Genomic DNA, 144179 nt, shown 5'->3' on the forward strand with positions numbered 1-144179 from the left:
TTATTGTCCTCAAAATAGAAAAGGACCCATCTTCTCATGAATTTTAAAAGTGGCTGGAATGTTTTTACGGGAAAGCAGGTTTAAGGTGGAAAGCACTGACACAGTTGTAGTGAATATCCCTGTCTCCAACTTCAACCCTTTCCCACCGGAATGGGAAAAGTGAATAAAGACAGCAACGTTTTTCAAAAAGTTAACTTATATTAAAAATATTTTTTATAAACAATTTTAATACTACAAAGTAGTATTGCAATACAAAGCCGTTCAAATATTAACTGTTCTTTAAACTGTTAAACTTTATTATAAATTAAAATTTCTTTACAAAAAAATTGCACATAATATTTGACCACTCTTAGGTTCTGATGCACTGGCATTTGCAATAGTTTCTTTAATCTTCAGGTTAAACAGTCTCGGCAAGGAGTCCAGAACGTAGGAAGGGCAATAAACAACCCTGTTAGAGCATTCAAGTGCAACTAGCAGACTTGTGGCCATGGCAGTTACACTTTCCTTAAGATGGACTGCTTAAGTTTTAAATCCTGAAATGAAGAATCTCAAAAGGTTTAAAGAGGGGAAAACTAAAAGGGACTGCCGGCTTTTTACTGTAAACACAGCCCTGGAAATTAAATCCAAACAAGAACCTCTCAGGCATCAGAGAGTGTCAAGTGAGGCAGGTATAGCACAACGTAAAGGAAGGGGGGGAAGTAAAAAATGAAAACAAAAACAAAGCAGAATGAAAATAAATGTCAGTCACTTTGAGGAACTATACTTACGTACATGATGTTATGAGAATCTGGCAGGGCCCAGAAGCAGGCCAGACAGGAAGTTCATTTATCCAACCGAAGAGGGTCATGTTCATTGCTTCCGGTTTTGAGGACAGGATATCGTGGGGGCCTTGATATGATCAGTAATGCTTGTCTGCCTTACACAGACCTTAGCCAGGGACCAGCCTAATCTCGAAGAATCATTCAAATAATTTTGGCAATTATTATAAGGACTTAGAACTGACTGCACCCAGTGTTCAGTGATTCTTGCTTTCTGTTTTGTAACTGTTTAAATTTAAGAGCTCATTTAGGCTGACTCCAATCTCTTGGCACTTGGAAACTAGTTTTCTCAGGTTATCAGTTTTACCTCCTTCTGATGCTTCAAACAAGAGTTGCTGTAAAAGACAGGGAAGCATAGAAGTAAGACTAAGCTAGATTTTGAGCATTACCACATCAATGGATATGGCACATGCAGAAAATTTATAGGAAAACTTCAAGATGAAATAAAAGATAAAACGCATTACATCTTTCCACAGTGATGCACAAAGAGGTAACTTCTGTAAGGCTCTCTGATATAAACGGTGGACCTATAAGATAGATACACACACAATTCCATCAGGAAACATGATGAAAAACACCTTCATAATCCTAACCATTTGAATTGTACTTCATAATACAGTAACATTTAAAACAAAATGGTTATGTTAGGTTTGAGAGTTCCCTAACATTTAGAGTCCTTAAAATGTTAACGTCTATGCTTTAACCCTTTTAAACTGAGAAGTCCAAAAAAAGGGCAGAATAACTATTTTTAAAAAGGGGGGGGCCCATCTGATAAGTCAATCATGGCTTACCTCTCTTTGTCCCTTTAGAACAATCTCAGCAGCAATGGCTCTAAGAAAAAAAAGGAATATAGAAAAGGGAAAGAAAAATTTATATATCTTCTAACAAAATGAGATACTACCACTGGCAGAATACTGACTGTGGGAATTTGAGTACAAAACTTCCTGAAAGTAACAGGCTAAACTTCCAAGGAGGGTAACCTATAGTGAAAAGAAAAATTCAACAATTTTTATCAATTTTACAATAATAAAGAGGACCATGTTTTGAACATAAATAACGTTCATGAAAAATATACATAATTACTAGTAAAAAATATTTGGCACTAACACCTTTAAAAGAAAGAAGACATGAGATTATAACAGGGCGAAACCCTGCATTTCAAAAGAGATGGTCTTAAAATGTGTGCAACAGATTTGTTTGTTTGATAACATCATGTTATCTCAATGTTCTCCTTCAAGGAAAACTGAAATTCTGTTCATTCTGCTTCTAGAAGCAATCATTAGCGATCACTCCCTCACATTCGGTATAAAACCTCAGCAGGTGCCCAAAAAGAAAAAAAAAATCTAAACGAGAGTAGAGATCTGTCCAGGTTGGGGGAAAAAAAAAAAAAGATGTCATTTCAGATTTACCTGTCTGGAGCAAACCTTATAAATAAAGCAATAGCTATAAAAACATGTACAGGATTGTTGCATTACATTTTCCAGGTGGCCAGGCATGTTGGGATATTATATGTAAACATCTTGGCTTGAAGTTTCAGAATCTGAACATTGCTTTCTTCCCATTCGTGTTGAAGCAGCCTGTAAAGTACATTCAGGGAAATGAGCAAAAGCACTGCAAGTGTAGGGAACCCCAAGTCTGCTCTAAGAGCTAGTGTCAGACGAGGCACAGTTTCTGGTCAGTTAAATTACATCAAGGCCATTCAGCAAGTATTTGACAATGCCTCTTACAAAAATCACCCTGGGAAAGAAATACGCAGACTAGCAAAAGGCCTAGTCAAGACCCATGCCATCTTCAACAAATTAAAATAAGGCCCACATATTCCTACAGGATACTAAAGCATCCTCTCCAAATTATATTCTACATGTTTCATCTTCCCAAATTTTCTAAAACAATGAATTGATGTATTAATGCAAATTCCTGGTGTTTTTCTTTTTCTTTTTTTTTTTTTTTTTAGAGTATACTTATTTGTGAATGTTTCCTGAGCTAACATGTTGTAAGTACAGTAACTAATTAAGTTCTCTATTCTGAAGAAAAGGAGAAGGATGACCACAATGAAATCCGAAGTATCAAAACACAAAAGGGGAGCTTTACCAACAAAACCAACAATTAAACTACTTATATTCCAAAACGCCCATCATTATAGAAACTAGTCAAAACATCACCACATTTTTCTATTCCACATGTTTACCAAAGGTGATGCTTTATAACACAAATTTCTGTAATTGACTTTGGCAGACTAGCATGCTTACTAAGAAGTTTTATTATGAAAAGCTATGGCTATTTCTGTCACAGCCTTAGGCTTTTAATTGTTTTTTTCAGTTTCTTATCTATTTTCCCATAATGCATGCTAAGTATAATGTAAATATTTTAAAAATACAAGTGAATATTTGATAAATATTTTAGGTACCTTATAACCCATAAAACAAACTTAGAAACTTAAGACAACTGATGCAGTGGAAATGGCTGCACAAGAAGAAGCCAAAGCATTAATTAGCATGCAGGGTAACTTTCTGAATCAAAAAGCAAAATTCTTGAGGGTTAAAATGGGTTTTATTCTATCAGAGCTGAGAAACTACAAAGAAATGCTCAGAAATCTCCTTCTAACTGAATGTATGAAATCCATGGACAAGTGTTTCTCAAATGTGGTTTGAGAGTTCTAGCTCAGGAACGTGCATGTGAAATGAGCATCCCAGGAGAATCTGATGCATGCGAATATTTGAGAATGACTGACCTACATGAAAATAAGTCACAGTAACCAAAAAAAATACACATATATATAGGTGGCTGCTTCTCTCTGTAACACTAATAAAGACCTCTTAGGTAATATTCGTCTGTAAAATACACTTACTGCTTATAATACAAGCACCAAGGACAGACAGTGTATGCTTAGGGGACACAGGCGAACTTTACTTGAATTATAAGCCCCCTTACAATCTGCAGTTTTCCAACGTGACCAGATTTTTACATGAATAACTGCATATGACTTAACAACTCTGAAATTAAACTAGTACCATATCAATGAGGAAACAGTGGAAGAACAGAATGTTCTTAGCAAGTTTTCAAGAATAATTTTATATGAAGAGCCTATTCTACTGAGCTGAGAACCAAAAGAATTTTATTATTTCTTACCTCAGTGCAAGTCCAGAATTAGTTGGCATAATTGAGCAAAACCGTTCCAAGGTTTTGGAATGCTGGGTCTTTGGAACACAGCTCAAATAAAAGAAAATAACCTGTAAAGGTTGAGGGGGGAAAAAAGAATGCAACAAAATGTGAAATCCAATTATCTACGTGTTTTAATGAGAAAAACAAAATGGTCTTTAAGACATGAATGTCAAATTATAATAATGCATGATGCTGTGAGTTACAATTCCTACCATTAATTTTATTAGTGACTTTCCAAATATGAATTAGGAAATATGGTCTAGTGATGAGAGCCATGGACTGAGAACACTGACAAGAAGCCAGGAGTCCGGGTTGTCATTCCTGAGGCTACCTTTACTCGCTGTATAGCTGGGCAAGCCATAGGGCTAAGAATACCTGCCACATCTTGCTCATGGAATGCCCGTGTGTAAATGGCTTAATGTCCACAAAGTGGTTTGAGATCCTGGGATAAAGAATGGCATAGAAGTACAAAGCATAATAATTGGTTATCCCGATTAGCAACAAAACCGCCCCGCCAAAAAATAAATAAATAAAACAGAGACGTTTTAGTCTACACCAGCTTTTGCAGGAACTTTCAGCCTCCACTGTACTGAATGAAAAGGGGTCTCTGAAAATAAAGCAATTTAAAAAAAACCCTTTGCTTCATTGCCTGTAAGAAGATGACCTTATAAATAAATCAACATTCAGATTCTACTCTTAAAAATTCTAAACAGCATCTGATTTCAGCTTTCTTATGTCCTATGTATAGTTATATTTGCTCGACAAAATACTGATAAAGAACAGTTATAACACGTAAGCCCATTCTTACTTATCTTGAAGGAATTTTTCATTTAGTAAAATTTCCAATTACTCAAGCAAAACATTATCATTACAACTACTTCTTTTGATCTTTCTTTTTTAATATGCATTAAACCATAACATCTCTTCACTTGTGCTCCAATGTTAAATATTCTTAAACAGAACATAATCAATAGTCACATTTTATCTTAACTGAAACCTAAAGGGCTCTGTTCCTAGATGTTGAAGAGACAGAAAACAAGGTCAAGAATAATAGCAAATGCTAGTAAAGTGGTCCTAGGAAAAGCTCTCTTGGTATTAAACAGGAGTTTTGCTATCATATAAGTCCCCTCATTTTGTACAAATACATAAAGAAAAAGTTTTAAGTTCTTACCCTATTATGAAATTCATAGTTGGACCAGTAATCAGCACTGCTAAAAGGAATGGGGTATCGGGCAGGGACTGTAACCAAACATCTATTCACTAAATCAGTAAAAAATTTGAATTCTTGGACTTTGTTTCTGGATCCAGCGGCTCTATTATTGGCAAAGACGAGGTAACTGTCAAAAGAAAAATATTATCATTTAGAATAATTAAGCCAGTAATTCTCTAACAAGAAAGCCGACCACCCCTTTCCCCACCATATCCCCTTATTCCAAATCCCGTTCTTTTTTTCTTCTTTTTTTTTTTATTATGGTAAAACATACCTATCATAAAATTTACCATTTTACCAATTTTTTTAAATGTAAACAACACACTTTATAATTCATGAGAAGAAAAATTTTGAAGTAAATTACAAATAATTGGAATTAGATGAAAATGACAGTTCAACAAATACAATTTGCAGTGATGAGATTCAGAAATATCCTACTAAAGCACTGCTCAGTAGGACCACATCCCATTCCTACTGGGAGGGACTGAACTTACTCCATCCAAATCTTCTGCACTATGTCAGATCTCATGGCCACTCCTAACGCTGCCTCGTATGCCTCCACTGTCTCTTTAATACTTGACTGAAGAGGATGACAAAGGCTGTTTAAAAAAACGAAGGAAAACATATTTTATGTCCACAGCTCAATTCAATTAGGTAAAGGAATGAAAGAGTTTACTTTAAACATCACAGATATTATTACAATGGAATCCTTCTTTTGATCTTTTTTCTTCAATAATACAAACCTTAGCATCCCTTCAATTTTGCTTCAATGATTTTAACATCAGGTTAATTTTCACACAGTGTAATTCAGTAACAACAAAGGCAAGCCTAGTAGGCAACATTTCTCTCCCCAGTAGATAATGTCTCACCAGTAAATCAGCCACAAATAAGGAACCTGGTGGTTAAACGTTTCATCATCAAAATTCCCTTTACATAAACGGGCTGGAATGTCAAGTGGTCCTGGGATATTTAAGAGATACCTGGAAAAGAAAAAAATCACACTGTTTGAAACTGTATCTATGCACATATGAATTACTAATGCTGAAACCCTCAGTTTCAACTTAAATTTCCGTGAAATATTTTACTGGGTAATGAGACTTTATTTTTACATGTGTACCATACCACTTTGGTCACATCTCTAGCATTACATATTTACTATTCTATATCTACATGAATAAAACCTCTCCTAAAATGAATTTTAAAAAATTTATTCCCCAAATTAAACAAACCACCACAATCATCTAATTTAACCCAATTTTAAAAAAGAGCAAATGAGACTACCAAGTATCTAAAATTTTCCCACAAAATCTGTATTTTCTTGTTAAAAAAAAAAATTCTGAGTTACAGAACTTGGTACCTGAAAACAAGTCCCCCTCACATACATACGCACGCATACCACCATATGTTTAATTTTAGACATGATATTAAAGTGCATTCTGTAACATACTGACCCAAAAGGCACTTGTCAAAAAGAGGTCTATAATCAAATAAGATGAGAAATCTGCAAATTACAGCCCCCTCTTAAAAAGCCACAAAAAAGATTAGGATATTAAAGACTCTAAGAAGTCAATCAGTAAAAATATTTATTTGACTTTGACTAACTCAGGATTCCCCCCCGATATATCTGAATCTGTGTATAACATTACCTGCATCTTAAGGAACGATGTTTTTAAAGAAATACATTGATCTCAGCAATGACAATCTAGTTTAACTGTTTGCACTGGATTTAAGAATTATTTCAAGGGACCAAGTTTTAATGGATTGGAGAGGCTGTAAAGGGGCAGGGGAGGCTGGACAGTGACTATAAGAAAGGGGAGAAATGGAACTGCTAGAAGTCAGGTTATCACCCCGACTTGGCCACACCTAGCTCCGTTACCATGAGCTAATCACTTCACTTCTAAGAATACTGGCTCTCTCTCCACTGAAAATTGAGGTAAGGAAGAAGAGGTAACTTTAATCTATCTAAGACTATGGCTAGGCTAACTTCAGTAAGGTGAATGAGATCCCCAAGTTAACTTTTATGGCTATCCACTAATCTTCAAATTGATTTGAAACACATTAAAATTATCCCATCTAGCTCTTTCTGTCTGTATACTAAATTCTACATATAAATATGTATACATATATATATAATTTATATATATAATTATATATATACTATATATAATTATACATATATATAGAACTTATACTAAACCATACATAGGAAATGATGGAATCCAACTCTAAATATTACAGTTCTAAGTACTTTGCTTTACAATTTCTTCTCATGAAATTAAAAAAAATTTTTTGAACCTATTAAGAGCATTGACTTTCTCCTATTAATAAGCTTAGGCTCTTCCATAAATTTTAAAAATTTGTATCAATACCAGTAAGTATGGCAATGATGAAAACGCTCACTTACTACCATTCTCTTCATACGTAATTCAAAAAGGATTTCCTAAGTTAACAGGAATGCACACTCTGTAAATAAGAACTTCAAATTTTCTAAATAAACTAAGAACAGGATATCTATTTCTCATAATTCTTGGTTATGAATTAAGACTATTTCCACGAAAAAAATAATAAAAGGAGATGACTTAGTCAATGATGAGATTATCAGGAGGCAGGCCACTTTCAAGTTTTTATTGACACATACTTATTCCGCTGCATTAAGCTGACATCAAGAAGGTCTGCAGGTCACTGACCACAGCTCAAACCTAAGCATCCTAAGTTAAAACAATTACCTCCCTGCCCAAAGGAAGACCAGAACCAGCAAGTCGTAAAAAAGTTTGGTTCAGCCTTGAATTTCTCCTTTGCTTGAGTTTGAGACATTAAAGCAATCTAATTTAAACCGGAAAAAAATCAGCATGGAGAAGCTGAACAACTTCTAAATTTCTTATAGACTAGTTTAATTCTTTCTGGTAATTTGCATTTCAAATTATTCTTTTGTAATTAATTGTAAGATATTAATCTAGACTTAGCAGAGCAGAAAGAATTTCAGAAAGAGTATTAAAATCACTATGTCAGTAAACTGGCTACCATAAGAGAACAGCTGTAAAGACTCAAGACTAGGAAAGAATAGTGACCCCAAACTTTTTTGCCAAATCGCAAATAAAACTGCCATGTTCACAAAATATTCCTGAGTGGATAGACCACAGACTTAACAAAATGTGGGTTATTTTTTAAAATAGGTTTTTATACAACACTGCTATATGGGGTGGGGGTGTGGGGTGGGATACACAGAGAGAGCTCCAAGGAAAAATATACACAAGCATTAGATTTGCTGTATAAATCCAAGATTTTATCTTCACTTATCAGTATTTTCCACAAGAATATTTTTAGGAGATATTCAGCTTACCCCTTCCTCCTCTCAGTTGTTCCTAACATAAAATAATACAACTATGCCATGATAAATATTTTCCTTTTGATGCTGTTTTACTTATGATCAGCAAACTACACTTATTTTCATAAATAAACTTTTATTGGAACACAGCCGAGCCCACTCATTTACATACTGTCTATGGCTGCCTTCCTGCTACAGGAACACAGTTAACCAGTAGTGACAGGCCATATGGCTTGCAAGCCCAAAATATTTACTACCTGGCCCTCAAGGAAAAAAGTTTGCTGATTCCTATAGAGAGATGAGGAGGAAGAAGGAAGAGAACTTTAAAAAGCCTCCCAAAAAACTATTCTTTATGACCTGCTGTGGCCTCTTATTGTTGTTAGAACAAGAACTCACAAGGAAGCAAATAAAGGCAATAAACACAAGGCTCTGTGTTACTGAGAAAGCAATGGTCGAGAAAAGAATCTTCTAAAGCAGCTACTCAACAACATTTCAGAAGTTAAAGCAATTCTCTTTAGAATTTTTTTTTAAAGGGCAAATTATTTACATCTACTTTAGATCACCAATCCAATAAATTAAAACTCATTGTATCAAAAATCACTGAGACTGTCATGATAATTTGTTGCTACAGTATTAAGTGTTACAATCGACAATGACAATACATTAAAAGCAGAATGAACTACTATGGCGTTAATATGTAACTTCCTTCATTAGTGGCCTTAATCCAAAGACTATAAAGCATCTTACATTTTGTGTCCATTTTTAATAAATTCTACTGCCCTTGTAACAGTTTTGCAAGAGCATGTTCAAGTTAACTTAAAAAAAAAAAAAATCAGCCTAAAATGTCATACACCAAAAAACTGGTGATCTTTCCACTGAGCTATGCTGTTTCTCATTCTTCTACAAATCAAGAGTTCTACAAACTTACCGAAACAGATCCAAGTTACTGTACTTCTCAAACCCAGGTTTAAAGAAGGATGCAATAAATTTCCGCAAAAATGGAAGAAGATTATCTCCTTGATCCTATTTTAAAAAGAGAAGGAAGAATATACATTAGGCTTTCAAGGGCAGAAACCTTCCTCTCCCCTCCGCCCCAACTCCTCCACCAAAAAAAATCACTGATTATATTAGGTTTTTGAGGAAGTATGGGTAGAGATGACTTCCGTATTCTGATCTCCAAATTAAACTGAACAAACCATCAAACGGTTTAACACTCGGTATACCACGGGCTCAAGTTTCACTCACCATTTTCACCATTTATCTATTAAGCCCTGTTACATGTTTGGCATTATGCTAGGTGTTGGGGGTGGGAGACTCTAAACTGGAATAAGACATGGTCCTTATCCTTGGAGTTCTCAGCAAAGTATAGAAAGCAACTATAAACAAAATTACAAGGTGATGTGATTAAGTACAGTGGTAAAGAACTATCCACGGGGTATTAAGGCAGGGAGAAATACCTAACGGTTAGGATCAGGAAAAGCATCCTGGAGAGGATGACGCCTGAAACATCTTAAAAAATGAGTAAGAAAATGTGAAACATAAAAATACCATATTTAAGAATTCTGAGTCTTTTTTTTTTTTTTACCTGCAAGATGAAGAATTTGCACATATGATAAAAAACCTCTGCGTTCTGAGGATTTCTTTCAAATGCAGTAAGCCACACTGTCCTGGCTTTGTCGTGCTGATGTGTTTTCAAGTATAAAGCAACAAGTGATTCCAACAACTGGCAGTTCATGGGACATGATTCCAATAAACATTTACACAGCTCCACTGCAGCCTCATACCTTCACAAGAAAAACACACATCTAAACACATGAAAGAATCCATTTTTAATACAAGGTTAACTGCTTGTCAGTTAAGTTTTACCTCTTGAGAAGCTGGTGCAAAGCAATCATGTTTGTGTAAAGTGGAACACAGACCTCTACTCTTTCCTCAACAGCAAGGCTCTCATCTGTGCAAGCTTTCACCGCATCTATCCAAAAACATTGCAGTAACATGAATCAAACACTGAATGAATTATTTGACTGTGTAAACTCTCAGACAGCCTATTCTTTTGTTTGACCATCACTTATTCACCTTTACTAAACTCTCGGCTTTCACACATAAGAAGGCATTTCAGATATCTCCAAACTCATAAAAAAATGTAATCTCTTACCCTCATCTTCCTGTTAAGAATAAAATATCCAATATAAGCTCTCACACCTAAACAAGTATCCTGCATTTAATCTATAGCCATTTAAATGTCTCCCCCTAAACTAGGTCTTTTCCTTACTTCTTTAAAACACTTATCCCTTTGTAAAGAGTCCTTTACTTGGTCTTGCTGCTTCTTAGAGAACGGTCCTCCAGTGTTTCCCTCTGTACAACTCTCACCATTTCCTCCTTGCCCAGTCATGGTACGACTTCCCAGATTTGCTGAGTTTAAAAGTGAATGTCATTCTGAAAGAGCACTTCCGAAGTTCACTTATATGGATCCTACCTAAACAAACACTATCTCTACATTCATTTTATCTGATTAGCATTTGATAATGTTCTTCCTCTTCTTTTTAATTTCTTCTTGCCTCTGCTTCCAAGTGACTATTTATATTTTCTCTTGGTCTCATTCACTGTCTCAGTTTTCTCTTTTTCCTCTTTCTGCTATACTTTGAAATCTCTATTTCCTCAAAGGAAATCTCATAGCTTCAACTATTGAATAACTTACTGCAAGAGCACATAAAAAACTCTAAAGCACTATGTAACATAATTTCTGTGTTGATAATTTTCAACTACATTTCTCTATCTATAATTGTCCATTTATACTTCCTTATTTCCTTCTGCCAACAAGCATTTCCACTTGGGTGACCAATTATCATTCACAAATACCACTCCTACTACCAAAATCAGTCTCTTAATTCACCAACTTTCTATTAATACACTTTCCTTTTCCCAATCTCAAAACCCTGAAATCATCTTTGACTATTTCTTCTCTTCTTCCCTGACACCTGATCTGTCCCCTATCTCTATGTGGTAACTAAAATGTCTCCAACGCATACATTCTTTTCTGGGTTTCTTTTTTTGTGTGCCTCAGTTACGGCCATCAGTTTCTGGTTGATTTTCTTACCCTTGGTATCATTTCTCTCCAACACTTTCTTCCTTCCCTCCTTCCTTCCTTCCTCCCTCCCTCCCTTCTCTTCCCTTCTTCCTTTCTTCCTTTCTTCCTTAAAGAAACTCTACTGCCACCAAGTCTACTACATTCCAAAGTTCCTGAAAATCTGTTATCATTCCACTTATCAAGCTTAATTCCTACTATTATCCAGCACAAAAGTCTCACTTTGATAAGGACTCTCCCTTCTTCTAATCTCCATTCAAATCCACTGCACCAACCCCTGTTGTTTCTGTTTACTTAGCTCCTCTAACAGGAATGGCCTTCGTTTCCTTCCTTTCTCCTCTGGTTCATTCAATAAACATTTACTAAGCACTCAGTACAATGCCAGACATTACAGGCCCTTGAGAGAGAAAGAAATAAGACAAGAGTCCCATCTTTGAGGAGCCCCACCTTGTTGGTCACATCATAGTCAAGCTTCAAGGTCCAGCTCCAAGTCCTAATTTTTCTAAGAATACGTCCCTGATCATGCCCCGACCTACAATAATTTCTTCCCTTCAGATTTACGGCCTGTACCATGTAATTCTCTGAACCACAGATCTCTCCTCTAAGTACAGAATTTAGACTATATACTAATACACAGTTATATGGCCTTATACATTTAATAGTTGTATCAGATGTATAGACTTTACCTTCTGAGTGGGTTATATACTTACTAAGTATAATAGAATGGAAAAGGCTTTAGACCTTATTCCATAGCAGATACCTCAGTATGTAGCAGCGATCGAACTCACTGACTGATGGAGAAAATATTAATTACTTGAAACAATAAGATGCAGTCTTTTAACTTTCCCCTTCATAGACTGCTTCACAAAATGTACCTGGTTCTATGATTCAATCAAGTCATTGAATCTATACAAGCCATATTATGTACGTATTCAGCTGATATCCTCTGCCACAAGCAGAAAAACTAATTATGTCATGTAGTGCAGTTCCTGGCTTTCACAGATGCCAATGCCCATCTTACCTGACTCAACCCTCAACCTTTTAAGCACTTATATAATAAAGTGTGAAAACTACAACTCTAATAGATAAATTTGTTTCACTTAATTATAAAGAATCATAATAAGGGACAAGTTGGTGTTCTAAATAATTCAGAAACACTTATCCTTACCTTCAAAAACCGCTAACAACATGTCAGGATTAGTCTTTACATCTTGAACTGCTTGCCATGGCATTACAAATGGTTCTATGTTAACAATTCTTGAAGGATTGGCATTAGATGGATCATAAAATTTTGAAGGGAGAACGTTGAATTCAACAAGATGTATGTAGGCCAGCCATGCCAAACATCGATCACTTGTTTTAAGGTATTCAGCTACTATTCCATCATTAGCCAATTTCAATGCATTCTAGGTAAAATGGAAAAATAATCTGAAGGTGTTTTTAAAAATATTCCTAATAAGATTCAACTGTAAAGGCAAAGAAGATTAAAATTGTTTTATTTCTTTGGCATGGTTCTTAAACACCTAAGTCAAAATTTTGATAGTCACAAATTTTTTAACGAAAAAAACTCTTTAGAGATATCAATACAAGATTAACATAATTTTTACTATGCTAAAGTTTATGACATAATTAACGAAAAAATTATTTACTTGTACATTTTAAGTGTCTTGATATTCAAAATCTAGTATGATAAAAACAGTTAAACACACACACACACCCCTACACACACAAGAAGAACCCACCAAATCCATACAGAAAATTTTTACTATGGACTAATTTTTCCCCTTATGGTTTAAATACTGACATTTATTCTGGTGGGTATTCTACATATACCATTTTCATTTAAGCCTTATCAACACTCTAAAAAAGAATATTCCCACTAAGCAAAGAAGTAAACAGTCATAAACTTCCCCTAATTCACACAATTTACTAGTAAGTAGGAGAAAAAGATTCAAATCTAAAGCCTGTGTACTTATCATTAAACAATGCTACCTCTACTGTTTTAAACCTTTAAAAAATTCTCTACAAAATGTAACTTAAAGCCGTAATAAACGTTTACCTGTAAAATTGCAAGTGCACTTTGGCATCTTCCAGTAAATATGTGTAGCTGAACTCTAAACAGAAGAGCCTCTAAAAGCTGAAAGGACAGAATATCCGATGTTTCCTGCTTGGCTGCTCCCATCAGGAACTCCACCATCCTCTCACATACGTAATCCTTTTCTTCAAAGGTGCTTTCTAGGTGCAGAAACTGACCAAAGGGATTTCCTGTGATCATTTCTGCTTCATAAGAATAAACTACAACTACAGATTTCTCACATTTCATTAAGAAACTGTCTCACAGTAAAAATTCAACTCCTGTAAAAAGGATAATTACAAATACGTATGAACTCATCTTCCAGTGCTATACCTAGATTTCCCCTTCTACAAGTTGGAAAGTGGAATTGGATGAAAACTAAAACAATACAGATACACACTCAGAATTATCACTGAAGCAACTTCACCTCTCCTCTCCTTTAATCAATGGGTAAACGGCAGCAAGACCATGATGGATTGCTAAAAGCTCGCATTTATGATCACACACAATTGGCATTGCTCAGGTGTGTGACTGTATATAAATATTGAGATAGTATGCATGGAAGAAATATGTGGCAAAATAATAAAAAGACTTAATCAAGAAATTAAGAGGTCCTTTGAAGTCCAAACAACTTTAAAGAAAAACATTTCACCCTATAACATGTGGTGATCAATAGCATTAACTTTGGTACAAGGCTCCGGGTTAAAAAAAATCAAGCACCTTCCACTGTCCAAATCTATTCAATAACTGAGTTAGGAGAGTGAGAGTGAGAGTGGTAAGTTCATTTATTAAGGGATATCATGTTATTCAAATCTCTTTGTTCTAAATTTCAGTTAGCAAGTAAATAATAGATCTGACAGTAAGAATGAGGAAAAACCCATTTTTTTCACCAAATCTTTTTAACTTGGCAAGGTTCAATATTAGTATGATTTACAGATTAAGATTATTTCCGTAAATTATGAGGACAGATAATAAAAGATCAAAATGTTTCATGGCTTCCATAAAAATGTCATACAAATATACAAAAAAAATTTTTAATTATTTTCAGGTGCTTTGCAAAAAATTTACTTCACTTTGCCCAAACTAAAACTACTTAATAGGAAAGTGTAAAATGTTTTTAAATGTTTATATTTTTTCATTACCAATAAAGTGAACAACAACAACAACAAATCACCTCTTCACTAAATATTTTCTGATTTAGAGAAGAGGCTACTAGACAGCGAGAGTAAGGCTATTATTATATCTGATGCAGATAAAACATACGATCTATTAAGCTACATAGCAATATTTAAGATGACCTAAAGAATTATGGTATGTCTCACACACACGACTTTATCTTTTCTACTCACTGTCCAAAAACTTTGATAATCAGGAGCATATTCAACAGCTGTTTCACACATTTCCTGCACCTCTTCCTTGGTTCCTCTTTTTGAGAACAATCTGAGGTAATGGCACCAAATTTCTGGATTGTCTTTGTTGTTTTCCAAAGCTCGAGCCAGAACATTTAAAGCAGAATCCAGAGACTCTGAACACAGCCTACATGTTTAAAAGAAAAAGCAGGAGCATCTTTTTTTTTCCTTTAACGCTTGAAAATACTTTTAAATCAGTCTAGTCTAATAAGTCAACTTTTTAATTCCATTTTCTATTAGAACTTACCATAAGGCTAGAATAACCTATGACAAAGGGAGGTAGATCAGGATTTTAAATCACATCTGTCCCAAAAAGGTCCTGCCTTCCCACAGGCCCAACAATTCCTTTTAAAGTGGATGTTCAAGGAGCATTTACCAGACAAAAACACAGTGTTATAAAACCACTAGATTATCAAACTTCAAATGTGCTTTATGTCCATATTCAGCAATACCTTTTATGATGTGCACTGGTCTGGGAATGGGAAAAGTTAAACAATTCCCCCTCAAGGCCAGCTACTGCCAGCACAAAATAATCAAAGCTTTCAATATAATAGTTCTTTTCAGCAGTCAAGGTCTTGCTATCTCTTGGAGAAGATAATTGTCTCTCATGATCCTATTCATAAAATTATGTACAGTTTTGTTGGCCTTCACTCAGTCAATGAGTCAGAAAAGAAAACACTGTAACTTATCCCATTAACATGAAAATGACACACAAGTCAAGTTAAACAAGCCCCATGTTCAGGTATGTGTGATGTATTAGCATTCTGTAGCGCTACCTTAAAAATGTTTTTATTCCAAGTTTTAAGATAGAGTAGGCTGTTTAAAAAAAAAAACCAAAAAGTGAACTATTAAAATTCTAAAACTATAGTAACAAAAGATTACTCCTGGTAATAAAAGATTATTCTCGGCAATCCTATCAACAAGCAGGAGTTAGAAAATGCACTTATGTTATAGGAGCTGTCACTTTTGAGATAAATCACTATTTATCTTATTTGAACATATATAATACCACACAGAAAAAAGTCAATTCACTAGAATTTAGAAGTTCTTAGATAAGCTTTAAATCTCCAAATGAAAATTGACATAAAATTTAATCTGTTCCACTGTGATTTTACCATAATTTTATTAAGAGATTACGATTACTTGACTTACTAAAAAGCCCTATAATTAATTCTTAGACCACTCAGAATTTACCATTTTAACTAATACTACTTTGAAGTAAGAGTCTACTAAAGTTAAAAACTGTAGCTAATTTATTAACTATACACTAATCATGCACATAACTCAAGAGCTAATCTTAAATTTTTCTAATAGCTCTTAACCAATAAAGTGCTTTCGCCTTTGTCAAAACACAGAGATCCACTGATACTAGGAAGGAAACCTGATTATCAGAGATGAAATAAACTTTAAACATAAAAATATAAATGTGCAACAGTTTACACAAAGATCAGAAGGGGACCTACCCCTCATTTTGATTCAAGTACTTGTATGCAAGCTTGAGCCAAAGTTGTACATGAGAAGGATTTTCCAGCACACTTGCTTCTAAATTAGCAATGTCATCAGTCTCATTTGTAAAGTATCTGACATCATCTGGAGTGACAACTGTATCCAAAGCTGGAACATTTATTCGGTTCTCCGGCTGGAAGGCTATAAGGACAAGTATTATTAGCTTCTAATTTCTCTAATCCACAGACTCGAGAAAAAAATCAATTGGCCTCATCTTTAAAATAATCTAAAAATCTAAAGCTCATAGCTTTCAGGTAGAGTGATCATACAGTTTATTGTCCAAACTAGGACACTTCTAAGAGTGAAAAATGACCTCCCTACTCTAAGGGTGACATCATCTGACAATTCACATTCATTAAATTGTAAAAGAAAATTGTAATTGAAGATGATTTATTCCAATATATTGAAATTAGTGAAAAAGTGTTACATTAATGTAAATAAGCACGAGAGCATATCTGCTAATCCACAAATAGTAAACAAAATATGTGAATTTAAGATTACAGTGCAAGATATGCTCGACAGTAAGTCACTCATTCAGATACTACTTTGTTCATTCATTTGTCCCTTCATTCTGTGAGGCTACTGCACGTCAGAAAACACAGACTCCGAGATGAGATAAAACAGAACGCCTGCGCTCATGAAGGACACAGGCCAGGCAGCCACACTGCTCCCCTCTCCTCACTCAAGCAGGCTTAGCAGTATCCAAAGCTGTCACATTTACTAAAGAGTGATCCTTACGTTTACTAGACAAGGGCCATGAATACAAAACGTCCTGCAGTATAACGAGCAGTCTAGCATAAGGAAGACTAATTGCCTCAAAATGCCAAGTGGCATTACTATTTAAAAAAAAAAATGAGATAATTTTTAAGAGCTAGCAGACTACACTAAGAGATTAGTAAAGTGTTAGACAAAGATGGAGCACCACAATGTAATGATGTGGGATCTTAAATTACTTCTCACCATACTTAATTGGTCCTGTAGATTGTTCCTCATCACTACTGAAATTATTCTCTGAAATAGGTTTTCTCCAGAACTTTGGCTTCCACTTTCTTTTATCTTTGTAGGTTGTAAATGGAGGTGCTAAAGTAGATAGGAGAAGACTGTTAGTTAACAGAACTAGTCTTTCATAGTTTTGAAGGCTACCCAAACAATACTGAAAAAAGAGCTAAATTTAGTCTATTGTGTTACTCAGAAATTACTTTTTTTTTAACACACTGAGGACATAATGCCAAAAAATGTGCTCTCCTAAACTATAAGGTCCTTTTGAATGAGAGACAGACATATATATACTCACTGTGGCCTTTACTTTCATTGATATTGCTAACAAGGAGAACAGCCATCTGGTCCATTGACATTCGATCTTTGTTTACTCCAAAAAGTTTCTCAACATATTTCTCTGGAATTAGAAAAATGCTATTGTCATAAAAAACAGGGTTTACAGACATGAGGCTAATTAAAGAGTATGAAGAGAATAGCTTAAGAATTAAAGGTAAGTAAATGATACTAGTCAAAAACATCTATGGTCTTCTAAAGGACAAGGCCTACATTATCTTAACTTCTGCAGTGAATCCTACCATTTCATGTACCCAATTTGGGCTTTAAAAAAAAAAAGTATTTCCTGAAAGATACTAAACAAGTAAGTGAAGATTAAAGTCTCAGATTGGCACTGATTAAATAGATTCAGTGACACTGTAATCATTCTAGGTTGTGATAAAACTGAATTTAATAAACACCAAGTCCCTTACTTCCAAAACACTTATGGTTTAAGGCACTAAATCTGGGGAAAAGCTTAACAGTATTTAATCACAATATCTGACAGTAATCTACGCTTTCTACAGTGTCAAAGTGTAAAAAGTCCTTTTTTATTCCACTGTAGAATTTGAAACTACAGTCATCTCAACTTCTACCACCCTCCTCTATTTTTGAAAACAGTAATAAATAAAAACAGGGCCTATTTTTAAATCACTGGTAAAATTTCTATACAACTATGTTAACATATTCTTCTAAATAAACTGAAACATTTAGAAGAGCTCCGTCAAAAGAACTTTCCACAGTAATGGAAATGTCTTATCTGCACAGTCCTACTGGTAAGCACTTACCACCACCAAGCTCAACAGCGGCTACCGAGCATTTGAAATGTGGCTAGTGCGACAGAGGAAGTAAATTTTCATTTTAACTAACTTAAATTTAAAGACCAACATATGGCTAGTGACTACTGTACTAAACAAAGCAGACCTAGATAAAGTGTCATAGATGAATGCACTGAATTCTTACAGCTATTTGAAGATGTCAACAACAATGGAATATAACAGTTTTAAACTGCCTAAATTCAAACTGTCACTTGGGAAACAAGAGGTCTTTAAAAACCTGCTGCAGCAGCAATTTCTTCATCGGTGCTTGTCTCTGAGCAACCAATCAAAGACAGATTATATGACAGAATGTCCTGGAATAGCTGTTTTCGGCTAAGTGTATAGTCTTGTGTATGCTGCCTAAAATAAAATAACAAGAAAAGATAATCATATATATATATATATCTTGGAGCTAAATAACCAAGACAGTCTTTTAAATTATAAAATGTTCACAAATAAGAACTACTTACCATTGACAGTCATCATCATTACACGTTCCTGTTAAATCAAAACGGCAGAAACACTGATCCGGTTCGATCATATTACTATATGATACTGAGCTTAGGGGAAGTTTTTCCTTGGTTCGATAGTATGGACTAAATCTAAGGAGAAGAAAGGCAGACAGGCACATTATGATGCTCAATAAACATTCCTTAGAAAAATTCTTTTTAATTTTTCTCTTCCTCAATCCAAGTTTCTACACTTTGAGCTTACTATTTATCTACTTCCTTAATATGAAAATTAACTCTAGAAAACAACTAGAATATTGAGTGATGGGGACAAGTTACTTTTACACCCAGGACATAAAATACCTGAAATAGAAAATGAAAAACAAAAATACCCTGTATTTTAAAAGTAGTGTTTTCTCACCACATGATAAAATGCTATACAATACTGGTATTTCTTGCACACATCACCAGCCAATCAAAACACTACAGAAAAAGTCTATACTACCCGATAGGTGCTTTGCAATTTTATGACTAAATCATATCAATTCAACAGCTTCTGGAAGTCTTTTAAAAAGACAAACCTCCCACGAAGTTAATCATCTGAAAATGTCAAATCAATTTATGAAAGCTGGCCAATGCATTCCTTAGAGTAACAGTAAAACTAAAAAAATAAAAATTAAAAATTCTCTAAGATGCCAGTTATTTTCATAAAATCTTCCAGAATTTTTCACAGTTCCACAAGTAGCCAGAAATTAGGATCTGGTAAGAATTAATAAGCCCAGGAGTGAGTTAGACCAATCACTTCCTATTTGGTTCAAGTCTGACAACAAGACACGTAATTTCTATATTCCCTGAAAGAATAAGTCCACTCTTTAGTGGCCATGATTCAGTTTTTTTCATCGTCATCAAACATTCAAGGATGAGATATCATTAAGAACAAGAAGCAATCCTGAAACTCAAGCTTATTGAATCTTTCTTCTATACCTGTAAGACTTAAAAACTAGAAGGGGACTATGGTAGGGTCTAAATGGACATGGCTTCACTTCTGCTGCTTTACTCTGTGCTGTCACAAAATCCACATCCACCGAAATCTCCTGGAAGAGAAAATAATACCTTCATAAGGCAAACAGGGCTACGGTGAATTCTATAGATTTTATGAAGAATATGAAATGTTCGGTTACCTGACCACACAAAACCTTGTCTGTAATGCCTGTGGTGGTTTTTAAAATCAGTTGTTTTAAGCTGTCAGCTTTTAAATATAATTTTTGCAATTCACCAATTTTTAACCCTAGAAAAAGTTCTGGTTTTTCAACTGTACTTTTAGGTTTGGTTATACATTCTTTGTTAGGTGTATCAGTGTGCTTAAGGTTAGGCTTAGTAAAAGAATTGGATTCTAAGAAGGATCTTCTCCGTTCTCTGTTTGAACCAGACAAAATCTCATCATCAATATCATTTTCCTCCGTGTCCAGACTTAATTTATCTTGAGTCAGATCATGAAGTGAAGGTTGAGGTAAAGAAAATTCAGGTTCCTCTTCCACAAGTGGAGCGATATTTTGTTGTTCCTTTGCTTTAAGAGCCCTGGCTTCTTTTAGTTTCTGAATTTTCAGGGCATATTCATATTCAAGCTTTTGTAATCGTCTTTTTTCCATAGCAATTAGTTCTGCTGAATGCTTTCTTGGACTTGATATTGGAGAATTGTCCAGTCTCATCATTTTGTTTGGCTGGAAGAAAAGATGATACCAGTATTTTATATTCCTATGATTTTATAAACAATTTTTGGTAAGATAATTATGCTATCCCTACAATACAATGCCAACATTATAAAACTAAATCAATAATGAGAATACAAGTTTCACAAATGCGTCCAACAGTTTTGCTAGTTAATCTATGATGTACAAAAAACAAACAAACAAAAACCCAGTGAAAATAAATTTAAAAACAAGCTTCCAAAAATGTGGATGTCATTTAAAAACAAAGCTTTAATCTTATTCTCTTTGAATATGCAGAAAGAAGTTTGAACTTTTAAAACATCTCTTACCCTCAAAAGTATCTCTAAAACCTTCCCATTTCCAAAAATAAAATATTTCTATAAACAACTTACTCCAAGGCGATCCTGTTCCAGTTTACGTTTTCCTATCTCTTTACTAGCCACTGCCTTTGCCCGAGCAAGTTCTTCTCCATACTTCAGAGTCAAAGCTTTCTTAATTGTAACACGTTGTTGAACTTTGTGAATCTAAAATATAAGGTAATTCTGCAAATGTAAATCTCGGGAGAGGAAATATCTTCTTAAACATAGTAGCTTTAGGGTATTCAACTGAAAATTAAAATACGCTAATAGTAGGTCTCAGTGGAGAATAATATATAGGTTACACATTATGATGGCTTTGGTTTATGATTTTATTAAAAATTTGGCCTAAAAAAATGTGTAGCAAACATGAGACTATATTTTCATTTAAAAAAAGAACATTACTTGTTCCTGAAGCTTCTTCAAAAACATTCTGTTGACACTGAGGATTTTCTCTGTTGCCTGAAGCTGTTCTGTAAGTTTTGTAATTTTTGTTTCAGCATTCCGAACAGATTCTTTTTTCTTGGCTTCTTGCTGTACTAGATTCTTTAAAACAGATTCATCTTTCATCAAGAGAATCCTAATTGGGAAATAACAAAATTCACACTGTTTTTCTAAACTAGTGGACTAACATCATAAGAATAAAAAACTTAAATAGTAGTAGCTCATTTTTAAAAATACACTTATGATACACAGGTGAGTATTTTAGTGGATAAGCATTTTCATATTCATCAACTGTGTAAGTTTTCAGATAGATACTGTTACATTTTATGAAAGCAGCTATGAGCCTGATCTTAAAAAAAAAAATCATGTGTCTGGGTAATATGAATTACAGTTGAAAAGCTATTAATAATAAATGTTCAATCTGGCCCTATGTGACTTCTGACGAATGAGGACTTAAGACAGAAAATTGCTGTTTAGCTTCATTTATAATGCTAATATACACACAAATAAACATCTTATAAACATCATCAAGCACATTTAATTAACTTATAATATCTATCTCAATTTTATCTAAAGCAAGGCAAGGAAGGGGAAAAGGAAGTCTAAATTTTTTTAAGGCAGTCTAATTTTTAACTAATCAACAGATGTAAAGTTTGAAACTGAGAAAAAAAAAAAAAACAGGACAAAAAGACAAATTTATGGATGTAGATTTTCATCTTTTCAACTACTAAATACTATGGTTAAAAAAATGAAGCATCTTTTGCAGAAAGTTACCATATTTCAACAGTCACAACTGACATCTAGAATGAGTCATAAAGACAGAGAATATGTGATAGAGAGGATGGGGAGTACAATGACAAAGAATTTTCTAAAAATCTTTTCATCTCTTACAAAAGTTACTAAAGAAATAGAATCTAAATGAATTTAAACTCTTTTAAAACACATACAATACCATTTCTCATTGATAATTTTGGAGATTTACGGTCACCATAATATTTTATCTATAAAGAATATTTTTCAGAGCTCTAATATCAGATACATCTCACCATTACTGCACATCAATTTTTATAATAACACCGTATTTGATCATGTCTTACTGAGGAGACTGAGTAATGACTATTTCCAACTATCAGGTCCATCTTTTACAGTAAAAATGTGCTTCCAATAAAGGTATTTCAAAAAACATGCCAGAGGTTTTAAAGAAAATTTCAAAATGAGGAGTTTCATAAATGCTTTTCGCAATGAATAAGCCACAGATAAATCTGAAGGGGAAAACTCTCCTTTGAATCCCTGATATTCTTATTTAAACAGAAATACTATTACTTTATGTAAATGTACAATTCAACAAAATGACAGCCTTCTATAACTCTAAGTAAAAGAAACTAGCAATTATACAGTGTACTTATTATTACTGACACACACCAGAAAAATACATCCCTCTAATGCAGGAACATTTAGATACATGCAGTATTTAATTGGATGATAAGACTCACCTATGTTTTTTAAGTTTTGCTTCTGCATCTGTGACCTGCTTAGTAACCATTGCTATCCTGCCAATCCCATCAATCTCCGTATCAGAGTTTGCTGGGGATGATGGGCTTGTCTTCAGCTGATCTGATTTAATCAAACGCTGTTTCTCACGACTGAAATAACCAATAAAAGCTGATAAACTATATCAAAGAACAGACTGAAATTGTTTTTCTTTAAAGATGCTTCTATTTCATAAAATAAAAATATTAACTAAGTGACTAACATACTAACAACACCCATGATGACCAATATGCATGACCCAAGTTGACATTCAAAGTTCATAGTGTAGTTCTCCCTAACAGCTTTTACCCTTTTCTAAGCTGTTTTTATCTCAGTGCTTCACTGTATTCAAGTCTACAGATGATCATCTGGCTCCCCCTCCTGTGCAAGTTACAAAAACATTAACTCTGCATCTTGGATAAAATCACCATCTTCATTCCCCAATGCCAATAAACTGTATACAGAGTAAGCACTGAAAAAGTACATATCTTTAAAGCTAATTACATAAAATGCCACTTACTTGGCAATCTCTTCCTTTAACAATCTATATTCAATCTTCTTTTCTTCAGGCAAAGCTTCAGGTGTTCGCATGGGATCATTTTCTTTTTCAGATTTTGGAGGTACTTTCGGCTTTGAAGCTTGCTAGAAAACATTTGAAGTCAACCAATCAACAGCTTTCATAATCCCACACTAAGATCCATGTTTTCTATTACCCTTGCACATTTATATACTTTTAGAAATAAATGAGTTTCTTCATCATTATTTTCTATAACTTTTTAAACAAAAATGATGCTGGTCATTAAACCACCAAATTAATTAATTGTACAAATCCACTAAGTGGTTAAGACCTACAGTTTGAAAATAACTGAACTAAACCATATCTAAACAACAGCTGCAATTAGGAATAGGGATAAAAGTTATACTTAGATCATACACTTAAATAAAAAAACTATTTTCTGACAATGTAATTCCAAAACAATAAATTTCCTTAGTGCAGAGGACAATTATCTACACAGGTTTACTATTTTGAAGAAGGGAGTTAGTCAACTGGAAACAAAAAAAGGGGATTTTTAATAGTTATATCTATCTAAATTTATATACACTTCATTATACAAAGTCCTAATAATACAAACTACTTTAAAAAATCTAAAACTCTGGTGTATAATTTTCAGGGGGAAAAAATGAACTTTAATGACTATCAACAAATCACTTTTCTTTTCATCTTTCATTGCTAAGCTTACCTCAGCAGTTCGTCTTGCTTCTTTAATCATGGACTCCAATCCACCAAAAACACTATTGGTTGACTTTGACGCCTCTCCATCAGATTCACTATCATCTGAATCATTTAGTGTTACAACCACTGATTTATGTTTTGGAAGCTGCAAAGACAGTGTATTTGTTATTCTTGATGATGAAAGTATCTCTATCCTCTTCTTGATACTACCACAATTACCTTGGACAAGTCACTTAACATGGTCTTGGACAAGTCACTTAAACTCTTTGAATTTTAATCCATAAAAACAATGGGTTCCAAGTAGCTAGTCTATGGTTCCTTCTGTTTATATTGCATTAATTGATTTTCCCAACTCCACTAATACTGGTTATATACCAAAAATCTAAAATATTCTATATTCTCAGTCTTTCTGGACACTACTATATCATCTTCTTCATCATTAAGTTTTATTTTCTCTAACTTTCTATGAAGAGCCATAAGGCTATCTAAATTAACTTCTTAAAAATCAAAGAAAAAATTAATAATTCTACATAACTATTAACAAAACTTTTTGGCTTTTGTGGTCATCTATAGAGGATAAGTGCCCAAGGTGGTTTACCTAACAGAGGCAAGATTTCATCTTGGGTTTCCTTCATTTACTTTACTTTGAAGCCATTAGAAAACAAGGTAGAAAGAAATTGTCATTTTAATCTCCTTAATAAATATCAATAAACATCATAAATTTTTCCATTACAGAATAGTCACTAGTTGGAAAAATATGAGCAAAGCATAAACAAAGATGGGAAAAATTAAAAATATATAATTTGCTAAAATTGGCTCTAGAATAGACAGAAAATCTGAATGGATCAACTTATATAGAACAAAAATAGAGGAAATGGCAGAGGGAAGAATACCACTCTGATGAAAATAATGCTTCTCCAAAAACATTATCATAAACTACCCATTTTCAAGTGAGGAAGCTCCCATTTCACTATTAATACATAACAAATAATAAGTATGTTTGTATTAAATAAACTATGAGGTGAGGAATAAGACAGCAAAACTGCATACAAAGCTTCTCACAGGCTGTTTGTATAAGAGTAGGACTAGTTATTTTGTTTGTTTTTACCGAGATCACAGTTCGTGGAAGACGAGGTCCTCTGTGAAACTTTGGGTTCTGTATCCTAGGCTGAGATACTGTGTTAATACTGACTATTGACAGATTGCTTCTTGGCACAGACTGTGAACTGTTCAGAACTGGAGGTGAAGGTGGGTCACTATTACTGGATGTTTCCTAAATAAAGAAGAGACAGATTTAAGCATTTTTAAATGAAAAGAAATTTCTGTCACCTTTTAGTCTTGAGCAAATTAGTATTAGACTTATCCCTACTTAACTGAAAAGACCAATGAATCCCAGATTAGCAGAGAAGAGGGCTACCTAAAACTAAGCTCAAGAGCACCACCTAGAGGTTCAGGTACCTAAATTACCTCTGGCTTGAAAGCTCTTTTATTCGCTAGAGATTTAAGTAGCTCTTCTCGAAGCAGCATTTCTTCCTCCTCTTCCTCATCTGCAAAGGGTGGTTTTGGAGGCTGTTCTGGATCTTCAGGTGGAAGAGGTGGTAAAGGTGGCAGAGGAGGTAGAGGTTCAAGAGAAACACACAAGCCTTCCACATAAGGCTGGCTCAAAGGTGGTATAGACTAGTTATTGTTTAAAAAAGAAAAAACAATAATTACAATGCAAATTTTACCAATTCCAAACGTTTATCTCTAGAGTAACATTAAATTAGAAAAAGGTAAACTTCAAGTTACTACTTTAGCTGTAACCATACGTGAACTAAGTATACTGTAAATCTCAGAACTAACCCAAATTCAGTATTTAGCCATGAAAAAGTGTGATTTTTACAAAAATATAAAAATCAATGATATTTGAAATATTTATCAACTTCAAGGTAAGTATACAAACTTCTCCATTCCCGTTCTAATCTTCATTTAGCATTCTAACGGAGAAATCAAATTTTACAGGGTTTATCCCCCTAGACAACTACCTGAAACAAATAGATACTGCAAAATCAGAAACACATGATATTTAAGTAAAAATTAAAAATTAGGAACCAAAGTGCTTCTGGGAATAGTTCAGAGTATCTTAAGAATTAAGTGTCAAAAAGAGTCACCACTACCCTGGTAAATGGCTTCTTAGAGGCTATCCATAGTTAACTTCACCCAAATCCCTCAATTTGCATATATTTTTGCTCTAAAGGCTTTCCAGTGTTTCTCTTGGCATTTAAAACAGTTCAGGAAAGAAAGAAAAAACATTTCTGTCTCACTCTCTGCTCTAATATTCCCTCATCTTAAATTTCCTAGGAAGACACCAGATGTCTACCCAGGAACTGTGAAATGGCAAGGTTCCCACGAACCTCCTGAGAGAGGTCAGTTTGGTCTCTAGGTTCTTTCAATCTAGAAATAACTTCAGAACTTTTACTTTGTGATTCCTCCATTTCCTTTTATTTTTTTCTTTTTTTTCTTCTTTTTTTAATAGGGACTGGGAGCTCTTCAAAAAAGAAATTTACTTGCATAGACAATGCTTTTATTTTACTGGATTTTCAAATTAAAAATAACTGTATATGTCAAAAGAAGAGAAATGAAAAAATTTCTAGAAGACCCTTAATGCACTTAAATCCTAATTCCCTCCTAAAAAAATTCAGAACAGTAGATAATCTAATCCTGCTTTGGAAATTTTTCTGAGGCACAAAGAGAAGAAAGAAGGAAACATGCTAAGTACTGAAAGTCAACATGAGATTAAAAATTAGCTATGAAAAAAATCTACCAAATGTATATTCTGTTAATAAATAATCAATTGTTTATTCCACAGATTTCACAGCTATTAATTCTGGTAAGCAATTATGATTTTTTTACACTCTCTTCAAATCTAACCATTAATTAATTACATGCCAGCTTCTCAAAACAAATTAGAATAGACACAAATCAACAAAATTTTCTTAGAAATTATATCAATTCTCACTTACAGAAACCTGAGGTGGCGGAGGCAAAGAAATAGATGGTGCTGGAGAAAAATACCCCAGTGAACATTCAGAGAAGAATGGTGGTTGCACCGGTGAAGGAGCTATTAAAAAAAAAAAAAATGTAAGAATTTAATAACAGAAATACTTCAACAGAAATAAATTTATGATGTTTGAAGAAATACAACTGCATCAAGATAGAGTCCAAGTGAGTTTTAGTAATCTGCAGTAAAATCTTTAACCTCCATGAGACCACCTCCACTTACTTAAAACTATATCATCATATAGTCAGCCATCCTCTTAAACTGACACTTAGTCCCTCAAAACTCTCTGCTTTGTTCTACTTTTCACCTGATGGTGGCAACAGGGAATAGAGCAGGAAAGGCAAGAAAGATACATTTTTAAACAAACATACTTTTTAAGAACTAATAAAAGAAAAAATTCCCCTGAATCTGCATACATGTCCCAACCATAAGAAAACAGTGATGTGGTGACCCCATTCTTCCCTTCATACTGAGCAAAGAAAAGTGAACAAATGGACTATTTTAATTGGATAGAAAGCAAACAGGACTAAGAATGAAAAGAATTACCTACTGTATTTAATCATTAAAGTGTACATTTTTCCCATTTTAATAATTCTGAAATAGTTATTGATGAATCTCAGTTAAATTGTTAGCATTTCTTCTTCCTTTGTAGCAGATAAAAATAATCATGCATTTTACCTTCAGTGGTTTCTTAAGTGAAATATAGCAGATTCAAAGACTACCCTTGTAACCTAGTAACCATATAGCCTTAAGGAAAATTAATGTTTCCTCTTTGTCCCAGTTGTCTCTCACGTCAATATGGATATTAACCATATGCCTTATAAGGGGCTGACTTGTGGCCCAAGCGATATTATTTATTACACACTGGCCTTTATTTAAGGATTTTACTTCTTAAAAATGTAAATATCTGTAGTGAATATGGTAAAAAGTTAAAATTTACAAAGCTGACTGAAGAATCCATTCTCTGCATAATAATTTTTTTACAAAATGCTTTTAAAAGGGTAGACCATGAAGTTATTTTCTAGAAAGAGTAATAATAATATCGTCAATACTTGGGAACTACAATGAATCCTCTCCAAGAACCTGAAAATAAGAAAATTAGATTGACCAAAAAGAATTAAATTATGAAATCAAAATATAAGATTATTAAATATGAGCCCAAATATAATAACCTGAAAACGAGCACTTTTGCTAAAATATTACCCAAGTCATACAGATTCTGTCTTCTCTCTAGACACATTAAAGTGGGTTTCTAGTTTGCTCTCACAGCCAATCATCCCTGAATATCAACCAAAGCAAGTCTCTAGCCCTCAAGGAGAGTCAGATCCTGAAGTGCACAATCTAACTGAGGTACAGCCCAAACAGTTCTAACCAGCTGTCCTGAGACGCCACTAGTACCACTTCCCGTCTCCATATTCCTGCAAAGCATCATCACTGGAAGGCAGAAGGAAGCCCAAACACAAGAAAGATCCCTTTTTTTAACTAAAGCAAAGATTGTCTTAGATATAAAGATCCTTAAGAGGTCAAAGGTTTGTTTTTAAAGCAGTGTTCTCATCTTTCCCACAATCTACACTTTTTAGATCCAACAAATAATCATACAACACTGCCTTTTTATTAAAATGCTATCTAGAAAGAAATACCTGTAAATAAAGGTTAACATTGACACATTTGAGGTTTGCTCTTGAAGTATCTGTAACACCAAATGATGCCTGGTTGTACAACCCACCAGCAAATCTCACTTTCACTACACATTTCCTTCAAGGTTCTAGGTAGCCTTGTGACCATTTTCTATTTAGTGATTGTGAATACGCAAATGTTTAAAGTTCTAGCTCATACCTGGAGAATTGTTTTCACTATCTGTATCCATAGCAACTTCTTCATAGTTATCATACTGATAAATGCCTCCTCCACCATCAGTAGGTTGCTTATCTAAGGATCGTCTCAGGTCAGGATCTGAAGACTAAGTACACAAGACGGTTTTTTTTTTAGTTTCACATTTTTCTGTCTTAGTCTATTCTTAGGCTAGAAATTATAAAACAATTAATAGTTAGCTTTTATGGAACAGTATCAAAAATCATGGTGATCCAGTTAGAATGTCTATCACATCTGATTTGGGAAATTCAATATATATAACAGATACACTGTGGTGGACATTTTACAACTATCTGACAAAACGAAGTGAACAAGTACTATATAGAGATGAAATCCCCCATAGCGAGCTGAGCTACTAAATAATCAGCTATTCCTCTAGAAAATGACACCAATGACACCAAGGTCATAAATAGTAATGCTCCTTCCCTGCAAGTTAAGAAATCAGATAAGCAAATTCAAGTTTTACACAATCAAAACCATGTTTAGAACATTGCCCAAATAATCCAGTAACATTTTAATTATCAATAAATTAATGATAGTTGAAAACTGAAAAACGTTTGGTCACTATGCTTGTGTCTTGGCTTTTTTTGGTTTTTTGACTTTTTACAATGTTTCACTCCTAGACAGTTCATAACAAACTGAAAACTAGCAAAACCTATCCAGAGGGATATAAGAGTAATGTGCAAATATAATACTTCTCTAAAAACAAAAAAGATTCTATTGAAGTGCTTCCTGGAAGTTCAAAGTAAGACTACTTACAGAGTTCATAATTCTGAAATTTGTCAGTGGTAATAGCACTAGATCAATATTAAATCTCCAGTTTACTTCCTGACACCATCCATAAAAGAAAATTTCTCACTCAGTCATTATCAATGACTTATAAAGGCTCACAAATGCTTGATAACTACATAAATTAGCCACATGCACTAAGGCCATTACTACATGATGATGTAACTTTCTTTAAAATAGTTTATACCAATTCATCATGGCACATTTCTAATTCTACACCACTCAACAATGAAAAACTAATGAAATTCTGCCCCTATACTTAGGGAATAGCCATTTTTAGAACAAGTCCTCACTACAATTCAATAATATTACTTTCTTCTATAATAGAAAGTGATGAAAAAGCTAAAAGCAGGCTTTGCTAACTATAATTTTAACCTTTCATTTCTATTTCTAATACCTGAAACTATAAAAAGGACACATTCCTAAGTATAACTCACCTTCCCTTCTCCCCCAAAGTTATTTATATAATGAGCTCTCCAAACAAAAGCCCTTAGTATTTTTTCTCAGTTGACTGATTTCATGAAGTAGGACTATAAAGACACTGAGATTTGAGCAATGTTTTGATGTTATATTTTGAACTCCTTACTTTACTTCTCGATCTCCTCTTTCCACCAACCAATTTCATGAATCGATTGTACTGCTCTTCCTGATTTGAGAGATCTCGAATTTTTCTGATTTCTTCTTCTCTTTTCCTTCTCTCTTCTTCTTCAGCTTGTTTCCGCTGATCCTCCTCTTTCTGTCTTTCCTGTTCCTTTTGTTGCTGTAGTTTCTTCCATGCCTTTGTTTGCTGCTTCCTCAATGCTTGTTTAGCTTCAAGTGAAAAATACAGAAACATCAGTATCTATTAGAGCTGGAATTTTCTAGAATATGAAAGAAAACAAGAGCTTTAACAATTATTTTCATTAACTCATATATACAGCTGCTCCTCTAAGGTCTATTTACATAGGATTGTTTATATAGGATTGCCCTGTAATTCCCCAACTCAAAAAACTTTCTGAATTAAAATCTAGAAACTATACTGACATATGAAATCAATTAAAAGAATGTAACAGAAATGATCACCTGTAGTGCTAATTTTTTTGGCCGAATGTGTTTTTGTGCTGGTTTTAACTTTTTGCTGCACGGTTTTCGTCTTCGTCAGCTTTTCTTTGCTCTCTTTCATCACCTGCTGTTCTTTTTGTTGCCATTTTTTACTGGCTGACTGGAGAGCCAAAAGACGAAGCTGCAGTTCAGACAGCTCCTCTTCATCTTCACCAAGTTTCTTTAAAAGAAAGAGATGCCATTTAAAAATTCTACTATTCGACCTTAAACATATTACCAAATCAAATCTTCTATAAGATTAGAATTTAAAGTTAGCTTTAAGGCAAGTATTTAAATGGTAAATATAAATGAGGAAACAATAACTTAGCCCTACACTCTAATGAATCAGTTCCTATCATACAAGCAGAAGACCGATATGTGGAGAGCATGTGTATATATGTAAGTGTGAAGGGTTGGGGGTGGAGTGGGGGGTACAACTGATGGAACAGAATCATGGGGGGAAAAAGTTAAGGGTTAGAGATTGACATTTAACTGGCTTCAGAAACAAGAAAGAGTAAAATTCTGATGGTAGTGACTATAAAAAGAAATCAACCCAAGGGAGGTAAGGAATGAAGAATAAACTGGTTCCAAAATCACATGATTCTAATAGTCTTACAAGTAATACAGAGAAGAGGTACAGTGAATGTCAATTCAAAGTTGTAAACTATTTAAAATATATATTTTATAATTTGTTACATTAGTGTTAACACTGGAAAAAAGAAGTTAGTGTTGAAGGAAAAAATATGTAAACATTTGCTTATATTTGAGCATTAAATGTCCTAAAGCTACAGATATTTTATTTGAATACTGAAAATATCTTGAACAGTCAAGACTTCTTCAGGAAAGTTAAAACAGGCAGATAGGTTATGAGCAAATGTTTGAGAACTTTCTCCCACTTGAAATAGCTTCTTAATTTTTTCACTCTACTTTTTTTTGAGAAAAAAATTTTGTATTAATCCATTCTGTACATTTTAGCTAAAATATAACTGAAAATGTCAGGCAACCTAAGCAGAGGTTCTTAATTGGAGTCCAAGAGACTTGGGTGAGAGGGAGATAAAGGAGTCTTTTGGCCTCCCCATCCCTTGAAATTAAACACAAAGCAGTATATTCCTCCTTTACGTGTATGAATGGAAGAGGAGAGGAGACTCCAAAGAGGCTAAGACTCAAAAAAGTTAAGGACCACTTATCTAGTAATTTTTTCTTATAGGTGAATTATAATTACATTTTTAATCCAATTAAATTATTTAATTCTTAAGCTTAAAGCAAACAGGGGATCCTACCTACTGGTTTCATTTTATATAAACTATTATAAATCTCTAACTGAACTACCATCATGTATTTCAGCACTTCAGTTTACCCAAACCAGGATATTGTTAACCCTTTCACTGTTGGAAAATATATGTAACAAATGAGCTTAAAAATTAACATGAGTCTTTTTTACTTTAAGTGACTTAAACATACCAAATTCTACAGCATAGTACTGACATTCTAGGGCCATGCTGTCCAAATGAGAGCAATGAGCCACATGTAGCTATTTAAATTTAACCAAAATTGGATAAAAACTTTGGTTCCCCAGCCACACTAGTCACATTCTAAGTGCTTAATAGCCACATGTGGCTAATAGCTACCGTACTGGAGAGTGCAGATGTAGACCACTGCTGTTATTGTAGAAAATTCTATTGGACAGCACTGATCTAGAGTTTATCTAAATTAAAGTTATCATTACTGTTCTATTCAGACTTAAAAAGTCTTTGATTACGTTTAGCTACTATTACTATTCCTTTTGGAATGAAAAAAACCACTGATTCTGTCACTCAGCTATATACTTAAAGCAGCAACCTGACGAGCAAGAAGAGCACTGAACTTCAAAGTCCTTGTTCTGACACTTAAATCCTATGTCACTCTAAGCAAATCACAATCTACCCACGTGAATCTTAGCTCATCTGTAAAACTGATGTTAGCCTATCTTACGGAGTTACTGTGAGGACAGTCGAAAACATATAAACATATAGATGCACTTGTGTACGTGTATGTGCATGAATGTCATATTATCATCCTTAAATTCAGGGCCATCTCTTTCGTAAAGCTCCTAGGCTCTTTGCATCATTTCAACTGACTCCAAAAAACTAACTGAAATCTTAATAGAAGAAACTGCAGATATCTCGGCTCTCTAATTCAACAAACAAAAGGCTTGGGCCAGTGAGTGCGAATTACATGTCAAACCCAGTGTACTTCTGTACTTCGACCTCCTGAACCTCACAACAACCCAGAGAACAGATGACATTAAGCTCATTTTACAGAAAAGAAAACAGAGGCAAGAAAAGGCTAAGTAGCTTACACAAGATCACTAGCTAGTAAGAGGAGCTAGAACTGGACACCCAGTCAAGGTCTAACTCCGCTTTCCCACACAGCATAATCCCCCCAAAATAGGAAAAGAGAATCTCTGGATGAAAATTAAAAGTTTCAATAAACAAAGCAAAAAGATCATCTACAGACACATAGATACAATTTCACTGAACCCAGTGGAGATGTTCTGAGATGTCTCTCCGGATTTTCTTGTTTTCAAGGTTACATCCAAATGGAGGTATAGCAATGATGAAAGAAAACAAGTGAAAAGCAAGATAGAATTTCCCTTGCAAAAGAACAGAGTAAAGCAGTGCAAGAATCATCTTACAGAGACACCCAGCCCCATACGGCAGTATCTTACCTTTTCAGATAGAATATCTGAGGCACTAATTCTTCTTGTTAAATTTTGTTCTTTATCTTCTAATCCTTTAAAATAAAACAGCATACTCTGAATACTTTAAAAGATTGCTACAATTAAAATAAAATGCTATACAATATTTATTAGTTTTTTTTTGTAAAGAGTCTCATTAAAGGGTCCCATTTTCTCAATCTCCCAACCAAAAGGGAAGAAATGTTGCTAAAGAAAATGAAAACCTGACCACTTTTCATAGCAGCCTTATTTTGGAAAGTTATAAGGCAAACCAATTCAAAATATTAAATTATAAATTAAAAACACACTATGAGAAAATGACATCTGAACTAAAAACAATTATTTCAAATAAGAACAGAATTTGTAGAGCAGATAGATAAGAAACAAAGCTTCATTACTGAATGAATAGATAACACACGGATAAGAATATATGATGATTATTTCAGATCTCCAAAGTTGAAATGAATTCAACATTTAGAGACTGTATTGGATTAATTCATTAAAGAAATGTCTTCTATTTATCTAGGAAAGCATCAGCAGAAGTAGGTTAAGTACTAAGATTAAGTCCATCCACACATTTCCAGAATTCTAGCCTTGGACCAAGATTTCTGATAGTTATTTACAAAATCTTATTTATACGTTAATCTAATCTATGACAGCTCTACAAATCACACAATAAAGTTACAGTGTATTTACAACAGTACTGAGAGGGACACTTTTGTAGCTAAAACAGGTGAAGTTAAAAACTAAGAGAATCTTTCCTCAAGATGACACAACTGAATTTGTAAAGCCAGATTCAAACTAAGTCTACACTCCAAGTATAGTTTTTTCGTATTTTTTTTCCCCATAATACCAACTGCCAGTGTTCCAAACATCCTAATTTGATTGTTCAACAAGGCCTAATGGTAAAAGAATAGGCTACTTATTCAACAAATAGAAATTATCAATAAAGTGCCCTAGAAAAAGTACACGGAAGGCTCTTCAACCACCAAACTTTGAGTTAAGTCAGTTCCACAATGAGACTTGTTTTAGAAATGTGAATCTGTCATAACATGATTGACAGATTTTCAATAATAGAAGTAGAAAGCACCAAACATTTCTCCTACGTAAGAAACTTATGAGTTTCATTAAGTAATTACAAGTCTATTAATTGACAAGGATCTCTCTCGTCTATAAAAGGTGGCAGTACCTCCCCTGAAGGTAGCATAGAGCCAAGTATCTATTAAGCTGGCAGACACCTAATAAGCACCAAGCACAAATCATAAACTTCAGGCCATAAATTCAGCTTTACACAAAGACTGCAAAAGCAGGCGATGGTTTAAAGGACCGAATGTGTAGTCAGGCATTGTCCTACCACTGTCGTGCCTCTCTACAATATAATTATTATTTCAATTCTTACTCAGTACTCCCAAAATGAAAACTGGTCTTGTGCAGTCATGCAGTATTTTAAAAATTATTACCTGAAATTCGAAACTGAGCTAGAGACAATCATCAGGACATCAGTGGTAGTTAAAATCATAATAATTGAGAATACCTCAGAAGAATGGAACACCAAGGACGTGAACAGTTAAGTTACAAAGGAAAAGTATTTTTTTTTAAAAAGGAAAATCAGAAGGTTGTAAGAAATTCCAGAAAAGTACAGTATCACAGAAATCTCAAAGTTTCAAGATCAGTGAGAAAAACATTACTGAATATAGATAGATGTATCTACTTCCTATAGAATATTCTCAACATTTCAGCCAAAGTGATCCTTTGAGAATATAAAACAAATGATGCCAAGAGCCTGGAAGAGCTCCTATCTCACTTAGAATAAAAACCAAAGTTCTCATAAAGCTCTATATGTCCCAACCTATTACATCTGACCTCTCCCACTATTCATCCCCCAACTCTCTCTTCTTTAGTGGCACAGGTCTCCCCGTTACTCCCCAAATATGCCACAACTCTTCTGCCTGAGGTGCATTATTCTAGTTCAGTGATTCTCAAACTTCAGTAGGCATTAGAATTAACAGGAAGACTTGTTAAATACAGATTGCTGAGCTCCGTTTTCAGAGTTTCCACTTTAGTAGATCTAGGGTTGGGCCTGATAATTTGCATTTCTGTCAAGTTCCCAGGTAAAGAAAGCCCAAAGGACACAGTTGGAAAATCAGTGCTCCAGCTATTTATTCTCTTTGCCTAGAAACTTCTTTTCCCCAGATATCCATTTGGCTATTCCCCCACTATCTTCAAAATCTTTGTTTAAATCTCACCTCCAAATTCATGCTCTCCTGATCACCCATTAATACTGCAGCCTATACCCATTATCTCCATCCTAACTTACCCTCCTAGGCTTTTTCTCTTTCTATAATTATTATTTACTCATCGTATTTACTGTCTCCCCTTCTTAAAATACAACCCCATGAGAGCATAAATGATTGTCTATTTTGTTCACTGATGAATTTATAAGACTCTGGAATAAAGTGTTCAACTAATTTTTGAATAAATGGAAGAATGAAACTAAAAAATGAATGAAAATCAAAAATGAATTTTGCCATCAGGTCAAAGTAACTGTGCCATAGTTTCAGTATTCTGATAGGGGCAGAAAAGCAAAATGCACTGAGTTAAGAACAAGACGTAAAGTGAAAAGAAGCACCATAGACTAGCCTTTCCAAAAGTCTGGTTAAAAAGAAGTTAAGGGACAATGGAAGGAAGGATTGTTTAAATTTTGGGATGGAAAACTCAAATATGTTTATAATAAGAATCCCTTAAGAGAAAGTGGTTAAAGATGAATCAGAATAAACAATACACAGAGCAAAGTCCCAGAGAAGGTGGGAGAAGTTAAGAGCTAGGAATCAGGTTAAAACAAAGTGGCCATAAACAAGAAGGGTACCACTTCCTCAGAACAGAGGAACTGAAATGAAAATCGATATGGATGTAAGTTTACAAGCAGGAAGTGAAAAGCTGAAAGTTGAGTGAGATCACCTGAAATAGGAGGTAAGCTCATTGGCTAACAATAGGGATAAAAGTTGAGTAAAACCCTAAAAGAAATGACAAAGGTTTAGAAGAACTGTTGAGAGGAAATAGGGAAAAAAGCTGACCCATAACAATTTAAAAGTTTAATGGCAGAGCTGAAAGTTTTGAAGATTAGGGTACGGAAATACATATGTTTTAGCACTAATCATATAATCTCTTGATTCAGATAAATTTTAGCTTTTCTTTTCATCCAATCTCTCTTCTACACTGCTGCCAGTTATTTTTCTAAAACTGACATCATTTTCCTGCTTAAAAATATCTGATGGCCCAACTAAGGTTTAAAGAAAATCTAAATTCCATAGCAAGACATTCAAATTCAAGGCCCTTTGCAATCCAATCTCAATCTATCCTTTTATAAATTTATGTCCAACCCCTCTCCAAAGCACACATATATCCCACATCGCACCCATATTAGACCAATCTCAATATCCTTTAAAAGTTCTCTGTGCCTTCATCTGCTCATTTGGTTCCTTCTGATTTCTCAGAAAGATTCATTTTCCAAGACATATATCAAACATTTCAACCACTATAAAACCTTTCTAAATCCAACTGAAGACATTCGATCCTTTCTTTGCATTACTGCAGGCTTTCATTCATTCTTACTATATGCCGTAATTATTGCATATCTCTTCTATCTCACTGGGGTATAATTTTCAAAACTGCCTATCTGGAACCATGGTCCTAAGCTGAAAAACAAAAAACAATTCCCAAAGAACGTGTAACCAAAATCAGTCACCACTTGGGTTTGCAACCAAATTTATACCACATGGGTTGCCTTGAAAACTTCAAATATAGAGCAGTCCCAAATCAAAAGCCTACTTAGCTGCTTAACAGCCACAAAAGTAAATCCTCTGTAGGAAATCCACCTTTGTACAGGCCTCCAAAAATCTTTACCAGAAATGTTCAAAGGAAAATGGACATCTCACTTAAAAAAAAAAAATCACTAAACATTCAAGAAAAGAAGGTACGAAAAATGAGAACCAGAAGAAAGAGCAAAACCATCAGAAATTAGACCCAGATATAGAAAATTAGGAGGCAAAGGAGGAAAACAAAACAAATCCACAGTTAACATGTTTAAAGAAATAAAGATAAATTTGGAAAATAAGGAGAGAGAAAAAATAAAAAACAATGACCAAAGTGATTTAGAAAACAAAATAAAAATGAAATACTAAAATAAAAACTATAACTGAAATTTAAAACTCAATAGGTGGGCTTAAAGCCAATCAGACATAGCTAAAGAGAGAACTAGGTGAGCTGAAAGATACACCAGAGGAAATCTTCCAGAATGCAGCAGTCATAAACAGATAGAAACTTAAACAACATTAGGAGAAATGAGAGCTACAGTGAGATGATTTAATATAACATACATCTATACAGAGTTCCAAAAAGGAAGAGTCTGAGACAATATTTTAGGAGATAATGACAATTTTCAGAATCAGTGAAAACTAGAAGCAAAACAAATCCCAAGCTGGACAAAAAAAAAAAAACAAAAACAAAAAAAAACAAACCTATAATACAGCATAGTTAAACTACAGATTATCAAGACAAAAATCAAAACTAGGATCTTTAAAGTAACTTTAAAAAAAAAAGACAGGTTACCTTTAAATTAGAAACTATTAAGACCAATAGCTGACTTTTCAAAATCAACAATGGAAGCCAGGAAATATCTTGAATATACTGAGGATACAATTAACCACTGTAGAATTCTAAGCCTAGGAAAAACGTCTTTAAAAGAAGATAAACAGAAGAAAGTTTTCTATATAGCAGACAGTAAAGCAAATTCCAAAAAAATGTATTTTTAGTATAAGTGATTCTAGATATAGAAGGAAGACTGAGCCAAGAAAGTGTTAAATGCACAGGAAATGGTAGGCGTTAGTCCTTGTGTATCAGGGAGAGCATAAGAATGTATAAAAAAAAAATCAAAAGAGGCAAAAGAGAAAAAAAGAGCAAAGGCAATAAATACCAATATCAGTAATCATGAAAAAAATGTGAACAAACCAAATGTTCTTGTTAAAAGAAGATTGTTAGATTAAATTACAATTGAAATCTAGCTCTACAGAATGCACAAGTTACATTTGGAACATGAGGATACAGAAAGACTGAAAGGATGGAAAATGATATACAAAACATATATACTTAAGAGAAAGATGGTGCAGCAATTGAGATAAAATAGCCTTCTAGGGAAAAACATTACTAGAGATAAAGAAGGTCACTACATAATAACGAGAATTCTCCAGCCTCAAAGTATTTAAAATTCCCCAGCCTCAAAGTATTTAAAACAAAAACTGAAAACCAGAAATCAACCATCACAAGTGGCAGATTTTAGCAGACCTCTCAGTATGATAGACTAAGCAGATCAAAAAATGTTCACATCTTAGAAGGAATATCTGAACATAAAAGCTTGCAATAACAATTCATACATTCCTTTCAAACAATGAACAGTTACAAAAATCAATCACATACTAGACAATAAAGCAAGTCTCTACAAATATTTCAAAAAATTGGTACCATACAGCTCTCACTCTCCAACAATGGGATTGACTTAAAAGTCAATAGCAAAAAACATAGCTAGAAAACCTACAGGTTTGGAAGTTAAGAAACACTCTTCCAAATAGCCTACAGGCCAAAGAATAACAAAAATTAGAAAACAATTAGAAGTGAACGAAAAAATATTTACATATCACAAACTGAGATACAACTAAAGTAGGAATTTTATAGCCCAAAAAGATGCTAATAGTAGAGAACCAAAAATTTATACTTATTTCTGGGAAAATCTTTTAAAGGTAGGGGAAGACACAACTTACAAATACTACAGATAATAAGAAGTAAGATTCTTAAGAATAATTTTTTATAAACAGTACAACTTTAAGGAGACAAACATATTACTAGAAAAATACAGTTTACCTAAACCAGAAATAGACAATATGAACAGTCAGTAGTTTAAAACCTTCCCAGAAAAAACTCCATCTTGGCCCAGATAATTTTACTAGAAAGATCTACCAAATATCCTAGGAATGATTCCAATCTTAAAACTTATTCCAGAGAATAAAGAAACCACTCCCCAACTCACTGTGAGCATCAAAATCTTGTACAAAAACCTGGCAAGGATAAAGGGAAAAAACTACAGGCTATGAACCCAGATGAAAAATTCCAAATAAAAGATTAGCAAACCTTCATTTATGAAGATTTAACAACTGCCCCAAACTGAAGAACCCAAATGTCCCTGAAGTGGGAAATGGATAAACAAACTGTAGCACAGCCATACGATGGAACATTCAGCAATAAAACAGAATCATCTACTGATATATGCAACCAGATGGATGAATCTCAAAGACAAGATGCTAAGTGAAAGAAGCTGGGGTTAAATGGCAAGGTACTATATGACTTCACTTATATGACATTCTGGAACAGGTAAAAGCAGAGTCAGAAAACAGGTAAGTAGTTACCAGGGAGGGTTGGTGGCATGAGGGAATCAGTGGGAGTAAATGTAACTGTTCTGTATCTTAATAGTGGTGGCTGGCAACTGTTACCCAACTGCCTGCATTTGTCAAAATTCAAAGAACTATACACTGAAAAGGGTAAATTTTTACTGAATATAAATTATACATTCATAAAAAAGAGGTAAAGAAAAAATTAACAAACCAAATCCATGATGTATAAACAAGACATAATATCAACTAGCTGGATTTATCCCAAGTATACGAGGGTGGTTTAACACTACAAAAAAATCAATAATATCCATTACAAAGGGGAAGGTATAGCTCAGAGGTAGAGTGCATGCCTAGCATGCACAAGGTCCTGGGTTCAATCCCCAGTACCTCCACTTAAAACAAACAAACACCACCAAAAAAAAAAAAAAAAAAAACCAAAACCCTAATAATATCCATTACACTAATAAATTAAAGGAGAAAAATTAGATGCTCTTCTCCATAATGAATAAAAAAGATATGATAAACTTCAACATCTATTCATGCTGAAAATTTCAAACAAGAAACTGGCGCGGGGTTGGGGGGGGAGTCAACATTTCCTTTACTCAATAAAAGATAACTACAAAAACTAAGCCAACATTACATTTAAAAGTAAATGGCAAGGCAAAAAAAGTAAATGGCAAGGGGTCCCCTGTAAGTTTAGGAACAAAGGTGCCACTACTATCGCTTATGTTAAAAACTGTATTATCAGTCCTGACAGGCAGGTAAGGCCAAAAGGGAGACTGAATGAAACAAAACTTGCCGTCATTCAGTACTGACTGTCTATGTAGAAAGTGCAAAAAAGAATTCACATGTAAAACATCAGAATCATTTCAATGTAGTATGCTGCCAAATTAACTAGTTACCCGTTTAGAGAAAGAAGAATCTCTAATTGAAATTTTTAATTCCATTACCTTGACTAGGTTCAGTAGTGTCAGATTTCAGGGAAAGCTGCTTTGTTCCATCTTTAACTTTTTTCAACCGGTTCTTGTCTCCTGGTAAAGTCAATTTTTGCCTGAGTGGTTTTAATTCAAATGCCTGAAAAGTTTTGACCTGTGTTTTCTCCTCAGGAGCTACTTCTTTACTTGAGTCCTTTGTAATACTGACATTATCAGTGCTTGTTTGGTCCTCAAAGTTCAATGTTTTGGGATCTTCCTGCACATTCTCCTCTTTGCTACTCAAAGCTAGCTTCTCATCCTTATTGATGCACTCTAGTTCCAACTGTATCTGTTTATACTTCAGAAGTAAATCTTCAAAAGTTTCTTCCCCACAGTTTTCACTTTTTGATGAATAATTCTGTTTTCTTGATGGAGATCTTCCAAAACTTTTGGCTGAACAGCATATTAAGGAAACCAGTTTCCAAAAATTTTCCAGTTAATTTAACAAAAACACATTAATTTATGAATGAACTGTCTCCCTTTCTGTTTTTCAAGATGAATTGATATTTTTAAATGACTAAATTCCACTTAACACGTGTGCTAATGCCCACTTTCATGCCCACATTTCAAATTTAACAAGTATCCCTACAAACAGTCCACTTACAAAACCACTAGTGTCAGTTACTACCAGCAGTATCCACAGGCACTCCACCTACTTAGATCACAGCATCTTTCCTTCTGTAGTTATCAGGAAAGCCCATAATGAGCTGGATGTTAAAGATTCCTCTCTGAAGGAAGAGGGGAGAAACTGAATGGTTTGTTACAGATGTGGATAATTTACACTTCACATAATCAGGAGAAAACGTTTCTTCTTTTTAGTTAGTTTCTTCTCTTGTCTCAAATTTAAAAAAATTGATATAAAAATAAACATTGACAATTAGTAGTTGAGACTAAATTATGAATAGGAAATGTATTAAAAATTTAACACATAATCTTAGAGCTCATAAAGTATACTAATATCCAACATATATACAACTAAGACAATGAAGGCAGTTATATAATAAAAAATAAATAAAACCTTTAAGTTGTATCCAAACTGTATCCTCTAAACTAATTTTCCCCTGAAGATAAGGATATCTAAACCAATTATTTTGGGCCTTTTTTCTTCTCTAACATAGTGATACATAAAATACAACTTCTTGGTTGGAAATGGCTACAAAGTTCCAAACTACAATTTACTCAAAAAATTTCATATGTAGGAGAAGTGTTACACTTCACTTCTCTAACCTAGAAATTAACAAAAGAAAAGACAAGTACTTTACGTGGTTTTAATACAATGTCATTTACAGATCATTTGAATCGGCTAGGATATAAAGTTTCTTCTAACTTACCCAACAAGCAATCTGCAAAGATTTTTAAACTTCTCTAATGGCCAATTTAAGAATGTGAATCACCACAAATAATTTAGAAACTAAATAAGCATTACAACTGAAAATCTTTAACAGTTCTGCAGCAAAGCTGTTCTAGTAAATCTTTGGTTTTCTGATCTCTCCTCCTTAGAGCTAAGTTTCTTGAGAGAATACTAGTTTCTCATTATCTGCCTTACTCTTCAAATGGAATCTGGCTTCTGCTGGCTAAGTTTATCTGTCATGTTTTTTCTTTTTCTTTTTTTTTTTTTCATTATCTGTCACGTTTTCAAACCTTATTTTACCTGACTTCTCTGCAGCATTAGACACTGTAAACCACTTCCTTCTTGGCTTCCATAACTCCACTGTGCCCCTTGTCTCCCTCTTTTTTTTTTTTTCCTTTATATCTTCACAATTCCTTTCTCTCTCAACTCCTCCAACAGTGGTAGTCGCCAGCGAGCTTCACTTACCCTGTATCTTTTCATTTTGAGTGTTCTAATGCATTCCCATAGTTTTGCCTGGTGATAGAGATCTGCGGTTCTATCTCCCACAAGCCATCTCCCATCCAGTTGCTAAACTAATCTTTCCAGAACACAAATCTGATCAGATCTCTTCCCTAGTTTAATTCTCACTAAGAATAGAGTTCAGAATCCTTATAATGGCATATGCCATCATGACTCCTTTCCAATCTCACCTCTTCCATGTTTATTACAATTTATACATAGCTTTGTGTATAGGTTTTTCTGTTCCTCAAACTGACCCCAATTCAATTGTCACCTACTACGTGAAGCCAGAGAATTATGTTCTCCTCCACACCAATATCACACTCTGTACACAAATTCTGTAATTATCTGCATTTACATCTCACTTTTTCAATGGAGCCATCTAAACACACAACCACAGTAACTTAAAAAAATATGACTAGAGACTTTGGAAACATCTGCAAAGAGAAAAGATTCAGTACACTAACAAATAACAAAATAACTAAAGGACAAAAACGAAAAGAAGCAATTAAGTTATAGCCAACTAATTTTCAAGGCTAAACAAAATCTCCTACTTCTATCTACACAGAAGAGCTAAGACGAAACCAAAACTTAAAAGATGTAATTTTAAATTTGTCAAGAGGCAATTTCTAACTGAAACCTGATTTACAAAAAGAACTGCTGTTCAATCTTTACAACTACAGGTGAAAGTGGAATGACTTTCTACTGATAAGGGACCCTGGCCTAATTATGTTAGCTCTGATCAGATCTGAAAGTTCAAACCAGTAGTCATCCAAAGGAGACAAACAGTAACACTGACTGACAAACTGTCTATCACTAAGGAAATTTTTTAATGAATGAGAATGAAAATAAGTACTGCAACAGAATCTGGTATTCTGTTTCTTTAAAGCTGCATCTAATAAACCTTAATTATTACAGAGAAAAAAGTTTAAAAAAAAAAACCACCTGTACTCATGCAACTTCACTTCTAGATTATGGAAATGAGTCACAGAATAGCTCTTATTTCTTCTTACTGCAATATCTGTAAAATTAAAATGTCATTATTACAATCACACAGTGGTAATATGAATAAAACCTAGTACTATCTTGGTATCGAATCTAAATTAGTAAAATTTTATATTACAAATTTTGTTTGCTCACATTATACAAAAGTGGCTGGGAGCTACTTTTTCCTTCACAAATTCGTGTAAAGAATACCACCTCTGGGATGGATTAATGATACTTCATGAGGAAAACAGTGAGCAGAGAACCAAACCAATTATCCTTCAGAGCAACATCTGTAAAAAGAAAAACAGCAGGACAGCTCATTTGTGATAAGTTACTACCAAAGTCAGGCTGGATATGTTCCTGTACTTGTTTCACAACATCATATGCCTGTTTATTAATAAAAACATATAAGCTTAACAATTAATAAAGGTATGTGGTAGAGGCCAAAGTGGTACTGAATGAATGGACAGAGAGAAGGCAAAAGGCAGGAGCCAGGCAAACCCAATCATCACTCCCTTCTCTAACATAAAATAAACTAAGAAAAAATTTTAAACTCCCACAGTACTTTGTAAATACTTCAACTTGAACTTTTTACACCGAACTGTAATTATTTACATTTGTTTCTCCAACACAAATTACAAGTTTCATCGCTGGATTTTTAAAAAATACACATATATGTACTTAAATAAGCCTTTCTGTTTTTAGACTCAGATTTGACAACAAATCCTTGGTTAAAAAAAATATGTTAGAGGTTTTCTAACTTTACAGAAAGAACATTCTCTTTTTAAAAGTTAAATACTTGTGTAATTTTTTTTTTTTTTCTGAAACAATGCTGGAATGCTCTTAACCCAACTTTTGGTAGTACCACTTTTTCTAGACTATGAGCACCATAGCTGCTACTACTTACCTAAATCTACATTTCTTGTCCCCCTTTTATTATAACATCTGGGAAAGACTATTCGATCCTAAGTACTCTGTCAAAATAATGTTGAGTGTCTCCCAAATGTCACTATATGTAAGCGTCATATATAATCACTATATTAAAAAAAAATCATTACACCATGGAAATTACAGCCAGTAATAAAAGTGCTTAGTAAACCAACTATTTTATGCGTTACCATGGAGTAAGTCAAGACATAGTTTTACAAACACATCGTAAAATGTGCAAACCTTAGCAAACCCTCAGATAAGTAAACTCAGGAATGTTAACGATAACTAAGAATGAGATAAGAGGGGACAAAAATCAAATATTTAGATATTTTCCTTCTCAACCTCTCCATAATCTCCACCCTCCCATAAACCCCATGGCTTCTGTAATATTAAAATAAAAATGCTATTAAGTTTCGTTCTCTCTCTAGCCCACATTTGTCAGCACTAGGAATTATAAAATGTCCAAAATATGAACGTAAGAAATAAAGAATTTAAGGAGGTAAAGTTTTCCCAAAAGATATATGAATTTCAAACTTCTGAATTAATAAAGTTGGGTTTTTTCCCCTACTTTAAAAAGCAGCAATGTGCAAGAATAAATCAAGAAAGGTAAAAACCGAACTATCAATAAAAACGGTAGGATTATGCAAAATGAAACTTCACAATTTTCAATGTGACAGTCTGATATGATGTAAGTAACAGTGTTCCCCAAACTTTTTACGGCTAGTATTTTTTTCTCCCTCTAACAATCTAAGTGAACTTCACATAAAAACAAACTTCCTGTACTAGCAAAACCCAAGGCTAATGAAACCTGGGCTTCTGACGTACTATTACAAGTCTGATTTTACAGTCTTAGATTCCACTAGTTTGGCCCCCATCCAAGACACGTTAATGTTAAAAAAGCAATATACCCAATAAAGTATTTTTAAGAAACAACGCTACAGTTTGACACATGGGGATTACCAAAAAACCACTGACGTTAAGTGTACTGACAGTGACAAATAAGCGGTTCTGATGGTTCAGAGAAGTTACTCATCCCATAGACCTAGTAATGAAGCTAAAGGGAACTTCAGTAAGTGACACACCCAGGGCAGACCGCCACGTTAAGGATACAACTCTTCCGAGGTGGAGAGGGCTCTCGCCAGTTCTGACTGCTGCTGAATCCGGATCCCGCTCCTCCTCCCAGAGGAGGTCTGCCCCCGGGCTTGCCTCCTCGCTCGCCCCCTCCTCGCCCCCGACTCCAGCGACTCCCACCCCGGTAAGGCCTGCCTCGAAAACGGAAACGGTCCAATGCGATGTGGCTCCGTTCCCAGAAGGACGGCCGGGGGCTGCTTTCGGACAGTGAGCTCGAAGGCATCCGCACGGAGGGCGGGTGAGACCGGAACGGCTCTTTGGGTCGGTAGCTGCTATGTCCCCTGAGGTGGCCTCGCTCCGACGCGTGCCGCGAGCGTGAGAAATTCCTCAGCTGCTGCTGAGAAGAGGACGACGACGAGGAGGAGCCACCGCCTCCGCCGGATCCACCGCCCCGGGCCGGGTGAGGAGGCCTTCGCCGCGGGTACGGTAACAGCCCGCCGCCGCTGCTGCTGCTGCTGCTGCTCCGGCTCCGTATCTGGCTGTTATTATCGTCGTCGCTGATCTCCCCATCTTCGAGTTCCCCTTCTTCCTTGGGCGAGAGGCCACTGGAGGCCGGGGCCGGAGTATCTGCGGTCGCCATCCCGGGAGCAGCGCCTGCCACACAACCTTAGCTCTCGGTCCGGGGATCCGCCCGACAGTTGCTTTCCTCCTCGGTTTCCTTCTTTCCTAACGGACCCGGTCGGTGCGGCCTTACCCTACTCGGACACCTAGCGGGGTCTGCTCCCCAACTTCCCCGCACCCCAGCTCTTTCTCGCCGGACCGTCGCAACCCAGTTCCCTTGCGCCCCCTTGCTCCTCCGCGATCAGGGCTCTTCCGCCTCGCGAGAAAGGGACTCTGGAAGTGGCTCTGGTCGTGACGTCACTTCCTGGGGCACGCAGGAAACAAGGCTCCCGGGTCACGCGATAATCTTTAGGACAGCGCGATTCTCGCTGGGAGTTGTAGTCCTTTCCGCCTGTGGCCTCGGGTTTGTCCTTCCAGTCCTTGGCTCAAACCCACCCCAAATTCTGGTTTGGGATTTCTGGGTGCGTGGCGGGGTAGGCGGGCCTGTTCTTAATCTCCGCCGTGAGAGAGTTCTGTAGTAATGGGGGAGACACACCTCTTTTTAACTGCTCCGAGGATGGCTGCCAAAGAGACGCAGTAGTCCCTCTCCCTTTTGGGCGCCGGGGAGGGAGCGGGTTGCGTCCGCCATGTTGGTGAGGGCAGACGGAGGCGACTGGAGCTCCAGAACTGTCAGCTCCGCTGGCTCGAGTCCGCCATATTAATAAAGAGAAAGGTTGACACTCTTCCCCACCCCCACCCCCCGGCCTTCCCCAACACACACGCACAGAGACCCCTTCTTCCCCCTCAGCTCCGACGGCTCAGTTCGGTGGGCCCTGTCCCCGCCTCGCTTGGCCAGTCTCTGCCCGGAGGAAGGGTAGCAGCCCGCGCCTCAGATCAGGCTTAAGACAGCGCCGAATGAGGGGGAACGGGAAATGCCGACCAATTGCGCCGCGGCGGGCTGTGCCACTACCTACAACAAGCACATTAACATCAGCTTCCACAGGTAACCTGGGCGGGGAGTGGGGGTGACGGAAACGGGAGCGCCTGGACGGTGTGTCGCTTGTGCGGAAAGAACGGGAGTCTGCTCATTCTAGTAACTTCGCTAGCCGGCGAGTAGCAAGGAAGCATCATTTTTGCCCTTTGTGTATGTTTCTCAAATCTGTCCAATTTGCTTCTCCCTTTGAGGAAGGTTTACTCACTTTGGAAAAGAGATCCAAGTTCTGTACGGTGATCATTGCTTAGAGAAGTGACAGGAGGATACCTTAATTTTCTACTCTTTAACGCCTATGTATTAGACCGGGTCTTAACATAAATGACGCCATTAAGAGGAAGCGAGATCTTCTTGTTCAAGTCAGCAGTCACTTAAACAGCCTGCTGTGTTCCCGTTAAAATTAGTTGTTTCTCAATAGCTGAACTGACACGGGAAGCATTTAGATTTTTAATAGTCACGTACAGTAACTGCGGAGGACTTGAGTCATCATTGATAGCTGTGGAATTAAGCGATGTTAATGAAAGTGGAAAAGATAATCTTTGTATTCTTACTAGAACAGAGTAGTATAAAAAAAAAAAAAGAACCTAGGTTACGTTTTTCCTTCGTTTGCTGGAAGAGCAATCAGAATTTTTTAGTTCTGTCAAATCAGAACTCTTGAAAGCGCTTTGAACACTACATGCGATATACTACTACTCTGTAAATGTTTACCTTCTCTGCAAGTGCCTGCCACATGCCTGAAGAAAAGAAGCATTCAAAAAGTTAAGTGGAAACAATTCTGGTTTTATGTATCTCACAACTTAGTAAGATCTTAGAATGTGGAAAATTACATCCCTGACGTTTCTCCCCACCTTATTATGACTAAACATGTCCCCTTATTAAAAGCTACCACTTAAAAAAAAAAAATCTTTGTCCGTGTTTGTTTTTCATCTACTTCATGCAAATACAGTGCTTCATTCATTCATTTCTCACATATATACCAAGCTCTTATTTGGCTGACATTGTGCTAGGGATCCAGAAAATTCTTACCCTCCTGGGGTTGGAACGAGAAAGACTGATGTAAATAAATACAGTTAAGTGCCACAGACGAGACCTTCAGGAAGACCTACCTTACCCTTGGAAAGTGAAAGAACAACACTTCTCAAAGAATATGAAGTTTCAAATGGGACCAAAAGGTGACAGAGATTTGGTCCTGTATGCTACTTCAAGGATTTTCTGTTTTATCCAATGAGTACTTGAGAAGCCATGGAGGATTTAAAAAGAATGGCATGATTAGATTTGCATATTAAAAGCCCTCAGGCTGCAGTGCCGAGAATTATAGTGTTCCTTAAAGTGCTGGTCAAGCATCAAGAGATGAATTTGATGAGAAAGGAGCTTGTTACAAAATGCTAATGTGTCTACTATTTCAGAGGGAAATCCTGCTACAAAGCTAACTTCTATTAGATACAGTGTACTTCTTTTGTTGGCACAATCAGCATTGGATTAGAACAGGTGAGAGCTGGTGGAGAAAAAAGTTAGGAACCTGTAGTAAAACAAGGGTGAGGCCACCCAGTGGCGTCGACTAGAGTGGTACTAACAGTAGGGATGGAAAGAAGTGGACAGATTTGAGAAATGTTTGAGGAGAAACTACCATATGTGGTAATTTGATTTAGAAGATGAAGGAGAGGGAGGAGTCAAGACACCAATAATATTGAATGTTTAAGAAATGCATGGTGGTACATTAACAGACATACCTCCTTTCTGTTTTCTACCATTTGCCTGCTATGAAATTAACATTTTCACATGTAACCCCAGAACTTTTGGTCCTAATTTATAATAAAAATACATTCCTATTTCATAAATACAAACAACATCTAATTCACTCCTCTCCTAGGACATTGGTAGACTTTGTCGACTGAAATAAATGCATAGCCTAAAAGTTGAGAGTTGCTTTATTTGGCGGGAGGATTCGAGCTGGGATGACAGCTCCTCAGATCACTCTGAGGGACTGCTCTGAAGAGGTAGCAGAGGAGCTAGGTTACAAAGGAGCGTTACAACAAAGACCAGATAGTTGGAATAAAAGATTACTTGTTATCTAAAGAAAACCAGGCATCTCAACTTAAAGAATTGAGTGCTTTTCTATGTATGGGAGGGAGCAAACATTTGGGCTCATTGAATTCATTCCTTTAACAAGCATCTAGCTATCTAGGGCCAGTACCCTGTCCTTTCTTATTCTGAGTCCCCTCAGAGTGCACCACTGAGTGGCTGCAGAGGCCGGGCTGCAGGCTTGTCTTTACTGAGGGGTGGCGGCAGCCGCTGATGACTTGATGGCTTCAGCATTCTTTGTTTACTGGTGTGGTTTGCAGTATTTTTCGTTCACAATTTCTTTATCCCCATGTACAACTTATGTTGCCTAAACTTACTGCCTCCATTTTTCTTATCTCGTACTCAGCCCATTCCAACCTAAGTCTTCCAATAATCTTTTGAAACTGCTCTTGCTGAGATGAATTATCACTCCTGCATCCTTTTTTCATGGCCTATGATCATATACTCTTTAAAATACTCTCTACTTTGAACTTTTGACACTAGCTTTGTGATTTTCATCTTCCTCGTGTAGTCTAATTTCAGTATCCTCTGCCATCCCCTCACTCCACCCCTCGACCAAGTTCTTCCCACTCTTATCAAAATGATTGCAACTGTTCCTGTGGTCTCAGTTAACTGTTACTTGTTGATGCCTCCCAAATCAATACCTCCAGTCCAAATCTCTAATGAGTGAAGTGTCTTAGTGTTTCCCTGGTCTCTTCAGGTTCTCGCATTCAACATACTAAAACTGGTAATGAACTTGCCCTTCTTTCAAACCTACCCTACTTCCCGTATTCCTTTCTCAGTAAACAGACACACCATCCACTCAGAAACTGGGAGGTCATCCTCCCTTGATTTCTCAGCATTCCCTCTTGATTGGATTATTACAACCTCTTAACTGGTTCACTGCTTCCATTCATGCACTTCTAACTACTCTTCTGTAATCAATGGTGTGTTGCTAAATGTTTAACAACAGGATCTCCAGGGAAGGGGAAAAGCCCTGATTTGTACTGTTTGCCCAATTTCCGTGATATAAGTACTCCTACCATGGCTGGCTTTAAGCTACCAACATGACATCACTGATGATGGAGTTGGAAAGAAATGTGCAGTACTACCCTATTCTATAGCATTTATTCCATACAGGTGTAACAGGCACCAATACCTCAAGAATATAGATAATGCTAAAATAATTAGTAAGTGATAGATTTTTAGTATTTATTACCTTTGTTTTTAACTTATTTAAATGCAAATGTACATAATTTAATTTTTAATAATGGCTGTGTTTGACAACTAGTTTAAATATTTTCTGTTAACAATCAGCTTTCTAAATTAGACCTCTTAATGGCTTACCAATGCCATTTTGGATAAAGTTTAAAATTACTTTTTAACTTAGAAGGCCCTCCATCATCAGTTCATGTCATAACACTCTTCCCTGTCCCCAAGATACTGTTAACATTCTTCACTACTCCCACCTGAATTTCCCTAACTTGTACTCTTAGGGCCTCTTGACTAGATTAGCTCTTCCTGTTTAATGGTGCCATGCAATCCTGTACTTACCCTTTCATAACACTCATGATACTTGTCATTACTTTTATAATAATAAAAAACAGCATTTATTTAGTATTTACCATGTACTATGCATTGGGCTAAGCATTTATTCACATTGTCTCATTTAATCCCTGGAATCACACTAGGTACCATTATTCACTTTATAGGTGATAAAACCGAGGCCTAAAAAGGTTAAACAACTTGCTTAAAGTCAGCCAGCTATTATGTGAAGGAGCCAGGATTGATACCTGGTTTGATTCCAGAGACAGTGTTCTCAGCCAGTCTTTTCTACTACATCAAGCTCTTTGATTCTCTCCCTTTCCCATTACAGTATACCCTTCATACAAGGTAGATATCATAAAGGTAGGTCAAGTTTGTTTACCACTATGTCTTCAGTGCTTTGAATGTAAGTGACATTAATCTATTTATTAAAAACCCAAGCAAAATTGCATTCTTTAAAATACTGAGTGATTTTCCAAAACATCTAATGTTTCTGAAAGCTTAGTTCTATTGTGTAGACAAGAATATATCCATCTGTTAACACCACAGTAATTTTTTAATATTTACAGAATTTACTATTACTTAAATAATAAATGGGTTACTTCTCCCACCCTTTGAATATACTGAGAAAAAGCCAAACAATACATGGCAAAAAATGATTAAGGTTAATGCTGTATAAAACATTACCCAAATATCAAATATAAAATTGTTGATTATCATTTTATTTCAACACAGATAATCTAAAGATTATTTAGTAATGCCAAAATAACTCCATTACTTTGTTCAGAGAGAAGTTCATTGAGTGCTTAGTTAACAGGAAAAACAGTGAAAAACAGCTCCTAACCAGGAGAAACCTATGATCTACTGGTGGAGATAGAAAAGTAAACAATTAGAATACAGTTGTATTAGTGCTATATGATATAGTAACATCTAATCAAGTCTTCTGATCATGAAAAGCTTTCTTAGGAAGATGAGATTCCTAAACTGAGTCTTAAAAGAAGGAGGAAGAATTTGACCAAGTTAAGGTTCAATTGGAGGCATTGGTTTCATAATTTAAAACTTTTTTAGTTTAAAAAAGAGCTTAAAAATGGGGGGGGGGTTGAAAAGCATCTAAAAGACAGTCTTCGCATATCTGAAGTCTTATACATATAGGTTCTAATACAATGATAGTACTTATTTGTTGAGCCTTTATTAAGGCACCCAGCAAGAAAAAAAATGTGCTTATAAACTAAAGCCTGATTTTTTAGCTTAGGCTCAGGAAACATTTCCGAATCATTAAATATTAGAACAGAGAGCTTTGAAGTGAGAATACATAATTATTAAAAGGTGAGGGCTAGGGAGAGTAGAGAAATTCTCCATCAGAGGTTTCTAATGAAATAGGAAAAGACGTGCATAATATGAAAGCATGTGAACTGCAGAGCGACGTACAAATTTTAGTATCTTCAGATCGGGGTGTACCTGGGATTGTGAGGGATGGGAGCAGGAGACAGCATGGTTTTTGCCAGTAAATCTGGGCTTTCATCTCTTAGTGCCCCTCCCTGCTGATAATTTGAGCAAGCCTCGGGTATCTGATAGAGCCAAAGCTGTTACCTAGTGAAGCTTCAGCTGGGAGTTTCTGAGCCACGTGATCTTCTAACATAAACTTAATGGTTCTTTTTAAGCCCTAGTGAGTTCATCTTTAATGCTTAAAGGAAAAGGCAGTCAAACTAAAGAATTCAACTCAAACTTACTACCTGTGAATGTTGATACTTTAATTCCCAAGTCCAGCCAACAGTTACCACTAGAATTTTTAGACAGTCCCTTATATTTTTCTTTCCTTAATAGGTGTACACTGGGTACATATCACTACATTTTATATTTGAAATAAATATGAAAGGAAAAACATTACTGCTGGACCTGTCATCAGCATTTTACTTTTTGTAATAATTATACTTTCTACTGTACTGCGTAGCTTAAGAGTTCTTTTTCTTTTTTTTAATATATGTAGTTTAACTTAATAGAAGTAATATAGTGAATTATTAATTTATATATTCTGTATTTATATTAATTAAGCAAATTTTTGTCAAGCCCCTACTGTTTGCAAGGCACTGTGTAAATATTAAAGATAGATAAAAAGATACAATGATCCCTATCCTCAAGAAAGTTTTAATCTACTTTGATTTCACTGGGAATTTATTAAAATGGAAAATTACAGAGCAGTGTGTGTGGTAAGTGTCATAATGAAGGAACACAGAGGAAGGAATATCAGAATCTGTCTTGATAAAATTTAATCTGTAGATATTATCTTGACCACATACATTAGCAGCAGATCAAAGCATTGTAAAATTACTCCTGCTTACAATGATTCTATGTAAGTTTGATATAGATCAATTTAGTCTTGATTATTTTTACTGCCCTTGTTGAAGACTAGTTTGGGATTAAAACTGAAAAATTAAGCCACTTAAGTCAGTTTTTTTATTAATTTGTTTACAACTTATAAAAATTGGCATTACTGATTCCTGTTCCAGTGTCTAAATGTTGGAAAGTTAAAAAACTTTTATGTAAATGAAAGACACCAAATTGTCACCTTTCAAAATTTCTTTTAACCATTTAGATGCAACCAGAAGCATGATAGTTGGAATTTCAGTTGCCTTTTCTTTTCTTTTCTTTTTTTTTTTTTTTTTAAAGGTTTCCTTTGGATCCTAAAAGAAGAAAAGAATGGGTTCGCCTGGTTAGGCGCAAAAATTTTGTGCCAGGAAAACATACTTTTCTTTGTTCAAAGCACTTTGAAGCCTCCTGTTTTGACCTAACAGGACAAACTCGACGACTTAAAATGGATGCTGTTCCAACCATTTTTGATTTTTGTACCCATATAAAGTCTATGGTAGGTAATATTTTTCTTCTACTCCATTTTACCATTTTTAGAATTCACCCTTTTTTGCTTATAAAACAGAACAATTCAGAATATACTGAAATTCATGTATAATTATATGCCTCAAGAAAGTTGCAAAATTGTGCAATAAAGATGTCTGCTAGAATTGGAGCTCAGCTCTCCAGACTCTAATATTCTTTCCCAAATCCAAATTGTGTACTATATTGGAATTTTACACTACTGCCAACTATTATCCATAATTGACCCACTGGTAAAACTGAGAAATCGTGAATAATGAAACCTCCAGCATTGCTCTGCTCTGATTTTAAGACAACATACAAATAATGTGTGCTAAGTGCTCTCAGAGCAGCACACCCAAAGAATACCAGAGTTACACCAAAGAACATACATTCAGAGGGAGGCATAACATGAAACTTCATAGAGCTGAGGCTTTTAGGCTGGGCCTGAGCTTGGAACTTAGAAGAGCGTTCCTGACCTTGCAGAGGACAACTACAGAAGCATGATGAGAACAAAAGCTAATGAGCTAAGGGCTGAGTGGAAAATAAATGTTAGCAAGTAATACTTAAAAGGAAGAAGAGAATTAAGGTATAGTATGAATGTATTAAGACAATGTTTTGTCTAGTTAGGGAAGATCTGATCAGAGAGGAAAGCTAGCTGAGAAAGACAGGGCCCCTAAAAGGTTAAGAAGGAGTAGAATGAACAAAAAGGGAGTTTAGCTTTGAAAAGGACATCTTTTCTCTGAGAGAGGAAAAACCACTGTTTTTCTTGAGTTATTAGTGACAGTTAAATTTGTAAATGTACACAAGCTATTACCTGAACAGGACAGGAGACTGTAGTGAACTAATTATCACAGGTACTAGAAAAGCTCCAGGAAGGCAAGAACTTCACTTCTGAATCCTCAGTACCTCAACCAGTGCTTGGCATGTAGTACACACTCAAACATCTATTGAGTTTGAAGTATACCTTGTTTTTGACATTTTGATCATTTATTCATTCAACAAATATTTACTGAATTTTACATTATGTCAAAATCTAAGTTCGATACTGAGGATATAAAGATCAAAAAAGAGTCCCTGCCAATTCCCCTAGGCAGCGGGAGTGCCATTTGTAGGTTTCATGATGACAGGAACCATATTTATTTTATTTGTTCAATGTTGTGTCCCCAGGAATTCATAAAGGAATTCCTGCATTTAAATAAATGTTTGTTGAATGAATGAAAGACACAAATTTATGAGCTAATCTGGGAAGATAATCTATCAGTGGTTTAATGTTGCTGGCATATAAATCAAGATGGTGAATGGCATAATGGGTGAGACCCTAAATAGTATAGTATATCGTGTAAAGATTTTTTTTTTCTTTAGATAATGGGGAGGCAAACAGCAGTTCAGCCAGTATAAAAACATCAAATCTGTTAGAAAATTATTCTGGTGGCAGAACAGGGACTAGTGAGGATCAAAATGAGTCAAAGATCAGTAAATAAGGTTTTAATATATTCAAGCTAGACATGAATGATATGGGCCTGATGTGGGCATTAAGTAGCATTAAGAATGATTGAGAAGACAGGATTCATGATAGAGATATTTAGGAGGTAGAATTAATAGGACTTGACTGATCGAAAGAAAGAAATAAAGGAAAGGGGGAGGATATAGCTCAACCGCTAGAGCACATGCTTAGCATGCATGAGGTCCTGGGTTCAATCCCCAGCACCTCCTCTAAGAATAAATAAATAAATAAACAAACAAACAAACAAACAAACAAACATAATTACCTCCCTCTTCAAGAAAAAAAAAACCAAAAAAAAAAAAAAAAAAAAAGAGTAACCTCCCAAAAACAGGTCCTCAGGTTTCTGATTTGGGCAGAAATTTCCTAGCCAGATTCTGGAATGTAAGATGTTAACTATGAACAATCAACAAATAAATCCATTCCCAAACTGATGCTTGGGAATATGTTTTTATTAAGTAGGACCAGAGGTCTGAAATATTAATCAGATTGAGAGAATCAAATTAGTATCACAGATAAACAAAATGTCTCAATGCATGCTATATTGGCCTTAGGGGGAATATTGCAAAGGATTTTTTTAAGTCTATAGAATCTTACTCAGTAATTTGGAAGAGACCTTGGAAGTCCATAGTCTTATTTCCAAACCAATGCTTGTATCCCTCTGGAGAGAGAAAGTAAAGAGAAATAGGTGACTGGAGTTAATTCAACCAGCTGAGAAACTTGAATCCATGATTATGAGATGGGCTGCTGATGTTGCCTATCAAACTTTTAAAATCAGTTTTTAAAAGAGCAGTTTAAATACTGTTATCCAAAACTGGACAAGATTTACTTATGTGTGATATTCCATAATTTATGTTCAACCTTCTAATTTTATTTGGCTCAGAAACTCAAGTCAAGGAATCTTCTGAAGAAGAACAAGAGTTGTACTCCAACTGGACCATCTAATTTAAAATCAAACATTAGCAGTCAGCAAGTACTACTAGAACACAGTTATGCCTTTAGGAATCCTATGGAGGCAAAAAAGAGGATAATCAAACTGGAAAAGGAAATAGCAAGCTTAAGAAGGAAAATGAAAACTTGCCTACAAAAAGAACGCCGAGCAACTCGACGTTGGATCAAAGCCACGTGCTTGATAAAGAATCTAGAAGCAAACAGCTTATCACCTAAGAGCACATCAGAACACATTTTACCAACCGCCTTAAGCAGTCTTCCTTTGGAAGATTTCAAGATTCTTGAATGAGATGAACAAGGAAAAATGTTACCAATTCTCTAAATCTAAAACAGACCAAGAGTACCTTCATTTAAGATTACCCTGCATAGAATTTGATGCTCATCCTTCATTCTATTCAAAGGTAAAGATATTTAAGGAAATTTATTCCAAAATTGGATATTTAATAAAGTTTTACTTGAAGTAACATCATTACTGCATAATTTATGAACATCTGATTACAAAACAATTGAAAACTTTTTATGCAACTTATTTGAATGAGAATGGAAGTGCCTTACGTGAGAATTATGTACTTAACATTTTTTTGCTAGGAAATTGTATGTTTGCGAGATGTTTTGTGTTTTTGTCTTTTTAAACTACTTTAAAGAACAGTCTATGACAAGTAATGTGTTTAATTTACATTAGAAAAAAAATTTTTCCTGTACCAAAGTTGGGATATTACATTCTAAATAAGATGCTTAGTAGGAGTTAACCAACATGAAATATGACTTTAAAACTGTATTAATTAAATCATTATTGGCACTGTGATTTGGAAAAATTATAGAAAAAAACCTGAAGTACAGGGCAGGTTCTTTTATTTAAACTGTCCTTTTATCAGTAAAAGTGAACTAATCATGGCCTTGAAAACAAAATTAGCTTTGGCAGTAGCTTGTAAAGTATTTTGAAAATACTATTTTTGAATGTGAAGTACCCTTGAATCATCTACACTAGGTAAGGCCTCAAGTACCTCAGACTAGTAAAAACTGGTAGCTGATATGTATATTCACCTTCTAAGAAAATATGCTATGAAATAATGCAGAGATTGGGATCCAGCTTTTACTTTAATCAAACAAAAAGATAAATGTATCCTACATTTTTCTCATAATAAAAATATTACATCTCCAGTTTCAAAACTGATGCATTAATAGGCAAACAGGCTACAAAGTTCCATGTTAGGAATACTCCCCCTGTGTATTAATACCAAAACTCTTAAGCTTTCTTTTTTTTCCCCATAAACCCACATCAGCATTGAATTATAGAAAAGTACTTACCATATTATACCTTCACAACTTATAACCTAAAATGGAATCAATTTATCTTACATATCAGCTTGCTTTCTATCTCCTTTTTTAGTGAGAGTCAAATAGAGCAGCCATACTGCACAGGGGAAATGAAATGTAGCTCTCTATAAAAATACATGTGTCTGTGATAAAGCTATGCAGATGCTAATTATTATACAGAATAGAACATCAGAACTATTCTTATAGTTTCCACTCAATTAAAGGGTTTGCCTTATTTTACCTGATAAATGTGTAATAAGAACTCTTCCCTTTAAACAGCTTTGGTCAAATCGTGTAAAAACTTATTATTGTACAGTCAGGTTATTCAGGCCTGATTTGAGCTTCTGACACCACCATATGAAAGTAACATAAACATAACCACATATTACTGCATATCTTTCCTACAAGGTAATGGCTACTTTATGATTTAAAAAAAAAACTTATTTTTTGTAACATTTGCTTAGATCCTAGTGACAGTCTTTTTACATTAACATCCTTTCTTTTTTGGGGGGGGGGGTAATAACATTTTTTATTTATTTGAACCCAGGGCATTGGATGCATGCTAGGCAAGCACTCTACGGCTGCGCTATGCCCTCCCCCCAGCACTCTTTCTTTTTATAAGGAATGCCTCCCAAGCAACTAGATTCACAAAGGCAAAGGTAGGAAATGTCTGTTGTAGTTATCGTCAGGCACTTAAAATATTTATGAAAATTCTGTGTATTGTATAAACCTTGTTAGTCTTTTTATCTTTATCTTAAATATTGGATGTAGCTCCTTGGAACTGTCACTACATGTTTTAACTATCTTTATGTGGTTTCATATATAATCAACAGAGAACACATTTCTACCCCAAAGTAAGTTGGGCAAATAATCATTTAAACATAATCTACATTTTTTTAAGTATAAACTCTTATATGGTTCACTGCCTCTCCCCGATACAAAACAAAATACTAATGCAGGGTGAGTCCCTCTATGATAATTTCTTGCTATCTTAATGTAACATTTTTAAAATAAAAAAAGTAAAACATTATAAAATACAACAAGCTTTTGGCAAAGTTACTTAGACTTCATTCATTACTATTCGACACCACCTATTTTTTTGCTGTTTTTTTTTTCATGTCATTTTCATGTTACAGTTCGGATAATATGCTCCAAAGTTGCCCTGCATCAAATGCTTTGTTAACATATATCCATCTACTTTTAAAACTACTTTCATTCATAGAGAAAAACCTAAAAGGAATCTGTTAAAATCCTGTTTTCAGTTTGTTGATAAACTTCTTATCACTTAGACCATATATCATAAAACTAATCAAAATAATAGCTCTTTGTCCTCTGCGGGACACAACATATATCCTCTGCTCTACATCTGTCATTCATTCTGTGTCTACTAGACACTAACCTCTACAAAGAACCAGCCAAAGGCTAGGAACTTGACATAAAAATGAATATGACATAATTTTCTGCCCTTAACTTTGCTCCAAGTCTCTTGAGAGAAGCAAACATTATTTACAATACAATATGATAAATGCTATGAAAGAAGGATGTGTGACATACTTTGGTAAATACTGTTGAATTGGAATTTAAGGAGAACATGTAAACTTTAGACCTTTTTATAAAATACTTTTCTTTTGAAACAAAACAGATTTCTTTTTATAATGATTTACCAGAAGAGACTTTGTAGGACATTGTTGTTGACCTGAATTACATAACAGTGTTTTCTTAATGAATTGTAAAGCATTTTTTCCCTTTAAAATGAACACTGAACAAATTTGTTGTTAGTGTTATCTAGTTAAAAGGAAAACATAACTAAATAAAATACTTTATCAAAGCTAAGTATTCGAGTTTATTTGACATTTGATATTTTTACAAAATAACAATCCCTACTAACACAACTTTTTAAAAATAATTTTAACTCAGAGTCTTAAAGCTAACAAAACATTGTGGCACCCATTAGCTCTCTTACTTGTTCTTTACAAATAGTCTGTGTGGTAGGTGCTACTATCTCCAATGTATAGATAAAGAAATCCTTGTTAATGTAATTTATTTATTCATTCAGACGTTTACAATGTGCACCTGGCATAGGGGGTGGAAATGTAGTAATCTCGAAAGTTCTAGGTGACACTGGTCTTTGGCCTCCAAATCCTTTACTCTGCCCTTCACATTATAACCTTGTGTTAAATATATGAATCATTAAAACAGGGCAAGTCGTGTGTCTCAAAAATTAAAATAAAAAATGTTGTGTATATAGATAGTAAAGATGGTCTATGAAGTCATTGTTATCTTTTCTAGGTTACACTTTATAATGTTGGTTTTTTATCTCATTTCTCAGTGTTAGAATACGGGTAAATTTTAATTTTGGTATAATACAGAAAATGGTTCATCTTTATGCCAGAATATGGGATTCTTTTGGTATTTAGACAGTTGGAAACTTTCTAAACTTAATGATTTTATAATTTGTATTAAACAACTGCATATTCTTTTCACAAAAACATCCTGAGTATGTTGATATTAAAAATTTCTCCAAGGAAATTACTGTAATGCTGATTATTTCCAAAATATGTACAGAAACATTTCTGTGGGAATCTTTCCCCTAAATTGATCTCCTAAAATGCTTCTGTAGAAGTCTCTCTCCCTGAAGTGAAAGAAACTGTAAGCAAAATAAAGATATATAAAGTCTGGAAGAAGAATTATCATTTTCATTTTTATGGCTCAAATTATATCTAAACATACATTATAGTTTATTTGCACTGTTTGTAATACTGGTTATGCAGTCTACACCAGATATATGAAGGACTATGAAAACCGTCTGTCCTGACGATTATTTGAGGCCCACATGAAGATTTATTTGTAGATTTGCTTACCAAAGCATTATTTTAATAACAAGGAAATAAGATATTTTCTTTTACTGATTTTTTTCTGGTTATTAAAATATTATGTAGTGCTTTAATTCAAGAAATACTATTTTAACATTCACTAAGAGATGCTGAACAAACTAGGATGAACCAGATAGACATAGTTCCTGTCCTTGAGTCTACAGGAAAAAATACTCATTTATCCTACCCCCACTGCTCCCCACCCTGTCCCTAATGTCCTTTTAGAATGAGTTGGATCTAATATGACATATCAGCCTTTAACTTACTTCTAGGCTTTTAAAATTTGTGCTCCAAAAGGTAAGAAAAAAAAAATCTTTGGGTTCAATGTCAAGAAAGCAAATATGCCTACTTCTCAGATGAATTTTCAGTTTAATTATTTAGTATTTCAGATCTTGTTATCTCTAAATTCTCTATTCTCATGAACTTCTATTTTCGCTCTCTTAACGACCAATCCTTACATATTGCCCTTTCCTTAGCTTGGTCATTTAGCCAACTCCCTGTCATCTTTTTAAGTCCTAGCTCTGATGCTCCCTCTCTCTGTGACACTTTCCCTTAACATACCAAAGTGACATAAGTGCTTCTCTCCTTGAGTCCTGTTTTATACATAACTTGGATAAAGTCGTCATCTTATTATAATGTTATTGTCTGCATATCTACCTTCATTTTCTGAGTTCTTTCAAGGCAGTGTGTGTGTGTGTGTGTGTGTGTGTGTGTGTGTGTGTGTGTTTTGTTTTTTTTCTTTTTGGGCCTCGGGTGTGATATGAATATATTAGCCATTCAAATACTAGCACACTTTTCCTAGCAGATACTAGAAAATCTAAACCACTCCTTTGGCTTAGATTCAAAGGGATTGTAGATAGAATCCACTGCTATTTTCCTAGTAATGGTAAGTGCTCTTTTACCATTGGGATGAATTTTACAATTGGTATTATGTACCACAGGTCTATGCTAGAGAATGTTTATGTCAATTAACACTTAAATGTGTGTTTATATTGTGAGATTTAAAGACTACTAGTCCAACAATGAACTTTCAGTCTGTTGCTCTGATTACGGTAAAAATTCTTAAACTGTCATGTTTTCTGAAGGAAAGGAATCTATGGTAAAGCAATTAACTCTGTTGGAAAATTTTAAACAGAAGTCAAGTTTAGTGCACCTTAAGTGCATTCTCACAGTCTTATAAAGAAACAAAATTTCTCAACCTTAATGATCTCTCAATGATCAGAGGTATTTTGGAGGTGGTAGCGGATGGTAACATACTTACTAATATCTTGATAAATACATCTCAGGAAATGCTTAACCAGAAATTCTCTGCTGCTAGCAAATGGCTTTTAAAGTAAATAGAAAGACTTTGTTGAAATTTTTTCAGATTGTCAAAATCTCTAAAAATTATCAAATTATAAAATCATTTTTTTTAAAGAACAGGTATATTTTAACTACATTAACTCCCCCAAATTGTTTCAGCCTTAAGGTAAAATAACTTCCTTTATGAAGAACAACAGCAATAAGTGAATACTAGGAAACAATGGAAGAGAAATACTCATTTGAAGAGTCAGTCACCAACACTGTTATCTAGCAGTTTTAGCTAGATATTCATGAGAGAGAAAAATCATCCCTGACATTCAAAAACTAGCTTGACACTGCTAGACTTTTTTGGTGTTTTTCTATTGCACATAAAAATCTCATATTACATGAAAATGAGACAAGGTCACCCTGTGACTGTACTGACTTGATGAGGGGGAAAAAATGCCAGTTCATAATTTTGTCTAAGCAGAGACAAAAGGAACATCACTATGCAAACCACAAAGGTATTAGGTTTTATTATTAATAATAACTCTTACCCAGTTGTCTAGTATCACTGATACTGGCCAGCTAGCTTTCTGAGAGAATCTAATTACCTGTGCTGAAGAGGCCCATACAAAATAAAGTGGGCACATAATTAATTTCTGCATAAAGACTATATACGCATGTTGTCTAGTAAAAGAAAGCCACTACTATTTAGTGCTATTTCACACATTTGGCTCTCAGTCACTCAGATGTCTTACCAAAGTTAAGAGCTTTAAGTAGTCTTGGTGTATATTAATAGTGTGAGTTTTTAAAAAGTAATTACATTTAGCAGGTTAAAACACATTCAGGACTACGTCTGAAACTGATTTGCCTCCTCTTCTTACACCGTTAGCAGTTAACCGAAAAAGTTCAGGATATAATGTAATTATCAATTAGTTACTGTTAATCCAGGAAAACAAAAGTTAATTTCAAACAAAACATTAAATCAGCCACAAGATTTTTCAGGTTTGTAATGGTAATAAGACATTCTGCTTTCTAAACGAATTGACTGAATGCCCAGACTTTAAATATGAGGGATGCGGGAAGAGGTTTCCAAAATGTTCCACATAATAATTTGAGAGTTGAAAAGTAGGAACTATGTCTAGCCATCCTCACGTCTCTAGCTGCCAGCAGTGTCCAGCACACCGTAGGTACTAAACGGTGTTGTCATTTTTAAATGATTTTCTTAGTCACAAAATTCCCCTTTTGCAGCCCAATATATCCCCCTCCCCCTAAAAAGTCCATAATATTATATGGCATGAACTGTTCATAGATGAAAAAGCATTCGAATATTATGCTTGAAATGGATTTACTGGGTCTTAATTCACGGGCACTCATTCCTCTATTCTATTACTACCATGGTGGTGGTTTCACTTTTTAGAGTTTGGGTCTGTCCTCAAACACAAGGACGTTCCAGGTATCTAGAGTCTAAGCAGCATCACACACCCACACACCCCCAACAACAGCCGACCCCCGAGGGTCCTGTGGGCCCGCCTGCCCTTGGAGCCGCCCTTTAAACGCTCACGTAAGCGAGGCGACGTCCACGGATGGCCGCGGCGCATGCGCGCAGGAAACGAGCCACCGGAGGCGGACACGCGGCTAATCGTGGACTGAGCTCCAGGGCCCTCGGCCCTGGCCCTCTGGCCCGGGCCCCTGTGGCGGCGCGGGCAGCCGTAGGGACGTGACCCCCCTCTGTCGCGCCGGGCTCGCTGCCGGGACTCTCTGAGTTCGGGCTCCGCCACCCTGGCTCTGTGCGCCACCGACCCCAGGCGTCAGCGCGGGGGCGGGGGCGAGGGGCGGAGCTCGCCATCCTGGGCCGCTGATTGGCTGCCTCCGCTGCCCTTTCACCTTCCCGGCGGCGGAGTTCACGTGTGAAGCGACCGCAGTCCGCCAGCCGGCGCTCTGAGGCACTGCACTTGGCTTTTCCAGTGAGGCGTTAGCCTCGTCCAGGCTCCAGCAGCAACGCTCCACCAACCCAGCTTCCGGAAGTAGTTTGGGTTTATAGTACTTCGTCGGCCAGTGGAAGATGTTGGAAATTATGTTCGCCTCTGCACGAATGTTTTGCTGGCAATTTAAATGACTTTATTCTTCTCAGAAACGCAGGCTACTTTCTCCCCTAGATGTTCTTATCTTTATTTTTCATGACAGATCTTGACGACAGTATATACAAAACATACTTAAAGATGATAACTAACATAGTTATATTGAGCCTGATCATTTGCATTTCTTTAGCTTTCTGGATTCTGTCTATGACTGCAAGCACCTATTATGGTAAGTATGAATGTTCGAAGTTGTCTTTCTATAATCTAACTAGTGGGATTTAAAATGTTCTATTGTGAAGGCCAAAACTCATATCCCCTGAAGGGCTGTAAACTATTGTGTATACTTAACTTCCACGACCTGAACTGCATTTACTAACGTAGAAATATACAGTGCCTTGAGGGTTTTAATGCCTTTAATAAATGCTTCTTGTCATAGCACCAGTTATGCGGGTTCCAAAATATGGTTTTAGTGTTTTATGTAATTATTGCATTTATCTCGGTGAAAAATAAGTGAGATGATACAAAATTTTATAAAACAATTACAGTGATGCTTTTAATAAGAATTTAGTAACATAGTTTATCCATTTCATGTGTCCCATAAAAAATAACACAAGATGATATAATGTTTATATTTGGAGATTTAGAAGAGTTGTCTGCTGTTTGGTCACTTCAAAAGAACAGACTTGTTTTAAAGCCTGAAGCCAATCTGTATAAATATGAGGTGTTCTGCACTCAAATATTTAAGGTTTTGAAGCTGCCTAAGAGCTTAAGTATGCCTTTGTACAAACTTCCTTGGTGCCCCCTTTATAAAAACAGAATGCTATTCAGTTCAAAGGAAAAAGTGAGAAGTAGGGTGAGAAAATGAACTCTTATAAGTGGTGATTTCATAAGTGATTGTCATTGTAGACCTAAGTCCTTTTGCAAAGAGACGTGAATAATCGAATGGGTGTTTTCCAAGGTACAGAAGCTTTCAAGGCTGTTCATTAATGATGATTCTCAGCAGGGGATGAGGGCTTGCGGAGGAGAGGTATGGGAGAAGATTCTCCCTGATGCCAGTATTTACTGTGACTTGAACTAGGATGTGTAAATTTAAGTGACCCTCTGGGTCTAGGTACCTGATGAAGAAAAGCGAAGCTATCCAGGTATTTTCTTTTCATATTAAACACGTGAAAATAGTTTACACTTCCAGAAATAGGATTTTCCCAGATTTTTTTTTTTTTGAACGTTTGACCCTCTTTGTCTTGAATTTTCCAATTTTTGGTAGAAACATGAGCACAAACAATAGTTTGCATTTTTATTTACTATAATCACTCAGCCTTGGAGTTTAGGGTCTGTCAGAAATGGTGGGGACTTTAAATGGGAAAGCTATGACCTGTCCAAAGCAGGCAGCCTCTCTTCACCTGCAGTCAGTTCTGCCACGTGGTCATGAACTTACAGTTTCTAAAACAGAAAACAAAGAGTCTGGATTTTTATATGAAATTTCCTAATCTTTGAATATTGGCTCACATTGTCTGAAAAAAATTATGCTAGCCAAACAGAACATCTGTAAGCTGGATGCAACCTTTGGAAAAATCAGTTGCTAACCTTTGAATCCTGAAGTGTGTGTACCTGTGAGAATGTTACCTTTTTAAAAAAAGTCTCTGAAAAGCAGAGAGAGGAATAATTGAATCCTGTTAAGAAAGGAGATTTAATACATGCCTCCTTTCCAGAAAAATAAGGAACCAGAGGTTCGTTTCAAATATTCAAATATGTATCAAATATGTATTACTATAAATAGTTATAAATGGTTCTCAAAACTTAGACAGGACTTCCTTAGTCATTCCCCAGCAGGATTGTCTCTTTGAAAATTTACAAGTCTCAACATAAATATTTTACTTTGGTGGCTTCATCTCAGTTTCTCTATTTAACACAGTATTTTATTCCAGAACACAGTTATAAGAGACTGTAGTCAAGAATAACCTGTTCAGGCTTCACATGATTTATGCTTTACCTTCATAATTTTTCAGGTAATTTGCAGCCTATTTCTCCTTGGCGTTGGCTGTTTTCTGTTGTTGTTCCTGTCTTGATCGTCTCTAATGGCTTTAAAAAGAAAAGTCTAGATCACAGTGGGGCTTTAGGAGGTATGTTTTTCTTTTGAATGTTTAACCATATAATAAGTGCTTGCTTATATAATTTAAACTTACATTTTCTAAATTCTGAACCTATGAGACTATAAATCATAATGTTATGTATTTTAGACAGTGATAAAATTATGCATTGGTCAGCATTCCTGTTCTGTCAAAATGTCATATACTTACGTACCCATTAGTGTGATGTACAAATTAAACTTTATAATTGATGTGAAGTAGGTTAATAGGATAGACTTCTGAGGACCTTGATTTCCCTGCTCCTTAGCTGGATTAAATTTTTTTCTAGCAGAGACATTGGAGCCTTCCTCTTAGGTATAGAATAGTGAAGCCATTGGGAAACTGCTATTAGTAGCCTCAAGCAGAGTAGTCCCAACTGAGTGTTCTGGATTTATTTTTCAGAATTGAGTTGGGTTCAGGCCATTTGTTCTTTTAGCAAATATTTTTTGAGCACTTACTGTGTACCACTCTTCTAGAAACTGAGGCTACAGCTGTGAGCAAGGACAAGGTTTCAGATTTTATGGAACTTTTATTCTTTAGTTCAGATAGATAATAAAATACATAAAACTTAAGTACAAAGTTTGAAGTACAGTGTTATAAATGTTAGTTATTATTGTTTTCCTTCCACAACTACTATTCACAGCCAAAGAAATTTTACTAAGATTTGCCATATCATGTCTTTAGTGTGCTTGAGATTGAGAAGTTTCAGAACTTCCTTAGGATCTGGGTATTTAGCGTCCTCCATGACACAGGAACACATACCTCGGTGTTGAAAGAAGAGGGAAGGGGTTGAGGCAGTGTTTAGGGTGGATACTGAAGTGGAGGGCTCTGATCTCCTTGAAAGAAAGAGTATTTCTACAGTAAGGAGAGGATCACAGGAAGGGTTATGTAAGAAGATGCTTGAAAACTGCAAAGCACTGTGAAAGTGATTTGCTCAAAGGAAGGTGTTACCTGGTATAGTTATTCATTGTGTTCCTTTGAACATGTCTGTGTGGACAGTTTGCCATCAGTCTCTTGACTTGACAAGTTTAAATTTAATTTCATTTGCCAAGACTCTTAGCCTTAGTGGTTTCCCTTTTTTTTTTTCATTCACTCAGTAAATATTAGGTGAGGGTTTTTGTACGCCGGGCACTGTTCTGGGCATTCAGAATTTAGCAGTGAACAAAACAGATAAAAATCCCACTGTCAGAGAGCTTATATTTCTAGTCAGGGGAGACAGATGATAAATACGGCGGGTTTAAGGCATTTCATCCTCAGAAGGAGATGCTGTGAGTATAATGGAAGTGCACAGCCAATGGGGTGTTGTCAGAAGAAGCCAGTGGTTGTCCTTCTTGTGGTCTCACAAGGATGGCCTTACCTCTTTTGGGTTATCATAATTCAGGTCTGGTGTTCATTATTTCTGAAATAGAAACCTCATTCTATCATGTACCCAGAGTTGGTCAGAGGCAAGAAAACTGGTTTAGGTAGCCCTTTGTCCCAAGGAACTAATAAATGAGCCAGAATATAGAACTACGAGCCAATAAGAATGCAGACATCACTGTTCAGACTTGCCCTGTTCTTGCAATTGGGCCACTTGAGAAGGCAGATTATAATTAGAAGATTGTTTTGAGAAAGTCTGAGGAAACAGTCAGTAATGCGGATCCACAAGTCAGAGAGTCCCACCCCTTATGTAGTGTTCAAATCTGCCAACCTCTGGTTTCCTTGGCCTTCATAGTCTATGTTTTGGGCTAACCAGACTTCTTTTGATTCCCACGGTCTTACTTATGGTATAATTTATTAGATTTCAGTTTGTCAAATTATAAAATTCCAGTCCTACTTTTCCCTTTTTTGCCTCCCAGAGATTATTCCCAGGTCACCTTGGTTGGAATTTGGGGTATCTCTACTCCCACTATCAGAGACATTAGTACACAGCATTGTTTTACTTTCCCAGGTGGCATCTACTGGTTAGAGAATTTACCTGTTTTAAACTCGAAAGGCAGCCGTAATCCTGGAGTCTTCACATTTTGAGGGGAGCACCTTATTGTTATGCATACTAACTCTTTATCCCTGGCCATTGGAGATTCAGAAAGTGGGTGGAGGAGGTGGGATAGATACCAACTGGAGACAGCAATTACTAATCTGAAAGTTCAGACATAACTAGGAGTTGCCAAAATTTCTAAGATACATTTAGACCATGTGAAAGGAATCATTCCTTCAAAGCACATTGCTTTCAACTTATTTCCTCATTCTGAAACTGTCATAAGCTTAACCGTTGATCACTTCTTGTAGTGTTTTGAGTTGGTTGAAGTAAAAAGAATGCAGATGCCTTTTTGTAGCATTTCATTGTAGGTTGTTTTAGGGACATCTTACTTTGGGTTTGTCTAAACACTAGAACAAATTGTTTACAGTGACTGTCACATGGAGAAGGGATGGGAGTGGTGGTGGTGATGGGGAGAGACACTTTGACTTTGACTTCATATACTTCCATATGTTTTGGCTTTCCACTCCAATACTCTTCTACTGCTTTTGTAACATATTCAAAAATAATTGAAAAAAACTTAAAAGATTGGAAAACAATAATTACTATTGTTACAATAATAATACATAATTGCGACAATAATGATGTTGTCATTGAGGTTTTACCGCTGCAACTGCTATTATTACCAATGATATTACTAAGGGCCTCCTACATGCTGGGTTATATAATAAGCATAAAAATGACCTCATTTAACTTTTCAAAGCAAGCCAATGAGGTAGGAAATATTTTATTGTTAATTCAGCAATAAGAAATTGAGGCATAAGGTTAGGTAACATCTAGTCAGGCAGAAGTCAGTGCAGGAGTCTAGGTTTTAACTCCAGACTGTTCAGCTCCAAAGCTGAAGCCCTTTATTAGTACTTCATACAGCATTACCCTATTTCTTACATTTTCAATTAAAATGTACTAAACTTAACTAAAATGCTAATAATTGAGTGTCCCTGGATGGATCTAACCAATAGGAAGAGTTAGTACATTAAATAAGAAACTGATTCCCTGTTCTATTATTTAGTAAAATATTATTTAATACTTATTTATTAAATAAGTATTAACTTATTTAATAATTATTTAGTATCCTGTTACTTAGTAGAATTTTACATATTGTGTTATTTAGTAAAAATCTTCGTATAGCGAAACTGAATATATTTATCTTAAGAGTTATGGAGAGCAGAACCTGTGAACCGTAGAGGTAGGAATGGAAGAGGCTGTAGTTAGAAATATAAGCAGACGGCCCCAGATGGAGACACATGAGATAACAGTGCCTTGGTATGGTTATCACATTCTGAGAAATTGGCCTCCAACCCTGCACGGTCAGAAGTTGGATTTTTGTCATACCTCAAAACTGGAAGTTTAGACTGGAAGCAAGCAGCCAAACTCATGAGAGACCACTTTACAAAGCGGAGTGTGTATTTCTTGGCTGCCACTGATCTGAGTCCTTGAAGCAGATTAGCACATTCTCTTCCTAAAAGAAGGACTGCTTTAACATTATCAGAAGTGTGCTTGAAAGTTCAAAATCACATATAGAGAATGTTCCTTCTGTGTAAGGAAAAAGTAAAAATAAGAAAATATCCATATATCTGCTTAGCGTTATAAAAGGAAACACACAAGGAATGATAAACTGGAGAGGAGTGGTTACCTACAAAGAATGGAAGGAGAACAAAATACAGAAGAGGGGGCAGAAGGCACCTGGGAGGAACTGACACTTGTCTAAGTATACCCTTTTGTATAAGTATGACCTTTGAAAGCATGTTAGTGTTCTATATATTGAAGAAATCAGTAAATATGAGATGGGGGAGGGGATCTAAAACAATCTACATAAAATTTATTTTAATGGAGGTACACAGGGCCTCGCGCATGCACTCTACCACTGAGCTATGCCCTCCCCACTATATCTCTTTGTTGATATTTCCATATTGTTCATACATTGTTTTCTTGACTTTCTCCACATCTTCCTGTAGTTCTTTGAGCATCTTTAAGATGGTTGTTTTTAAAGTCCACCATCTGGCCATGACAGTCACTGTTGATTTTTTTTTTTTTTTTCGTTTGAATGGGCCATACTTTCCTATTTCTTTGCGTGCTTTGTGATATTTTTGTTGAAAACTGGACATGTAAATCTAATATATAGTAACTCTGGTACTCAGAATCTCCTCTGTCCCCAGGGTTTGCTCTTTTTCTTTCGTTTCGGTTTTGATTGTTGCAAGGATTGTTGGTCCTCTGTGCCAGGGATCAGCCTTGAAATGTAAACTTGAATCTTCTCAGTCCTTATTACTTCGACCACCAGGTTTTACTCAGAAGAACAATTTCAAATTTTGTAACACAAGGCCTTCAAGTGTAATCTGGGTGATTTAAAAAGCCAATTCCAACATAAGTTTGCACTTTCCTTATAGAATAACCTAGAGAGAAGCTTTATAACTTGCTTGAACACCTCACAGCAAGTTCTATAAGTTCTATATGACTTTTTAGCAGTTGCTTTCAGTGGCCTCTTACCATATTGCTGTGATATCAAGAATGCATCTTTCCTTCCTTTTTTTTCCTTCTTTTCTGTGTCATGAAGTATAAGCTTCTTTCTTATTTGTTTTCCTGATTGAACTGTAGGTATTATAAGCCTTCCTTGAAATTGGTCACTCATGGGAAAATGAAGGATGTTCCCTTTCCCCTTTGTTTGCCTGAACAAATGAAACAAAGAGAAAAGTCTAAAAATCTAAAATCACATTTACAGAACATACTTCATTTTTAGCTCCCTGTAAGACCCAGGACTATTTTCCCAGGTCTGCATAGGAGAACTTAGCTAAGAAACACTGTCTGTATCTTCTCACATAGTTGGTGAGGCTCAACAAGCGAGCGTGTGAAAGTTCTTTGAAAAACAAAAAAGACTTGTCTATATTGAATTTTCTTTGTAAAGGGGAAAAAAAAAGAAAAACACCCAGGCTGTGGGGGAAAAATGTAAAAACTAGAAAATTGAAAGACTCAATAATCTTACCGTCTCTGAAGGAACTGCTGTTAATTTGGAAAGTCTTCAGACTAGCTGTCTATTCAAATATATATAACACATATAATATGTATTATTTAATAATAAAATCACTACTAGTCTTTATGTTCTACAGTTGGATTATAAAAAGCATGTCTAAAATAGTATCTTACATTCATGTAGTGTAGTTTGAAAGGAGGTCAAAATGTAAAAAACAATACATCTCATTTTAATCAAATGGATGTTCGGTTTACTGTTCAGTGACATCTTAGTTGGTAAAAATGTAAATGTATTGGAAATGAACATTTCTAGTTATAATATGAAAATAAGTGAAAATTTTTCTCATTTTTTCACAGCATATGGACTGAGGATAATTTTGTGTATATATGTGCTTCTTTCAGGGCTTGTGGTTGGATTTATCCTGACCATTGCAAATTTCAGCTTTTTTACCTCTTTGCTGATGTTTTTTCTTTCTTCCTCGAAACTCACTAAATGGAAGGGAGAAACAAAGAAGCGTCTAGATTCAGAATACAAGGAAGGTAAAATGAATTCTGTTTAATGTTATTGTAAATAGTAACCTTTATTTCATCTTAACACATCATCATCTTTTAATTAGAATATGTTGAGACTGTTAAAACATAAATTTTATATGAGAATTGCCTTAAGTAGTAGCCTGATTTAGTTTATCATTATTTTACTGCAATAACAAGTAACAGCAGAATTTTAGAAGTACTAAAGTCTATCATTAATTATTCTTAAACAGTATAGAATGTGGACGAAGGAATCATCCCACTAATTTAGTAATTTTTCTTTTCTTAAACTTTAAAATATAAGTTCCTATAACCACATGCTTTTCCTCCTGAAGGGAAAACATTTCTTGTCCTTTTCTTTCTCTTGTTTGTGCCTAGGTGGGCAGAGGAATTGGATTCAGGTGTTCTGTAACGGAGCCGTGCCCACCGAGCTGGCCCTGCTCTACATGATCGAAAATGGCCCTGGAGAAATCCCGATCGACTTTTCCAAGCAGTACACTGCTTCCTGGATGTGTTTGTCTCTCTTGGCTGCGCTGGCCTGCTCTGCTGGAGACACGTGGGCTTCAGAAATTGGCACTGTTCTGAGTAAAAGCCCGCCGAGGCTGATAACAACCTGGGAGAAAGTTCCAGTTGGTGAGTCTTCTAAGTTTTTTTTTAAAGCAAAATTGAAGAAAAAGCCTCTTGATTTACCATGTTTCTTATTTAAGAGCCTTTTAAGAATTTCAAATAGTCTCCTTAATTGGAAAATTGCTACAGGCTATTAAATTGGTGATAATAAATAATGCTTGCAGGAAATGTTAGCAAGTCCTAGATTAAAAAACACAGAAGCAGAGACTGACCCACGGGGTTGTCAGTGGGAAAAGAAAAGGAAGAAAATAATAGCGTGTTTCTTGAGGGCCTCTTATGCGGCTAGTGCTTCAGCGTGTATCTCAGTTCCCCATTACCATTACCCACTGCTACTGCATTTTTATCATTGTCGCCTCCTTTCCCTTCCTCTGCCTGAACCTCATCCTCCTCTTCCTCCTTCTCCTTTTCTTCCTTCTCCCTCCTCTCCTTTTCCTTCTTTTTTCCTCTTCATCACCATCATCGTTGTAACAGCTAACATTTGAGTACCTCCTGTGTGCAAAGCACTCTTCTCACTGCTCTGCCTGGGTTACTGTTTACCACTCTTAATAATCATGTCAGTTGGTTCTTTGACTGTTTACATCTTACAGACAAGGAAGCTAAGACATAGAGAAGTTACGTAACTTCATCACAGTCACGCAGCTTGGAAGTGGCAGAACTAAGATTGAAACCAGGCAGTCTGGCCGTACTGAACTATTTCACTTCACTGCTTAGAATGTCAGGCATTACTAAGGAAAAAAAGACTTTTCTAAGTAGGATGGTGTTTGGATTGCAGCGAAGAGAACCCTTTCTTTAGTCTTGAATGGATAGGTACCAAAATTTTTGCTCTTTTTGACTGTCTGTGTTTGCTGATTATTAACCAGATGATTTTATCCATGTTCTCTAGGGACCAACGGAGGGGTTACGATGGTGGGCCTTGCCTCCAGTCTCCTTGGTGGGACCTGTGTGGGTATCGCGTACTTCCTCACACAGCTGGTTTTTGTTAACGACTTGGACATTTCTGCTCCCCAGTGGCCAATTATTGCATTTGGGGGTCTGGCTGGATTACTAGGATCAATTGTGGATTCCTATTTAGGAGCTACCATGCAGTTTACTGGTGAGGATATTACCTTATTATTGCAGATTTTTGGTGTATTAAAGAAATGGGAACTCGGCCACACACATTGGTGGCAGGGCCCAGCTGCTACAAAGATGACGTGTTTTAGACAATACTCACGTATCGGCAAAAAACTCGAGGACTGCATTTTTGAATAATTGTATAACAAGTTATTTTAGTTTCCTTTCTGTGAAAAGTGTAAAGCATTCCAACAAAGGTTTTCAATGTAGGTGTTTTTTTTTAACCCATGCTGTTGATCACTAAACATAGTAGTCCGATCATGACATTGAATAAATGTCTTTTTAAAAACAGGAAAGAAATATGGAAAAGGAAAAAAAAAGATGTGGTAATAAAAACAATCCCAAAGACACAGGTTGCTGAGAGACCAAGAATGAGAGGGCAGTCTCTTCTAAAATTTTGAATTTCTTACTCTTTTGTGTTAAATGAATTGAAAGAGACTTAGTTCTGCAGAGCAATGAGTATAAGCTACGTAGGAAGGACATGATCATGCAGGAGACAGGTGCTCTTCCTTATGGGACTTTACCTAGTCCCAGAAAAGCAGAGCATTTGGAACCAGATCGTCATAATGCCCCTTCTTCCATTTGTTTTCCAAGTCCTTTCGAGAAATAATTATTCTACTAATATGACTATACACATATGATGCATTTTTGTACTGTGACATTGTATTTACTGTCCTCCCCACTGAGTTTTTAGTCCTACTCAAGATATATGGGAGGGTCAGTTTTCTCCAGAATTTTCTATGCTTTGCTTCTGAGGCTCTCCTGTCATGTCAGTATACTGACATATTCTTGTCAGGTGTGTATTTGCTCCACCCTCTAACAAACTTTCTTTCTCCTTCGATTCGTACAGTGAAGAGGCTAGAAGTCTGGGGGAAGGTCCCCTGAATACAGTCCTCCCAGTTCTCATCATGCCCCAAGATAATCCACTCGTCCTTCTGCTCCCCTTCTCGCTGTCAGAACGTTTGTTCTCTCAGCTTCATTAGTCTCTTCCAGATGCTGAAGAGGAAGCAGTCTGATTTTAATTTGTACTAAAGGGTCAGTAACCCCACACACACGCACGCACGCACAGCCACTACATGTTTTTTTAAAGAGCCTAGGTTTTATTCTAAACTGTGTTCTGACTGGGGAAGTTTCTGATCATATTGAGTGGGTTGGAAAAAAATGTGGGCTAGGGTGAGAGGGCAGATTAATCTTTGTGTGCCTCCTTTTGTGAACACCTCGCTGGGTCCTCGGGATACACTGCAGAAGCTACAGACATGATCCTCTCTGGGGCCTCGCTGGGTGGTCTCAGAGGGGAACCACTGGGAGGGCAAGCCTGGTCTGCCAGTTTCACGCCATCTCTGCTTTTCACATTTTCCCTTCTCCTTCTGAAAGAAGTCCAGCATTACTGAGAGAACAATATTGAGATGTACTAAAACTCACTCATTCAAAGAGGCCTTTTGTAATCAAGGGTTCCATGTCGCTCACTGTGTAGGCTATCTGCTAAAATCATTTTATGAGTGGCTGAGAATCTTTCAAAGATTATCTCCTTTGGAGGAGAGTGCTACTTTGTTGGTTTTGGGTTGGTTTTGGTTTTGGTTTTGGTTTTTAATCAAGTCATTTGGATTTTCCACCTCACTTGTTTCTCTTTCCTTGCAGGTTTGGATGAAAGCACTGGCATGGTGGTCAACAGCCCAGCAAATGAGGTGAAATGCATAGCAGGGAAACCCATTCTTGATAACAATGCAGTGAATCTGTTTTCTTCTGTCCTTATTGCCCTCTTGCTCCCAACAGCTACTTGGGGTTTTTGGCCCAGGCAGTGAACTTTATTTCATTTTACAAAGGTTACAACTGGGGTCAGTTCAGCAAAATTTGCAATTCCAGGTTTCATCCCAAGAACAATAATTGTAATGACAAAGCAGAAGTGCCAGCTCCTTCCTTATTCCATTATGATGGAATTCCACATTTTTTCTCTCATTAACTTCCTTCTAACAGCTGACATCTTTCTGCTGAAAAACAAGAGTCATAGAATTTATCCATATTTTTCTTCTGCTGAGTGGACCTTCTTGTGCAATGAAGCTATAATGTCCCTATATACTGAACTTAAAGTTCCTACATAGTAGATATACATTTTGTTTTATTTGTTTAAATCAGTATGGGGACTAAAAGTAATAATGTTTTTAAATGGTTCTTGATTGTGGTGGAGAAATGCCACTGTGCCATTGATCCAAATGTTGTATCTGTTTTAAGTATTATAAAAAGATGTGTGTGGAAGCCTGAATAAGTGTACTGTCATAGAATTCTCCCATTATTTTCCGTTTATTTTTGTGGAAAGTGTGGAGTTTGATTTCTGCTAAGCTGTGAGATTTACTCCACATTTGTTCTTCCTTCCTCAGGGTTAATAATGGGGAAAAAAAAAAAGTAAGTGTCTTTTTCATGTGAACAGTAGAATGCATGAAAAAAATTATTTTTAAGTAAAAGCAAAGACACGTATCTTCTGTCTAAAAAATGTGCACCTTACTATATATTTCAGTTGGTAAGAAATTCTCTCAAATTTAATATTTTTTAATGTATTTTCTAGCTTTCTTTGAAACTTTATAGGAATCTGGTTTACAGTGGCATCTTAAACAGTGCAAGAGTCACTGGAAAATGGTTGTAATTATTTTACTTGCTGTCCTAGAATTCACTGGAAGATGCTGTGAATTCCTGTTACGTACCTTCTAAGTTGCACTTCCCTTAACATTATAGCCTTAACCAAAGTAAATTCCACTTTTCAGTTTTGCTCTTCACCATCATTCACCATGTGCTAGTGGGGTCTGAGATGGTATGGGTTATTGTGCTGAAAGGATTTTGAAATACTTCTCATGTCATTTCCATACCTTTCTTCTCCTGCCCCTTTTGCATTCATAGAAAAATTGAGAAATTCCATGAATAAACCACTCTCAGAGTAGATAAAGTTTAGAATTCTTTATTAGTGACCCTACTACAGTGATTATCTAGAACTGACTTGGTTCAGAAAGAATTTTTTTTAAAAAACCAAACATTGACATGGTTTAAGCCTTAAGCCAGGCAGCTCAACCATTGGTTTTCAACATTGCATGTACATTGGAATCCCCGGAGCATCTTTTTTAAAAAATGCTAGAGTCTGGGATTCACCCGAAGATTCTGATTTACCTGGTTTGAGGTACAGCCTGGATATTGGGACTTTTTAAAGCTCTGACTGTCCCTTAGAATCATGTAGGGAGTGTTTAAAAACACCGTTGCCAAGGCCCCTCTCTAAACCAAGTAAATCAGAATGTCTGAAAGTGAGGTCCATGCTTGGGTTAGTTTTAGACAGCTCCCTGGGAGAGGCTAATGTTTAAACAGGTTGAGAACTACGAACTCGGAATCTTCTTGCACAGATGTCAGATCATTATGAAGGTAATGTTGTAGGTCAATTATAGTTCAATAAAAAAAGACAAAGGGAAAAAAGAGTATCCTGTACCTGAAGGAAGTCTCAGAAGAGTGAGACTTCTATTTTTGTGCAGCGGCGCTGTATGCTGTCTTTATGCAGGGGTAGCTTCTGGCAGTTCAGTGTCTTAGCTGTATCACTTACCACATCATTCCTGCATCAGTTTTGTGTGCAGCCTCTTTACTCTACGGCTGTTCTAACGTGCCTTTCCTCTCCTTTCCTGGCAGTTCAGCCTCATGATATACTATGGGACACAAATGCTTATTGGAACCATTTGGGGGTTTGACAGACTCATCACACCATTAACAGTTTGGGGACGTAACTGCTTTACAGTCCTTTATTTGAAAACCTAGAACTAGGTTGTGTTTCGGAATCAAAATTTTGCAGATTTCAGGAAACTGATAGGGTACCTGTGAAATATTTTTCTTAGAATTCCCAGAACAGTCTAAGGTGGCACCCATTATCAAACACACTAATATTTCTGTGGTGAATATACGGATAGCACCAGTAAGTGTGATAACTAAAGACTGTGAAGAGTCTCAGATCACGTTTTGTCACCAAATTTAGGGAGAAACTTTCTGTTTTCAGAGCTTTTTTGGGGTGTGCTAAAAAAAACCCTCTTTTTTTTTTAATCTTACATATATTTTACTGTCACATCCTTTATAATTTGGATGTTTAACTTATTCAGCCTATTCTTCCTCTTTACTGCGTGAGCAGTTTATGTAAAAAACACTTTTGGTGGAAAAGAGCTCCGTGTAACCACATAATAAAATGACATACTGCTGCCTGCCTAGGCAGCCTAAAGGCATACAGACTATTTCTTACTACGTGTTACACGGTAGAAGAGAGCAAGGCGCATGCGGCTTAGGGAGCTCCCGAAGGAGGCCTGAAGCTGTCAAGGGGGGGTATTTGAAGACTTATCAGATGGAGCCCCCAGAACAGTGAACTGATACAACAGGTCACTCCATTCTTGGCTTGAGTTGTCTCTGCCTCAGCCCACGGGCATACATCTCTTTCTTATTTCCAGCTGCTTTATATGTAGGATGCTGGCTTAGAAATGGCAGCTTTATCCCAATTAGGTGCAGGCCTAGTACAGGGGAAATCATGTGAGGCAGCACATTGTAGACTTTGCCACATGCCTGCAGTGTGAACAGCTGCTGCCCGTGGGCACGGTGGGTGTGCTGGAGCCCCATCACCTGGTGTGCCTGGTGCCGTCACAGCGAGAGAACACTGTACTTAGCCGTCCAATCCCAGGTGACATGTACCTGCTTGAAGCATGAAAGCACAAGGATGCAGCTTAATTATTTAATCTCCAGATGGAGTACTGTTGCTGTAACTCCAAATGGTCCTGAACATTTTTAAAATATGTAGGTGTTCCAGTGTGTTGGGGAGGGTATAGCTCAAGTGGTAGAGTGTGTGCTTAGCATGCATGAGGTCCTGGGTTCAATCCCCAGTGTCTCCGATAAAAATAAATGTATAAACAAACCTAATTACCTCCCCCCAAAAAATTCTAAAAATAAAAAAAGTTTAAAAAACATATACATATATATATGTGTGTATATATATGTGTGTATATATATATATATATAAAGTGTTCAGTATAGTTTTGTTAATTAAGTTTGACTTAACTAACTGAAAGTTGATCATCAAAAACATATTTCTGGAAGAAAATAAAAAATTCAAAAACCAGTTTGGCTACCTGAATTTCAGAGGACTGTCATGACTCCAACATTTCTCAATCATGTGATGCAGTATTAATGAGTTCCACTCATTTTGGAACTAATGAGTCAGGAAATGATTGTAAAAGGAGTAAGAGTGAGGCCAGGCTGGCAGGGCAAGGCTTCTGAAATTATTTCCCTGCCGAGATGAGACATGTTAATTCTCTCTCATGTCTCATAACCACTCCCTTCAAAACTTATTTTACACATGGGGCAGCTCTTTTTTTAATGGGTGGATTTTTTTTCTTTTTTATTAATGTTTAATTACTTAAGTAATACACTGAATCTATCCTTCTTTTTAAAAAATTAGAACATAAAATATTTTTTTGCCTCCATTACCCCTGGAACAAACCTAGCTTTCTCCCACCTTCCCCAAAATAACTACTGTTAGAAATTTGAGATATTTTCTACGTGATATTTGTTCTGAGTGTATTTTAGCATACATTCTTAATTAGTGAACTTTTGTTATAATTTTGTACTATCATTTTGCTTCTTCAACTTAACATTTAAGAAAAATCTGTTTAGGAAAGAAATTAGAAAGATGTATACCAAAATATTAATGTGTTATATCTGTTAAGATTACAGATGATTTTTACTTTTGTTGAAATAACTTTAAGTTTATGGTATATAAATTATATCTCAATAAAGCTATTAAAAGCACCTACACAAAAATGTTCAATACTTTTCTAAAAAGGCTACAATCAAACACATTTCTTCTACAAATCAAAAGATGCTTAAAGTAAACAAAATAAACTCTGGGAATAACCCCGCTTCCCCACTACCCTTCCCCATTATTATTTTACATGATATTCCTTCTCTTCATAAACAACCTTATTAGCAACAACTTTAAAAAGTAAAGTGGGCTGTAACACAACAAACATCTGGTCACCCAGCGTTCGTTTGGTGTCTCTGTGCTGTAGGCACTGTGTGCGGAGGCTGGTGAATCAAAGACGAATGGGACAAGAACTGTGCCCTCCTGGTCTGATAAGAACGGGAAAGACCAACATGTTTAACCAGCGTGTTGAACAGATATGATATGTGGACCGTGATTTTTTTAAAGTGGCTTTATTTCTGTCTACTTTTGGCCCTTTAAATTTCCCATAACCTTATATAAAAACTCCAGCAAGCCCTGAACATTTCTTCTTACTCCTAGAAACAGGTGGAAGGAAAGGTGACTTGTGAGAGAGCAGGGAACCGTGTTCCCCTTTCCCACAGCAGGCTTCCAGCCTGAGCAGGTCCACGCTGAGGGTGGGGAGACTAAGTCAGACTTGATTTTTTTTGTTTGTTTTTTGCTTTTGTTTTTTAACCCAGGTTTGTCTGTTCTAAATGCTGAACTGAGACTCTATTGATAAACTAAAGTTTTGCTGCTGCTGGTTGTTACTGAGTGAATGTTTGTATGCCCCCAAAATTCATATGTTGAAATGCTAACCCGCCGTGTGATGGAGCTTTTGGGAGCTGATTAGGTCATGAGGTGGAGCCCTCGTGAGTGAGATTAGTGCCCTTATGAAAGAAACCCCAGAGAGCTCTCTTGTCCTCTCCACCACATGAGGATACAGAAGGAAATGGCCATCTGCAGCCCAGAAGAGTGCCCTCACAGAATGTGGCCTTGGTGGCACCCTGATCTTGGACTTCGAGCCTCCAGAATGGTAAGAAATAAATTCCTGTCATTTATAAGTTGCCCGGTCTATGGTATTTTTGAGATAACAGAACAGACTAAGACACTGGCTTAGAAATGGGGGGAGATAGAGGCAGGGAGAAGAGAAGTGTGTGATGATAGTTTTGGTTGTCTGGGCTCGGGAGACGGCAAAGATGTTACGGGATGAGTCTGTTATAGAAGGTTAAACTTGGTATTAGCTTGCGGGGTGCTCTTGCGGGCTATTGGAAGGTTTCCTGCTGAGCCCCTCTTTTACAGTTCTTCTTACACCAGGAGATGCATCTCTAGATCAAGTACATCAGTTATCTATTAATGCAAACCACCCCAAAACTTAGTGGCTAAAAGCAGAAACCGTTTATCTGTTCACAATTTGTGGCTGGCCAAGTTGGGCTCAGCTGGGTGATTCTATTTTAGGTGGTGTCAGCCGGGCTCCCTCACGCACGTTTGCAGTTGGTTGACGGGTCAGCTGGCGGCTAGTTGTGATGGCCTCCTTTGTGTGACTGGCACCTTGATGCTGACTGTTGGCTGCGTTTCTCGACATGACCTGTCTGTCTTCCTCCAGACTTGTTTACCTTATGACCTGATAACACAAGATTTCCAAGAAAGCAAAAGTAGGAGCTACAAGTTCTCTTAAAGCCTAGTCTTGGAAGTCTCATGATGTCATTTCCGCCACCGTATCATTGGTCCAGAAATTTAAAAGGCTACTTAGATTCAGGGGGTGGGGAAATGTCCTTCACCTCTTCATGGCAGGAGTAGTAGAGTTACGTTGTAAAGGAGAAAGGTGACAGAGGTGTGGGGCACGGGGGACCATTATTCTAACAGCCTACCACTTCTCTGCTCCTGGGCATCTAGCCTTTTTCTGCTCAGGTCTTCTCACCTCTTAGGTAGCCCTTTCAGACAGGATTCAAGACAGCCATGAGAGGGTTTCACCAGGTGATCTGCATATGCTCCATGGGAAAAATTCCTTGCTTTGACAACCCCTGGAAGTGCTAGCCAATCTCAGTGCAGTGGCTTCACCATCATACAGGGAGTCAGGCATTTTCTCACCTTCTGGAATCCCAGGCAGGAGTCAACCCCCAGGGTGAAAGTTGTCTTTAACTTGCTCAGGCACGAGTCAGGCACTAGCCATCTCTCTGTCAACCAAAGGAAACACTCTCCAAAGGTACACTTGAAGTTTCCTCCCCAGGTTGGGAACTCACAGCCTGGCTCCCACTCCCTCTGAAGAAACTGTTCACTACTGTCCCCATGGAAACTTTCTTCTCTCTGGCCCCATCGAATGACTGGTCTGGCCGAGGAGTCCAGGTGTTATGCAGCACGTCGTCAAGTTCTCTATGGAAGGGTGTGTGTGTGATCCTCACTTCAGTCTCCTGTTGTCAGTCACGTTAGCATCTCCATCAAAACCGGGCAGTCAGAGTCATTCACATCCTAATACCCTGTGTTCGCATGTGTTATGATGTCTGACTATAGCAAGGGTATGACAGAGGCAGTGAGAACTCTGCTACTCCCTGCTTGGGGGTCTGGGAACACCTGGCAGAGAACATCAAGTGGGACCTTAAAAGATAAGTAAAAGTTTGCCAAGTCAAGATGATGGGGACTCCCTCCCAGAGGGTATGATAACAGGTGGAAATACTGAGTTGTGAAAGGTGTGACATTCTTGAGGGGAAAAAATTTTCACTGTGACTAGAGATTAGGTAGAGGGAAGTTGTATGAAATGAAGCTGGAGAGGTAGATTGAGATCCATTTGTAAAGGGCCCTAATACCAACTATATGACCTTGGGACAAAACATAGTCTTTCTGTATGGAAATTGGGGCTCATACTTCCATTTCACTATATTGTTGATATCCAATGAGTCAATATATGTGAAAAGCCTTTGGAGAAACCATGTGTTGTAGGCAGAATAAGGGTACCCAGAAGATATCCATTGTCCCTGTCTTTGAAACCTGTGACTATTTACCAAAAGTGGCAAAGGGCACTTGCAGATGAGACTAAGGTTAAGAACTCTGAGGTGGAGAGAGTAGCCTGGATTGTCCAGGTGATCCAGTCTCATCACATGCATCCTTAAAAGGGGAAAACCTTTCCTGGCTGTGATCAAAGAAAGAGATGTGACTACAGAAGGAGAGTCAGAGAGATGCTCGTTTTGAAGATGAAGAGGAACATGAGCCAAGGAAAGTGGGCAGCCCCTGGAAGCTGGAAAAGGCAAAGAAACGTGTTCTTCCCTGAGCCTCCAGAAAGGAATGCAGCCCTGCTGACACCTTGTTTTTAGGACTTCTGACCTACAGAACTATAAAGCAATAAATCTGTGTTGTTTTAAGCCACTCAGTTTGTGATATTTTTCCAGCAGCCACAGAAAACGAAGAGGCCAAGTCAGCTTTGAAAGGCAGCGTGCGTAATGCAGCACTGGAGCTAGACTGCCTGGGTTCAGTCCGAGCTCTGCCACTCTAGCCGCTCAGGCCCTGTTTACCTAACCTCTCTCTCTGTGTCTCAGATTCCTCATCCACAAAACGGGGCTATTAATAGCACCTAGCTCATAAAGTTGCTGTCAGGATCAACTGAGTTCAGTCTTGTAACATACCTCGCACAATCTCTAGCATATATTATACAATCAGTGAATGTTATCATGACTGTTTGAGACATCTAAAGTGCCATTGCAAGTACAAGTGGCTTCTACTCTTTTATATTTGTTATTATTGTTATTATTCTATGACAAAGATAACTCCCAACGTTATATGAATGAACTGTGCTTATGTAGTTCATTTTGCAAGAGGTAAGAAAGATAGATATATATATAATATATTTTTTGGACATCAAACTGTATTAACCAAAACCTCATTCTTAAACCTTTGGGACGACTTTTCTCCTGAGATAATGGGTGCCTAATAGTAAGCACAAGGCTCCCTGTACTCTTTAGACTTATCAGCATTGATGACCCTACTCATGCTTCCTGCATCCAGGCCATCTGGATTGTCAGTAGCCCCAGAACGTATCCTGTGCTTTCTGCTGCCTCCATGCTATCCCACACATCCTTACTTAGAGGGTTCTTGCTTCTGTGAGAAGGCGTATGTACTTCCACATGATAAATTAGGTCTTTGAGTGATAGGAATGTGGTAAAATAACCTCTGTGTCCCCTTTCCAAGTCCCCTTACTCTTGTACTTTCCCTAATCCCACCCTCAAACACCTTTAGAGCCTTTGGGGGGAACCAACAAGAGCTATTACAAGAAATAGGAGGCACTGTCTAAATACCCAGATCACTGTGGTCCCTGCTTTGGCTTCTGTCTGGTGGAAGAAGGGGGAAATCAACTGACTTGAAAGGAAACATGGTCTTTGAGTGATCTTTGTATCACGGTTACTGTCCCACTTTCCCCCAGAGCTGGATGGGTCTCACCAATGTTTACATAATGACAGGTTAAAACGTGCTCCTGGCAGATTTTCTTACTACCCACCTCCCACCACCAGATGTTTGTGTCCCCGGCTGCAATCAAGGTTGCTGAGATGACCTGTCCTTGTTAGTGTGTAATTTGTAACTGAGCCTTCACAAGATACAAATACTGTTAGAATTAGATTAAAAAAAAAAAAACAAAAGAAGACAAACTTCTACACAAAGCATTTGGAAGCTTATTACACAAAACAGTTTGGCTTTAGTTTTTTAACTTCCAAGGTTGGAATTTTCAAACACATACAAAATAAACAGAATAATGCAATGAGCCCTAATGTATGCATCACCCAGCTTCAACAATTATCACCATTCTGCCATTCTTGTTTCATCTATATGGCTACTCACTCCCGGTCCTCAACTGGTTTTTTCCTTGTGGTTCTATTTTTTGAAGTGTTTCTACATTGGAACACAAATATTTTTAACTGGACAACTTTGACAAATGACACCCCCATATGAAACACATCCTTTCCGGATATTTCTGTCACTGCAGAAATTCCTGTGTGTCATTTCCTGTCAATCCTTCCCCTTCCCAGAGGTAATAAACCTTAGATTAGTTTTACCTGTCCCAGAACACCATAGAAATGGGATACAGCAAGCACTCTTTTCTGTCTGGCTGCTTTTTTTTCCCCCCATTATGATATCTGAGGTTTATCTGTAGGGTTGCATGTATACATAATTTCTTCTCATTGCTAAAAAGTATTCCATTGTATGATGTTGTAAACAACCTCCAAGATGGTCCCTGGTTTAGTTCCCTTCCATATTGAATAGTGCTGGCCTGGGCCACCAGTAGGATACTGAAGAAATGACAGCATGTGACTTCTGAGGCTAGTTCGTAAAAGACTTCTACCTTGCTTTCTTTTGGATCACTCATTCTGGGGAAAGTCAGCCTCCATGTCATGAAAACACTTAAGCATCCAGTGGAGAGACCCACACGGAAAGAGACTGAGGCTTCTTGTCAACAACCAGCATCATGCGAAGTAAAGCCTTCAGTACTCGTCAGGCCTTCAGCCTGCCAGAGTCTTACTGCAACTTCATGAGAGACTCCACCCAGCTAAGATGCTCCTGAATTCCTGATCCACAGAAACTATTCTTATGAAGGATGTTGGCCTGCAGTTTTCCTTTCTTGTACAGTCTTCGTCTGGTTTGTCATTAGGGTAATTCTGCCCTCATCAAGTGAGCTAGAAAGTGTTCCCTCTGCTTCTGTTTTTTGCGATAGATTATAGAGAACTGGTATCTTTTGTTCCTTAAATGCTTAGTAAATAAAGTTCACCGGTGAAACTATCTGGGCCTGGTGCTTTCTATTTTGGAAGGTTATTAATTATTGATTCAATTTCCTAAACAGATAGGCTTATTCAGGTTATTTCTCCTTGTGTTAGTTTTAGTAGGTTGTGTCTTACAAGGAATTGGTCTATTTCACCTCAATTATCAAATTTGTGGAAACAGACTTGTTTATAATATTCCTCTGTATCCTTTTGGTGTCTATGAGATTGGTAATGAAAAGTCTTTTCCCACATGTCAAAGACTAGAGAAGGCTGGAGTTGGGTGTTTCTCCACCCCAGGTGTGTTAGACTTTGGTAAAATCCCAGTCAGTCTCGGGTAAAATAGTTTCCCTTAAGGAACAACCTTAGTAAGGAGAACTGAAAGCTCTGGACATATTTTAAATGGTTACTTTTCCCCTCCCCTTGGAGGAATTTTTCTCTGATCTTTACAGTGAGGATTTGGTATGGCTCTTGGAGGTAAAATTCAGGCAAGTATGGGGTCTCCCTAATCCTGGGCCCCCTAAGAGTTTTTAACTCTCAAGGCATCTACACTGAGCTTCCAGCAATTTTTTAATTACAGGTTAAAGTTTGCTACTGATACTGGATCCGCTGCTGGCTTTTGCTTCTGGGCTTCCACTCCCTTTTAGCTGTATCTACCTGTCTGTCTCTCCTGTTTTCAAGGAAGCAGTTTGCCCTGTGACCTTGGTTCTCTGAAAAATCCTAGAAGAGTTATTGATTTTGTTTGTTCAGCTTTTTTCTTTTTGTCGGGTGAGAAACTGGGAATACATCAATGTGGATTTAATATTTGTTAACCATTTTCGAACCGTGTGATGATTATCCTAATTTTCTCATCTATGAATAGTAATAGTTACTTAGCAAGGTTGCAGAGAGATTTGGTGTTCATGTATCCAAATCACTTGGCATGATATTGGAATTTAATGAGTGGTAGTTCTATTGTTGGTTGATGGCACACTTTTCTGAGGACTTGGCATGTTCCAAATAACAGTCAAGTCTGAACTAAGGATTAACGAAATTTCAAAATGGTTAAACTAAGTCTTTGTTTATTCACTTCTGCTTTCACTTGGAAACTGAAACTCAGTTCTGTTTCCAATAGCCTCTTTTTTTTTTTTCGCTTGAAGTATATTCAGTTTACAATGTTGTGTCAATTTCCGGTGTACAGTGTAACATTTCAGTCGTACATATACATACATATATTCATTTTCATATTCTTTTTCATTGTAAGTTACTATAAGATACTGAATATATTTTCCTGTGCTATACAGTATAAACTTGTTTATCTATTTTTATATATAGTAGTTAGTATCTGCAAATCTCAAACTCCCAATTTATCCCTTCCCATCCCCTTTCCCCTGGTAACTATGAGTTTGTTTTCTATGTCTGTGAGTCTGTTTCTGTTTTGTAAATATGTTTGTGTCTCTTTCTTAGATCCCACTATAAGTGATATATGGTATTTTCTTTCTCTTTCCAATATCTTCTAATACTCACTTTACATTATTGTACAGTAAAAGTTGTTTTTCTGAATTACTACTAGATTTTAATTCATTCTCTATCTAAATTACTTTCTTGATCCTCTTGTTTTATATCTGCAGCAGCAAATCACTTAATACTAGAAAGTTCACTGGATTGAAAAATGGAAAGAGTAAGTTTCAGTTTCTTCATCCAAACCACAGCCTATTTGAAACAGATACATTTCAACCTTTCAATTACTGATAAAAACTAAGAACTGATACTTTTCATTTACTCATTTATTAAATATTTATTCGTGAGCTATTAGGTGTACAGATTTTCCTCAACTTATGATCTTGATAAACCATTGAGAGTTGAAAATATCAAAAGTTGAAATGCATTTAGTACACTGTGAATGAAAAATACTGCAAAGCATATCAGTAAACAAAGAATGCTGAAGCCATCAGGTCATCAGTGGCTGCTGCCACCCCCCAGTGAAGACAAGCCTGCAGTCCAGCCTCTGCAGCCACTCACAGTGGTGCCCTCTGAGGGGACTCAGAATAAGAAAGGACAGGATACTGGCCCTAGATAGCTAGGTGCTTGTCAAAGGAATGAATTCAGTGAGCCCAAATGTTTGCTTCCTCCCATACATAGAAAAGTGCTAAATTCTTTAACTTGAGATACCAGGTTTTCTTCAGATAACAAGTAATCTTTTATTGTTCCAACTACCTGGTCTTTGTTATAAAGCTCCTATATATCCTAGCTCCTGCCCTACCTCACTGGAGCAGTCCCTCAGAGTGATCTGAGAGGCTGTCATCCTGGCTCGCGTCCTCCCGCCAAATAAAACATAACTCTCAACTTTTAGGCTGCGCTTTTATTTCAGTCTACATACCTAACCTACCAAACATCAGAATTTAGCCTAGCCTGCTTTCAACGTGCTCAGAACACTTACATGAGCCAGAGTTGGGTAAAACCATCTAACACAAAGCCTACTTTATAATAAAGCATTGAATAGCTTCTGTAATTGATTGAATACTGTCCTAAAAGTGAAGAACAGAGTGGTATCTGGGGTCAGAATGGTTGTAAGTGTATCGGTTGTTTACCCTCATGGTCGCGTGTAGCTGACTAGGAGTTTGGTTCACTGCCAGTGCCCACCAACACGAGAGAGTATCCTACTGCATATCGCTAGCCCAGGAAAAGATCAAAGTTCAAAGTATGATTTCTACTGAATGTGACTGTTTTTGCACCACCGCAAACTCAAAACATTGTTAAGTCCAACCAAATCAAGGGCCGTCTGTATTGCACAGTATTAGGCATAAGGCATTGAGATAAGGAAGCAGGACAAAGTAAACACGAAGCTGATAGTGTAGCTAGGGGTTAGGCATGAAGCCAATAATCCCACAAGTGAATAGGTAATTACACATTGTGATAGGTTTGGTGAAGGAAACCATAGCGTTGGTGAATGACTACAGTAATGAGACCTGGAGGGACGGATTGTATTGGAAAGTCAAGAAATATCTTTCTGATGAACATCCAAAAACCACCAAGAATAAAGAATGTGAGAACAGGGGAAAAAAAAAGAAATATCTTTCTGATGAAATGACCATAGGCAATGGCCAGGTAAAGAGAGAATGGGGAGTAGGGAGCATTCCTGGAATGAGAAACAGCCAGCAGAAAAGCCCTGAGGAAGAAAAGAGCTTGGCATGTTAAGGGAATGCAGAGGTGTCTGGCTAGGGGGAGGATAGTGAGCAGTGGGGAGAATGACTGAAGGAGGCAGGATGGAGCCCCAGGGGAGCAGGGACCAGACCCCCACAGAGCCTTGCCTTGCCAGACTTTGGGTTCTATCTCAGTGCAGTGGAAAATGACTTCAAAGTTTTTCCAAATTTCATTGGATTTGAGATTTAACCTCACTCTGTAGTTGGCTCGCTCTTTAAGATCTGCATTCTGCAAAACAAAAGAAGCTGTCTGAGGAAGCTTATCTATAAATGACTAATACCAGAGGAGCTCAAACACTGAATTTTCTTTGGCATAGGAGCTGAAGCAATGCTCTCAGTGTTGGCTGCAGGGCTGAATCGCCTGGGAAGTTTTGAAAACTCCTATAGCCTTGTTCTCCCTTTTGAGATATCTGATCTAACTAGTCTGGGGTACAAGCAAGAGAATTTCTGGAAGATTCTCTGTGATTCAGATGTGCAGCCAAACAGAACAATTGAGGAGAGCTAGAAAGTTGAAAGTTTTCTCAGTTCCTATTCACCACATACGCATCTGTTTTCAGAAGGAATTTTTAAAACAGCCCATATGCTTGGCAAGAACTGTTCTGATCAGTTCTCAAAAGTAGACTCAAAATTCTCACAAAAAAACCCATGTGAATGCTCTTATTTTTCCCATTAGATAAATAAGGAAATTAAAACACAGTGTGTGAATAACTTGCCCAAGGCCTCATCACTAGGAAGCAGCAGATCTAGTATTTGAACTGAAGGAGCCTGGCTCCAAAGTACGCACCCTTATCTGCTTTGTTGTGCGACCTCCATGGAGTCAGCAGAGAGGTTACAACTTGCCTGTTATCGTCATCGCCAGTGTCAACTAAAAGAAAAACGCACAGCATATAGCTCACAGCAAAACAAAACAAAAAAAAAGTGACAATGAATATATGTAGGTTCATGTATAACTGAAAAATTGTGCTCTACACTGGAATTTGACACAACATTGTAAAATGACTATAACTCAATAAAAAATATTTTTAAAAAAAGAAAGAAAAACGCACAACGTAAAAGCTGTGAGTTAAGTTTCATTCAGGGACTTACTGAGAATTACAGCCTGGGAAGTACTCTCTCAGGAGCTCAGAGGAATTGCTTCAAAGAAGTAGGGGAAGAGCCAGTATATGTATATGAATTTTTTGGCTGGGAAATACATGCGGTTATGCATAAAAAGATGACTACTAATCACAGAGAACCCTCAAGTTAATGATTTTAGTGCTTTTCTTTGTATGGGAAGATGCAAGAATCTGGGGTCATTGAAATTCTTTCTTAGGCATCTTAGGGGTCCTGTTTGTTGAAAGCACAGAATAACTTCGTACTGTTTCTTTCCATCCTGAATTCCTCTCATGGAGCACTGTCTGTGGATGACTGTGGTGTGTTGCAACTTAACCCTTTGTACAACGGGGTGATGAGCAACACTCTTTGTTCTTTCTGTTTATACCAGTACAAGGGGTAGAAAACTGCTTATTGGACATCAGGTCCTGCAAAAACAGATCTGAGAAGGAAGGAAGGAAGGAAGGAAAGGAAGGAAGGAAGGAAGGAAGGAAGGAAGGAAGGAAGGAAGGAAGGAAGGAAGGAAGGAAGGAAGATGGGAGGGAGGGAAGGAAGGGAGGGAGGAAATGTGGGCAGAGGGGAAGGAGGCAAAGAAGGAAGGGGAAAAGAAAAATACCAAGAGAACAAATTATATGTTAAAAAAATTAAATTCAAATGCAATAAAGAAAAATTACTAGAAATATAAAAAACAGGAATCCCCAACTAAATATGTGGGTAGATAAATTGAAAAAGAGATTGGTCATTGTAGTGGCTTCAACGATAAAGGGTAAGAACTCTCTAAAAAGTGCATGGTAAAGACAGAAATGGAAATCAAGAAGGAAAACAGGCAACTAGAAGAGGAAGACAAGAGACTAGCACATAAGCCATAGACATTCTAGATAGAGGAGAAGAAACACAACTCAAAAATGCTAAAAGATCTCATTTTATAAATTAAAAAGGCTCCCAGAATTCCAGGGCAGACTGAATTGATGAGAAAAGACACGTATGGAATCTGGTAAAATTCCTGAACTCTAAAAAACAAACATTTGCAACCATTTGGAAAGAGCAAGTTGCTGAAAAAGAAAAAGAGAATCAGCTTTGCACTGGATTTACCCATAACACACGTAGCTGGAAGGCAGTAAAGTAGCATTTTTAGAGAGAGAGAAGGCAAGATTCTTTACCTAGCTATGATGTAATTCATCTGTCAAGTGACAGGGCGGTCTTGAGAACATGCAATAGCTCAGAGAGCAGGTCATGCCCATGCCTCATCTAGAAAGAGATTAAAGACAACAATGTGTGTAAATACTTCAAAACAGAAACAGAATGAGCAATACACGTTGCTTTGTGTGTGCACAGTTATATGTAAATAGATAGAATAGATTGAGCATGTGTAGAATAAATGTGTAAATAAGAAACCTTGAAACTCCAAGAATCTAGAACTGAAAGTATGAAACTCGCAAAATCTAAGAGGCATAGTGGGAGAAGAGAAGAATTAAGAGCTCTCAAAGCCTCATGGGTAGAGGGAAGGGAAGGTGGAGAGTGGCATTATCATTAAGACTTCAACATATTTGTGGAGAGAAAAAGAGGAGAAACGGAGTACCTCGGTGGGGGAAATAGTGTGTCCAGAAAGGGGCAATCATTGGTATTTTGTTTTCAAATTATTGTGGGAAAATATATGTCTGGTTAAGAAATGTAATGAAAGGTTTTAATAGGACTTTGAAAAGAAGAGGGGGGAAAGTGAAATATTAAAATGATCAAAACAGCTAAAATATGGAAAAGGATATGTAGAAAAGGGGAACATAAGTTTTCTGGTAGCAAACACCTAGAAATAAAGAATGAGAAAAATACTCCATGTTTTATTCTATATCATAGTAGAAGAACTATAAAATGCTTAGGAATAAATTGATCAAAATGATGAAAAGAAACCTATAAAATTTTATTGATAGGCATAATATAAAAGCATTAGGCCTGAAAAGGTGGGAAAATATACTATATTCTTAGATGGGAGAAATTAGCATAAAAATAGCATTTCTCCCATAGTTAATGTATTTGTTGTCATTCCAACTTTGTTTATTATAGAATTGGATAAAATACTCCTAACATTTATATGAAAGGTTAAATGCTAGAGCCAAGAAAGTTATGAGAAATAAGAACAATGAAGTGGATAAAAAATTTTTTTAAAAAAGAACTATGAAGTGGGATTTGTCTCATTAAATATTGAACATTTAACACAAATACATTCTCAGGTCAATATGATATTATACTAGGAAAAGACAAAAAGGTCAATGAACTAAAACAGAGAAAATACTTTTATATATATTTGAGTTTAAGGTATAGATTACCTGGAGAAAGGATAGATTTTTTTTTTTTTTAATTGTGGCAAAAAGCACATAACATTCAATATTCCATCTTAACTATTTTTAAGTATACAATTCAGTAGTGTTAAATATGTTCACATTGTTAGGCAACAGAGCTCTAGAATTTTTTCATCTTGCAAAATGAAAACTCTTTACACACTGTTGCCTACTCCCTCCTTCCCATCCCCACTCACCTTTCTATTGTCTGTCTGTATGATTTTGACTACTATAGACACTACATATAAGTGGACTCATATACTATCTGTCCTTTTGTTATTGGCTTATTTAGCTTAGCATACTGTCCTTGGGAAACAGCCATGTAGTAGCATGTGACAGGACTTCCTTCTTTAAGGCTGCATAATATTCCACTGTGTGTATATACTACCTTTTCTGTATCTGTTAATCTGTCAGTGGACACGAGTTAGTTCTATCTCGTGACTATTATGAATAATGCTGCAATGAACATGAATGTGCAAATACCTCTTTCGAGATCCTGCTTTTAATCCTTTTGGATATATACCTAGAATTGGGTTTGCTGAATTATATGGTAACCTTTAAGATGTTCTGAGGAGACTACATACTGTTTGCCATAATGGCTGCACCATTTTACATTCCCACTGACAGTGCACAAGGGTTATCCTTTTAAAGAGTATTGAGTTAAATCTACTTGAGGATCAGCTTGATCCCTCTGAGGCTTATTATAAGCTTTGTTATAGCAGATCCAGAGAAGACTTTACTCTGGGCTTTTTGTCCTTACTCCTGAGACCTGACTCCTCTGAGGGCTGTACCCAATGCCCTATATATGACAAGGTCACACAGTAGAGTGACGGGTGTGAACACAAACTATTCTCTGCCCTGTGTGAACTCCAGGAATGGTTGTGTCCTTTTCAGCGGCGATCTCCGAGATTCCTCTCACTCATGTGATATCAGTGCTCAGTCAGATATTTGAGGGTCCCCTCTGCAAGTCTCCCGAAGTCTGTCTCTGTGCAGTGCCCTACTCTTCAGTCCTGTCTCAAATTCTAGCAACTTCCACCTTCCTAAATTCTGATTTTTGTCTCCTGAACTTTTTGAATAATATTCCTTTAAAAAGTTCTACAGTATTTTTTTCAAGAGTGTTAGACTTTGCTCTGGCAGGCAGTTAACCTACTTTGCGGTCAAGTTCATCTTTTTAAAGTTGAAGTGTTTTAGGTGTGTGTGTGGGTGGCCTTTACTGTACAGCCAGTTTAGTTCCACTGCTAAGGTGGGACCTCTGAGATCACTACTGAGTGACTCGTTTATTTGGTGACGTCTCCTCACTCTGTCTAACAGGCACTAGAATGATCCCAAGGCTTGTGTGAGCTCTAGGAATACCCTCTCATTACAGCTCTCCTGCAAACGTTCTTTCCTCCGTGGCTGATTTACCCACCCTCGTGGAGTTTCCCCTTTTGCACACAAGATTGGAATTTAGTCCAAAAGATTCAAGGGAGGGACACCTACACAAATGTATGGAGTTCTTTTTCTAATACTTTTCTTTCTTGTTCCCTGTCCCATGAATTTTAGCTACCTTGGCATCCCTGAACTTCAATCTCTGTCTTCTTATCTTAATGAGAACTTCCTGCACTGGGGCTGAAAATTGTCCCTAGGCAGAAAGGCACTCCTAGTGCCCACCTGGTTTGTTTCCCTTTGCTGAAAGTCCACAGTGCTGCCTATCATCCAGCTGTTCCATATTTCCCCCTACTTCTCTAGTTGTTTACAGTTAAGGGAAGAGCAGTCCCAGAGCAGCAACAAGCTAGCCTTAACTTAATAATCAACCAGGTTCTTCGTGACAGCCCCTGACGTTCTTGAACTTGACAGACACAGCATCCGAAAATGGTTGATGAAAGTTCTTCTGCTCCTGCATGTGAAGAAAGCACATGATGGTGGAAGCAATAAAGATGATATTAATGCTGTCAAGTTCATAGTTCACTGCAAGTTGTTTCCATAATGAAAACCACACTGGGGGCTATTACAGGGACATAAAGAAGACAAATCTTGTTAATTTCCTTTTTTTCCACAGAGCATTCTAAGGGATCACACTGGGCAAGAGAGGACTGGTTGATTTTCAGCCAACCTTCACCTCCTTCTTATTCAATCATAATAACTAATGTAGCTCATAAAATCTGTGTCTCTGAGAGTTTTTGTTTGTTTGTTTCCTGTGTAGAGGTGACAATAAATAATATGCTTTGTATCAGTAAGTGGTTTTCAATTATTCATTGATTTAACAAAATATTTTTAAATGTCTACAATGTGCCAGGCACTACCGTAGGCACTGGGCATACAAAGATAAATAAGAAACAATCAATCTCTGATGTCAGGGGGCTTATGAGATGGTAGGTAGACAGGCTCCTGAACATTTAATTATGGTGCATTATATAACTGCAAAAATAAGAATGTTTATAGAGCATTACAGGAGCACCAAGAAAAGATGCCTCATCCAGTTTGGAGGGAAGGGCTTAATAGAGTCAAATGCAGCAAAGATGTCCAGACAGATAATTGAGCAGTGTCTACTGGATTTCACAATAGGAAGATCATTGTTAATTATACCTCAGGAGTGCTATAGAAGCAGATGGAATGGTTTGAGTGCTGAAAAAGTGGAGACAGTGTATGAAGACACCTTACTGAAAATGTGGATTTTTAAATAGGAGACTCCTTTAAAGACAGAGAGGCAATATAATGTGAGATTAATATCTGGAGTCATACTGCTTGCATTTGGAGGCTGGCTCTAATTTTCTTAGCGTAATCGTAATCTTGGTCAAGTTACTTAACCTCTCTGTACCTTGGGGTTTTTTAATATGTAAACCGAGAATGATACTAATAATACCCACCTCATAGCATTTTTACTGGGATTAAACTAGCTAATACATGTAAATAGAAGTCTGGTGCCTAGAAAGCACTGAATATCTGTAGCCATTACCTTTATTATTAAGTAGGAGAGTTGGAAGTTAAGGAAGAACATACCTGTTGACCTAGTTTTTAGTAATCCAGAGGGCAAAGCAATTTACTGAGAGTACCAGTTGTGGGTTTAATTAGAACCAGGAATGCCAATTAAAAGACAGAGACTGTCGGACTAGATTTTTTTTTTAAAAAGTGAGACTTACCCATACACTCTACAAGAAACCCATAAACATAGATTAAAAGTAGTAGGACGGAAAAAGATACACCATGCAAACATTAATAAAAGAATTTTATAAGAGCTATATTAATATCAGACACAGTAGACTTCAAAACAGGGAATAATACAAAGAATAAAGAGGGACGTTACATAATAATACAAAGGTCACTTCTTCAAGGAGACATAGCGGTTCTAAGTGTGTATGCATCTAACAACAGAGCTTCAAAATACATGAAACAAAAACTGATGGAGGGAGAGGTATAGCTTAGTGGTAAAGTGCATGCCTGGCATGCACAAGGTCCTGGGTTCAATTCCCAGTAACGCTGTTTAAAAAAATAAATAAATAAACCCAAAATTACCTCCCCCCCATTAAAAAAAAAAAAAACTGATGGAATTGAAAGGAGAAATAGATAAACCTACTATTGGAGCTGGAGATTTCATCACAGAAGAGTAGACAGAAAATCAATAGAGAAGATTAAAATAACTATCAATTCACTTGACCTAATTGACATTTATTAAAAACTTGACCCAACAACAGCAGAATACACATTCTTTTCAAATACACATAGAGTGTTCATCATAGACCAGATTCTTGGTCATGAGACAAATTTAAACAAATTTAAAGAATAAAAATCATACAAAGTATGTTCTCAAACTATAACAAAGTATAAATCAATAGCAGAAAGATACATGCAAATCCTCAAATATCTGGAAATTAAGTATCACATTTATAAATAACTGTATCAGATTTCTATTGCTGCTGTAACAAATTACCACAATTTTTGTGGCTTAAACCAAAACAAATTTATTATCTTACAGTTCTGTAGGTTAAGACATCCAACATGGGTCTCACTGGGCTAAAATCAAGGTGTTGGAAGGGCTCCATCCCTTCTAGGGAAGAGTGTGTTTCTTTGCTTTTTCAGATTCCAGAGGCCACCAACATTCCTTAATTCATGATTCCCTCCCTCCATTTTTCAAAGTTGGTAATGATGGATCACATCACTCTGACCGTCTGTCCTCACATTGCCTTTTCTGCTTCTGGCTTCCACTTCTAAGGATTGTTATGGTTACACTGGGCCTGCCTAGATAATTCAGGATAATCTCCCTATTTTAAGGTCGGATGATTAGCAACCTTAATTCTATCTGCAACCCCAGTTCCCCATCAGGTAACCCAACATATTCACAGGTTCCAAGAATTAGGATATAGACATCTTGGGGGTCAGGGGGGAGGGAGAAATGGGACATTACTCTTCCTTCCACAGTAACCCATGGGTCAAAGAGGAAATCTTAAGGGAAATGAAAAAATCCATATATATATATATATTTTAACAGAATGTAATTGAAAATATACAGTGTTAAAATTTGTGGATGCAGCTATTATAAATAGTTGTAGTAGAAAAGAAGAAAGATTTCAATCTAAGCTACCTTAAGAAACTGGGGGGGGGGGGGAGGCGAAGAGGGTATAGCTAAATGAATAAAGTGAGTGCTTCGCATGCACAAAGTCCTGGGCTCAATCCCTAGTATATCCTCTAAAAATAAATAAACAGACCTAATTACCTCCCCCTGACCAAAAAAAAAAAAAAAAAAAAAAAAAAAATTAAAAATTAAGAAAAGAGAAAGAAATTGGAGAAAAAAAGAGCTAATTAACCACAAGCAAGCAGAAGGCAGAAAATAGCAAAGATTAGAATTCACTGAAATTAAGAACTGAAAAAAATTAATTAAGAAATCAATGACGTCAAAGCTGATAATTAGAAAAACAAATAAAATTGATAAATTTCTTGCTAGACTGATCAAAGAAAAAACAGAGCTAATACGTAATAACCAATATCAGGAATAAAAGAGGGACGATCACTGTGTAGCCACAGACAGTAAAAGGATAAGGGGATACTATGAACAATTCAAATCAGGACCAGAAGTAGACTGAGGAAAATTTGTAATAGTGGTAAATGGGGGTGGGAGGAAGCTGAAGCCAGAAAATGAAAGGAACTGAAATGCAGCTGGAGAATGAAGTTGAGGACTATGGTTTTGTACTGACGCACAGAATCTACGTCACTCAAAATTTTTTCAGAAGTTTACTTGAAGGTTGGTATTCTGAGATGATGCAGTAGAAATATACTGATATATGAGAATCAAGGTTGCAGGTAAGAGAGAACTGAGATGCTCAGTACAGAGTCCAGACCTAGGGATGGAGGGGGTGGGGGTGTGAGGGAGCTGGAAGTGAGGGGACGGACAGACCAAGAGAGGACTAACAGATGGACTGTGGAGTGGAGTGAAGTTTCTGCATTACAGCTCCTCTGTAAATCTTCCTTCCTCAGCAGTTGTTCTTTGCCCTGCCTCATGGAATTTCACCCTTCACACAAGACTGGAATTTAGGCTAAAAGATTCAGGAGAGAGGCATCTACAAAAATGGAGGTGGGGTGGGGTTTGCCAGCAGATGGAGGTTCAAGGAATTGGAGGTGTATATAAAAGCCAAAAAAAAAAAAAAAAAAAAAAAAAAAGGAAAAAGAAAAAGAAAGCATAAGAGAGCTGGTATTTGGGAGGTTTGGTCAATTTTTTTTTTTTTTTTTTTTTTTTTTTGCATCTATCATGTTGTAGGTAGTATTCTGGGCACAGGATATAATGGAGAACAAGGCAGACAAATCACTACCATATTGCTTAGAGCTTTGTACTGATAAATAAATAGGTAACTGTAATATTCAATGATACATGCTGGAATGTATTTAGAAAGTGGTATAGAGGAATGGTAAGATTTTAAATGAGAACTTACCAGGCAGGAATGAATAGCCCAGAGGAGAACACACTCAAGCAAGTGGTACGGAGTGCCGTAATCTTTAGGATATATATGCACTACTTACAAACTTCCCATTAGCCCATCCACAGCTATCAGAAAGTTCTCCAATCTCAACATCACAAGTCTCCCATAAGAACCCTCAGTCAAATTATTTCACGAGGGCAAAACAATTTCTCTGTTAAGAGTCTTTTTCACCCCTACTCTGACTCATTTCTCAAGAAGATGGGAAAATATAGTCATTCAGGCTTAGTTCAAGTGGACCAACCTCTTTTGAATGTCCACTTCGTTTAACTACGGACCTCTAGTTTTAAAAAGTTAGTTTACTAGACAGACTCAGACTGCTACCATTCTGAACTGAATGTTTTTAGTAAGGCACTTCGGTACACAATGCTGGCACATAATTCTGTTGCCAATTATGTCAACCATACACTTGCATCTGATACAACCTCATGCTCTGGTGATTTCAAAATACACGTACAATTTATAAATGGAAATATAAAATGCACATTACAATGGAAGGTTTTGGCTTCTGTATTTGCCCTCCCTTTTTAACTCTTGAGATTGTACAGTTTTAGTATAATTTATACTAAAAATTCTATAAATTGGTGAGTAAATTCTGAGAATCTGCAAGTTTGGCTTATATTCCTTCTTTGACAAGAATATGTAAAGTTTCTTGAGACACTTTTAGTTAATACTGGCACCTTAGGGATAAATGGCTTGGGAACTGTCTTCCCCTCACCCATGTGTCCCTTGGAATATTCTTGTCTTCTACAACTCAGAAGAAAATCTCCCGGTGGTTTTTTTTTTTTCCCTCCCGTTGAAGTCCTGAGTCAGTCTTGAATGCACTCTGGCCAACCTGGTAAATTTCATTGAGCTGCTTGCGCCCCTTTGTGGCCAGTGCTTACAATTACAGCTCAGTTTTGTTTGCCAGGGAGAGGCATTTGAAAACTGCTGCTTCACATACATATACAGTGGCCTCTAAGAGCTAGAAAGAACCACAGGGATATGAGATCAGGACCAAATGGAAGCTAGGGGCACATGGGCTGCACAGGAAAGAGTGGATACCTGGGCAAGGACCAGATTCTCATTGAAAGGAGGAGGAGGAGGTGTGGTTGCCAGATTGGCATCAAACACGGCCAATATTTTAATTGTTTCTGTGTTGCCTCCCACACTAGACTATGAGCTCCATGAAGGGAGAATCATCTTGCCTGGCACTCAGTGAAGGTTGCTGAACGATGAGCAAGTAAAGGAACAAAGGGGTTTAGTTCCCACAAACTTCACAGTAGATGACAGCTATTTTTCTTTCTATCGTTAATTACTCTTATTAGATGCTTAAAATGGAAAATGCTTTAAGAATTTGTTTTAAACAAAGCCCCATATGTCCAAGAGCATTTCTCAAACCCCAGTATTTTATAGATTTAGCTTTATTTATTCACTTGTTTTCATTAACAAATGTGAATTGAGCACTGCAGGATCTGGAATAAGAAATGTGACAGACACATTTCTAGCCCCCAGAGGAGAGGACACCAAGACTACTGTACTGAAAATCCCTGTCTTGCTGCCAAGCACCAAACTGCAGCTCCCTCTGCTCTGGCAGCTGCAGGAATAATGTCTTTAGTTTTGTTTCCTGTGGTTCCTTTATCTCTGTTACTGTCTTCCTGTTTTTAACTCTTGCTTTATCTCCTAATTTATTGTTTTTCAAATGACTGCATATTACTGTATATTGAACCCAAACTTCTTGTTTTTGTAGAAAAGCTCTACAGAAGCAGTGCATCTATATTTCTATAAGTAGTTCGAGAGGTGTTTTTGAATTCTCTTTTTGTCCCTAAAGAGAAACTTAATTAGAATAAGAATGTATTCCCTGTAAGAGTTGCTTAAAGGAATGAATGTTCAGTGGAGGATTATAAATGTCTTGGGGCTGCAAGATGATTCTGCATGAAGAAATGGAGTTGAGAAAACACTTAAATGATTGTTTAAAAGGCATACATAGATAGTAGTGGCAAAGTTGGAAACACAGATAAAGTTTCCTGAGATTTTTCTTTTTGGGTCGGGGGAGGAGGTAATTAAGTCTATTTGTTTACTTACTTATTTTAACGGAGGTACTGGGGATTGAACCCAGGACCTCAATGAATGCTAAGCATGCGCTCTACCACTGAGCTATACCCTCCCCCCTCCTTCCGGAGCTCTTGAGTTTCTCATTCTTTTCCTGCTTGGCCATACTTTCTGTTTGCCTCAATAATAATAATACACCCAGTGGATTTACGATTATGATGGGCTGCAAAAATACACTTACTTTATTAGGCTAAAGCAGGGTTTCTCAACGTGGGCATTATTGATATTTGGGGCAGGATGATTCTTCCTTGGGGAGGGGAAGGGAGTTGTTCTGTGCATTATAGAATGTTTAGCCTCATCCCTAGCCTCTTCCCACTAAATGCCAGTAGCAAGAATGTCACTAGATATTGCCAGATGTCCCCTGGGGACGGTAATTACCTCTGGTTGAGAATCACTGAACTAAATCAACCATTTTTAGTTAGTTCCTGAGCATTACAAGTTTATCTCAACCCCTACCATTCTATTGAAACTGTTAAACCAAGATCTCTAATTCTTATGTTGTAGCGAAACCAGTAGATACTCACAGGCCCATATTTAATTTGATTTCTCCAAAGCATTTCATGAGTCCTTCTGTTTTAAGACATTCTCTTCTCCTTAACATTGACTTCTCCCAGTTTTCGTTTTACTTCTTTGGGTTGTCGCTTTGCAGCTCCTCATTCTTTGCCCATCCTTTAAAAGTCAGTGCTTTTCAGGGTTCTGTTCTAGGCCCTGGGGCCCTCTTGCTTCGACACTCTCCCTGTGTGATCTCATCTACTTCCCCGGGGAGTCAGACTTTCCTGTCTATATTGATGACTTTCTCATCCCTGCCTCAAGCCCAGATCTCTCTCCGGTGCTATCAGCCCATGAAGCCCACTAGGTGACTCCACTTGAGAATTTCTCAGGCACTTCAAAATAAAAATGTCCTGAACTAAAAGAATAGAACCGACATTTTTTTCTTCTCCTGTGTTTATTTCAGTGAAAGGCATCACCACTTACCAGTTGCCTAAGCTGGAAGTGTGGGATTCCGACCCCTCCTCGTCTCTCTCACTTTGCTTAACTCTTGCCTCCTAAATCAGTGTTTTACAAACTTCAACATGTATAAGAATTGCAAGGAGGGTTTGTTAAAACACAGATTCCTGGATCCTGTTCTTGGAAATTCTGATTTAATTGTGGGGTGGGGGTTGGGATAAGTGGGAGTGCGGACTGAAAATCTGAGAATTTGCGTTTCTAACAAGCTTCCAGCTGAGGCTGACGGTCTGCAGACCACACTTTGTGTCACACTGTCCTAAAGGACTTCTTATTGTTTTTATGATAAAGCTCCAAAATTTCTAGCATGATTTTCAAGGTTCTGTATAATGTTATTTACATCTTTACATCCATCTCTTACCATGTGTGTCTCATTCCTGGTGCTTATTTAATGGTATGCTGTGTCCTGAAATCTGAATATTTATCTCTACGTGGCTGAGTCCTAGTCATCCTTCAATGATCATGTATTTATTCTATAGAGGGTACAAGATCTTTGTCCACAAGTTAGAAATTGAATTTTTCTAAAATTGAACTTAATTGGTTGACTTCTAGTAGATAATAGAAACTAAATCTCAATGTGGGTAATCTCAGTCAGTTCACATTGTCCTTCATATCTTGCCCAGGTTGTATCAATATTTGAAGGGACCTATTATTATTGAATTGGTCATCTGAACCTCCAAGATGCTGGGCAGTGGGTCTCAGTTGTCATCATCCAAATATGCTGGCATCTGTCACCTATCCACACTCTCATAGCCACTTGGCCCTCAAGTGCTGCTGTGTCCTGCTTGTCTCAGTAGCATAGTCTCTTCAGGTGGGGTGACCAACAATCTTAGATTGTTCAGAAATGAAGGGTATCCCAGGATGTGGGAATCTCAATGCTCACATCAGAAGAGCCTTGGGCAAACTGGGGTGTTGATCACTCTGCCTCTAAGCACAACTCTTTATCATCAATTTTCCTCTGTAGGTTGTAGGAAACCATTTGAAGACTCTCTTAACATTGGCATTGCAGAAACTCCATAAGCCTATTTCAGGCTGTCTAGATACTCCATTCAGGCCCTTCTGCTCTTTAGCTCCTGGTCCATCTTAGATATAGGTGAACTTTGCAAAGCTTCTTACCTTCTTGGACTTTGTTGAGGAAGGGAGAAATCTCTTTACTTTGATCTTAGATTCCTCAAAACTATTTAGTTTTAGTTTTGAGGGTTTTTTTGGGGGGTAATTAGTTTATTTATTTATTTTTTAAATGGAAGTGCTGGGTGGGGGAGGGTAGAGCTCAAGTGGTAGAGCACATGCTCGGCATGCACAAGGTCCTGGGTTCAATCCCCAGTGCCTCCATTTAAAAAATAATTAAATAAGTAGATCCAATTAACTTACCCCCTACAAAAAAAGAAAAAAAAAACCTAAATGGAGGTACTGGGGATTGAACCCAGGACCTCATGCATGCTAAGCATATGCTCTACCACTGAGCTATACTCTCCCCTGCCCCCAAAACTATCTAAAATGCTATCATTATGAATATATTGGGCTGCAAATAATAGATAACCGTATTACAGTGGATGATATAAATTTGGTACTTACCTTCTCCAATAAGAAGTCTAGAGATAGGCAATTCAGGATTAGGATATTTGCTCAAGACTACTTCTAACTTACTGCTCTGGGTTTTTTGTGCATGATTTTGACCCTCATAGTTGCAACATAACTATTGTTAACTCAAAGACTATGAATTCAAGTGTTCCTCTATTTATCTCTATAGTAGAGGAAGGCAAGGCAGAAAGGGCTAGAATGTTTGAGAAACATATGGTCGGTTTCTGCTACCGGAATACTCACCAGTTTCTAACTGACTCCTTTGCCTTCCCTCTAATTGTCCCTGGCTAGTACTTGTTAGTCAAGCAGTGCCTCTGATTGTTGATACGTACATTTTTTTTTTTTTAAGTTTTAAATACTAGTGGCCTGGGTTGCTGAAAATCTAAATCTAAAAATTAAAATCTTTGTTGTACTATGTTCTGCCGTCCCTGTCTTTCCTTGGCACATAGGATGCCTTGCGGCTCATGGAAATACTAGGGGGAAATTCCCATAGGCTAAAATATCAAAATATGATCTTACCTCAATTCATGCAACAAATGTTTACTGAGTGACCATTACATGCCAGATACAGTGCTCGGCCCTGCAGACTGGTGGCTGTGCCAGTCATCAAGGTGTCTGTTCTCACAGAGCTTATAAACATGGAAACAAATAAATGCTAGGAGTATGATAAAAGTATTGAAACCAAGCAGGATCCTGTGGGACACTCCTGGGTACAAATCCTTTCTGTGTCCTCCATTTCTTGTTTGCCGGAAAAAAGGCTTCAGCCTCCTAGACCTTCCCTGAGTTCCAAAGAGCAGAGAAGTGGGGGAATACAGAAACAGAGGAGGAGCAGTCAAGAAACAATAGTGCAGGATGGGACAGGGTCCCGGTTCCTCCTGAAGGAATATACATAACAATATCCTTGAGTTCTTCTGCAGGAACTGAGGCCCCTACACAGGTGGAGGATGGCAACTTCAGGCTACACAGGAGGATTCCTGGAGTACCACAGTGTCACCTCACTACCAACCAATCAGAAGAAAGTCACACACCCTGCAGCCCTCACCCCAAATTTTACCTGTAAAATACCCCCCCCCCCAATCATCAAGGAGTTCAGGGTTTTCTGAGCACAAGCCACCCATTCTCCTTGCTTGGTCCTGCAATAAACATTTCTCTGCTCCAGACAAGAGCCTGGAGACAGGTAAGGACTAGCCTCTAAGAGGATCAGAATGGAAGCAGGTAAGACTGGAGCATAGTAGGAGAAGAGGATGGGATGATGAGAAGGTGGAAAGTCAGACAACATCCTGATCATGTGGGGACTTTATAGGTCATGGTAAGGAATTTGAGTTTGTTTGTTTATTTCTGAAACAACTCTTGCAACTGTTTGAAGAATAGATTGCAGTGGGTAATAGGGCAAACGTAGTCAGAGAGACATGTTAGAAGGCTATTGTAGTAGCCTAAGAAAAAGTTGATTGTGGGTTGGACTAGGGTGGTAGAGATGGAGAACTGATGGATTCAAGATCTATTTCAGAGGTACAGTTGACTGGACATGATAGTGGACTGGACGTGAAGAGTAAGAGAAAACAAAAGGATATCAGCTAGGTCTTAGCTTTAGCAAATAGAAGTATAATAGAACCACTTACTTACCAAGGTTTTGCACCCTACCATGCCTCAGCCCTCACCAATCGGGATTCTGTCTTGAGTTACCTGCTCACTGAGGAGTATTCACTTTTTTTGCAGCTCCCATCTATGAAGGAACTGGCGTTCCAGTTTTTCTGGCATCCTCTATCAAGTTTATACAGACCAGTCATAGTTGACTCCAAGACTGATGTAAGTTCTTAAGAGCACAGAATCTATCCCAGAATTAGCCTGAATTTCTTTCAATGCTTAAGCTAACATAGGACACGTGTTTAGTCCCAGTATACTTACATGTTAGTTTCCTATGGCTTCTGCAGCAAATTATCACAAACTTAATGGCTTAAAAAACAGACATCTATTCTCTTCCAGTTCTGGAGTTCAGGAGTCCAACATCAGTTTCAGTAGGTTGTGATGAATGTGTTGGCAGGTCTGTGCTCCTTCCAGAGACTCTAGGGGAACATCTATTCCTTGTCTCTTTCAGCATCTGATGGCTGTCAGCATTCCTTGGCTGGTGGATGCATCACTCCAATCTCTGTCTCTACTGTTACATTGCCTTCTCTTTTGTGTGTGTAGCATCTCTTTCTGATTCCCTCCAATAGGGATATTTGTGATTGTATTTAGGGCCCAATCAGATAATACAAGAGAATCTCTCCATCACAAGATTCTTAATGTAATCTCACCAGAAGACATCAATTATCCAAATAAGGCAACATTTACTAGTGCCCAGGTATTTGGAACTGATTTCTCTGGGGAGTCATTATCAATTTGCCACAAATTCACATCGACAGTTACCCACTCTGTGCTCAAAATTATGCCAAACTGATTTATTACAATCTGTGAACATTTGTAACACAGTCCTTAAATCCCAATGTAAGCTAAACCTGGAAAATTATTTTAACTTTAAATGTATTCCATTTTACAATAAAAATTTTTCAATTGTTTTGATTCAGTGATAAATACAAAGTATTGCGTGTAGGTTCTAAGATGATCAGTGATTGAAAGGATTGGCTATATTGAAAAGAGAAAAGAAAAGAAGGCTTAAAGGAAGATCTTATAATTTTCTTCAAATGTATAAAGAGTTTTACAGAGAATAGAGATTGGATACATGCCTGGTAGGTTAAATGAGGAACAATTAATTGCAGGCAGAGAGAGGCAACTTTCAATCCAATATGAAGAAGACTTCAGAATGGACAATGGAAGCGACCCCTTCAAAATGAAGTCTCCTCCTAGTTCTGGAAGAATTCATGAGTGTGCAAAGACCCTGAGAGGAAGAATGGAGAGAGAAGTAGAGGACACATCTTCAGATGGAATCATAAGGATATTCTGTGAAAACATAAGCTCTCTTCAATAACTGATTCTAAATAAATTGAAGTAATATTATCCTTCTCTAATCCATTTTTCAAATTATAGCTAGAGTGATCTTTTAAAAGTCAAATCTGATTACATCAGCCCCCTTAATTAAAAACCTGCATTTGCTGAAAGATCCTGTCAGTATTGATTCCTGGCTTCCCTGTCAATCTCATCTGAAGCTCTCTGCATTCTTACCACACTTGTTTCTCATCTTTAGATGCTCCTTCCTACTTCAAGGCTGTGGGACATGCTATTCTCTCTGCTTGCAAAGCTCTCCTCCCTTCTTGTCTAGGTTACTCCTATCCATTGGTAACATTTTCCCAGAAGCCTTGGTATGCTAAACCAGTTGGGTCCCCATATACGTTGGCAAAATATGCTGAACTGCTTTATCAAGATGAAAGCATTCATTGTATAACAACTGTGTCTGTCTTCCCTGCTAACATGGAAGCTCTTGATGACAAAGACATTGCATCTCATCCAGCACAGTGCCTGGTATATGGTGGGTACATTCAAATATTTGTTGAATGAATGAATGGGCTATCCAGTTTAAGTGGAAAGGGAGTCTCATGAAAAAGAATGTGTTTGCCTAATTGACATCACATTTCTAGTTGCAAACTTTTAGAAACACTAATATGGTTTCTTGGAAGAGTGTATTTCATGAAAGAAGGGGGGAGGCAGATGAGGAAAAACAAGCAATCATCAAACAAGCCAGGTCTATCAAGGTGGAGTCAGTATGGAATGTCAAAAGCTTCATGGGGGAAAAAAAGCTTCATGGAAGACAGAAAAACTGGGAAACTAAGGAAAAACGGCTTAAGAAGTATTGTTCATTCATTCATTGCCAAATATTTGTAGAATACCTATTATGTGCCTGGCACTTCGAGTCAGAAACTCAAAGTTTGGGCAAGTCTCACGTAGTTCTTGTCCTTAACAAATCTACAGCCTAATTAAGGAAAGTTAATTACCTTACTTACTCAGCAAAGTAATTTCCATGAAGTGTGCTAAGCGCTGCTAGAGAAGGTTTATGAAATATCTAAGTTGGGTGGCGAAGAGACGGATGGAAGGACCGACCGGAGAAGGATGGGTGGTCAGGGAAGTCTTTGCAGTTTAAGCTGAGACCTGAAAGATGAGGAGGAGACCAGGTGGTCTGGGGAACTGAAAAGAGGTTCACTGGCTATGAATTGACATCTCACAGAGAAATACTGTCAACAAAATGAAGGGCACCTTGGCAGAACTGGGTTACAGCGAGCCCAGACGTGAGACGTCATTAGCCCTGTAAACATTCCCTTGGCAAGAACGATGACTTTCTGCACTTCGACATTCCACCTGAGCTGGGTTTGCCTCCAATTATTCATACCTTAATCCCGCAGGCTCCTGCCCACGGCAGAGTGGTGGGGAGCCGCAGACAGCCTACCTGGGCAGACGGCCGGGAGGAATCCGCTCACTTCCAGCCCCGCCCCCCCTCCCCGCGGGGCCGAGACCCCAGAAGCCCCGCCCCCGTCCGGGCACGTTCTCCGGGGCCGCGTCCCAGGGGCCGCCCCCGGCCGCGGCGGTCACGTGACCCGAAGTGTGACGTAGGAGGAAGGAGACGCCATTAGAGGGAGGCGGAGAGGGAGCGCTCTTTGCCTTTCCTCGGGTGCCTGACGTGGTGGCTGGGGCCCTTCATTCTCGGACTTGCCCTCGGCTCTCACAGGCCTCGCCCGGAGGCGGGAGCGGAGACGGCGCCCGGGGCGGGCGGCGCGGGTGCGGACGGGCCTGCGCCGGCCGCGGCTGTGAAGGCGCTGCTGCGGCGGCGGCGGCGGTGGTGGCGGCGGGGAGCTCGGCGCGGCGCTAGGGCTCGGGCGGCGGGGACGCGACGGGATGGCTGCGGCCGGCGGCGGGGCGGCGGCGGGCCGAGCCTACTCGTTCAAGGTGGTGCTGCTCGGGGAAGGCTGCGTGGGGAAGACGTCGCTGGTGCTGCGCTACTGCGAGAACAAATTCAACGACAAGCACATCACCACGCTGCAGGTGCGGGCCCCGGGGAGCGGGAGGTGGCGCCTCGGGGCCCCTACCCCTCCGGGGCTCCGAGGACTTTGCCTGTCGCCACGGTCCTCTAGGTCTGGGCTCTCGGATCCCAGGCCTGTCATCGCCGCCTTCGGATTGCCTTTCCGAATTCGCCCTGGGAACACGCGTTGTCGGGGCGGCCTGGAGACAGGAGAACAGGCTGTTGGGAGGGGAGTGGAAGGGCCCTGAAAAGTCCCTAGTGTGGCTGCGCGTGTCGTGGAATCCCCGTCGGTGGGCTAGGTTTTCCCCTTCTAGTCGCTTCCGCTTGGGCCCTAGGTGCCTTCACCCTACAGGCAGTCAACCGAGTGTCAGCCCTTTTTCTTTCTTTCGGAATTAGGAACTTAGCTGCGGATTTGATTTTGCGAATTAGGTGATTTGTAACTTCAGCGCTTACTGATGACTAAGTATTTATGCAAGTTCCATTTTACTCTGTCTTCGAGTAACGTGCTGATTGGCAAAACATTCACCTCCGGAGGGTTTTTAAAATGACCCCTTGCCGGTGTGGGTTACGCAGTTCCATTGCTGCCTGCGTAGGTCTGACTGGTGGGTCACTTCCATCCAGCGATGCGGGTCGAGCCATGTTCACATGGAAACGTCATTTAAATACTGGCCAACAGTTGGTCCTCGAACTAGCAGCTTAGCTGCTGCTGTTATTTATTTGCTTGTGATGTAGGGCCGGCTTTCATCAGCAGTTACACGGTGGTTAGTCGGAAACGTGTTAAAATGTAATCATTGATTGGGAGTGAAGTCAGGCCTCTGAGGTCGTTGGAGTCTCCCCGTCTTCCAAAGAAATCAGTTTGCACGTGTTAGAAGAAGAATATTCAACGAATCTGCCAGGTCAATTTAGTCAGAGGCAGTAGATTCTAGTGGACTTTTGAGCCTGATTTTCATATTGCACCACCATCAGTTTAACTAGCTGTGTGATCTTGGTCAAGTTAATTAACTTTTCTGTGCCTAAATTTCTTTATCTGTTAACATGGCCATAAAAATAGTATCTAGTTCATAGGGTTGTCAGGACAAATATACATAAAAACACTTAGGACCTGATAGTGTAAGCTCTCCATTTTTATTATTGCTAGCCCAAATTGTACAATAGACTGTAATTAGTGATTGTGGAGTGTGTTAAGTGCATGGACACTATTTAATAGAATGCACAGTCTCCTCTTAATTGTTCTGACATTTGATGTTTGATGCTATTATTAAACTACTGAGCCTAGAATTTACAAAGATGCTCTGGTTCTGATTCCATGTTCTATTTTTACTCCTGTGTAAGGCATAATATCTGAAAAAGTCAATGTCAGGAAACTGCATTTTTTTTCTTACATCCTTGTACAAGATCACTTAACGCAATTTTAATTAAGTGTTATTAGAGCAAGGAAATTCGTAGGGTAAATACCTATGATCATTTGGAAGTTTAGGTAAAGTAATAGCAATAACATTTAGTGAGTCCGTACTGTGCTGAATATTTTACTTTTCTTCTTTTCTTTCAATTCTTACAACAGCCTATGAGGTGGATAGTTTTATTAGCCTCATTTTACAGGTGATGAAACAGGCGTGGTCAAGTTGAGTAATTTGCTGGCCATCAGATTGCCACAAGCCATGGTGGCCAAGCTGAAGTTTGAATCCAGTTCTTACTTCAAAGTTTAAGCAATAAGTCACGCTGTCTCTGGATACTGGTAAACCACCCCTTAGTGGTTTCTTTTGTGCTACAAATCTTAGAGAAAAGAGAAAACCTTGTGGTTGTGCTTTTAACGTTTTTTAAAAAATAGTTTAGTTTTTTTATCTAAAAATTGCACTTTCATTATACATTCCAAAAACATATCCTCAAAACTAAAACCAGGCTAAAGATTTTTAATACCTGAGAGGAAACCACTGCAATTTACATGGGAGAGAATGAAGTTGTGGTAGCTCGCTGGTATCAGAAGCATAGCAGTCCTGATTTTAATATTTATTTAACACTCATCACAAACAGTGTCTGGCTTATGTTCCAGAATTGAAGATTTTGCTGCATATCAGTGTATGGGAACAGCATTATATTCAGTCTCTTTCTCTTAGATATCAGTTCATCTTTCTTAACAGTTTGTTTAGAGGAATTTGACTTGAGTGAGACCCATAAAACACAAGCTGGTATGCCTTTCATTTTCAAATGGAGAGGAGATAATGCATCCTAAAGTATGAGGGGAAGAGTTTCCCTTTTTTCTTGTCAACAAAACTACCTACTACCTATCTTTGTAAAATACTTTGTGTTTTGCAAAGTACACTCTCATGTATTCCTATGTTAAAGGCTGAGAGGAACCTAAGAGTTTATGTTTCACTGTTTCAGTCTTTCGTTAAATATTTCGGTCAAGTGACTGCTTCAAACATCTTGGAGGTGAGATGAACTGACATAGAAGGTAGAAAACTATATCCTGAAGCAGCACGTCTCATTTTTGGACAGATTTCATTTCCAACTCATTTTTCTGTGCCTGGAGACAAAAATCTGTTTCCCTGTAGTTTCCAGTCTTAGTTCTGCCCTCTGAATCTTAGCCACATGCAACATCTCTTCTGATAGTTGAAGATAGCTATCACATCCTCTTGAGTCTTGTCTTCTCTTGGGTAAACAGCTCTGGTTCCTTAAACTGGGTCTTCTGTAAAATTGTTCTAAATCATCACTATTTTGACATCTCTTCTTGACAGTCACCACTTAATCATTGTCCTCTTTCCTTAAAATATGATGGCTTGAGCTATACAAATGATTCCAAGTATGGTTAGAACTGTGCAAAGAAGTGCAGACTATGACCTTTCCTGGGGAGAATTCTTTTCTCATACCTAAGTAGAAAAGACTGAGCTTTTTAGTTAGCTGTCACATTGATTAACATTGTGCCCACTGTCTGAGTCTTATTTGCTTGAAAAGAAGGGAGGGAGGGAAGAAGGAAGGTAGGAAGGAAGGAGACTTCACATCCCTCAGCTTCTTTTTTCTTTGATTGTGTATTGGTTTTTTGTCCCTAATGTATTTGACTCATTGAAGTTGGCTTTGATAGATTTGCTCCAGTGGTTAAAGCCTATTAATATCCTTTAAATGTTTGATAATTCAAGAAACTTTGGTGGAGTTCTTGTGGGTCAGGCGCTCGGTTGGGTCCAGGGCATGCAAAGAAAAATAAGGTATCATGCCTCCTCCTCTCCAGGCTAGCTACTCGTAACTTTGTCAGCTGAAGATTTCAGTTGAATGTCTTCAGTGTTCTCATCAGTCATAAGTAGACTCTGAAAGAAAGGGGAGAGAGAGGGCCAAGTGCAGAGCTCTGTGCAAGTCTCATCATAGTCTAGTGACACGTGACCAGAGCTGTATTTCTCTAGACATTCAGAATCTTAGGGGTGGGGTCTTTCAGTCCGTGCTTGGGCCACAGTCCTCTTTCCTCTTGACTGAGAAATAGTTATTAATGGAGTATATTACATATTAATGATAATGGAAGCAGAAAACAAGGCTGAGTGCTATGGGTTACTACCTAGTGGACATGAAGCCTTTAATGAAAATGGCTATTCTGGTATTACAAATCTAACTTTTTTGTTGTAGCCACATTAGTCTTGCCTATACCGGATATCATGAGATGCTCTGTCAGATGCTTGCAGAAGACAGGATCCACTGTTTCTGCACTAGGAGGCCCTATGATGTGGTAAAAAGGGACAGGACTTTGTAGTTAGTTTGAATTTTTGGCTCCTGGATCTTGGCCGATTATTTTAACGTTTGTCAGCTGGCTCATTATCCATGAAATGGGAGAATCTCACCCATAGGGTTTTGATGTGGATTAGAGAGCCATAGTGTGTAAACCTGGCACAGTGTTTGTTTAATGTATGTTTGCCTTTGAATGAATAAATGGTGCTTAATTTGTGTTGGTTTCTTTCATGGTAACTCAGGCAAAAATGTAATGAGGTTAATTTGACATGAATTATTTTGAGAACCCGTGCTGTCTGAGGGACTGCTATATTTTGTATTTTTATACACACATATGTATTTGTTTATTATCAATTCTAGAGTTTTGTCTGAGATCGACATTTCTGGAAATACACTTTTTTGAAAATTGTGGCATTTGCCATGCTTTGGTGTTTTAGTACTACTTCCTTTTTGCAGACCTCTTCCTAGGTTACTGATAATTATGAAGTAATTTTGTTGGATGAGCTCTCTGAGAACTCAAGATCCTTTGCCTGGCTTGCCAAGAAAGCTTGATCTTATATAGAGTCCTCAACTCTCTTATGTGATTTCCTCATTGATTTGGGGCTATGTTAAACTCAACAGAGACAACAAGATTGTAGTAAAGAACTTACTCCTTTTTCTCTGGGATTTAACTGCTGAACCTAGTCAAACTCAAGAATTCTTTATTTCATACCTGTTACATGTCAAACATTGTGCTCACTGGGGTATATATAGATGAGTGAGGAGGTTTAACCATCAGTTAGCTTTCTTCTTTGTTCTTAAATGCTTGTGCCACTTTGATTGTCTTTGGTATGTCTCTGTATGAATGTGTGCTGCTGGGTGATCCCTTCCTTTCTTCAGCTGAACCCTCCCCTCCTTTTCCCCTATTGAAGGTATTATAAGATTATACACTCTAATTTAAATGCCTTCTGTCCCAACTAGTCTCCTATATAAAAAGTAACATTGTTTATAATCAGAACTATCAGTCATCTTCCCTTTTAGAATTCTAACTGGAATTCCACCTATCTGCCTCCTGAAGTAGGTGCCTGTCATTTGGTTAGCAAAGAGGTGCTGTAAGGTTGGCTGGGCAGGTGGTTAGTTTCCTGACAGTATGGCAAATGAGGAAACTAAACTTGGATTAAATTTCTGAGGTCCCACAAATAGTATTGGTGTACCATTTTTTCTTAAGCTAAATCAACTGCATTTTCCCCCGCTGTATACACCTAACCTCCTGAGCAACACTTGGTATTTGGTTCTAGCAGCTGGATTTGCACTTAGCATCATAGTTTCTGGTTTAGGAATCTTGATTTCCTTGTTTGTAAGATTAATGTTTTGAATGTCTGAAATATTTTCTGAGTAGTACTGGAAGCCACTTCAGTGTTGATTCAGCCAGTTCATTTGCAATATCTTTATAAAATAAAGTAGTTGAAATCTTTTTCCTTTTCCCTCAGTATTTCATTAGATAAATATGGGCCATGGAGGGGTGGATGATTTTTTTTAAGAAGAGTTTTTTTTTTTTTAAATGAATCATAGCTTTTAACTTCTAATAAATAAATATTCTATATCTGATGGCCATTTTCTGCTTTGTGTTTTGACCTAGTCCTTAGAAGTGACTTTTTGACTCTCCTTTTCAAAGTATTGACTTGGACTCTAAACTGAGTATAGTACTTCCTTTTAGAAACTAAGGACAAGAAATGTTGACATAGCCAAGGACCCTGCTTAGTTTTCTTTCTTTTATTTAATTAAAATATATTTGATATATAACATTGTATAAGTTTAAGATGTATAACATGTTTGTTATATTTATATATTATAATATAATTTTGCCATTGTAGCTTAGTTTTTTGGTAGCTAATTTTCATTGCCTTACTACAGAGGCAATTTTATAAATTATTTGTCTGAATCCTTTCTTGTCCACATATTAAGTCTGGAAGTAATTAATAGAAACTTTAGATACATAAGCCTGAAACAATGTTAGTAACTGTAGCAAAAATAATACAACTGTTCAGTTATGCACACACATATTATTAATGAAAGTCTGTTGAACCTAAATAAAGACAGGAAGGTATTCATCCACAATTGGTTACTGTACTGCTTTAGGTATTTTGCTCTGCCAATGATTAGCAAGCACGGTTTGGCTAACAAAAACATACACAAGAAAACCCTGTTAAAACATCGATTAAACAAGTTATGAAAAGACTTTCATTTGGCAAATGTAATTTGCTCTTACTGTATCTCTCCTATAACCCTATTTTATTTTTTAAAGTAGAGATTTAAAATATATATATTCACTATGATATCAGATAAAATGTTGGGTAAAAAAGCATCAGGTGCAAATGACAGGTGTCTAATAAGATTGTTAAGTTTGTTAATACCCCTGAAGTTTGGAAGGTTAGATCACTGGGGTAAGAAGAACTAGTCATACTGTCACTCAGGGTCTGGAGGTATAAGGTGGGAAATGTACCATTACTTTGATCCTCATTATTTTGTGCCTACCCTGAGAATATTTTGGGAGATGAGTTGGTGTCCAGGAACATTTAAGTGTCCTAGTGGAGGAGTGCCAGGTTAAGAGTGTGTTGTGGGGAGGGTATAGCTCAAGTGGTAGAGTGCATGCTTTGCATGCCTGAGGTCCTGGGTTCTATCCACAGTATCTCCTCTAAAAATAAATAAACCTAATTACCTCTCCCCCTGCCACTGCCAAAACAAAATAATTAAATAATACAATAATAAATAAATAAAATATAAAAAATAAAAATGTTTAAAAAAAAGTTTAAAAAAAAGCATTAAAAAATGTGTGTATGTTCTAGGATAGGCAGCTTTGTGCAATGGAAGAACACTGTGGAGTCAGACAGGCTTCCACCCACTACATTACCTGACTGAGTTGTCTGACCTTGGGTGAATCACTGTATTTCTTTAAATTGTAGGTTCACAACTGTAAAATAGGGCTAATTACCTACTTCACAGTGTTGTTGTAAAGATTAAATGAAAAAGCCCAGGCGTGGTGGCATGTAGTATGTGCTATTGTTTTTTTCTTCCCATATTCCTAGAACCTTTGAATTGACATTGTTTCATGCCCCTCTCCCCTGCGCTTTCTAGACTGGGGGCCGGGGGGTGGTTCTTCACTGAGATGTTGGCCAGGGATTTATAAAATCCCTTGGAAAAGTGTGTGAAAATTGTTTTTGGTATGTGCATATGAGCAGTTTTCTTGGGAGTGAATGAATTCATAGCTTTCATCAGATTCTCAAAGAAGTCCATGATCATGCCTCCCTCCCACGCTTACTCTGGTATAACAGAATTAAGAACCTCCACCCCAGAGTAAGTAGTATAATCACAAATGGTATCTCAGTAGTCTGGGCAAATTAAGTATGGCTCATAGAGGTAGTTTAAAAAATTAAGATAAATTTCAGCCTTTTGATTGTTTACTGCTATCTTGATGTTCCGTAAAATCTTGCAGCTTTATTCTCAAATATAATTGTATTTGTTTTTAAAACAGAAGATGTTTGTTCTTTAAGAAAATACCTATGCAATATTAAAAACTTAGTATATATGTAAAATGAGATGATTTATATTACAGAAAGAATCTTTCTATAGAATAGGACTTAAGTTTTTCGTTATGAAGAGAAAAAAAGATTTAGTGGGAACTCTATAATAATGTGCTTTACTAGTGCCTCAGATATTTGAGTTAAAATAATTTGGTTTATAAGGAAACTTCTAGGAACACATCTTTTACATAAATCGAGTTAATACCAGGCACATTGTAGCTGTGTTTACCTACAGTTAACAATATTAGCATGGTGGCTATGGCCAGCACTGTGGTTCCTCCCGCCCCTTCTACTAGAGAAGAATTGTTAGCTAACATCTCAGTCTGGGAGGTACCATAGCATGGTGATTATGAGTCATGTCTGGAGCCAGACTGCCTGGATTTCAGATCCTACTCTGTCACTTACTGTGTGACCTTGGGCAAGATACTTACCATTCCTTTGTCTGTTGCCACATCTATAATATTTGGATGGTAATTATATCTAACTCACAGAGTGTTATGAGAAGTGTGTTAATATTGAAAAGTTCTTAGAACACTGCCCATTTCACTGTAAGCACTGTGAAAGTGTTAAATAAAAAATATGTAAAGTAGTTAGCAGGAGACTTATACTCATGAAAAGATAACTTACAATACAAGGTGGTGTAGGCTGTGCATGACAAGATTAGGTTCCCTAAAGTTCTTCAGGGCAGAGAAATTCAGTGCAGTTTGTATGGGTGGCACGAGAAAGCTTACAAGTTCAAGGAGGAAGAGTATAGGTCATGAGTTGGTCTTGGGTAGGTGAGATTCAGATAGAGAATAAGGATTCCCCAGTTTTATGAACAAGGATAATTGGAGGGAATATGTAGTGTAGACTGTGTACGTTGGAGAGTAAGTAGAGACATACTGGCAGCTGATCTAGGAAGACAGATGTGGACAAATGGTAGAGGTCCTTGGATACAAAGATAAGGCTTTGAGATTTTTATTTGTAGATTAGGGCTTTTTGACTTTTACAAAGGAGAACTTATGAATGATTTTGTTAAAAGTGCATAGCACAGTCCTTGGCGGAAGGTAAGCATTAAATAACTGTTAGCTAGTATTAACAATAGTAGTAGAAATGACTGTACAGTGTCTCACTGTGTGGATGGGCTATATTTGTGTATTTTTTAAATTGCCTGTTGATGGGCCTTTAGGTTATTTCATTTTTTTAATATAATCAATGTTGTGATGAACACTCTTTTCATAAAATTGTTTTATACATCCATGGTTTCTTTTTCTTTTTCTTTTTTTCCATTTGAAAAAAACTGAAGTATAGGCAGTTTACAATGTGTTAATTTCTGGTGTACAGCCTAATGTTTCAGTCATATACATATACATATATTCCTTTTCTTATTCTTTTTCATTATAGGTTTTATACCTTTTCCCCCTGGTAACCATAAGTTTGTTTTCTATGTCTGTGAGTCTGTTTTGTAAATAAGTTCATTTGTGTCCTTTTTGTTTGTTTGTTTCAAGATTCCACGTATAAGCAAGATCATATGGTATTTTTCTTTCTCTTTTGGGTTTACTTTACTTAGTATGACGATCTCCAGGTCCATCCATGTTTCTGCAAGTGACATTATTTTATTTTTTATGGCTGAGTGGTATTCCATTGTATAAATACACGACAACTTCTTTATCCGGTCATCTGTCAGTGGACATTTAAGTTGTTTCTATGTCTTGGCTATTGTAAATAGTGCTTCTGTGAACATTGGAGTGCATGTATCTTTTCGAGCTAGAGATCCCTCTAGATACATGCCCGGGAGTGGGATTGTTGGATCATATGGTAAGTAGTTTTAGTTTTTTGAGGAATCGCCATACTATTTTCCATACTGGCTACACCAAACTACATTCTGACCAACAGTGTACATCCATGGTTTCTTAGAAAAGACTTAACACTGTCTCTAAACTCACCATGGGAAGGTGGTAGTAAGTTTCAGAGGGAATGGTAGGAAGGAAATGGTGGAGCATTAGCAGCTCCAATTCACTCCCCTCTGCTGAGACAAAACTCATGACAAAAAGGCTTTTATGATATTATTTACTAGCAAGGATGTAGTTCAAGCATACTTATTGAAAATGATAGCTTATGAGAGAACCTAGCTATAGATATGATAAGGGTCTTTTTGTTTTGTTTTTTAAATCATGGAGGCTTTGGGAATGTAATTTCGCATGTAGACCAGAGGACCAGAGTGTAAAGTGAGACCAGAAGTATTCATATTATGACATAATATGAGACTGGTGGTCCTAGAACTCCGCAGGAAATATGAAAACAAGGCTTGGTAGGGTTTTTTGGGAATATGGGATGACGGGAGGAAGAATAGTCAATGATGATATTTCTAAGATTCTAAACCTCAGTGACTTGGAGGATGTGATTAAAATACTGAAGTTGGAATGGAAAGCCAATTTTGGAGGGAAGATCAGTTTGGATACATTTTGAAAGTAGGAGGGCATTTAAGTTTACTTATCTATTAAATATTTGGATAGGATTCAGATTTTGAGTTTCCTTTTATAGCATTGATATTGAAACAATGTGAATGGGTGAGTTCATATAAATTATGCAGCTGTTACAGCTAATAAGTGCAAAGCTGAGATCCAATATCCAAAGTTCTGCTTCAGAGTTGATATTCGTAGTTCTTATGCTGTGAGTGGGAGATGGTCCTTTATTCACATTCATTGTCATGTATTTGGTCTTCTCATTTTCCAAATTATTTCTTTTGTTATTTTGCCGTTGAATTTATTTTATACCCTTTTCTATGTAACCTTTGTTCTGTTTAATGAGGTATCTTGAGTATAGCTTGGGCCTTGAAGGAAGGCATTCCTGGATTTGCTCTCAGCTCTGCCATTGGTGTCTTTGTGGATTCCTTAGTTAATCACTCAATCTAGTGTCCTTTTCTTACTTTTAATTTTCCTTGGTGTGCATACAGCAGAAAGTCCTCCCTGAAATCTAGGTTCCTTCTCCTTCAGTAATAATAATTCACCATCCTAGCCTTTTATCTGTTTCTCTGTCTCTGCACTTTTTTCTATATAGATACACTTAAAATATGTCTTTCTCTGCATAGCTTTGAACTTGGCTCTCTGTTCCTTTTTTAAACCTGTCAACTGACTGGATTCCGATTGTATTTCTTCTTCAATTACTCTTGATTCTGTTCTCTCTTTTCTGTCTACGTGGACTTAGTTCAGTCCCTTTATGTTTTTCTTTCCAACTTTAAAGTAGCCTCCTGTCTCCCAGGTCTAGTCCTGTCCTTTCTTCCTATCCCAGAGTCATTCTCTTAAAATATAGATCTTATACTTCCCCACTGCTTAAAGGCTTTCATGGATTCTCCATTGTCAACAGTATTATTTCCTAACATTATTTCCTTTAGGTAGGTGTTTCTTTAGGAAAAAAGAAGTCAAATGAGCTTGGGAAATGCTTGTATAAAAGCTGTTAGTCAGTCTTCCTTTTGGCAGAATCTTAGTGTGCTGATGTGCGTTATGAATACACAAAGGGGATACAGAGCAATATGCAGCAGTCCCCAGATATACCTGACTATAGTATACATGAAACAAAAAAACTTGTCTAGTGTCTTGGAACAGGTTTGATTAAGACCCAGAAGGTAAAGTCTATATGTCTAAATATGAAGTTCCAGGACTTTTTTGATTCATTCAACCTTTGCCAATGTTTGTAGTCTTTATCTTTGGTAAACCAACCAACTTGGAGTTTCTTTCCCATGGGGTTTGGAGTTACGTTCTTCAGGCTTTAGTGGCTTCACCCATCTGTTAGAAAAAGCCCCTACTACTTCTAAAGGGGAGGTCATTACTTTCTTTCTGAAGTCTTCTGTGGCTCATCCAGGCAGGCTTTACACTTCTTTTCTCAGCATTTTCCTTACAGTATACTTGGCAAGATCTTCTGTTTTAACACTTATCACGTGGTATTTTAATTCTCTTTACATTTTAATTTCTGCAGTGGACTGTAAGATATATAGTTTAAATCATTAGATTTAGTTTAGATATATTAGATATAGTTTAAGTCATTGAATTATAAAATAATTGCAAGAACATTTCGAATAATAATAGTATTCATTCAGTTAAGTGAACTACCAGTAAACATTTCTTTTATCTCATCTTAGAAGTCTCTTAGAGTTTCTACAATGAGTAGGTAAGGTGCCATCAAATTAAATGCTAAGAAAACGTTCTGTGAGGAAAAACTAAGAAAACATTTAATTACCAACTTTTTTGTACTTTCATAACTTGTGTTCATAAAACAAAATATCTTTTTCTTAGATTATAATATAAAGAGTGTTCGATCTTCAGTGGAAATGGTGTTTGGTCACTAATAAAAACCTCAGTGATTACTTTTTCTCCCAGATAACTGGAGTTTCATATTGACATGATTCATCTATAGTTTTTAAGATAAGAAATGTTACTTTATGTGAAACATTGTTTAATGTATATCTCTCTTTTCTTAGGCGTCATTCTTAACAAAGAAGTTAAATATTGGTGGGAAAAGAGTAAACCTTGCTATATGGGTAAGTTAACTTTTTTAACTGTATGAGTGAAAGCCTGTACCTGTTCTTGGTGCTCTAATAATTAATTGGCTCAAGGAATAAGAATTTGAATTTCTGGATTATTTATTTAGTTAGTTAGTTAATTGAAGGTTAGATAAAACCTTTTTAAAAATAAAGTTTTTTCCCTAAAATCTGGCTAAGAATTATATCTTAAATACAACTGTGTAAATGTATAGTGCTATCATAACTTTTCAGCTAGGGAAGGGTCAACTCAGAGGGATTCCACATGGGAGAAGGAATACAGGAGTGGACAGCCTGCCTGACTAACCACCCCACCCCACCCATTGCACCCCTCCCCCGTCTCCATGTTCCAATCCTCTGAGGGAGTGACTAGTGGAGGGCAGGGCAAGAATAATGCAGTAGGGTACCTGTCAGCAGGTGGAGAACCTAAATTTAGTGCAAGGCCTGTTCCTGGCTTATAATGACATTGTGGCCATCTGACCCTTTGGCAACTGAACTGGTTTTTCTAGTGAGGGTGGGAAGATTGCTGAGGAGGAGGGGTTGGGAAGGGGAGAAGTAACCTTTGTATAACAATAAAACATTAAATACTGATTATATACTGATTATAACGAGTTAAAAAGTGTTTTTGTAACTGTTCTGTTTCTTTTAACAGTATTTTGGGATTATCTGTAACTTTATACCTCACTTTTTAATTAATCAGAAGTTCACTGTAGTTACCATAACAGATGTATGTTTTCTTCTGATCTAATAAGCATTTGTTGCTTTATTTAGGATACAGCAGGTCAAGAGAGATTCCACGCATTGGGTCCAATTTACTACAGAGATTCAAATGGAGCTATTTTAGTGTATGATATAACAGATGAAGATTCTTTTCAGAAGGTATCCTATTTACTTATGGGTAGATAATTAAGTAGAACAACACTGAGTTTCCAAATCTCCATTAACATGCCTTTGTTTACTAATGTGATTAGCTTTGGGTTTAAGGGTAAAGTATAGTTTGTGCATAAATAATGACCTCTCATGTTTTTTAATGGAGTATTTAATTCATGTTAACAATATGAATATCATTTATTAATAGTTTATTACATGGCTTCTCAGATATTAGGGAAGGGAAATAACCTGAAGTAAAGCTTCAGAGAAATATAGAGGCTTTTAATCTCCCTGTTAAAGAAAAAGTTGTATACCGATTTTTGATTCTGTAAACACTGGGCACCTGAAAACTTGGTATGGCTGCATAGATGGGCTCCCTAATTGCGAAGAGGAAAAAGAAGAACTAAATCAAGTTTAAACTCTTTCTTCTCACTAAATAGCTTGGAGAATATGCTATAAACTTTAAAAGGACAATCTAGGTTTATTTTAAAGCTCTTCCATTTTTTTTTTAATCCCTCTGTAAACATTCAGCACAAATTTAGGATTTTTAAAGTTGTTTGAGACCAAAAATGAGTTACCATTAAACTTACCTCTGAATTTTCACCATAGTCAGGATGGTGACCACTTAACTTATTTGACCTTTCCTTTGTAAGGCCTTCTTGGAATAACTTTGTCAAGAGTATATAACAAAAGGGAGTAATTTCCAAAGCAGAAACTTTTCTTGCCTTGAGTTATGAGTTTGTACTTGTTGAAATTACTTGCCTTTTTAGTTTTTTATTTTTACTTATTTCCCGGTATTCAACTGATGAAGCAGATATACAAATTAGCACTTGGATTATTAATGACATATGGAAAAACTTAGTTCAAGGTATAGAAAAATAGGTAGCTTTCAGATTTAATGATATTTTTAAGAATTATTTTGGGGTGCTGTTTGTTATTCCTTCCTGCCTTCTGGCATAAGAAGAAATTGTTTAAGTATTTTATTGATTAAAAGAAGATGGACTCTTTTAGGTTGAAAAGTGACCAGTTATCGCTTGCTGCAAAACAAACCCCCCAAAGTTTGGTGGCTTAAAACTATTTATTTTTTCTTACGGTTTTGTGGACAAGTCCTCTGTTCCATGTGGTATCAGTGGAGTCACGCATGGAGCTGCGTGGAACTGAGGGTTTCGCTGGGTGGGGAACTGGATCCAGGAATGCCGGGTTCTCTTCTGCATGGCCTCTCACTCTTTTTGGTATCTCATCCTCTAGGACTCTCCTTATTCCTTATTGTAGCCTAAGCTGCTTGTATGATAGTTGGATCCCAAGAGTGTGGCTACCGGACCTTCTTAAGGCTTTAGCCTGGAATTGGCATAGCATTAGTTCTGCCACATTCTCCTGGTCAAAGCCAGTTATAAGGCTAGCCCAGAGTCAAAAGAGAGAGGAAACAGACTTGGCAAAGAGTCTATGACCATCTTTAACTCACCACAGAATGTATGGGGGTAATGAATAGGGTGTCTGTGAAGGGGGATCTGATTGCAGACGAATAAGTATTTTTTTAAAAATATCTTAGATTTAGTGCATCGTGATACTGTATGTACAGGGAGTGTGGTAATACTAATTGGATTCTGGCATATTTCCCTCGAAGAGTTGAAGTTGTACATTTTATACCAGTACTGTCAAATTTTTCTTATGTGAAATCATCTAGGGGTGGAAGTTAAATGCTTCTCAGAAAATGTGACACATACATGTTAATGAAACAAAAAAATGGGGCTGTACTGAGACTACTGTACTGCTGTTACAGAGATAAGGTATTGATACTGATTACCTTTGTTTTTATAAAGATTTTGAGTTTACTAAAGATGGTTCTTCTACATTCTTTCTGTGATTATTTTATTATTATTTTTTCAAATGGAGGTACCGGGGATCGAACCCAGGACCTTGTGCATGCTAAGCATGCACTCTGCCACTGAGCTATACCCTCCCCCAGTTCTTCCGCATTCTTGCAGAGAAGTGTGAAACTGTTACTTTGTGCATAGGAACATGTACACAGTAAATGCTTACCACACATATCTTATGTAATTTCTGTAATTTATGTGTGTGTGTATTTTTTCAGGAAGATATGTAAGTTCTCTGTGATTTGATTACATACACATTAAATTCCATTACAAAAAATGAGAGGAGGTATCCCATGCTTTTTCCTGTTTCATTGTCATCAACTTGTTTAAAATCATGAGTTGAAAAGATTACTTAACTTCAGTTTACTCCAACTGCACTGCTGTGCTGCATCCATAGTGAAGAATCCATTTGCTAGTGGTTCTCCATCAGGGGACATCTAAAGACATCTTTGATTGTCGCAGCTGGAGGGTGGTACTGCTATCTAGTCGACAGGAGGCCAGAGATGCTGCTAAGCATCACGATACACAGGAGGGACCCTCACAACAAAGGGTTACCTAAGCCAGAACATCAGTAGTGCCAAGGTTGAAAAAGCCTGTCATATACCAAAGGATGAAATTTTATTTTAGTCTTTTTGGTACCCATATCGTTTTGTTTTTCTTTTACTTGTGTGACACAGAAGCTCCTATGCCCTCTATTTTGGAACCAATTGGTTATAAAATAATTTAATTAAGCTTATGTGTTTTTAAGTCCAAGGTGACTCTGTACAGGCATTTGTTATCAGAGGCTAGAACTGACACACTTTGGCTCTGGTGTACAGCTTTTCTTGGATTTATGAAAATTTGTAATTTGAGGTGCTTTTGTTCATACTTACATGTAGATATAGAGAGAAATCTTTCCATTGGATGGTTGTGTGTGTGTGATTTGCAATATAATCAATCTGGCAATAAATGATCCTACAGTGAGTCATTCCTAGTAACAAAATATGCGGGCTGTTAGACAAACTTTTGAGGTATTTACACAATGTTGAGTTTTGGAGTGTTGTAATGGTAGTCATTGTAACAGGATTTGTTTTAATATTTACTCTTTTGTATACACAGGTAAAAAACTGGGTCAAAGAATTGCGGAAAATGTTGGGAAATGAAATCTGTTTGTGTATAGTTGGTAAGCTTCATTACTTTTTAAAAATGTCCTTTGTTTCCTTAACACTTTATTAAAGAATGGTAAATAAGTAATTCTCATTTTAAAGTTACATGAGAAAAGAAGAATGGTATTTTAGGATTTACTATTTTAGAATAATTTAGGATTTGAAAGTGATCCTCCAGGAGATTCAAACATCTGTCCTTCAAGGAATGCCTTGTGGAGCCAATGGGAGGCACTAAGCATGTAGGGCTTTAGTCCCCCTGGCCTTGCCTTAATTTGACCTTTAGGTTTTCACCATGAGATTATTTTAGAAAAAAAGAGCTCAGCAACTGCTTTACAAAATGATTAAAATTAATGACTTAAGCTGGTGTTCTTGTTTTATACACTTAACTATAAGCATTTTTGAATTAAGGGCAAATTTGACTCCAAGGAAATAAGTAGATCATGATATAGTAGGGTCGAGGAGTATTCTTAATTATTTTTTTCCATTTGTTTTAATTGAAGTATAATTAGTTTACAGTGTTATATCTGGAGGAATATTCTTAATGGGTAAAATATACGGACTCCAGAACTCACTCTGAGACTTCTGGAATTTCTCTTTGCTTCCCTTTTTCTGTAGGTTATTATTTCTATGATATAGCAGCTAATTATTGAGCAATAAAGGGTACCAGATACTGTGCTGTATACTCAGTAAACATTCTCTCTTGTACCCTCACAGCCCTGTGAGTGAGGGCTTTGTAGAGGAAGCTGAGCCCTGGAGAGACTTAATAACTTGCTCAGTGTCATGCAGCTATCAGAGATGGGGTTCACACTGATGTCATTCAGACGCTTGTGCTTCTGTTACTCATCTTTACGTTGAATGGCCTCAGGCTGTTTTCTCTCTTCCCTTCTTTGTAACTGATGAGTGGCCTGGGAGAAACCAGGGTAGTTTTACTAAAGGACATAGAATGAAATGGCCAGCGTGGTCTAATTCTGCTTTTAGCCTTAAGAATTATTTTTAACTTGAGTTTATGTTTTTCTTACATTTTTTTCACCATTAGATTGGTTAACTTTACTGGTCCATATCAGGGCGCAAGTTTGGGAGAAGAGCAGGAGGTGATCTGGGCTGCCTTTTAGTCTAGATGCTAGGAGTCAGGGTAGAGGGAGGGGGTGTTTCAGACCAGAACAGGAGTGGTAGACCACACAGGGGTGAGGGGCCAGAGCTGCAGCCAGTCATGCGTTAGTGAGATAGCCTGCCTTCATCTGGTGTGTGGACTTACTGGCAGTGGAAGTGTCCGCAGGAGGTGAATGACTGAAGAACTGATTATTTGGGATTCTGGTTGTCTCTCAGAAGAGAGGAGGAAGTACCTAACATATTCTTAAGAAAGTCAGAGAACCCTCAAGAGCTTGGATACTTGACCAAAGTTACAAAGTAACATTTAAAATAAATTAGCTGGGTAAATAAGCTTAAAATTCAGTATTTTTCATGTTCATATTCTAAGAAGGTTCAGTCACATTGGATCTGATAGCTTACTGCCTCAAGTATGGTTAGACACATCTCCTTTAATATTTTATAATGTTTATTAATGATTGGTATAAAGTGTAAAAAGCTCTCACTCTCTCGTCTTTTCCATTGGCAAGAGTGACACAGAATTTTAGTTGTAATTCAGAGTTGGAAGAATTTTGAGAGCCTGTTGAGCACAAAAGGAAAATTTCACAAAGTTAACATATGTGTGTAACCAGTACAGGAGAAGCCCTGCCCTACTCTTTCTCATCCCAGCACTACCCCAGTTGTCTTCCCCTCACCGTCCCCCACCCCCAAACATGAGCTGGTCTTTTTACTTAATGGACTAGTTTTGTTTTGAATTTCATATACATGGACTCATACAGTATGGATGCTGTTTCGTCTTTTTTTTGTCTTTACATTATGTTTGCTAGATTCCTCTGTGTTCTTATATATAGTTGTAGTTCATTTCGTTCTGGTGCTCTCTAATGCTGTGAATATTCCACAGTTTATCCTTTTCCTATTGATGGACAGCTGCATTATTTTTCCCACCTCTTGATTTTCATTCGTTCTTTAAAGTACTTCAGTGTTTATTCTTTCTTCTGTTTTATTTCTAACTTCAAAAGAATACTGCCTCACAGGATTGTAGTAAAGATTAAATAATGATTTAGAAAACACTAGGCGTAGAGAAGGCATTTAACAAATATTTGTTCCTTTCCCTTTACATAAGACAGCCCTTCAGACATTGGAAACCTACTTGGATGGTTCACCTAAAATCTTCTCTAGATCTTCAGCTGTTTCTCACTTGGCCTAACTTTCAGACGTTCTCATCATCCTGGTTATTTTTTCCTAGGCTTATTTCAGTTACTAGTGTGTTTCCTACACTTGAAATGAACGCTAGACTCCAGACATTGTTGAGTCAGTGTATATACCGTGGCTCCTTTTTTTAAATCCTCACACTGTCCTTCTACCAACATTGCTCAAGGTTGCATACACTTTTAGCAGCCATTTCAACTCAGTGTCTCTTTTATACATATAGTTAACAAACATCTGAATTCCTTTTTTGTAAGTATTGCTCTTCTGTCAGTTGTTTCCCAGCTTCCTACATAATTAAGTCATTTAAACCTAAGTGTAGAAATTTCAACTTGTCATATGTTTCTGGATTTTTGGTCTATAATCTGCTAGCTTTTTCATATGTAAATTAGATACTGAACCTTCTAGACTTTTATCTAAGCCTCTGATAATGTGTAAAACAGAGCTGGTTTAAGTAAACTAGGTAAGGCAGTCAGGGTCATGGTAGAAATTTTAATTATCATGGACTTTAATTCTCTCATAACAATATTGACTTTCCATTTGATCATTCACTGGGATGGATGTGACTATTTTTGGTAACTACTGTTTATTGAACATTTACCATGTACTAGTCCTTTTACCTGTATCTTATTTTCACATCAACCCTGCAGAATTTGTTAGTTTGTACAAAGTGAGGCTAAGAAGGAGTTAAATCATTTGCCCAAAATTTTATAGTTATGAAGTGAGCCAGGACTTACAAAAGCTTCTTTCCACTAGGCCATACACCATCTAGTCTAAGCAAAATATGGTTCTAGCTCTTTACCGCTACTAGATCATCTGCCCTTAGCAGTATGTCCCTTCCATCTTACTAATTCCGATGGGTATTTTGAAGAAGATGAAGTTTTTACTATTCTTAGCAGGGTGGCCTTTTCCTCTCTCTCCAGTAGCTTCACCCATTTTCTCCCCTAACCTTTCCAGGACTTTCAAGGAGTTGCTTGCTTTGGTGGTTGTCCTTGTTTTCAGATGTTTTAAGCCAGTTAGAAAGTTCCCAGTGTAGCTGTGCAGTAGCAGTAAAACAGATATGAGTCTCAGAGCTGTAATGTTTTAGCTCTCTTGCTTTTAAAAGAACATAGGAGCTAAAAAGGTCTTAAAACTTTAAGCTAAAAACTGCCAGTCACTCACAGGCAGTTTTCTGTGATTTAGTCTGTGCTGTCAATCTGTTATGACACTGATGTTTCAAAGAAATAGTAGTTAGTAGAGGGATTTTTTTGTTTAAAATAATAATTATGTCATTAAAATAGCTATTTTAATGATAACTGACTTTCAGTTGGTTAAGTTTAAAATGTTATTAAATAATAAAGCAGTGTCTGAATAATTTTTCCCAAATACTCATTTGTGATGGTAAGGTGATTGTTCACTTTCCCTATTCTCATTTTTTAATAGATGTTGGTAATTCTGGTGGATTTTGAAAAAAGAGGTGTTAAAGATCTAAAAAACCAACTCATAGGATTTTAGTTAATTGCAGCCAGAGCTTCCTGGTTGCCTATAGGAGACTCCTGTTTCAGCTTTTTACAGTGGCACCTTGTGCCTCTGTTTGTTGGAGCCACCTGCCACTAGGTGGTGCTTTTTGCATTCTTCATAGCATAAAACAACTTGTTATTCCACTGGTGATTGTTGGATATATCGGTTGTAGTATTCAGCAAATTAAAAATTTTATTGACGAAGTATAATGTGAGAAATCAGAACTAATATGTGTCTTCTCACTGAGGGAGACTGATAACTGTTCAAAGAAGGAAGAGTTCATTACTGAATTTGTTAGTACCCGCTGAACTTTAGTATGTCCGCTTGCTTCCCCCTCAGCCTTAGTCTGCGATGGCGAATCGTTGCTTACAGCTGCTCGTAGTTAGTTTCCCAGATTATTTGAGGTCCTCCGTGCACAGGACCTCTGGGCTTGCACTTCTCAGTTCTGAGCACTGTGTCCCTCATTGGGTGCTTACTTCAGTGCTTTATCTGAAATTGTCTTCTCAAATCTCTAAGGTCCCAAGAAAAAATGACTTTAATCACAAGGTTTTCTTTCTTTACCCCTGTAGGTTATAATAAAAGAAATGAAAATGTGTGTTTGACATTTCCTTTCTTAGGGTGTTTTTCCCCTTTCCTGTCTGTTATTTCCATTGCCTTTAGCACTGTGTCTAGCCTGCTCACTTTAATCTCTACCCTGTATTTAGTAAGAAATCTGCATTTTGCTGTTTCTTCACTTTTATTCTAGGGGCTTTTTAGCATAATCTCAGTTTGGTTCCATTGTTTAAGGAGAGGTAAACTTACTTTCAGTCATTTAATCTGCATGCTGTTCATAAACTAAATTCTTTTCATGTTTTCAAACAAACAGTACAGTTCCTTCCCCTGCAGTGGTGAAGTGCTTCAAAAGCCATGCATTGTAATGCTTTCTCTAACCAGTTCATATCATCCAGAAATCCAAAATACTCTTAGGATCCAAGAGGCTAGCCAGGTATATTTTCATGAGCAATAAGGTAGCCTTGCTTAATTATTGACTGACTCTAAGTTGATTGGGGACCATTACACTTGGCTAAGAACTATATAGGTTTATCCTTAGGGTTCCCTGGTGAATCTTAATCCCTATTCTACCATAAATCAAAAATAGTGTCTATCTCTTTGGAAAAGTTACTTGTCTGACAGAGGCTGCAGCTTCAGAAGGGATATGCATTGAGCCATTTGAGGAAGGTTGGGGCATTCACCTTGACAGTGATGATCAGCCTTTCCATCATGGGAGTTAACTTTATAGTTTCAGGACATTGAGAAAGCTGATGGGAGTTTGAATTATTTTCCCAGGTGATTAAAATGGCAGTTGGATATTTATAATTGGTTTAATTTCATTATAAAAATGAATCAATATTAAAGATTGGCATTTACTTTTTCAAATTAGGTAATAAAATAGACTTGGAGAAGGAGAGACATGTTTCCACTCAAGAAGCAGAATCGTAAGTGTTATCCCTTCGCCTCTCCTTCCCCTAGTCACTCCCTGTGAGCAATTGTCATCTTTGCACAGTATTCTTTACCATTTAGGTGTAACTCAAACCTCTTAATATAGATTGAGCTATTGGATTCAGTGAAGCATGATTACATTGGTAATTTCTGGACTTCTGGTGATATTTAAAGATACTCGATTCTCACTTCTCTTTCTGGTTTCAGTAAAAAATATGAGTAATGCAGAAGAAAACTATCATGGCCAAATGGTCAGTGAGTCACAAAAACTAAAGTATTTGGGTTCCAAATTAACTTATAAAAATTTCAAGTCTTATTATACTTATGTTTTTATTTAAAAGTTGGTTCAATATAGAGAGATTAAGTGGTTATATGATCTTAATTTCACTAAACCTAGGTGAATTAGTAATAATAAACTAAAATTGCTACTGTAAAAAAAATTTAAATAGGCCAAAAACATGAAACTTTTTTTTTACATCAATCCCTGATTTCTTTTTCTTTTTTTTTTTTTAAGGTATGCAGAATCTGTGGGAGCAAAACATTACCATACTTCAGCCAAACAGAACAAAGGAATTGAGGAACTCTTTCTTGACCTTTGTAAAAGTAGGTATATTTAGATTTAGTATGTTTAGATATGGCTCTTTTAAAAATACCCTATTTCCAAAGTGATGCTTTACAGTGTTCGTTTCTGACTGCATTGATAATTTGTCACGTCTACTAGTATTACTACTTACTTAATATTTTAAACTAACTTTTTGAAGCGTAAATACTTACTTTTCCCCTATTTCAAGCAGTAATCAATGGTATGAAATCGTGTAGTATGTGCTAAATATTTAATAAAATAAATGTGTTACTATTAAAAGTAAAAATGGAAGAGGAATATACAGAGTAGAACAGATTTAAGAGATGTAACAGTCTGTTGCAGTGGAGGAACCTTATTTGGACCCTACCTAATTTGACAAATGAGTGAAAAAGAACATTTGTGAAACAGTTGGGGCTATATGAACACTCACTGGATATTTGATTATATTCAGAAATTATTGTGGGGCAGGAGGGTATAGCTCAGTGGTAGAGTGCACACTTAGCATGCACGGGGTCCTGGGTTCAATCCCCAGTATCTCCATAAAATAAATAAATAAAAATACCGAAAACCTAATTACCACTCCCCACAAAAGAAATTATTGTAAATTTCTAAGGTGTGCTCGTGGTGTTTTGGTTATGCTTAAAAAAGAGTTCTTACTTTTTAAAAAAATTTTGATCTTTTAGAATTTGTATTAAAATAATCTGTGAATAAAATTATGTGTCTGAAATTTGATTTAAAGTAACAGTAGAGATGCCTCCCAAGTACGGATGAAATTGTATGATGGACATACAGATTTTCATTATGCTATTCTTTCTACTTTTATATATGTTTGAAATTTTCCATATTAAAAAATTTAAGAACAGCGAAAGAAAAATGTTTGTTGTATGCAACCTGAAAGTCATTTCTCATATCACCAATAGGATGCATACCATACTTAAGAAAACCCTAGTTTACAGAATAATGGATTGGAATGATTGTATCAAATGATATATAATCCTTGAAGTTATAGACCTGACTCTTTTGAGAAGTTGATGAAATGATGGTTTTTCTCTCTAGAAAAATGTACATATACACAAATTTTGGAGTAAATTTCAGTTTTATGTAGAGCTGAAGGTTATTCATAATCCTTCTGGAGCAGTGATTCTCTAAGCGCAGCCCTTGAGCAGCAGCGTTAACATCCTCAGATGTGTTAGAGATGCATATTCTTGGGCCCTACCCCAAACCTCCTGAGTCAGAGTCTCCGGAGGTGGTGTCCAGAATCCCTCTTTATGATTCTGATACTAAAATTTGAGCACCACTGCGCTACATATCAGTCACTTGGAGATTTTGTTAAAATGCATTTTTTGATAAAGTGCGCCTGATGTAGGCCTGAGTTTGTCTTTTCTAACAGGCACCCAAGCGTTGATGATACTGGTCCTCAGACCATACTTTTGAGTACCAGGGTTCTAGATCAGTGGCTTATAAATGTTATACATCTCATATCTTTATATTAAAAAAATAGAGAATTCTCCATATGTTTATTTTGAAATTAAAGAACATGTACAAGTACTTGTATTTTTGCATATTATAAAACACACCTAAAAATAGAAATTTTGAGAGGTTGAGGAAAAATAAATAGAAATTAGAATTTGTACTTTTTAAAAAATTTCCTCTCAGTGGATTGTCCCGTATAACCTCGATTTGGAAACCGTTGTTCAAGAGCAGTCTCTGGACTCCAGTTTAAGAATCCTTGTTCTGTTTTAAGGACTTTTTTCTTTCCTCATCTTTTCAAATATGTATTTTGCAGCTATTTACTCCAAATTTGTGTCTTGTATTTTCATTTTTCTTAACTGTCTCTCAAAGAGCAGAAGTTCTAAATTTTAATAAAGTTCAATTTATCAGTTTTTCTTTGAGTTGTGTTATGTCTTATATGAGAAATCTTTGCTAACTCAAAGTTACAAAGATTTTCTTCTACAGAATTTTCTCCTGTGTTTTCTTCTAGAAGTTGTTTTTTATTTAAGTCTATAATTTTTTGTTAATTTTTACATATGGTGGGAGGTATAGATCGAATTTTTGTTTTTTACATGTAAATATCTAATTCTAGTGTTTCTTAACAAGATTATTATTTTTTCATTGAATAAATTTGGGACATATACCAAAAATTAAGTGACCATATTTATAGGGGTCTATTTCTGGACCCTGTTCCATTTATCTCTGTATATCTTCTTTCACCAATGTCTCACTGTCATCATCAGAGCAACTTTCTACTGTATCTTTGTTCTTTCTCTTCCATTTTAAACTCTCTTTCAAATATTATTTGCCTAAAAGTATTACTAGTTGAATAAATTTTCTATCCTAAATATTGCTTATACTTGGAACAATTTGAACTTCTTTGACATATTTGTAAGTACATTTGGAAAATCTTAAGGTTGCTACTTGTATACAGTCATTTATTCAAATCAAAAACTTGTTTTCTCTATTAATGTCACTGTGGCTGTTATACAAGTGGACAAATACACTTGCTGTTAATTTTATTTAGATTCCTTGTTGGTTGAAAGTCAGAAATGGCTATCATGGTGGTATACTGAAGTCACAGAAAGAGAAAATTCCAGTTGTGACCCTAAGTAATTTCTGCTTTCTCCCTCTCTTAGGGATGATAGAAACAGCACAGGTGGATGAGAGGGCAAAAGGCAATGGCTCCAGTCAACCAGGAGCTGCAAGGCGAGGTGTACAGATCATTGATGATGAACCTCAAGCCCAGAGCGGTGGCGGAGGGTGCTGCTCTTCCGGATAACTGTTCACCCCTAAGAAATTAAAAAAAACAAACTGTGGATCATTGCTCTCAACATGAAGACTGCCATATTCCAAGTCACATTATTTTACCAATGGAATTATAGAATTAACAGTATTTTAAATTACGTTTATAACACTGCAGAGACCTTAAGTGCTAAACTTAGTGGAGTTTGTGACCAGAGAATTGGCATTTTCTACAAATGTTAACAAAGCAATTACCAATGGCCTTTTTACATATTTTTTTTTCTTTAATAAGGAATAATATGCATGTAGAAAAGACCTACTTAAAGGCTTCATTTATATTCTTTTAAATCAAATCTTTATTTAATAACTTATATATGTTGTTGGAATGGTATACATTTTTGCAGTCCTTTGTATTTTGTGGTAGTTTGAATTGTATCACTTCTAAACAGCAAACTGTTTTTGTTTTCATTTTTTTAAATTAGCAGATACCTGAAGTACTATTTTTGCAGGGTTTGCACAAGCCCCTAACTGTCTACTACTTTGATATAATCTGTATACGTCCTGTATGCTGAGCTGGTGAAATACATTGTAAATTACATATTAAATATTTTATCTGCTTTTACAAGCGCAAGGTGCAAAAATATATACAGTAGTCTTATGACTGTAAAGTGAATTAACATTTGGTGATAATGCCTAAGCTTTTTGACTCTGATATAAGGATCATAGCTCCCCTTCACTTTTGTCTTAACTTGAGAGTGGCGTGTTTAAATTTTCTCATTTACTTTACTTGAATTATTGCTGTTGTCACATTTTTTTTGCCTCTGTAAATCCATCTGATGGTTGAACAACAGCATTTGCCTTTTGGTTTGGGGTTTCTGTTTGTTTTTTGTTCCTTTGGGTTTTTTTTTTGTTTTGTTTTTTGGGGTTTTTTTTGGATAAAAGAGGTGACTTCTGCCGATTTTGCTTTTAGAATGGTTACCTTAGAAGTATTTGAGTGGAGAATGCTGAGTTTCACTTCTGCAATGGCTTTAGTTTTCTCTTAGGTTTTAATGTGAGATGGAGTCACTGGTGTGAGAAGAGAGGAAGAAGGCTGAGATAGTAGCCACTCAGGCAGACTCATTTGTACGGCATGTTAGTGAGTCTCCGCTCCTGAGACAGCACTTTTAGGTCCTCTGTGAGCAAGTGTTATTTGTTCGTTGCTTGCCAGAGATGAACACAGAAAGTTTTGTTTCGTTTTATAAGAGCTATCCTTCTGAGTTTCTTTGAAGGGAAACAGTTCAAGTAATGCAGTTATAGCGAACACTGGAAAGATTTATTATAAAATTATATTCTTGTATACTTTGTAAATTAGTCTCTCACTAGGTTTTTTTTTTTTTCCCTTAAGTGTAGGACTGAACTTAAATTTGTTAATTTTAATAGAATCAGGCACTGCTCACAGAAGGAACACAAATTGTGGAAATTAACATAAATTGTTCTTGTTCTAATATATATATTTTTCCATTTCTGTCATGCTTGGAAAACTAGTAAATGTTACGTCTAAGATAAAATGGAATGGTCCCTGGATTTACTTCTTTTAAGAAGCAGTAGTATGCAATAAAGTTGTTAGCATGAGCAATTAAGAGGATTGAAGAGGTTCTAGTTACTAAACAGGTAACTTTCACAGATGGGTTAAAGTTGAACAGATTGAAACCTTGATGTTAAGATATTAGAATTTTAACTTAGTATTAAGCATTCTGTTAAGTCCTCATTTTACCTTTTATTATTGTCCTTGCCAGACTCAACGCACCGCTTTCTGTCGTCTGTGTTTGGGGAGGATGGGATGGGAAGAGTTGGCAGGAAGATAAGCTAAAATTGTGTTCTTTTATGGGATGACTGTGTAGTCTCTTGGTTTCCTGTGAAGTTACTATCTATGCAGTGGCTGGAAAGAGGCAGGGGAAATCATGAACGCAGATCCAGGAAAAATTGGTTTTGCCCTCCTGGTTCTTTCAGTGGAGTAAAGAAGCCTTGCCATTTCTACTGTTGTAGATGGACATGGGAAATAAGCTCTTCTCCACTGGAGTGAAGTATGTTTTTAAAAATAATTAGAGATGAAATTGAGCTTTATTCCAAAAAATAAAGTCATACATCCTGATAATTAGAGAGTTGTACCCTTGATTTTTGACCCTATATTAATGATACAAAGTCCAGCTAGAAGCTTCTGCTCCAGAGTTGCCAGATAATTATCGATGGGGTACAACCACTCTCCATGTTTTTTGTTTTTTTTTCGCTTTATTCTCCCCTGGTTTCTATGTGTCTTTCTTAACCTCAAGCATTTCATTCTTCTTTTTTTAACTTGTAATTTAAACTAACTCAGTAGCAGCAATAGATACTGTGGCATACCTGTCCTTGCTCTGAAGCCCAAAAGGTCTTGAGGTAGGAATAGGGTGAAAGTCTAATGAAAGAGGACCAGTCAGTTGCAGACTGTATACAAGGAAAGATAAACAGATGATAAACCAAGGCTGAGGAGGTTTCTCTGATAGTTCTTCACCTCTCTAATGCGTACCTTTTGTGTTCCTGTCCTTATAGTTGTGCTGTTAGGAAGAAGACAGTTACCGTGTTGTGTATTATTAGTAGTAGGTGGGTAGAACCAATATATTTTTCAGCTAGTTAAGTGTATACTCTTAGTACATATAATTAAAAATTGGTTTAAGATAGTCATTAAAAAAAGTGTCTGAATATTAAAAGTATACTTTTCTGTTTCTGTTATGATGATGGGTATTTTGCTTCCTGTTTTGTGTTGTGATAATAGAGGAAGATTATTGTTTTTATAAATGTAGATTGCAACAGTTTTGAGGTGAACAGTAATCTGAAAAGAAACAAGCATCACGTTACTGTATGAAACACGAGTGTTCGAATTTGTTTTGTTCTGGGGATATCTCCTGAAAAATATCCTAAAGCTATGGCTGTTACAGCCAAATTGAAATCTTCTAAAAAATATTAGCCATATATTATTAGTGGTTACTTTTTATTTGGCATTAAAAGAAGAATGATATTTCATTTTCAGATTTTCTGTGAAAAAAAGATAAAATTTGGGGTAGGGAAGAGGGTAGTGAACAGTAGAATGGGAGTCAGGTAGATATGAAATTCCACAGCCTGACAATTATTAAAACCGTTTTGAAAACTACACTTTATCCGGTAGTTTCTAAATAAGGCAAGTTAAATAAGGCAAGTTATGCATTGTGCCAACTATTTAGAACGTTAAAAAAATGAATTGTTCTGCTGTTTATTTCTTTTAAAATATGATTTACGATTTTTTATATTGTAAATGCTACCAGGAATCTAGATCATTATCTGCAGGCGGTATAACTTATCTTATTTATAATTACCACATACATTATCTCTGGAAGGATTTGATCTGTGCCTTTGACTTTTGAAATTTATCTTTTGACCTCCGTTTGCCATTACAATTTTCAGTTTTCTTTATAAATACAGTGTGATAAAGAGGGAATACTTAATTTGTGACCATTTAAAATGTTGAGATCTTCTAGAAAAGGGTGTAGATAGTAGTGACCTGCAAGAGCCTTATAATAATTTCTAAAGATATAGAGACTGAGTAGATCCTTAAGTATTGTCTTCTAAATTGCACAATGCATTACCTAGATTTTAATAATTAAAAACTGGGATTTGTTGAACATATATATTTACTTGATTTCATAATAGGCATTGATTCTAGTAAATTGCTGTTCTATAATTTTTAATCAACTAAAGCAGAGTAATATATTTGGGGGTGTGGACCAGAATTCATGCTACACGTATGTCCGACTTTGATGGCTATTCCCTTTTCAAGAAAAGAAATTAATCACAATTCTGAGCAAGATTTCCCAAATGTAACTACTTTAGTATTAAGCATATGTAATGAAAAAAATTTAGAAATACTCTTAAAAGACATTCCAATTTTAAGCAAAAAGTGCTTTGCTTCTAAACAAATACCACTTTAATTTGATAGACTGCTTGTGCTCTTTGGGGTTATGTATCATCTTTTTTCTGAGGAAGCTGAGTGTGCTTTTGAATGTTAACCTTTTTACTGCAGCGTTTTTTCCTGCAGTAGATAATGGACATGGCAAGTTTATGTTAAATGGCACACCCAGAAAGAATCTTGTTCTCATAGCATCTTGTCCTTTTCAGAATACTGTACATATTCCCAGCTGCATTACGTTAAAGCCAAAAGATGGACCTGGCTACTTAGATGATCTTCATTCCCACTGTGTCAGTTCTCACTTTGAGTTTGATTCTTCCTGGCAACTGTATCATCTCTTCATTATCAACTGCTGAAGAAAAAGCTAATAGGATTTCCTTGAATTTGAACTTGTGTAGAGCAATGAGAGAAAAGTGAGGGATAGCAGGGGGAAAGTGTGATAATGTCGAAAACCAGACATAAGTGGTATTAGCTAGACTGTACCTTAAGTGGTAGCAAGCTATTTTAAGGTAACTGTACTTAGTACTCCCCTAGAAATTTGAAGGTTCCTCAGTTTGTATTTAATTATCTAAGACTATATTCTAGGAAGAATAAAAAATACAGACACTGTAGAAGTGCCCCTTGGGTACCACTCCTAATTGGTAACAGTTGTTCTATACTGTATACTCTTCAACCTCCTTTTTTCTATGCATTTATATACATACATATTTACCTATAGAAGTACAGTTTTGTGCATTTGAAAGTTTTACATAAATTGTGTCTTACTGTGCATATGTTTTGCAGCTTGCTTTTTTTCTTACCAAGTCTAGGAGCTCTCATGTTGATACAGTTTTTTATTTTCTCCCAGATCTCTTCAGGTGTGTTTTGGCTTTTAAAATAACTTCTGACTCTCCATAAAACCTTCCCCAAAGGAATGTGGTCAATTAGGTGGATTTCATTAGAATCAGAATTTAAATGCAAGCCAGTACTTACCTAAGATAGAACCACGGTCTCTCTTAAGCATGTGCATCAGGAAATTAGAAAGGCATCTGCCTACAATTCATTTAAGTATTTTACTTTTGGCCTACTGTTGACTGATATATAAAATTCAGTAATTAACTTTAGCAGATTTTTCTTTATTCAGAATAGCTTTTGATTTGAGGAAAAAAGGGAAAAGAGGGAAGATATAGTTGAGAGGGAAAGAGAAGGGTAAACTAAAACAAGTCTTAAAATACAACTTTGAGTAGCTACATCACACATGACTTCATGCTCCCAGAACTTAACACTTGTTTGATCTGTGCCTTTAAAACAGAATAAAGAAAAGCCTAGTGGGTGGGGGTATAGCTCAGTGCATAGAGCACATGCTTAGCACGCACAAGGTCCCAGGTTCAATCCCCAGTACCTCCATTAAAAAATAAAATTTAAATGGATAAAAGTCCTTTTTCATCTCCTACCACCATCCCACATCCCTCTTTAGAGTTAACCCTTGTTAACAATTTGGTGTGTGTCTATATCTCTTATATCTGTTTTAATTTATATTTGATCTTTATAGATTTTGAGTTCCCTGAAAACAGTTTCTACCCTATGTCACGTTCTGTCCTCAATCAACTGACCAACTTCCCAAGAAAAACCAGAATCACTTTTTGTTTAAAGAAAGTTAAGTCAGTGGTGACAGTTCTTGAACTAGAAGTTAACTACCTGACTCTCAAGATGTTTTATGTTTATTGTAAATTAAGCTTAAAGAGTAACGGTAGCATTCTAGGAAAAGTCAACTTACCGATTTATGTCCCCTGTGAAAACAGGGCTGGGAGAGAGGGTTGAGCAAGTCCAAGGTCCTTAGTACATGTGTAATTCTGGGTTGCGCTCATTCTGTTGGTATGTTTTCCTACGTGGGGAGCGCTGTAATGTCCCCAGCAATTACTTCATGAGTCCTTCTCTGCATTGTCAAGGCTGTAGCTTAGCATGTGAGTGCTGTGACACAAAGGTAAATGTGTGTGCCCTGGCTCAGCAAATTTATTCACATTTGACTTTTAATGAAAATAATTCAGAAAGCAAATTAAGCACATGTTTACATGATTTTGTTAATTGTTTCCATATGGTCTTTAAAATAATTCAAAACACATTCTGCTCATCATGGCTGTTCTCTCAATTTTACTCATTTATTAAGTTCCCAGAGCGCACAGCAGGGGAACCAGCCTTCCTTTATAGTTAGAGCTCAGAGATGGGGACCTGTTGACCTTTGCCCATAGTCTATGATGTAAGTACTTTTATCTGTGGATATGAGGTCAACCAAACACACATGTTCACATTTCTGTATTTGATAAGTACGTACCAGTCAAACTTTTGGGGTGTGGTAATTAGAATGACAGTAGTTGAAGTTGATAGTGATTTTGAGGTAAAGCTGGACAGAATGATTCTGAGTCTTGCAAATGATACATTTTCAAGCCAGGTTAGAATAGAATAACTTGTTTCCTAGCTTCAAGTGGCAATTAAATGATCCTCGAATCCAAATTGCTTTCCCAAATTTTGGGGTAGCGTTGAAGAAACAGATGCCTTTTGCTTGTTTACATGGCTGCTTTTTTTTTTTTTAACCTAGAAAAAATGCATTTTAAAAAGCAGTTGTATTGTTTCTTTGCCTTTGACAGATGTTGCCTTGCCGCCAGATAGTAACCTAGGACACAATCCATTCCTGAGTCATAGTAGACCCGTTTAGGGAGTGTGACATAGCATAATACATGTATTTGTAAATGCACTTTCCAGTTTGAGGGTATAGGTCCCCTTTTCCCTATGTGAACTTGAAGACATAGTTCAGAACGAAAGCTTAATGAATACTTGGACTTTTCTGATAATCTTTCCAGTGCCTTTAAAGAATATTTTTGATGTTATAGTATAAAAGGTCAATTATTTAGGTCCCTTCTTGGCCCTTTTGGGGAGAATATAGATTGAAATCATTGGTTTCTTTTTTAAAAAAACAAATTCCATGAACCAGTTACCAAGAAGTAACTTTTATTCATCTGCATTAACTCATCTGCACAAATTCACAAAAGGTTAATACTTTTAATGATCTAGTGATAGTTCTTCAAAATGTAAAAGCCATGTAAAGGAAAAACTATATAGCAGGAGCAAGATGCCTTGAGGACTTTTGGCTCTCCTGGGTGACAAAATTATTCCTCTTGTCCAAAAACTATACAATATAAGCCTCCCCCCACCATGTTAAATCCTATATAGTATTTTTAAACCTGAAAATGTTGTTTAACTGAAGAAGTGGCATTGCGTAGTTCCTCCCTGTCAAAGATTTTGAGGCCAACAGTAGTGATGCAAGAAATTTATTTATGAAGGACCTAATTTTGGATGGACTGTATTGAAGACTGTCAGGTAGATGGCCTTGCTAATTCACTGAGAACTCACCTTCAGTCTGTTGCCTTGAGGTTGGCATTTGACAGTCCCTGCTCCTCAGCGCTTGGTTCGCTGTTTCACCAGAAGTACAGCTGGGCTGCTGCCTCATCCAATCAAAACTTTTAAAAATTAGTAACTGAATGTAGAATTACTTACAGAGTAATTGCCAGATGTAAGCAATTGTCATCTATGAAATGTGGAGCAGAGTTATTCTAAAATAAGGGGTGAGGGGAATTTCCTTAAATGTAGAACTAGGAGCTAAAGTTCAAGAGTGTGGTGTTGATTGAGAGCTTCATTCAATCTGGTAAGTGACTTTTATTTGTCTTTTTCTATAGATAGTGAATGCTAGGAATATGGGTGGGTTTAATTAGAAAAATAAAATTTGGCCAGACTTGTGATTCAGAATATTAAGAACCAGGAGTGAAAAACAGCCATTTTAAAGCATACTATTAAAGGATCATAGTATTTGTAGTAGTGCTAAAAAAAAAAAAAAAAAAAAAAAAAACAGCTTTAAGCCAAACACTGCTTTAAAGAAGAAGGAAAAAAAATCTTGTATTTAATAATAATGAAATTGTTTGAGGATGTCCCTAGCCTAATAATGACTTATGCTGACATTATTTAAAGTCAGTTTTAACATGATTAGGGAAGATTGAGATTGGTTCTGTGACCTTTAGTAACTAAGATTAATACCTTTTTCAGAGTCAGCCCTCCCCTGGCCCCCAAACACTGTCTTTCTTTGTGATCATTAAATTACACAGAAGCTTCTAGCTACTTGGCATTCTATGATGAATTCTAAATTCTTCATATGCCACAATTTTTGCTAATGGTATCCTTGAATTTCCTTACCATCTTTGCTCTCTTCTTATTGTTGTTTTTGAAGCTGATTATGGCATCTTTTGGAAACACTCGAACTAGAGAACTTGAGCTGTGCACCACCATTTTTGCCCTAATGCTGAAAACAGTAGAAGTTAATATCCCCAAATTCATGATCTCTGATAGAAAATTTATTTTAATGTATATTAAGTTTTTAGCTTCTTCAGTTTTTCAAGGTGATTCAGCTGTATTTGTTTTCTGGTTACTTTGCAACTAAAACTTGCACATGCCAGTTACTTATAATTAATTCAAGAAATTTAATGGGACATTCAAAGCAAATCACTACACTTACCATTATTAACTCAGATGAATTTTTATGCTGTTTTAATGTACATACCAAGAAATGCTAAAAGGAAACTTTGCATGTGTCTGATGGGGCACTAGTCCAACTGAGAATGGGCAAAAGAGGCAAAAGTTAAAATAACCTTGAGTCATAATCTCAGGTTGTCACTTAACACTGATTAGCCTTGCAGAAGGACATTTATTTACAGGCATATCTTGTGTTAGTGATCTTTGCTTTATTGCACCTTGCATGTATTGTTTTGTTTTATTTTACGAATTGAAGGTTTGTGGCAACCCTGTGTCGAGCAAGTCTGTCCATACTATTTTCCCAACAGCATTTGCTCAGTTTGTGTCTCTGTGTCACATTTTGGTAATTTTGTGATATTTCAAACTTCTTCATTATTATTCTGTTTGTTGTGGTGATCTGTGCTCAGTGATCTTTGCTGTTACTATTGACATTTTTGGGTGTATTTTAAAATTAAGGTATGTACATTGTTTTTTTTAAACATAATGCTGTTTCCTACTTAATAGACTATCATATGGCGTAAACATAACTTTTATTTACTGGGAAACCAAAAAATTTGTGATTCGCTTTATTGCCATATTTGCTTTATTTTCATGGTCTGGAATGGAGCCTGCCATATCTCTGAGGTATGCCTGTATTTATCCAACTAAGAAATAATTAAAACTAATTGCACTAATTTTATTTGAGTATTGTGGTCAGGATTCATATCCTGGTCTTATGAACACATTGGTTAGACCTCCAAATCTCAGTTACCTGCCTTTAATGGTCTTCGATGGTAATCTTAAAATACTAGCACGTTTGAAAATGTATGCCTCATTTTTTGAGAGTTGGGTGTGTGGTATGTACACAGACAATATAAGATCCAAGGGATACAGGTCCAGCATAAGGTACAAGAAAGAATTAGTTATTGAGGTAGAGAAAGAGCCACATTATGAGAATTGAAAAGATTGTTAGGGTTAGACTGGGGGATGGTAGTGTCTTACTGTCCTATGTGGAAAGTCTGCAAATATTTATTCATTTTGCTGGGCAGTTTTAAGAGCTGCTTTTTGTCTCTTCTTCACTGAATTTTCATCTTATTTCACTATATCACACAATTGTTGCTAGCTTTACTTCACTTTATGAACGTTTAATTTAGACGTTTAGAATTTTTTTTTTTTACCACATTTGAAAATGGTCTGGGGAAGAACCATTTGCTTTATCAAGTGGAACTTCTCATTTGATGTAGCATTTTTAAGATAGACACATGACTGATTTATCCTTCTGATGTCTAGGTAACTGCTATAGTTTGGAAATATTTTAAAAATATCTCTATAAAGGAGGAAGACTAATTTCCTTACATATAGAATTTAACCTTCTATTTCATCATGTAAATATCTATGGTTTGGCTCTATTTGATTTTAAGCTTTTACTGAGCATTTCCCCTCTCACATTATACCTAATGTGTGTAGTTTTTACATGAAATCCTACATAGCTTTAGGAAAACTGCTATGGACAATGAATAAATATCATCAAGAATGTTTAAGCAAACCTGAGACTGAAAATTTTAGTTTTTGCCTGAAATTTCATATATAAATTCAAGAAAAATATTTATAAACTGAAAGACTTACTTTGTTGCAAAATATATATGTGACACTTTAAAAAAATTTACCATTCTATGCAGAGCATTTAACAGGTGCTCTGAAAAATATACAAAATGTACTGCTGTAACTCATGTCCTCAAGGAACTTAAAAACCTAGGGGAGGATTATATAGCAGATGTGAGAGAATTTAGAGACATTGAAAATAGAGGAGGAGGTAAAATTGGTATTTGTAGAAGATGGTACAAAGCTTAAGAGAGTCAACTGAAAGTACCCTAAAACTAATCTTCACTGAGTATAAAATTAGTCAGAGAAATTTAAAAGCTTTCATTTATATAAACAATGGGCAGTTCAAAGATATAATTGAAGAGAGAGCCCCTTTTAAAGTAAGAACAAAGGAGAGAAACTACCTAGGAATAAACAATATGCAAGACCACAGAAAGAAAATTTCACGTTTTTCCCAAAAAGGAAACTCAAGCACATGGAAGGGCATATTGTATTCCTGGGTAGGAAGACTTCACATCATATACGTGCCAGTTCTTTGTAAGTTACTCTATAAATTTAATGCAATCCCAAGAAAAATACCAAGATTTTCTAAACATAGAAAGCTGATCCCAAAGTTTCTATGGAAAAAGAAGCAAGACTAGCCAGAAAGCCTCTGAAAAAGCAATGAGGGCAGACTAGTCTTACAAAATATTAAAATAGAAAGCTCCAGTAATTAAAAGAATTTGGTACTGGCGTATGACTGATCATTAGAACAGAAGAGAAAAGTCAAAAATAGACCCAGACACGGGAATTTAGCACAGGACAAAGGTGATACTTCACCTCAGTGGGGAAAATACAGTTTAACTCATTAAAAGGTATTAGGGTACCTGGTAGCTATCTGCAGGAAAAAATAAAGTTGGATTCATACCTCATATACCAAAATAAAATCCAGTTTTAAATTTGAAAACTGGAATGTTTAAAGTACTTGAATAAATCATGGGAGAACCTTGAAAGTGTTTAGTGTGGTGAAGGCTGTTCTAAATATGACATAAAATCCAGAAACAATAAAGATAGATTTTTCACTACAAATTTATAAAATGATAAATTATATACTATATTAAAATAAATTCTTCATGGCAAAAAAAGTCACTAAAAGCAAAGTAAAAAAATGACAAATTTAGAAAAAAAATTGTAAATCTTGTCATGTATTGCTTAATATATAAAGAACTAGAATTCTGTAAGAAAAAGTTCAACAGTCCAAAAGGAAAAAGGTCCAAAGCTGTACAGTTTTCACAGAAAAGGATACAAATGACTCAAATTGAAAAAAAAAAAAGTTCAACTTCACTAGTAAAAGAAGTACAAAATAGAACTATACATAGATACTAGTTTTTAAAATCCATTTGATCAAGAAAGATTTTTTAATGTTGTGAAACATCATTATATCCTAGATATTATTGGTCAGAATTGGGGAACAAGAAATTTGACTGGTAGAGATGTAAACGGGAACAACCACTGAGGACAGTGTGCTGTGTATTCTGGATCTACTCACTCAACCACCGATTTACCTTCCTAGTCTGAGAAGGTGGGAAATAAATACATTTCCCCAATTTTTTTGTACAGCTAGGATTCTAAAAGCTAATGAGATTTTCCCAGTTAAATGCTCTCTGTAAGGTTTGGAAAGAGAAGTGAGACAAAGGCCATCTTCCTAAGGTTCTTGAATGTTGCAAGCTTGTGGGAAACATGTTTCCATGCAGCAGGGATTAAGTGTCCATCCTCCGACTTCCTGGATATGGAGAAGCAGTAGTGGTGGCAGCAGCTTCTTAATCTGACATTTTAACCCCTGGATTGTGGTATTAGATCTTCCTTCTCCAGTTTCCCAGGAATGAGAGGTTGTAGGGGTGGCCTCTGGCTTCCAGTATGGCTTCCAGTATGGCTCCACGTGTGACCGGAGAGGTAGTAGCTCCCCTGGTGAACTGGTTCTGTATCATGGTGGGATTCATTCTGAGGGGCTCAGCCTTAGGCTCCTAGTCCTGCTCCTTCAGTCCTTCCTTCACTATGTAAGCACCACATTCCCTATAACAAGTGCCTTCCTATCTAAAATCTCTAGAATGGTTTCTGTTTGTTGCACTGAAAACTGATCAGTTGGATAGTAGTAGCCAGAACTGTAAGTGTATTTCTTTTTGACCAAGCATTTTAATTCTAGGAATACATGCTATAGATATACTTGTTTATGAAGGAAATGAGTTTGTACAAGATTTTTCAATGCATTGTTTGTAAATTGTCATCAGTAGGAGAATTAGAAAATAAATTATAGTACATGTATGTAATAGAATCCTAGGTAGCTGTAAAAAAGAATGTGCATTGAAAAGAAACAATCAACAAGGTATATTATTACTTGGGGGAAAAAAAGCCAGGAGGTATACTATTTAAAAACAATTAATTAGCCTTGTTGAAGTATAATAGATATAAAGTAAATATATTTAAAGTTTGCAATTTGACAAGTTTGACTCACAAAACCATCTTCACAAAGATA

The 144179-nt window shown here is 36.7% G+C and overlaps 4 protein-coding genes across 4 annotated transcripts; 3 read left to right on the forward strand and 1 right to left on the reverse strand.

The window, feature by feature from the left end:
* Positions 1-273: 273 nt before the first annotated feature.
* On the reverse strand, positions 274-47040 carry ZFC3H1 (zinc finger C3H1-type containing). Its single transcript, XM_010988222.3, has 35 exons — positions 46228-47040; positions 41328-41744; positions 33929-33993; positions 31204-31402; positions 30728-30951; positions 29317-29440; positions 27443-27540; positions 25908-26117; positions 25549-25713; positions 24448-24585; positions 23727-23848; positions 23170-23319; positions 21638-21812; positions 21269-21400; positions 20349-20888; positions 20152-20261; positions 19189-19320; positions 18957-19078; positions 17884-17985; positions 17550-17669; positions 16547-16730; positions 15024-15210; positions 13660-13848; positions 12769-13006; positions 10382-10487; positions 10101-10299; positions 9444-9538; positions 6060-6170; positions 5685-5789; positions 5152-5317; positions 3948-4048; positions 2294-2395; positions 1610-1649; positions 1283-1345; positions 274-1153 (listed from the first exon to the last, which is right to left on the reverse strand). The coding sequence occupies exons 1-35, from the start codon at positions 46826-46828 to the stop codon at positions 1016-1018; spliced, it is 5970 nt and encodes a 1989-aa protein (XP_010986524.3). The 5' UTR covers positions 46829-47040; the 3' UTR covers positions 274-1015.
* A 118-nt stretch (positions 47041-47158) lies between these two features.
* On the forward strand, positions 47159-59858 carry THAP2 (THAP domain containing 2). The gene is made up of 3 exons (XM_010988221.3): positions 47159-47791; positions 54053-54248; positions 56641-59858. Exons 1-3 carry the CDS (start codon positions 47721-47723, stop codon positions 56995-56997), a joined length of 624 nt encoding a protein of 207 aa, XP_010986523.1. The 5' UTR covers positions 47159-47720; the 3' UTR covers positions 56998-59858.
* A 3932-nt stretch (positions 59859-63790) lies between these two features.
* TMEM19 (transmembrane protein 19) lies at positions 63791-78760 on the forward strand. The gene is made up of 6 exons (XM_010988220.3): positions 63791-64492; positions 66270-66383; positions 71773-71910; positions 72280-72534; positions 73412-73621; positions 75280-78760. Exons 1-6 carry the CDS (start codon positions 64342-64344, stop codon positions 75441-75443), a joined length of 1032 nt encoding a protein of 343 aa, XP_010986522.1. The 5' UTR covers positions 63791-64341; the 3' UTR covers positions 75444-78760.
* Positions 78761-107076: 28316 nt separating this feature from the next.
* On the forward strand, positions 107077-140765 carry RAB21 (RAB21, member RAS oncogene family). Its single transcript, XM_010988219.3, has 7 exons — positions 107077-107334; positions 119036-119095; positions 119867-119974; positions 122938-123001; positions 128197-128251; positions 128770-128858; positions 131469-140765. The coding sequence occupies exons 1-7, from the start codon at positions 107188-107190 to the stop codon at positions 131609-131611; spliced, it is 666 nt and encodes a 221-aa protein (XP_010986521.1). The 5' UTR covers positions 107077-107187; the 3' UTR covers positions 131612-140765.
* Positions 140766-144179: the final 3414 nt, after the last annotated feature.

The sequence above is a fragment of the Camelus dromedarius genome, chromosome 11 (genome assembly GCF_036321535.1).
Source record: "Camelus dromedarius isolate mCamDro1 chromosome 11, mCamDro1.pat, whole genome shotgun sequence".
Lineage (NCBI taxonomy): Eukaryota > Metazoa > Chordata > Mammalia > Artiodactyla > Camelidae > Camelus > Camelus dromedarius.

Bases quoted from the DNA above. Each gene is read 5' to 3' on its own strand.
- ZFC3H1 (XM_010988222.3), bottom strand. From the start codon at position 46,828: ATGGCGACCGCAGATACTCCGGCCCCGGCCTCCAGTGGCCTCTCGCCC. The intron at 30,952-31,203 runs GTGATCATTTCT...TTTCACTTGAAG, and splicing joins CAAAAAAATTAGCACTACAG to CTAAACAAGCATTGAGGAAG. The intron at 5,790-6,059 runs GTGAGACATTAT...TTTTTTAAACAG, and splicing joins TATTTGTGGCTGATTTACTG to CCTTTGTCATCCTCTTCAGT.
- THAP2 (XM_010988221.3), top strand. From the start codon at position 47,721: ATGCCGACCAATTGCGCCGCGGCGGGCTGTGCCACTACCTACAACAAG. The intron at 47,792-54,052 runs GTAACCTGGGCG...TTTTTTTTAAAG, and splicing joins ATTAACATCAGCTTCCACAG to GTTTCCTTTGGATCCTAAAA. The intron at 54,249-56,640 runs GTAGGTAATATT...TATTTGGCTCAG, and splicing joins GTACCCATATAAAGTCTATG to AAACTCAAGTCAAGGAATCT.
- TMEM19 (XM_010988220.3), top strand. From the start codon at position 64,342: ATGTTCTTATCTTTATTTTTCATGACAGATCTTGACGACAGTATATAC. The intron at 64,493-66,269 runs GTAAGTATGAAT...ATAATTTTTCAG, and splicing joins GACTGCAAGCACCTATTATG to GTAATTTGCAGCCTATTTCT. The intron at 71,911-72,279 runs GTAAAATGAATT...GTTTGTGCCTAG, and splicing joins AGATTCAGAATACAAGGAAG to GTGGGCAGAGGAATTGGATT.
- RAB21 (XM_010988219.3), top strand. From the start codon at position 107,188: ATGGCTGCGGCCGGCGGCGGGGCGGCGGCGGGCCGAGCCTACTCGTTC. The intron at 119,096-119,866 runs GTAAGTTAACTT...TGCTTTATTTAG, and splicing joins GAGTAAACCTTGCTATATGG to GATACAGCAGGTCAAGAGAG. The intron at 128,859-131,468 runs GTAGGTATATTT...TCCCTCTCTTAG, and splicing joins CTTTCTTGACCTTTGTAAAA to GGATGATAGAAACAGCACAG.